The 140789-nt window shown below is 41.8% G+C and overlaps 11 protein-coding genes and 3 non-coding genes across 29 annotated transcripts; 6 read left to right on the plus strand and 8 right to left on the minus strand.

Moving 5' to 3' along the window:
* Positions 1–1058: 1058 nt before the first annotated feature.
* On the plus strand, positions 1059–25171 carry per2 (period circadian clock 2). Of its 7 annotated transcripts, none has more exons than XM_085805089.1 (23): positions 1059–1508; positions 9019–9111; positions 9254–9408; positions 9940–10061; positions 10271–10472; positions 11383–11434; positions 11968–12110; positions 12200–12278; positions 12376–12482; positions 12597–12750; positions 12848–12962; positions 13122–13268; positions 13438–13528; positions 13641–13821; positions 14501–14625; positions 14801–15007; positions 16384–16641; positions 17074–17987; positions 18359–18475; positions 19788–20040; positions 20400–20607; positions 21963–22113; positions 22993–25171. In XM_085805089.1, the coding sequence occupies exons 1-23, from the start codon at positions 1060–1062 to the stop codon at positions 23197–23199; spliced, it is 4530 nt and encodes a 1509-aa protein (XP_085661215.1). In that variant the 5' UTR covers position 1059; the 3' UTR covers positions 23200–25171. The 7 variants fall into 7 exon arrangements, with proteins under 7 accessions (XP_085661215.1, XP_085661216.1, XP_085661218.1 ...); XM_085805090.1 differs by having other exon boundaries at positions 13644–13821; XM_085805092.1 differs by having other exon boundaries at positions 13644–13821; positions 20400–20526.
* A 1986-nt stretch (positions 25172–27157) lies between these two features.
* Positions 27158–29218, minus strand: hes6 (hes family bHLH transcription factor 6). Its single transcript, XM_085805134.1, has 4 exons — positions 28885–29218; positions 28685–28771; positions 28447–28528; positions 27158–28090 (listed from the first exon to the last, which is right to left on the minus strand). Exons 1-4 carry the CDS (start codon positions 28960–28962, stop codon positions 27675–27677), a joined length of 663 nt encoding a protein of 220 aa, XP_085661260.1. The 5' UTR covers positions 28963–29218; the 3' UTR covers positions 27158–27674.
* A 1555-nt stretch (positions 29219–30773) lies between these two features.
* On the plus strand, positions 30774–35753 carry itm2cb (integral membrane protein 2Cb). Of its 2 annotated transcripts, none has more exons than XM_085805136.1 (6): positions 30774–31071; positions 32892–33026; positions 33123–33311; positions 33404–33514; positions 33683–33833; positions 34526–35753. In XM_085805136.1, the coding sequence occupies exons 1-6, from the start codon at positions 30985–30987 to the stop codon at positions 34615–34617; spliced, it is 765 nt and encodes a 254-aa protein (XP_085661262.1). In that variant the 5' UTR covers positions 30774–30984; the 3' UTR covers positions 34618–35753. The 2 variants fall into 2 exon arrangements, with proteins under 2 accessions (XP_085661262.1, XP_085661261.1); XM_085805135.1 differs by having other exon boundaries at positions 30776–31071; positions 33120–33311.
* A 1840-nt stretch (positions 35754–37593) lies between these two features.
* Positions 37594–40333, minus strand: LOC146970556 (G protein-coupled receptor 55). Its single transcript, XM_085805146.1, has 3 exons — positions 40220–40333; positions 38663–39404; positions 37594–38084 (listed from the first exon to the last, which is right to left on the minus strand). The coding sequence occupies exons 1-3, from the start codon at positions 40222–40224 to the stop codon at positions 37878–37880; spliced, it is 954 nt and encodes a 317-aa protein (XP_085661272.1). The 5' UTR covers positions 40225–40333; the 3' UTR covers positions 37594–37877.
* Positions 40334–41630: 1297 nt separating this feature from the next.
* On the minus strand, positions 41631–47173 carry snorc (secondary ossification center associated regulator of chondrocyte maturation). Of its 2 annotated transcripts, XM_085805149.1 has the most exons (4): positions 46934–47128; positions 42913–43080; positions 42648–42782; positions 42330–42526 (listed from the first exon to the last, which is right to left on the minus strand). In XM_085805149.1, the coding sequence occupies exons 1-3, from the start codon at positions 47004–47006 to the stop codon at positions 42673–42675; spliced, it is 351 nt and encodes a 116-aa protein (XP_085661275.1). In that variant the 5' UTR covers positions 47007–47128; the 3' UTR covers positions 42330–42526; positions 42648–42672. The 2 variants fall into 2 exon arrangements, with proteins under 2 accessions (XP_085661274.1, XP_085661275.1); XM_085805148.1 differs by having other exon boundaries at positions 41631–42782; positions 46934–47173.
* Positions 47174–47989: 816 nt separating this feature from the next.
* On the minus strand, positions 47990–65954 carry gigyf2 (GRB10 interacting GYF protein 2). Of its 8 annotated transcripts, none has more exons than XM_085805145.1 (29): positions 65879–65954; positions 63409–63460; positions 63058–63220; positions 62832–62927; positions 62506–62614; positions 61356–61461; positions 61151–61191; positions 61003–61035; positions 60779–60880; positions 57967–58178; positions 57602–57746; positions 56673–56912; positions 55604–55776; positions 55191–55347; positions 54938–55104; positions 54261–54355; positions 53889–54017; positions 53644–53774; positions 53458–53549; positions 53001–53141; positions 52769–52927; positions 52432–52680; positions 52222–52344; positions 51770–52024; positions 50832–51034; positions 50546–50697; positions 50243–50436; positions 48979–49120; positions 47990–48868 (listed from the first exon to the last, which is right to left on the minus strand). In XM_085805145.1, exons 2-29 carry the CDS (start codon positions 63444–63446, stop codon positions 48801–48803), a joined length of 3915 nt encoding a protein of 1304 aa, XP_085661271.1. In that variant the 5' UTR covers positions 63447–63460; positions 65879–65954; the 3' UTR covers positions 47990–48800. The 8 variants fall into 8 exon arrangements, with proteins under 8 accessions (XP_085661271.1, XP_085661269.1, XP_085661270.1 ...); XM_085805143.1 differs by having other exon boundaries at positions 51761–52024; XM_085805144.1 differs by having other exon boundaries at positions 53458–53552.
* A 1105-nt stretch (positions 65955–67059) lies between these two features.
* Positions 67060–67131, plus strand: trnap-agg (transfer RNA proline (anticodon AGG)). The gene has a single exon. It is a non-coding gene; the product is annotated as a tRNA-Pro (tRNA).
* Positions 67132–68557: 1426 nt separating this feature from the next.
* On the minus strand, positions 68558–68629 carry trnaw-cca (transfer RNA tryptophan (anticodon CCA)). The gene has a single exon. It is a non-coding gene; the product is annotated as a tRNA-Trp (tRNA).
* A 1641-nt stretch (positions 68630–70270) lies between these two features.
* Positions 70271–70344, plus strand: trnai-aau (transfer RNA isoleucine (anticodon AAU)). The gene has a single exon. It is a non-coding gene; the product is annotated as a tRNA-Ile (tRNA).
* Positions 70345–71527: 1183 nt separating this feature from the next.
* On the minus strand, positions 71528–74797 carry LOC146970562 (uncharacterized). Its single transcript, XM_085805927.1, has 4 exons — positions 74289–74797; positions 73014–74109; positions 72810–72954; positions 71528–72606 (listed from the first exon to the last, which is right to left on the minus strand). The coding sequence occupies exons 1-4, from the start codon at positions 74795–74797 to the stop codon at positions 71528–71530; spliced, it is 2829 nt and encodes a 942-aa protein (XP_085662053.1).
* Positions 74798–76846: 2049 nt separating this feature from the next.
* LOC146970563 (uncharacterized) lies at positions 76847–77881 on the minus strand. Its single transcript, XM_085805928.1, has 3 exons — positions 77173–77881; positions 77025–77096; positions 76847–76938 (listed from the first exon to the last, which is right to left on the minus strand). Exons 1-3 carry the CDS (start codon positions 77879–77881, stop codon positions 76847–76849), a joined length of 873 nt encoding a protein of 290 aa, XP_085662054.1.
* A 2516-nt stretch (positions 77882–80397) lies between these two features.
* Positions 80398–85569, plus strand: kncn (kinocilin). The gene is made up of 5 exons (XM_085805147.1): positions 80398–80626; positions 82561–82629; positions 82780–82851; positions 83553–83646; positions 85384–85569. The coding sequence occupies exons 1-5, from the start codon at positions 80479–80481 to the stop codon at positions 85457–85459; spliced, it is 459 nt and encodes a 152-aa protein (XP_085661273.1). The 5' UTR covers positions 80398–80478; the 3' UTR covers positions 85460–85569.
* Positions 85570–87249: 1680 nt separating this feature from the next.
* tmem275a (transmembrane protein 275a) lies at positions 87250–89520 on the plus strand. The gene is made up of 2 exons (XM_085804149.1): positions 87250–87726; positions 88679–89520. The coding sequence occupies exon 2, from the start codon at positions 88830–88832 to the stop codon at positions 89487–89489; it is 660 nt and encodes a 219-aa protein (XP_085660275.1). The 5' UTR covers positions 87250–87726; positions 88679–88829; the 3' UTR covers positions 89490–89520.
* A 29629-nt stretch (positions 89521–119149) lies between these two features.
* On the minus strand, positions 119150–122875 carry glula (glutamate-ammonia ligase (glutamine synthase) a). Its single transcript, XM_085805270.1, has 7 exons — positions 122780–122875; positions 121847–122034; positions 121596–121757; positions 120860–121006; positions 120636–120763; positions 120314–120513; positions 119150–120187 (listed from the first exon to the last, which is right to left on the minus strand). Exons 2-7 carry the CDS (start codon positions 122010–122012, stop codon positions 119875–119877), a joined length of 1116 nt encoding a protein of 371 aa, XP_085661396.1. The 5' UTR covers positions 122013–122034; positions 122780–122875; the 3' UTR covers positions 119150–119874.
* Positions 122876–140789: the final 17914 nt, after the last annotated feature.

Raw genomic sequence — 140789 nt, forward strand, 5'->3', positions numbered from 1 at the left:
TTGTCTGTTTCCATGGTGATGGATAGAAAGTTTCCTCCTCTGATTATGGTTACTTCCCAGACTTTCTTGTGTTTATTCCAAACGCATCACTGTTGTTGCTCCCAAAAACATGCGTCACTTCAAGTAACTAGAAGATATTTTTCTTGGAGAACCTACTCAGCACTGGGTGGCTTAGACAGATAGTTATGTATATTACTCTGTCAACTCTACTGTATTCATATGAGATTACACTGGCGTTTTACAGTGCACTGTGTTTAAAATCCTGGCTGCTGTATTACTTGACCCCTTTTGGCTATAGCAAACAGGGTGAGCTGTTGGCTGTCAACCTGCAGTGGCATTCAGATAAATGCTGTCGAGTGTTTTATGTTGACCAGAGTGGACGATCCCTTGAAAGGGTTGGGAGGCTCAGATGGCACAGACCTGCTGTTTTTGAATGCCACACCGTCTGTGCTGGTGAGCCTTTTCACTGCACATCAGAGAGGGGACCTTCAGGGGCCTTGAGTGGTCAGGGGTTAACCACCGCTAAGTGCTTTGATATTGCACCTGACAAAAGACAGAGAGCACACTTGAAGGAAGACTTGTGAAGCATCGATTTGTTGCTCTGAGGCATTTCTGAACTGGCAGCATGTATAAATAAATAATTACAGTGTAGAAGGTCGACAGTGTTTTTGTATGCTTTAACTAAAGTAATACAAATCATCTCTACTTTGCATGCCATTTTCAAAAGCATATTATACAGTTTAAATTTGATTCTTGTCTTTTAAGTGGCCACTGATTCAGCTCGTGTTGTGTTGTCACTGTGTGGGCATGAAGGCCAAAGGGAGAACGCATTTATTGTTAGACTTTTCATTTTTGATGAACCAAGGTACTTGTTTATCACAGTCACAGGATGTGTCTGATGGTTACTTCATTACTTACATGTAAAACATCTCTCTCAACAGATCAATCCGGTTCCTCCCCCATTCCAAGCTGCGACACCCTGGTGAAAATGGGGTGATTGTGTTCTCTCATCATTCAATCAAGCAACCTGGAACAAGCCCAGGAAAAGAACATCTCCTGATGTCAGAAGATTCAGACACCAGGCCCTACCACTTCCCAGTTCTGGAGGACCAGGATAGAGCCTCGGGGTGCAGACCGTCCACCTCATGCAGCTCCATGCCAAGGGGGGCCTCAGGGTGCAGCTCCATGGCGCAGCTGCACCGGATGGGCGGCTACAGCCAAGGTGGGCCTGACTTAGGCCTCCCCTCCGAGGGCAGCGACAGCAGCGGTCAGGACCCTCCTGGCTCGCCACGCAACCACCGCAAGAACAGCCGCTCCCGCTTGCTTCCTGAGGAGGATGTGGAGATGAAGAGCAGCGGGTCTAGCGGGAGCGGGACTGAGTCGCACGGCAATGAAAGCCACGGCAACGAGAGTCATGGCAATGAAAGCCACGGCCACGAGTCAACGGGCAGCTCCAATGGGAACAGCAAAGACTCTGCGCTGCTGGAATCTTCTGAAAGCAACAAGAGGTCAGTGGTGTTTGTGGGAATGATGACACCATTAGTAAGCCAGTATGGGTTTTTTTTTTTGCGTTTAGAAGCATAAAGAAAAAACAGAGAGGTTGGAGTAGAGAGATATTCTAGCACCTTTATTGTGCAGGAATCACTCTATTTGGTGATGTTGGGTTAGTGGACAATCTCTGACCTTCTTGGGAGCAAATAAATAAAAAAAATAATAATTTTAGAGGTAAAACTCTCCTTCTGTAAAGAAATCAAACACTCTGATGACAGTCAAGGTGAGGAGTCAGCAGCAGGGGCTACTAAATAATGTCAAGGCGAAAGGTTGTTCTTTAAAACAGGAAAGTTTGACAAAGTTTACGTGGTTGACAGAAAAACAGTTTTGTAAGCTAAGTAGCCTATGTGATCGAACAGCGGCCTGAAAACGAGGTTTGCTGATTCAACTACACAATCATAAGTCACCCATAAGCACACAACCAATATTAAGTGTTTCATGTGCAGGTCTATTATGCAGTGATTGTGATGCCGTGCCAGTGTATTTTTAACGGCAGGCTGGCTGCTACCAGGATGTCGTCAGAAAGAGATAGAGATGAAACAAATGAATCCAGACCAAAGCAGTGAGGAAGATGGCTCACAAAAGAGGGTCATCTGTCTAACCCTTCTTAAGAAGTACTATTGTTTTGTGCCCTTTAAAAGGTAGTCCTGAAGCTGGACCGGTTGTAAACATTGAACTGAGGGCCGATGTTGTTAGTGAGTAAAATTATGCTGGACCTAATTTTACTTCCTTTTGCCCTTGTAATTATTCGTCAAATATTCATAAAGACCCACGTCTGCTAGGCTTTGAAGATGAAAAATCATTGTCTGTTTTGCCTCCCACTACCACAGTTTAGTCATAATGAATCCGGCCATCCGCATTTGATTGGTTTGCGGAGTTGATTCAATGTCTGAGCCAAGGCTTCAGTGTGGACCGTCATGCTCTCGGCCAGGAAGCGCACTCTAGGCATAAGTGAATCCTCTCAGCCGGTTTTCTCCGACCATGAGAGTTTTAACATGTGAATAGAAGTTGATTTGAATAATGGTTTTTAAATTATGCTGCTTTCAATGACACTCTTCCTGCCCGCTGAGCACTTCCTACGGGCGGCATTCAAGTAAACAGACCTGTTGTTCGTCATAACATTTCATTTTGAGACTCTTACAGTACCAGATGAGGATGAGCTGAGCCTGAGCTGGCATTCACTTTTACCGTAATCATTTTCCCTACACCTGAGTTCATAACACTGAATTACTCAAGACACTGAGTGTGTGGTGTTTGAGGAGAGTAAAGTGGCTTTAGTCTGTACCATGTTGTACTGACTTTGATTCAGTATTGATTGATCTTGATATATGTCATTAGATAAATGCTCAGCTGTAGGGCCATTACAGTATCAGATTTTCAACACATGATCATTGAAGCCAAAAGAATTACAATACCGATATCAGATCCATATCTTGAAAACTACACATAAATAGTTGATGACAGTGCTGTCAGTCTAATTTATTTTATGTGTTTCACCATCGTATGGCAGATAAATGAGACTCAGATGAGTGTAGAGAGCTGTAGAGAATCTGTTTATGTACAAAATCAAACAAAAAAAACAATTACACTGATAGTAAAAATAATAGTGAAAAGAAAATCATTCATCTAGAAAGTTAGAGGTGTTGAGGGGCTGAGCTGTAAAACTTATAACTTAGCTGTATAACACTCTGTCAAACACATATTTTACCTCCATAACCTGGAACAATCCTCACCGAGTCTGTTGAAGCTACTTGTTTGAAGAGTTGCCGGTGACAGTAATAATTTTAAAGGAAACAAAGTACAAAGTGGAGTGTAAATCGTGTGTCTGGCATCTGTAGTTGTAACAGCATTCAACTCTATCATGGAAGTAGGAATTGGGTTGATTTACTTGTCTAAAGTATTCGCCAGTTGCCTGGATGTGACTGCAGAGTGACCAAGAATAGCTGTCGACACAGCGCGGTCTGCCGATGAGACGGCCAGAGTGGATCTTGAGCTGTGGAAAAAATGAAAGGACTTTTGTTCCCAGTAGGAAGACTGCATTGATGTCATCCAGGAGGCTGGAGGCTGGAGGCTGGCTTCCCTCCTAATGCCAGATGGGTTGTGTCACGCTCTCCAACTCGTTATTTCCACGGCAACGCTTGTGTTTGTCTCTGTTTATTACTGGGCTGGGCGAGCAGAGTTGCATGCTTTCATGGTCTTTCTCTCTCACTCCCCGCCACACCTCCTTTACGTCATCAGATTTTTTTTAAACATATGAAGCACCTCCCTCTTCCTGCCTGTATCATACATCAGTCTAACACACACCAGCGGAATTCCTCATCTGCTGACAGGATGACTTTATCTGTCATTTTGTTATGTTTTCCCCTTTGTCTCTCACTCCTCCCTCTTCTCAGTTGAACTCCTAACCTTTTGTACTAATTTTTTTATAAACCACTCCCTCAACGGCAAATTCCTTGTCTCTATTTACAGTATCGCTTCTTTTTTTTTAATTTACCATATCTGTCTGATTTTCATTTTTTTCTTTGTCCAATGCCATTTAATGAAAAACACAGTACGATACAAAGAGTTATTCACACATATTCACACTGAGATATTGGCAATTTGTAAGGTTACAGTCAGTCTTCCAAAATAATTAACTAATTTCAGATTATTAAGATGGTATGTGCAGTTTAGGGTTTTCTTTGATGGCCAAAAGCCATAGCATCTGCCATAAACGCCTTTTGTTTTGTGTCAAAGATCCCAGTGCACCCATCTGTTGAGAGAGAGAGAGAGCGAAAGCGAAAGAATATCTTAATGTAGAGTTATTCTTTGCAGTTGAAGCCATAATTGAAAACTGTATCATGTTTTATTAAAAAAAAATGTTTTAATATAATATTATATTTATAATAATATCATATGTACGGTAATTCCTACAGATACAACTAAATTGAGCACAAATATAAAATCCAAATTACTATCATAGGTATTTACCCTCTTTATTTTGACAAATCATTATCACCAAGAGACCTTTATTTCATAGCCAATGTTTTTGACTCGTCAAAGGAAGGAAATCACAGGTGTAACTAATGACATTACTAATGGATCTGTACCATTAAGCGTCCCAGTGAGACGTTCCAGTGAGCGAGCCAGGGAAGTGGCTTACCTTAATGCTCTGTGGTCCTTATTCATGTTGACACTTTCACTTCTCCTGCGATGACTTGTCAAAATATCTACTATACACCTTAAAGGCTATTTTGGACATTACTAAAAACCAACCCTAAGGTTTTCAGACTGGCACATTGAACTAAATTGAATTGATCAGAACTGAACTAAATTCAGTGTAAACTCTAAAACTTTAAAACAGAATCACGACGTCATCAACTCCATGAAGTATGGTGGTGGCACAGTAGCAGCATCACATCAGCATCATATATTTGTGAAGCAGGTGTATGAATGTAGAAAAATACTGAAAAGTGTATAGTAGAACAAAAGCTGCACAGGAATGACCTCAAAAACCAATGCAGAATTTGTTGCAGTACTTGAAAGTCGCAGTCACGGTTATACAGTGTCACGGAGCTGAAGCAGTTCTACATTGACACAGTCTCCCAATAAAAGCCTAAAATTACATTGTGCAGGTAAATCTTATAAACTGATAACTCAGTGTGTTTGGAAAATTAGGTCTCTGGTTTTGCTCATAGTGGCCTTTTGCAGATGTTGTGTCGATACCAAGTCATTTAATCCAGTTATTTATAGGGGTGCGTATCTGAAAGGCGAGTCAGTTTGTCTTGAGAGCTGCTGATTTCAGTGTTTGAGTATACTGATAAGCTTGTAGGCTAATACAGTGGGCCACATACACACCTGAGCCACACTACCGTCTACTGCACTACTCTGAAAAGCAAGTGTAATTTCTCTTTTAAAACAAACAAGAAGAGATTGGCTTCATGTTCACTGTCAGGTGTACAGCAGATGTTACAGGCTCAACAAGTGCACACTATGGGATTTGAGAGGATTTGAGATACTTTGTCTTTTATCTCCCCAAAAAAACAACACCATGCACATTCAGTTTGTATGCATTGTTGTCATTCATTGACTCTTAATTAATTGAAATGGATAAAGTGTGTTTATAGTCATACAAAATGGGAAAACACCTAACTCCAGCTCCTCTTTGCTTTATTCGTATGCATTTGATTCACTGTGTTATTCATGTCTCTTCAGTGTAATGAGATATGCTAACACACACCTGGTGTGGTAATAGGTCAAATGTTCATACAGGCCGGTCAGTGGCGGCTTTCTAATTTAACAAGGCCACTTTGCCCTGATCTTCACCTTGAACAGAGACGCACTCTGCACAAAGCAGAAGCCAAAACAGAAACTCCTCTGCCTCTTTGAGCTCTTCCTCCTGGTAAGACAGTTTCCATGACTCTCACTACAAAGGTGCACACAAGCCAATTGAACACTAATGCAAGCTCAGTCTGCCCAGTCTAAAACCAGCTGTTGCAGGCCTGAGTAGTAATGAATTGACAGAATTAGTTACCTGCTTCTGCTTGGAGAGGCTATTTGTAAAGGTGTTGTCTATTCTTAGCCAGGTAACCAGGTTATTCTTAGCTTGTGTTGTAGCTCAGGTGAATCAGTGTCTTACACAGCTGTTAATAGCCTTTAGTTAAGCTTGTCGGCTAATACACTGGACTACATGCTCACACAGTTTCCTTAAAATTTGGAATATAAGTCACACTGGCTGACTCACTTTTTGAGGGTCTCAAACTGGGAAAACAAGGTATTCTATTGTATTGCTATTTGTTAATAAAAACGTTATAAAAGTTATTCCACTTACTCCACTACTTGCATTTTGAGCGTTATGGTTAACTCCAGCTACCACAGACACATGGTTCTTTTTGGACTAGAAATTTTGAAAATGAATAAATAAATAAAGCAAAAATGGTCCAGGTCACAAAACCAGTGATAAACAATGACGAAGAAGAAATAAAACATCTAACTTATAAATTTAATACCTTCAGGGTTTTTTTTTCTGCTTTCGGCCCTTGTCAACTCGTATATCTTTTCAGAGTTGTACTGCAGAACTGCAATAGTAACATTTTTTTTGTTATAATAGCACTGCTGTTAGAAATAACATGAACAATGTCTCTCCCTGTTTTGTTCATGTTTCCCGAGTGACAGGGAGCCAACATGAACAATCAGGAGACCCTCAAACTGTGGCAGAGCTAAAGGGAGTTCAGCCGTCATTAATTCGATCAATTCCACCCTTTCCCACTGTGACATGACTAAACGTCTCCCCTGAAATATGTCTGTGGAACACCCAACTGGAATTGAGCCATTATTACTGTTATCAGTCGCAGCTGTGTTGTCTCCCAACTTCATGCCAGACACACCAGAGCACTGAGTTTGTACTTTGTACCACTGCAAACTTTTCCACTTAGTTTGCAAAGCATTAGTGTACTTTATTTATTTATTTTAATGTTTATTTAGCAGGGACGATACATACAACATTGTCACAAAGAATGAAAAATGCGATGCATACAAGACGTCTAGCTTCAGCTAATTTGCAGTCTTTGTCCCTGGTCAGCCTTTATGTTTTTTATTGACAGGAAATTGTGTAATGCATCTATCAGATTGAAATTTTGGGGTCTTACAAGTTAAGCTTGCTCCTCTTTTCCCTTTGTGCATTGTATTGTGGGGCAGTTATGTGCTCACCAGCAGACTCAAAGGCTTACCAGGGTTTATTGGGTAAATGCACTTAGTTTTATTTGCACTTCTCTCTGCATAATCAAAGCTTCAAATTTGAATTTGGATTTCTCAATATTGCATGTTATGAAAATGAGGCACAGCTTGAGAAAGCTCTATCAAACTAACCAGTAATTACCCAAAGCCACCTTGCACTGAGCCTCACCTTGGGCAGAGTAAAAACTAAAACTCCACGTGTCCACGGAGGGTGACAGTGACACACAGACTTACTGCCACACAACGAATGGGCCGACTGTGAAGTCCTCTACTGATGCACGGTCAGTCCGTTCAGTCTAAAACCAGCTGTTGCTTGCATTCTTGAGTAGTGAAGGTTATATTGGCCAGAATTAGTTACCTGCTTCTGCTTGGAGAGGCTATTTGTAAAGGTGTTGTCTATTCTTAGCCAGGTAAGCAGGTTATTCTTAGTAAACCTGTGTTGTAGCTCAGGTGAATCATTGGGGCGAAGAGCTGTCGATTTTAGTGTATTAGAGCAGTGTTAAGCTTGTAGGTTAATGCAGCGGATCACACACACACACACACACACACACAAACACATACAGTACACTCACACACAGATGTATGCAGGCCTTCTGCATGGTGAGGAGATGAACTGCAGATATCAGTTTGTTTTCAAAACGATTTGACAGACTTACAGATTCAGTAACACATAAGGAAGATGCATTAGTAGTAAAGTTTGACAGAAGAATATCATATTAACATTTTCTAGCCTTTTCCAGAACAGATAGATGTCAGTCTATCTTAGTAGACTCTGAACTCTTTGAAAACTTTTGTCAAACTTCTCTAGAATTAACGATTCCACTTTCATTTAAAATGTAAATGTTTACTTAGACAGATATATACAGTATATACAGTATTTATTCCAATATCTGTTTAAGTAAACATGTTAAGTTCTCTAGAAAAAAATGGCCCTCAAAAATGTATTCCCTTGAGGAAAAAATTGGAGCAAAAATGTTGGACTTTAACCTTTAACCAAAACTATATGGAATTTATCATTGATCTGTTTGTCAATAATAAAAAACCTACGCAAGCACAGGAAAGATAGGACCTGTCAATAATGATGCCTAGTTGCTATTTTTGAATGTGTACTCAGGGCCATTTTGGAGGACTGAATAAATCATATGTTTTTTTATCCTAGGGTACTGAAGGGTTGGGAGCTCAGGCCCAGACAAAGGGACTGGGACAAATAATAGACATTTGCTGTTCAGTCCACCAAGAGAGCTTCTTTCTTGACCCAAGACTTTCCAGCTGTATCCCTACCCCCTGTTGTATTTAGCTGCCTAATTCTCACTGTAATGATGCTTTCCTGCTATGCACCCTTTGAGCTACGAACGGTACTCGAGGTCCTTAGGGAGGTGAGACTGACCTTGGATTTGGAGTGTTTGGCATTTCTTTTATTGCTTGGCTCCTGCATGTGCACTCTTCTTCCCCCATTCACGTCCACAAAGGCCCAAAGTCAGCTGGTCTTTTTTAGGCTCACCCTAACAACACCTCATATTGTGAAACTGAGAAACTTCTATAAAGAGCCAGAGGGAGATAGGTGTATGAAACATGTGAACTATCGGAAAATTGTGGCGACATTTTGCACTTGCACCCTTTAGTCTGCTATGATTATGTCTTTGTTAAATTTAGTTTAGAACTAGTTGTGTTGTCCCTCCATGTCTGTGTGCCTCCTCAAGGTGATTGAAGTCATTTTCCCAAAATGGTCAATTGCCTTTGTCTCCCCTGCAGCTCAAACTCCCACAGTCCATCTCCTCCGAGCAGCTCCAACGCCTTCAGTCTGCTGAGCTCAGAGCAGGACAATCCCTCAACCAGCGGCTGCAGGTAAGACCAGTGACCGACAAGTGATGCTGCAGTGTAAATCATCAGTTATTTCTGTTGTTTAATCTTCTTTGAGGGGCCGTTTTCCTTGTTGCAATAGTTGACATGGCTCTGTGCACGTGTGTGTCATTTTTACAACTTGCAGTAGTCAAGAGTCTGCCAAAGCCAAGACCCAGAAGGAGGTGATTAAAACCCTGAAAGAGCTGAAGCTTCACCTGCCTGCTGAGAAGAGACACAATAACAAGTCCTCCACATTAAACACCCTCAAGTACGCGCTGCGCTGTGTCAAACAAGTGGAAGGTAAAGTGCTCTCTGTCCTTCTGCTTTGTGTTCAACAGGATAAAACAGTGTTTTTGTTGTCTGTTTAGATAGTTGTGCATGTGGCTAAAGTATCTGTAAAAGTATCTGTGCATTAATGTAGCTGTTTGTTTCACAATAACGTCGCAGCAGCTAATAATGGTGAAGCAAAAACAGAGATCATTTGAGCAGGAGGGAATGTTTCTATAGGCAGTTCTATGGGTAATGGTCCGGAAAAGCATATTTCCACCCTGCCTAAATGTTTATAGATGGAAATGGGCGGAAAGTGGTTCAACAGTACAGTCATCATCAGCAGGGTTGTTAAAGAATATGACGCATTTCACTGTAGCGCCGAGACATTTTTCATCGTTGAAAAATGTCTGTGACTTCAATGTGCGTAACTCATATTTTCTGTTGTCACCCAGAATCCTCATTGTTGTTTTCATGACAGCATCACGTTTCCACATGCCATCTATTGTGTATATGTTTTTATCAGACTGTGACAAACAATTGTATTGTTTTCTGTTTCTGCAGCCAATGAGGAATATTACCAGCTTCTGATGATCAATGACAGTCAACCTTCAGGCCTCAATGTATCTTCTTATACGATTGAGGAAATAGACAGTATCACCTCTGAATACACCCTAAAAAATAATGTGAGTAGTTTCATTATTTTCAAAATAGAACGGATGTTTTATGTTCTCTGTATATTCCTGTAGCTGTATAAACGGAGGAATGCAAATGGCTCTCCTGCTTTTAAACAATTCAGTAATGTGTGGTCAGATTTGTTACATTTATTGTGTTTGTGTATTTAGATGCAAGTTTTCTCATTCATCTCACATTGTGGATTTTGTTTCCTCTGCAGGACATATTTGCGGTAGCAGTGTCTCTCAACACGGGAAGGATTGTATACATCTCTGATCAGGCTGCCTCCATCCTCAACTGCAAAAGAGATGTGTTCAAGAACACCAAGTTTGTGGAGTTCTTGACGCCGCAGGATGTTAGTGTGTTTTACAGCTTCACAACGCCTTACCGCCTGCCCTCCTGGAGCATGTGCACTGGAGCAGGTACAAAAACGACACAGCTCTCGGCAGACACACCATTTAATCATAACTGCACTAATGAGAATAACAAGACAATTCGATTTTATGTTTATGGCACAAAGTCACAAATTAGTCTCTCTCCAAGGACAGCTAGACTCTCAATAGATGCTTTATACAGAGTGGCAGAAATAATAGGCATGACATGGAGAAACAGAATGATAATGTGCAAACAAATGAGGGGAAAGGGAATGTCAGGCAACTTCCAGATGCTGGTAACACTGGTAACAACAGCACCACAAGATCTACAAATAGAGATTAACGTCCTGTAACTTAATTGATGCTGTCTTTACCAAAAAATGCGTCTAGAAGATGAAAGACATGACTGAGATTTGTCGATTGTAACTTAGAAATTTTGTCTGTGAACAAGTCACAAAAGCACAGCCACCTACCAACTAGGTCGGCTCGACCTGACTGGATCTTTAATTCATCTAATCATGTGTTCCCCTTTCAACTAACCTGGAAAAAGTAGACTGAGTGTTGAAATTAGGAACACAACAAGAACATTAGGGCCATAGGTTCAGTAGGTCAACGTTATTGACCTTTTTTTGTTTGTTTCAGAAGCTCAAAGACCTATTTGTATCATCTAGAGTTAAAGTGATAGTGACCAAAATTGACTTGTTTTGAATCTTTAATACACATCGGACCCAGAGCTACACTTTTTCTGTTACGATTATCTATCTATTATTTCTGCAAATAAATGAAGATCTCGACCCAGTGTAAATCCACTGCATATAAGTGCAAAGCTACAACCTTAATGGTGTTTAGTGATTGAATAAATGAAACATCAATCGCCTACCGGAGCTGAAACCCTAAATAGCACTCGGCCAGATCAAGTTGCTTTTGAATTAAAACATTTTTTTTTTCTCCATTTCAGAGTCATCTCCGCCTGACTGCATGCAGGAGAAATCCTTCTTCTGTCGTATCAGGTGAGTGGGTGTTGGTTCAGACGCGGTGTCAGGCCATCTGCTTCCCGTACCTGTTTGTGTTTCATATTCATACTTCGATTCCACTCTAGATGCTTTTCAATTAGACCGTGACATCATAGGCGTGTTTAACTGTAACAGGATGCTTTTTCCAGGCCAATGTCATACATTTAAGCAGACTGACACACACACACACATGTAAAACACACACACACACTCACCCTCTAATATTTGTTTGACCTTCCGTTGACATTGTTATTTTTTCATTACAAACTGTAAATCCTTAGTGATGTTTTTGCACACAGCGTCACATCATCACAAGTTTCCAACCTCATTAGAACAGAAATCTAAGAAGTGCACATCAACAATTTACACAGTGACAAATGGAAATGTAACTACATAGCGCCCCCATGTGTTCATAATGTTGAATTCCTTTATTGATAAACCTTTATTGAGAGTATTTGTGATTACTTGTATATAAACAGCCACCCTGTTTATTTGCTCGGTTTAGTTTAACTTTTCCATTTAATTTTCAGTGGGGGCAAGGAGTGTGAGGGCAACCTGCAGTACTATCCGTTTCGCATGACACCCTATCTGATGAAGGTGCAGGACACCGAACATGCTGAGGACCAGTTCTGCTGCCTCCTCCTGGCTGAGAGGGTTCACTCTGGTTACGATGGTAAGATCCACAAGTTATCAGACACAAATCTTTGACCGGTTTTAGAGTAAATACAATTTAATAACACAATTTTTTTCTTATCCTTATAGCACCAAGAATTCCAACAGACAAGCGCGTCTTCACCACCACACACACTCCAAGTTGTGTGTTCCAGGATGTGGATGAGAGGTAAGCAAAAACAACTCTTGAGTATTTGCAGAGCTCACTGGGCTACGTAAGTAACGTTCAGTTTGTACTAACTGAGATTGTGTTTTGTTTGTATCAGGGCGGTTCCTTTGCTCGGGTACCTCCCACAGGACCTGATTGGCACACCAGTCCTCCTCCACCTGCATCCAAACGACCGACCAATCATGCTGGCCATTCACAGAAAGAGTGAGTTCACAAATTAAAAAAGAAAGATAAAGAAAGTATTTCCTGTGTCTCCACAGGAAATTTGTCCTCACAGAGTTATAACCATGGCTTTTTTTTTCTTGGCTGTGTCTCCAGTCCTTCAATTTGCAGGGCAACCATTTGACCACTCATCCATTCGGTTCTGTGCACGAAACGGAGAATACATCATCCTAGACACCAGCTGGTCCAGTTTTGTCAATCCCTGGAGCCGCAAAGTTTCATTTGTCATTGGAAGACACAAAGTCCGAATGTGAGCACCAGCCTTGTGACACATCCTGAAGAAGCAAACATGTTTTTAAAGCTGTTTAATGGAGCTTCTTCAACTGATGTTTGTTGTTGTCTAACAGGGGCCCAGTGAATGAGGATGTTTTCGTGGCTCCAGTGTCCCCTGTCAGCGAAGTGAAGACCATAGACTCTGACATCCAAGAGATTACTGAGCAGATCCACCGCCTCCTACTGCAGGTGAGGGACGATAAGAAATCATATCATATGAAATAAGAGAAAATTCAAGGATAATCTTGGGTTATTTTGGTATTTTTACTGTACATTCTCTCTGCCTTTAAACTTAATTTCTCATGCTTTGTTTTAATCTCCATCTTCCCTCTCTTTATCTTTTTTCAGCCTGTTCATAACAGCGGATCCAGTGGCTATGGTAGCTTGAACAGCAATGATCACCTTCTAGCGATTTCCTCCTCTAATGAGAGCCTGAACAAGAGCAAGACGCTACGGGAAGAGCAAGAGGAGGAAGTGAGCAGCAAAGCCAGACCTGTGAGTAACCCCAAATACTGTGTGTTTATGCAACACTATTATGACATTACAATATTATGAATGGCCTGTCTGACTCACTCACAACAATTCAGCATATTTGAAATGTGAAATGATGGAGTAGAGCTTCTTTAACAGAAGTTATACTGACTGTCTTCTGTCCCTGTCTCAGCGAACTTTTCAGGAAATCTTTAAGGGCATTCACCTTCAGAAGAGCCAGGAGCAGCAGACAACCAGACAGGAGCACAGGAAAAACAGCGGCAGTAAGTCCAGCTGATCCAACCCATAGAGAGAGAGACAAAGACAAAATCTTAATATTTACTCCACAAGTGACTGTGTCCTGCACTTGTCCCCTAACTCCTGCCCTCTCTCCAGCAGAATCTGCACAGAAGAGCCCAGCAGTGGTGCGGCCCAAAGACTCAGCCGCCTCGCTCAACTTGAGAGAGACGGGGTCGACCGCGGAGGAGGGTAGGACGTCTTTTCAGGAGGAGCTGGGCTTGAATGATCAGGCCGTCTGCTCCTACCAGCAGATCAGCTGTTTGGACAGTGTCATCAGGTACAAAAAGCTGACATGAGTTCGAGGAATGGTAGCCAAGATCCGTGCATATCCAGACTTGTACAATTGGTACAGTTAATGCAAGCCTTACAGACAAAACTAAGGGGTTCATCAAATCTCCCACAGGAAGTAAATGACTCATTATGATCCTCTTCCAGTCAGTTTTCATCAAAATATTTATTACATTGGTTCAGTCAAACGTAATTTGCTTTCTGTCAGAGATTCATAAGAAGTATTTTCTGTGTTTTGCACAGTGGACATATCATGTTTTCAATTTTCAACCTTAACTGAAAACTTTACCTCAAAATGCTTTACCAGTTGTTATACCCCCTCCCGAGCAAAAGCTGAATGTCTTCAAATCTGTCTCAACCATTCATTTAGACATACAATTTCTTGGTCAAAGGTCAAGGCCGTGCTGGCCTCATAAAATGTCTTTGGCCATGACTCATGAATTATAACACAAGTTATATCTCATTGGGTGAAATGATGAAGTATGAAGTAATAACATTTTATATCCAAATGGTCAAAGGTCAACTTCACTGTGACATCATAATGTTAGCAAGTCACGTTATTAATTAACACTGTAGAGATAGTGAACATATTTCTTAGTTGATTAGTGATCTAGTTGTAATAATAGATGGTAAAAATGCAGAAACTCATACTGTTGTGATTTCTGTAGGTACTTGGAGAGCTGTAATATTCCCATCACAATGAAGAGGAAGTGTCACTCTTCCTCTAACACCACGTCCTCGAACTCGGACGAGGACAAACAAAGAGGCTCCAGCAACATGCAGGTGTCTGAAGGTATGTGTCCCCGCTTTACTCCATTCCTTGAAAGGATACCAGACAGTTATTGTCACCTCATCATACACAGCTACAGCCTTCTAAGGCTTTCACAGTCTGCCCTTTAAACTACTCTCTCAGACTCTCCAATGCCAGCACCTTGTCAGTATATCTTGTTCTCTGTTCTCTTTGGCAGAACCAGCCTTGTTGAAGGATCAGTCTGCTCTCTCCGCTTTGGACAATCAAGACAAAAAGTCCAGTGACGCAGCCACAGCGGTAGTGGGCACTTCGCTGCCCCTACCTGTGCCTAACAAACCAGAAAGTGTGGTGTCCATAACCAGCCAGTGTAGCTACAGTAGCACCATAGTGCATGTTGGGGACAAGAAACCTCAACCAGAGTCAGGTACAGTGCCGTGAAAAAGTATTTACCTCCAACCTGATGTCTTCTATTGTTGCATATTTATCATACTGAGGTGTTAAATCCAAGACAAAGTTAACACACTGGCAAGCTTACGACTTTATTTACCCGTGGTTTCATCCATTTGAAAGGTTACTGGTCGCATTTAATAAGTTTGATATTGCTTCAAAGAGGTAAAGTCCACACACACAGTGGTGAATCTTCAAGCATCTACTGTTTGTTTTAGGTTTTTATTTTAAATCCTTTTGTCTAATGTTAAACTGTGTTGATCTGAAACTACTCAGTATGACAAATATTCACTGATAGAAGAAAACAGGGAAGGGGCAAATGGTTTTTCACAGCACTGTAAATGCAACTTTACGTCTGTAGTCTTATGTGTACACGCTTTCTCTGTGTCTTTGCGTGCGTGTGTGTGTGTACCTTTGTGTGTGTTTCCACTTTATCAGGGGTTGCAGGGCAAGCTATTTCTCAAAAAACAAAAAAGTGAACTCTCACCATGTAAAATTTTCTAGATCGGATCAGTGCATATTCATGATTATAGAATCCCGTCCAAAGTAATAACTATAGCGGCGATAAGACTAATTTTTTTTTTCAGCACACCACTGGTGGCTCCCCACTGGTGATGATTTAGTGTTACCTTTGTGTCACTGTTAACATGCAGTGAATAAACTGATCATGTTGTGCTGTATGAATCATGAAGAAATGACACAACCAATAATAATCCAAGACTCCAGATCGCGCCTTATCACAGTAGTACTCAGAGTACCCACTGGAATAAGATCCTAGTGTAATACTCACTATATCCAGTGAGTGAGCCAGACTTGTTCACTGACATCAAGTCTAACAACCTCATGAAGGCGCGAACATGTGCTCGAGACAAACAGATATTTATATAACGCCCCTTTTCCCTGGTCAAAACAGCTGCTAAGACTCGCTGTCATCAGGCTGTCGTTGGCAATGGAAAGGGCTATCATCCACCCAGGTCACATGACTCCGTAGACATGGGTGTTTATCTGCTCTGGCTCCGATCAACATTGATGGAAAGGCAACTTAAGTGAATGATACTGGTGCCGCTTCACTTTAATCACTGTACAGTTGGTTCACAGTTTTGTCATTTGACCAGTGGCCTCTGATCTTGAAAGTGGTTCTCACTTGTGTGACTTTTAAAATGTTTCTTCCATTTTTATTGTTAATGCTTTTTTTTCAGTGGTTTCCATTATATGTTCAAACGCAGGCCACTGCAATGACTGGCCAATCTTGCTTCTGTCATTTTCACTGTAAATGTAGTGTTGTGTAAAAGCTCCACCTTTCATTGTTTTACGGCGTGTTAAAGTTGTTCTCACCCCCTGTCATCCAAGCAGAGATCATAGAGGATGTACCTGGAACAGGGGAAACAGTAGAGTCGAGCCAGAACACTGTTGGGGTTCCTCCTTGTGCGGTTTCACCTCCCATCCAGGAGAGGGAATCCTACAAGAGGCTGGGCTTGACCAAGCAGGTTTTGGCAGCTCACACGCAGAAGGAGGAGCAGGCCTTTCTGTACCGCTTCAAAGAGCGCCGTGGACTCAAAGCAAACTGCTCTCAGTACCTGGAACGGCAGAGGGAACAGATCGCCAGCGATGGTGCCCTTGAACACCACACCAGCAAATCATATGAGAGGGATAATTCCAGTTTATTACAACTTATGGGCATCACTTCAATCTGCAAGCATGAAAACATAACTCCCCAGATTGTTTAATTTGAAAGACTAGAGCACCAAAGGCATAAAAAGATTTTATGCAAAAATGCATTTTTGTGTAGTAGAACAGTGTTGACATCACTTTAGAAGATCTAGTGTTTCCTGCCTTGTCAGACTTGAAGCAAAGTTGCTGTGGTGTCACAAAAGACTTTGAGTTATCAAAACTTTTAGAAATGAATGCCAATACTTGCCAAATGCCAAAGTTTTGATAAATTGGGATTCTCCTCATACTCTCTGATTGTCAATTTATATTTGCTTCTTACTGATAAACGTGACATTCACAAATAACAAAGCAAAATTTGTTTCAACCCTTTAGCTACGCCTGCTGCTCGATCCTTAAAGCAGGGTGGACCAGGTGCAGAGCCCACCACGCGGCGAGGCACGCGGAATAAGAAAACCAAGTCGAAGCGAGCGAAGCAGGTCGAGTCCTCGGACAGCACGTCGTCTCACCACAGACGACGGCATCTGCGGCCTCCTCGTCTAAACCACGGCCTTAACCCGACCTCTTGGTCTCTGTCCGACGCCTCGCAGTCCGCCTTCCCCATGGCCTACCCCGCCGTGATGCCGGGCTACCCCCTCCAGGTTTACCCCGGAGCCACTTCCATAGCTGCCCGCACAGACGCCACACTGACCGGCTTTGGGGACAATCAGGGTGTCCAAGCCCCTCCCTGCCCCCCAACCATCCATCCCGCTCAGTTCTCCGCCCCCATGGTCACCCCAGTCGTGGCTCTGGTCCTGCCCAACTACATGTACTCTCCAATGGCCGCCGCGCCTCCGCCGCCACAGCCGGTGTACCACGCAGAGACCGGAGCCTTCCCCGCCCAAACGCAGCCCTTCGCTCAGGCAGCCTTTCCGGGCCAGGTCGCCTTCGCAGCTCAACCGTCCTTCGCTGTCCAGAACCAGTTCAACTCCCAGAACTCCTTCGCTCCTCAAGCAGGGTACCTGACCAACCCGTCGTACTGCTTCCCTCCACCCTCGGAAACCCCGAAGGCTCCTTGGGAGGGCCAGTCGCGCTCCTCCACGCCACAGTCTGGAGGAGGCGGAGGAGGCCCGGCTTCCCCGCCTTTGTTCCAGTCCCGCTGCAGCTCGCCCCTCAACCTGCTGGAGCTGGAGCTGTCTGTGGACCGGCAGGACAGCGCACTGCTGCCCTCCGGTGGACAAGGGACGAACCCAGCTGAGAGGGAGAAAGGAGCCGGCGGCGCTCAGACCAAGGAGAGAGAGCTGAAGCAGGTAAACCAGGAAGTAGAGCTGTGTTTATTAGCTGTCCACTGTCTCTTTCCTCTTTTTCTCCTCAAGTCTGATATTCTTCACGCTTACCATCTAAAATAGGACAAACTGTCAATGCCTGGCTGAACTTCATCATTGTGGGTTGTTAAGACTCTGATAGGTAGACCCCTGCCACCCCCATGAGACATGAGACACTCAATCATATGTCTCTGAGCATTGGGGGGGATTTAATGCGATTCCTCCGCAGTATTAAAGTGCAGTTTGTTGCTGTTGTATTGCTATACCATGTGTAGAGTCAAGTCAGTCTAGACTCCTCCGATGAAATGTGGCCCAGGGTGTTAACACATGATGTTATTATCCCTTACACCCTTCAGCCGTCTCTCAGTCTCCTTGGTCCACCTGGACCCTTGTATTGCGAGGGCACGTCCTGTGTCTGTGAGCGTTTGTCTTGGGATAAAGTGTGCTCTAGGCTGAGGGCTTACAGCAAAGAGGTAGGCAACTCATCAGAAAACCTCCACACTTCTCCAACTCCATTCCTCCCTGATTCCATATGTCAGTTATCTCTGTAACAGTTTCTCCTTTTTCCTTTTCGTGACTTATGATTTACATTGATAGCCTGCACTTGTCTATCCAGTAAATCATATTGCACAGGGAGGCATTGATTTTTAGAGCATGGGACTGAGAAACTTTAAAAAGACACAACATAAAATGAAAAACAAGTGATGTATTGAATGGCTTAAAGAATGTTAAACAAAACCCATATGATAGTTCATAGTTGTACTGTACTGTATGCATGCTTGTATGCACACATACAGAACATCCTCTTTTTGATTTTGCATGTTTGGCCTCCACGGTTTGAACCATACCAATAACATTGGCAGTGGAAGCCTATTTTAGCTTCAGCGGGGTTGTTTGCTTTGTATTGTATTGTGTTGCACTGAGATGTGATCAGGAGCGGACCAAGTAAGTTGTTTGCCACCATCTTCTGCTTCTTATTAATGCAATTAATCATTTCCTGAACTCCCACCTGTAATGTATATGTTCCTACTTGTAAACGTAATGTTTTTTTTTTGTTTTTTTTAAGTATATTTTTGGCTTTTTGCCTTTATTGGATAGCACAGTGAGATAGACAGGAAAGGGGGAGGCAGAGAGAGGGGGAATGACATGCAGGAAAGGTCTGCCCGACGCGGGATACGAACCGAGGACGTCTGCGTTGAGGACTGTAGCCTCTACATGGGGCGGCCGCCTTAACCACTGCGCCACGCACCGCCCCTGTAAATGTAATGTTTTGTCCTCCTTTTACATCGGCTAGCGAAACATCAGGATCACTGTCACGTCCTCACTAAGCTCAACCTTAATGGTGTTGTGTAGCAGGTGCTTGATGATATTGACACTTTTTTTTTTTTAAGTATATTTTTTGGCTTTTTCGCCTTTATTTGATACCACAGTGAGATAGACAGGAAAGGGGGAGGCAGAGAGAGGGGGAACGACATGCAGGAAAGGTCTGCCCGACACGGGACTTGAACGGGGGACGCCTGCGTTGAGGACTGTAGCCTCTACATGGGGCGGCCGCTTTAACCACTGCGCCACGCACCGCCCCAATGATGATAGTGACACTTTTCCACGCTCTCCAGAGATAATGTTCACGTCCGGTAGTCTTAAAATATGGACTCCAGATGCAGAACAACTAATGCTACTGCACCCGCCTGTGTTATGAAGATGCACCAGATGAAGTGTGTCGGCCGGGTCCGTGAAGTCAAGCTCCTCTTTAATGGCGCCACACTGTTGTTTTTATTTTCTCAGGCAAGCTCGCACGGCGACAGCAACAACAGTGATGCCAACACTTTATCCAGCGACATGTTGGACATCATTCTCCACGAGGACTCCTGCTCAGGCACGGGCTCGGCCACGTCGGGCTCCATGGGCTCAGGGTCCAATGGCTGTGGAACTTCAGCCAGCGGGACGTCCAACAGCGGGACGTCCAACAGCAGGACGTCTAAGAGCAGGACATCAGCCAGTGGCACGTCAGCTAGTGGGACCTCCGGCAGTGGAACAGGTCTGAACTTAACTCATAACATCTTCTGGATAGGGTGAGATGAGGTCAACCTTAAGTTAGCACGCATGATAAATGCGATACATTTCATATTCAGGTTTACTAATGTGCAGCAGCCCATTGTTATAGTGGTGTACTATTCACTTTTTTTTATTGATCTAGCTATTAATATCACAATGCTAACTGATGGAAGTACAGCAATGCATTGAGAAATTTACCACACCCACAGACACTATATTTACAGATTAGACACATAAGCAGTGGCGCAGTGTGGCAAAGAGTTCAGGAAAAATGTGTTTTTTTTTGGTCATTTTCAAAGATTTGGTCAAATTTGTAAAACTCTGCTGCTCTGGTGTTTTCAGGAAGCAACAACAGTAGTAATTACTTTGGCAGCGTGGACTCGTCTCAGAACAGCCAGAAGGTCAAAGGTCACTCGAGCAGCAGCGAGGGAAGACCCATGGACGTGGACCAGAGCGACCACCTCATCAAGTATGTACCGCAGGACCCGCTGTGGCTGCTCACGGCTGACACAGATGACAAGGTCATGATGACCTATCAGCTGCCCTCGCGGCGAGTCGGAGGACAGGGGGCATAGCGTTAGAGGAGTAGGGTAGTGGCCCTGTAGACACTGGTGTTTAAGAGCTTATCTGTCCTCTGTTCACTGTGAGAGGGGAAGGGTAGGCACGTATCCAGGCCAACAGTCCAGAAATACACCAGTTAATTCTTTATAGACTCTAGAGGAAGTGCGTGTGGTCTAGAGGCAGTAAGCAAATGTCGTGGTGTTGAGTCGTAACTTGCTGGAGGACAATGAAAATGTTTTTAAGAAACATTGGATTGGACAGTGTTTCTTGATTTTCAAAAATCCACACATAGATAAACAACTGAAAGCTCCAGCTAACTAACACACAGAGAAGAGGTCAGATTATAAATCCAGCTATCATCAGTAACATCTTTAATTTATTTATTTTAATTTTGACGGTTGATTTTTCTAAGATTAAAAAGCATAGACAACCCTATTCAGTAAAATGTGATACTATTGTTAAGGATAAGTGAAACACCATCTGATTCCTTGTTTGAGGACGTTTCAGGAGTTTCATGTTTGAAGGAAATGAAAATGGAAGGAAAAAAAATGAAAATGAAAGCGCAACTGGCCAAACATGCCCAATTTGGTTTTGAAACCTGCGAATGGGAACAATAAACTGCAGGTGTTAGACACCCACAGCATCTCATAAATAACTCAACGATTTTTATGGGCAGCTGAATGCATGTTTTTCTGACTCAGGGCTCCAAACTGCCCCTAAATTTTGAGACAGTGCAAGTAAATTTTTCTTCTACGTTGCAACCAGTAAAATTTGCGGGTTTTTTTAATACACTGGTGAAATGTGGAAGAGGCCTGTCAAAGAATCTGGAATCTGTCATTACAGGTGTCAGGCCAATGTGTGTGAGGATTATGAATGAAAAGGAAATGTGAGTATTTGCTTTGCAAGTAGAGATAACAATGTGCGTCCCAAAATGTTTTGCTTGCGCTAATTAAAATTTTAAATTAGGGGCCACTGTGCTCCTATTAGAAAATGTTAGTCTGGAGCCCTGTCTTTCAGTCTACGTCCTGAAATAGGAACAAGACTCAGTGAGTGTGTCTGTGATTGTAGTGACAGTTTTATTCCACTAGATGGCACACTTATTTTAACAAAGAGTCAGTAAATGGATTCTGAATGAGAGGGTTACTAGCAGAGTGTGATTGTGAGAAAGGGCGGGGAGAAAGAGCTCAAGACAGTCCACCTCACCAGAGCTGATGTCCCAGTGTCTAAGAGTTTATCATACCAGCCACCCATTTGCAAAGCCAACCTTTAATAACAGCTTTGTCCGATACGATTGTTGGGTGTTGTATTGAACGTGGCTGGTTGTGCATTTGCTTGTTCCTGCAGTGACATCCAGAGAGTGCTCAGAGAGGACAGAGAGAAGCTGAGGCTGCTGCAGAAGAGCCAGCCACACTTTTCAGAAGAGCAAAAGAAGGAGCTGATCGAGGTCCACCCCTGGATCAAGAGGGGAGGTCTACCCAAAGCCATAGACGTCAAGGTAGAACCAGGATATTTATTTCAGTTCAGTTGATAAAATGGTACCACAGTACTCACTATTGAGCATTAGTTAAGCATTAAATACTGAATTCATCATTTGTAGCACATGAATACTCATTTGAATGTAGTCTATAAACATGGTTAAAAATGTTTTACTCATTGATAAGCACTAAATTTATTTATGAACTACATACTAATGAGTATTCATGCGTTATAAATGAAGAATTCAGTATTTATTAATGCTTAAAGCAGAAGTAAGCGATCCGGTCGTTTTGGCTAATGCTGCGTTTCAGGCAGGCTTTTGAAAACCGTAAGTTACAGCTTCAAGTCACAACTTACGACTTTGTAGCGTTCCAGGCAACCCACTCGTGTTTTTCCGACCTGTTTTACCGGTGAAAGTCACTATAACGGCCACTCGTAACTTCCGACCCGTGAACTCGTACCAGATTGAACTGGTACGACTTCACAGGTCGGAAAAACACGAGTTACGGGCTGCCTTGAACGCACCATAACAGTCCTCGTCCCTACGTCACCGCTTCACGCGCATCCTTTGGCTGCACACACAGCCCTTCATGCCGTTCTCTCTCCTCATTGGATAAAAATTGTAGGATACGAGAATTGTTTTCTCCTCGGCTCAGAGCAGAGCAGAGTGACTGAGAGACCCGTGTTTCAGACCAAACACTCTATGTAAGTGATTGCTGTCGGAAGATATAACTATTTAAGACTTATATTAACACAAAAATATCGCTTACTTCTGCTTTAACTAATGCTTAATAGTGTGTACTTATTATAAAGTGTTACCGATAAAATGAGAAGACGTCTTTCTGCAGCTCCTCACCTTCTCACAAAAGCCTCATTTAAAGCTGTCTGTGTTTTCCAGGCGTGCTCCTGCTGTGACAGCTCCTCAGCAGCAGCAACAGAGGATCAGACAGACCTGGACGTCAGCGGCACAGAGACGGGGGAGGTCATCTACCAGCGGAGGCCCAGAGAGGAGCCTTCAAACGCCACCGCCGCCGCCGTCGTCGTCATGTCTTGCCACAGCCCTTCTCCCGGCTCCAGCACTCGGACACAACCAGCCAGACAATAAACTGTTTCAGATTGTCACATTGACTTTCATTACCCATGAGCCTCTTGCTGTGCAGGACTGTGAAGAGACACTTTTGAAGAGAAGAGGGCCCTTTGCTCTTTCTTCATTCTTCATCACTGTTTCTGTCTTGCTGTTTTATGAGTTGTACCTGTTGAGACAGCAGGGAAGAAGTGGCTCATACAATCAGGACCTGTGTAGAATGTGAATATATGTCAAATTAAATTATATTTTATTTTATTTTAATGCACTTATAAGCTGCACCAGGCTGGATTTTATGGTGCTTGGAGGGTTTGTTGAGCTTCACAACTGGGTATATTCTTTCATTTGTTCCCCCCGTAGCATTTATTTATGTGTAGCACTTGAGCAAAGAGTTTTTTTTTAATGCACTGATCAGGACGTGCTGAGCTGAATAAGGGAAATTCAATATGTCTTTTTACAGCACACAGCAGCGTTGAGGTCAAAGAAGCACCAAGCAACCGGCGGCTGCTTCGTTCAGACAGCAGGATGTGTGCTCAGCGGTGAACCAACTGCTCTGTTGATGTTTGATTTCAATATTTTGTGACGTCATTTCCTTTGTTTCAACAACACTGTCCTTAGTCAGGATGTGGTGACAACAGGTGAAGTGCATCAGGTTAGTTAACGTCATGCATGACCACCAGGCACCAGATGAACGCACAAGTGCACTTTGTGGGCAGGACTGGAAGGAGAGGAAAGATGAATGAGAGTCAGTGTTCGAAGCTTTTCACCTCCTCCATTCATGCCAAGGGCGTGAGACCATTACTCCTACACCAACTCGAGCAAAACTATCAAATTCAAAGAGCGTGAGAGAAGTCTGCTCGGTCAAATCTATTATCAGCATATACTTCTAGTCTATCATATTTGTGACGTTACTGATCCGCAGTCTCGAATGATGGAGGTGGTGAAAATGCTCGAGACGGGTAAAAACACTGAGGAAACGACAATCAAGTGCAGCACATAATATAAGCTCCATGCATTCACCAGCCTATCATGTTACATTATATCAACAGTACTGAACATTAAATGACAAAAACATTTAACATTTAAACCCCCACCCTCTCTCTCTCTCTCTCTGATATTTGGAGCAGCCTGTGATGCAGCTTTAAGTTTTCACTCTTTCGTGCATCGTTTCTTGAATGCGTTTCTCTAATACTAGATGTGGCATCAGTGTCTGTATCAGCTGTGAAGCACTGACTTACTTTGCTGATGCCTCATGTAAAGGAGCAGCTGATTCTAATGCATTTCAGTGCTTGTGTGAATGTCTCTAACGATCTTTGACTGTGAGCATATGTATTTTTTTTTTTACATTACACTGTTTCTGTATAAAAAGATGAGAAGTTTCTAAGTTATTACAGAAATCCAGCTTAAAAAGCAAGTAGGACCAAGATTATTATTTACTGTAAACATGTTTTTTAAAAATGTGAGTCAACATTAGGAGGGTTGCCACCAAGGACTGGAAAATATCAGCACTTTATGCTGTTTTGACTATGAAATGGATAAAATATGGATGTTTTCCCTAGTTTGTAAGTGTGCCACATGACACTTGGACTTGTCTGATGTTGCCCCCTGTAAATATGGAGAAGAGCATCCTGTGGAGGCGACTGGAGCTCATTACCGTTCAGAACAAACGAGTGGTGGCTTCACAAGTCCGAGTTTAGGGTTATATTGCACGGGTATAAAGCAGCTCAGACAGATGCCAGGGAGCTTCTCTTTCACTTTGAAGCTCATGCTGCTCCATTTGAGAGGAAACTGCTCTTACTCAGCGGCTTGACTATTACTTTTGTCATTTGTCTTTCTGTTATTTGAACAGACAACGACAAGAATGAACCTTTTTTATTTTATTCAGATTTTATTTTTTTGTTTCCATTTGTCTTATTTCCCCCCTGTCTATTTTTAATGGAGATTTTTCTGTTTGTTAAATTTTTTCAAAATAAAATATATTACATAATTTACAGCGAAGTGGTTGTGAAGTGTTTGTCCGACAGGTCGGTGCTTGTTTGCACAGCCACAGGTCGAACTGGACCAATAACTAGTGATGTGAGATCACTACAGTTTCAGGCCGATCACCTGTTAACGAGGATAAAATACTTAATAAACTATTACCTGAACGCAGCAGATCGATGTGCTGAAGAGACATGAACTGGAAAATGTAAGTAGTCTACTCTTCATATTGCTCTGGTTTAATCTAACAAATAGTGCCTCTAGAGGACTGTAAGAATAACAGCAACTGTATTGCGTTTTAATGAATATAGGTGTAGTATTAAAATGGACATTTCGGTTATTTGTTATTTGTGACATTCACCCCGATGCAAATGTCTGTCTGTCCCTGAGCCTTGAGACAACAGCTCAGATACAGAGACAGACGGTCCACGGCCGAGCAGGCCTGATCAAAGCGGCCGGTCGGCCCCCACCTCTCCACCTCCCCACTGTTCACACCTCCAGACTTTGCTCCAAATACGAGTCCCGAGGTGTGAACATTTACAATCTGCCCTCCTGCAGCGGCCATTTACACCTCCAGGACCCCCGCAAATCCGGTCTAGTCACCTCACAGACACGCATCTGAATCAAGTTCATCATCCTGGATTAACATCTCTTTCTCTTTGGTGGTCTCTCTACCTCCAGCCCTCTTCTTGTCACAAGGGGGTAAAGCGTTTTACCTGCACGAAAACACATCCCCATTGTGTATCATGCCACCTGTCAACTGTTTACATTATTATATTTCATATTATTGGGTTGATATTATTGATACAGTCACACATATGCAGCCTAATGTAAATGTATACACAAATGTCACAGTAACTATTAAGTTAAGATAAATATAGTAGAGTAATTTATTTTCCACTATCAAGTGACATAATGAGAATACTCTACAAAACACATGCATCCGAATGCTACACATATGAGATCTATATATATTAACGAAATATTGCAGTTTAATCTCAGATGTTTCATATTTTATAAACTAACCATGTGTTTTTGAACTGGAGCTGGTAGATAAACGCTCTGGGTGGAAGAGTTCCAGTTTATTTACACCTAAAATGTAAATTCACATATAAGTAGGTTAAAATTGCACCTAATTGCAGCACATAAGTACTTAGTTATTTCCCAGTGTCATGTCAGTCAGGAGAAATATTCAACTAATAACCCTGAGCTCAGTGTATTAATCTTTTTCTTGTCTTTCGAACAAAGATCCCTCTGAGTGTTGGTGCTTTAAGTCTGTGTTAAGAAACAACACTTGTGAGTGGACATCACAGGAACACCAGACGAGACATTTCACTACAGGCGGATTGTCCAGGATTGCTGTCTTTTCTTATTCATTTGGAGCCGTGGGAGCTGATGGTGCAGAGGCAGGGCCATGTCTGTGGCTCTCACCAGGACCACACAGCTCACGTCTGAAGACACAGACAAGCTTTCAGTGTGTCTCTGTGAATCAGCATGAGACGGTTGACCCTATTCTGCTGCTGGTATAATGTGGTTTTATGAACAGAGATTTAGAAGAGGTTCCTGTTACTATACTGTTGGTAAATGTTATTACCCTACAAGGAAACCCAATATAACGTACCATTAAATGTTAATCTGACATGCATAAATAAAATAGTGGTGGCTTTATTACAGAAGAGACCCAAGTCATGACTACTCATGTTGTTTGTGGTTGTTATTTTTAAAACTTCAACATGAAAAGCTGCAGTTATAAAACCCATTTGTCAAATCCTCAGCTAGGCCTATATAAGGAGCGAGTGGATTACTCATTTCACACCCCACAAGTGTCTACGATGTGCTGAGGGATCTTGCAGAGAGAGTGCACACAAATGGCCCACAATTGCAGAGTAATAACTAACATGTTGAAAACAGCTGTGTGTGGGTGGTTAGTGGGATCCTTGTGTGTGAAATGTGTCTCTTTTGAAGAAGCTGTTGCACGGATAAAATTTCAAACAAGTGATTTATCCAAAAGACATTTATTAAAAAGTTGAAACTTAGGAAAACCAGATGAGGTAGCCTACCAACAGCAATTTGACATGTATAAATACAAAGTTAAAGACATCCTAAATAAGAAATAACTTACACACAGCTAAAACGGGTTTCTAGTGGGACAGCTATCTTCTATACAGCCCAGTTACATCCAACAAGTAAATATTTACATGCATTTACTCCCTTCACTGAAGGCAGGCCTATACAAGGCCAATACACTTCCAAATGAAGACCCTAAAGGTCTGTGACCTCTGCAACATTACATACTTTTACTAGTCATATTTATTAAATACATTTTAGTTTAATTGTAGTTCAGAAATTATTTTACAAACAGCTTCACAGATGCATTTTCATTAAGTTTTTAGAGTTGTCATCTCAGCATTGTCTTTGTCTGAGGCCTATCCCACAAAACACCCTACTGTACCACAACGCAGTCATGATGATCTACTACAGTTTGAAACATGCTACTTGTTTTTTCTACCAGGGGTCTACCAGGGTCTCCATACTGACTTGGGGTAAGTTAAAGAGGGCAAGCTCATCAACACATCCTGGCCATCAGACTCCTCTGAGGAAGAAACGTGGCTTTGCTCCGAGTCCGTGTCATCCAGGTCAGAGCAGAGGTCATCGGTGGAGGTGGAGGAGGGGGCTGGAGACACCAGGGCCGTGTGCATGCTCTCGGACAGGGACCAAGTGCTGCTGCTGCTGCTGCTGTCCGGGAGCAGCGTCGCCCGGGGGCGGTCCTCGTCGTTCAGGGGCATGCTCTCCAGGAGGTGGTTCAACAGCTCCGCGGCTTCCGTAGGGTCAATTCCCGGGCAGCTGGACACAAAGGTATGCACGTCATGCATACACTGGATGTAGCCTGCCGCGAACCGCTCACAGGCCTCCCGGTTCACAGCGTCCACCTCTGTGGGAAGGGGGAAAAACAAAAAGCAGGACAACCGTTACTGAGCAACTAATCTCTGAAACGTGAACTAACGGTCAAACCGTTCCAAACAAGCGGTTCTCTCTCCTGATTGGCTGAGCCGCAGTGGAAGATGCACACGTGCACCTGACTGTGGCCGAATTGGAATATTAATACGCCGACCGTTGTAAACTAGTCTGTTTTAGTTTTAAAACTATTTTGTTCGGCGTAACAAGAGTGACAAGTAAGTAGTTTGCTTCTCTAAACTATAACGGTTCAGTTTTTTGGTTGGTAAAAAAAAAAATAAGAAAGAAAGGAAGGAAATGAATGAACCCTGATGTTAATAGTTTGATTTATACCTTGAGCCCGATTCTTCAGGATGCTTTCCACTCGTTTCACTGTCATCTCCAGCACCTCAGCATTCTCCATCTTTGATTGTAACTGCACCAGGAGACAAAAAAAAAGAGTAAGCAACAAACGTTAGCATCACAAACTAGCAGCTAAATTAGCACCCACCACCAACCCAGTTCTAGTCGTATCACTTATAACGGGGGAAATACCACATAAAGCCTACATTAAGTATTCATATTGTCTTACGTCTGCGTCCGCGATGAGAACTCGGAGTTCTTGTAAACTTTCATTGATGCGAGCTCTTCTTTTTTTCTCGACCAGAGGTTTCCTCATCTGCCAAAACAGTAAGGACGATGGAGTACACTTTTCTCAGTCTGCTGCCAAGTTAAAACAGAAACGTTAACATTAATATTACTGTTGTTGTTACTGTCATACGGGCCCCTTACCTTTCTGTCAGACTTGACCTCGCTGCAGTCATCATCACCTCTGTCAATTCCGTTTGTGTTGTTACGGATGGGGGCCATGTTGTTGAGGGTTTAACCCAGGCGCTGCCAGAAGCCCACTGGACTGGACTGGTCTGGACTGGAGGTCGGTTGGTATTAATCCCAGGAGCCGTTACAGCTCGTCAATGGGGGGACAGATGGCCGGGGCGACTCCAGCGGCCAACAAAAAGCTTGTAGTGGAGAGGTTGGGCTCGTCAGTGCAGCTCCGAGGGGGCGCGTACTTGGTATATACGACGGTTCATTTACATGTGAATAGGTGAACTAGGTACGAGAGCAACATCCACCGGGGGCGCGCAACGCTCGTCCCCGCTAACCACCAATGGAGAGCCTGTCTAACCCTATGGTCTAACCATGCAGATGAAGTCATATTATGTGAAGAAAAATGAAATGTGATCCAACGACTGTCAACAACGTCTATACATAGGCTACAGCTGATATTAAATAATTTAAACGGTGGGTACAATCAGTCATTGATTTTGGGATGACACAGATCTTATAGTCTGAAGCCCAAATGCAGCTTATTATTGTAAGGAATCAGCAATGTTCATGTTAATGTTCACATCCCTAAGCACTGCCATTTAGAGAGTGCTCACTACTGTGGGCCATATATCTGCCAATTCTCACATTGCATCATTAGGTAGATAGGCCAATTTCATGCGTGATTGTGGTCCATCAATCCACCCATGATGAGTAGACTAATGCTCCACTTGTTTAAAAGCTGAATTGGAAAAGATGAGCCAGTTCTCAAGTACACCACTCTCATGCGTAAAGTGTGTAAAGAGCCAAAATCCTGTAGGAATGAACAAGCAGTGGGAAACAGTACTGGGTTTATTGCAGTGGAAACCAGAAGAGGCCATCCCTGTATTTAGAGAGCTTCATAACACATTTACACCGCCTTTTCTAACGAATTCACAAGTGGCGCTGGTGATTTTATTGCTGTGTCATCAACTCTTATGTTATCCAAATTCATCGCACTTTGTGGCTTATGTCTGTAGTTAGTCATTTGGAAATGCTGTCATGACTGTTCACATATGGTGACAAGAGTTGTGTAGGTCAGTGCAAATTTGTATGTGTTATGTCATTTGCATAAATTGGAGGGGGGGTATGTATGTACATGTACCGGTAGTTAGATTTGCAGTGGTTTCCACTGTTACTTTTATACATTTTTAGTACACTGCTGATGGATGTTAGGTGATGAAGGTGTCTGCAAAGATTTACTTTGTTATGTAGTTACAAAAAATAACAATTAGCCTATGTCTGACTACTTTAAATCTTTGTCATTGCCAAAGTCATTGATGGCCCTTTGTGAAAACACCTAGTGACCTATTTATTAAATATAAGTCAATTTATAGGTTAATATTACACAAAATACATTGCAAAAGCATTTCATTTTATTACATTTTACTATTTATTTAACAGTCAAATTAAGGCCCACATAATTCATAGTACTGTACAATGTGTATTACACGCCTTAATGGGCCCATAAAAAGAGCCCATTATAAGTACTATCATAAGTATCAGTTGTTGTGACCTAGTAATATTAACTTTATTGCTGTAGTAGCTGACTGAGAGTTTGAGACATCCCTACATTTCCGGATGATAGTGTTGTGAACATGGTTGGGAAAAGGGGATGCAGCTTTAAATAAAATACGGAAAGCACTACCATATCTGGCACTTGCCTTCACAATAAGGGCACAACATATTTTAATATAAACAAAACGGGAGATAAAATGAGAATTTTCCATCCTAGATAGGCTGAAACATTAAAGTGTCTTTATATGTTTGCCAAAAAAACCCACAAGCCTTGTATTTTAAGGTAGATTTAAGCCTTTTAGCCGGACTCGGACTTATTTTGACAGCGGCGAGGCGGCTTTTCCTTCAGACCCACACAGTGCTTGTTCGTCAGAGAAGACGCTCTTCTGAGGTCACCGAGCCCCGGGGGCGACACTGGTTCGCTGCTATATAATCTTCCCGGCACAGTGGATGAAACCAGCGCACTGAACCAGAAACGAGACAAAGCAAATATACACTCAACAATCAAACATGGTGAAGATCACTTTCCAGTCAGTCTCGGCGCAGAAGCCTGGAAAAGAGAGCGATGAAGACAAGATCATTATTCCCCAGCCTCACGTGAGTTTGCACTTTTGTCTTTATTTATTGTTATGGCATTTCTCTTGTGTGTTAGTGCAGTAGTTATTACTGCTTTTGCATATGGCTGTAGCTAAACTGTTTATTCTTACCTGATATTTGTTTGTTTTCCCTGTTCATTCACCATCACTTTATGTAATTTACTTTAATACTAGTAGCACTAAGTTCTTTTTAATTATGCTTAAACCCTGATATATAAACACAAAATATCTGTGTAACAGAATAGGTTACCATCCTTTACACAAGATGCTGCACTCTATCATGATGGTTTTTGCTGGTGCAGCTGTGACAGGGCATTATTTCTCAGAAGAAAAAAAAAATCTGATTGTGCAGCAAGGTTATAATAACGAGGGATTAGGTCTAATATTGCAGACCATCCCTGCCCAGCCTGGGGATGTTGACATTACGTCACCTTGTTTGGCCACTGTGAGGACACACTGCAGATGGCTGTCCACTGTGTGCCCTCAGATGTATGTCACCATCCCTCCAAGTGCTTCATTAATTATCCATATAGACTTTAAAAAAATTACAATAATTCTTTAAGCAACATAAGAAACCAGCATCCGTTTTTTGCTAAAATGAGAAAACAACAGACTTGTCAGATGTGGTCACTGCAGCAGTCTCTGACGTCACTTAGTGTTATACCTAGTGAGTCCTGCAGGTAGCGCCTGAGAGGCGAGAGCCCATGGGAAAGTGAGTGGTAATCCAGGATTACTGTAGTGTGTATAAACAGTGGATATTTGGTCTAAAAGGCACCTAGGCTTTTTCTTCTTCTACCAAATTGGCATTTATGAAAGTCAAAATGACCAAAAATATGGACAAATACTGAAGTTTAATGACAACTGGTACCCATAGATAGATAGATAGATAGATAGATAGATAGATAGATAGATAGATAAAGTCTGTCCTGATTAGCCTCATCTGAATTAACTATTCAACAAGTCAGGTTTGTAACAGTAAGGCCCCCCTTTCTTAGCCTCTTTTCTGGACTACCTCCCAGGAGTTGTACATAATTAGATTTCCGGCACATAGGCTAATGAATGCACGCCTGTCTAATCCTCATCCTCTTCTTTTTTTCCTACGCTCTGTACACAGTGAATTACAGTCAATGACGCATCCATCACTTCAGCAAACAGCATTTTTTCACCTGTCTGTTACGTCAACATAAGTACAACACATGATAAAGGCGGTGTGGTATCTGATTGGCTGCAACGGCTAGAAAAGGCGTCATTGCCAATGTGTGTAGATCTATTAATATTTCCGCCTCTGCTGAGGGACTCCTGCTCCACGTAGTTGTTCTCATTTTGACTCCCACTTAGGGAGCTAGAGAGCTAACTGCAAATAAGGAGTGTGGAAGTAGGCCTCCAAGAATAGACCCAGACAGCCACGTGCCAGCATCTTCGTCAGAGCCTGGCACAATCTGCTCTCCCTGCTTCCGCTCTCCATGGCAACAGTAGTAGGGAGAGGCAGCAGATTGACTGAGAGACTGTGGGTGGGCATCTGGCATGTCTCATTTCAGACCATCCTACGTCTACCAGATCTCCTCACTTGACTAACGACTTGGCAACTGCCTCCTGTCAGAATTAACTCTGTTACAATTTGGACTTTGCACAGGAAAGAGGGGCAGTACGCAAAGGACAAGATGTCCTCTGATGCTGACATCACAAAACTGTCCTTTGCATCATTTTACACAGATTTTGTATTATTAGAAAGTTATACACCACAGCCTCCTGGCTAACGAGCTCACTTTACCTATTTGTCCTTGATCTCTTTTCTAACCACAATGTTTTCTCTCTTTACAGGGACAGCCAGTTCTTGTCAGGCCCAAGAAGCCTTTTCCAACTGGCCTGTGCTGCCTCATTTTTGGCCTGGTGGTTTTCCTGTCAGGACTGGTGCTGGCCTCCGTCTACATCTATCGCTACTACTTTATACCTCAAGTCAGTTCACTCTACTATCTCTTACTTTACCAGCAGCACTGAATACAAAAATGCATTTACACGTGCTAACTCAGCTCTGTTGCGTTCATTTAGCAGATCCCAGAAGACAGCTTGTTCCATTGCCGTGTTGTCTATGAGGACTCTGTCTACGCTCCTCTGAGGGGGCGGCAAGAACTTGAGGAGAATGTCGGCATCTACCTTGATGACAACTATGAACAGATCAGCGTGCCTGTGCCACACTTCGGCGGCAGCGACCCTGCTGATATCATCCACGACTTCCAGAGGGTAGGTTCAGACATCTGTATGTTCACTCTCTTTACATTTTCCAATTAAAGTGTTTAAAGATGGATTTAATCATTGCATTTATTTTATTCCAGGGGCTCACAGCTTATCATGACATCGCTCTGGACAAGTGCTACATCACTGAGCTAAACACAACCTTGGTGATGCCTCCTCGTAACCTGTGGGAGCTGCTTGTCAATGTCAAGGTGAGGCACTCTCTGACCACACTGTCTATGTCACTGAGGAAAATCATTGTTAAAGACAAACGGCTGTCTGAGAGAGAGTGAAGGACAGTGTGTTCCCATCTTCCTGCCTGCACTGTTCCTCCCACAGACAAACCAACTGAGTGATTCATGTGTGTCTCTTTGCCACAGAGAGGGACGTACCTTCCTCAGACTTACATCATCCAGGAGGAAATGGTGGTGACAGGGAGGGTGAGGAACATGAGGCAGCTCGGCCCATTCATTCACAGGCTATGCTATGGCAAAGAAACCTACCGCCTCAAACGCCGTAACCAGCGCAGACGTGAGTAAACATTCATTTCCTCAACAAAATTTACTCTGGTGATGGATGATGCTGAATAATGAGCGATGAGTTGCTGGGTTACTTCCGCTAATTTATCATCCACTTTCACACCAACCCGTGTGAGGTGTGAAATTATGAGACATGTGCTTGATTACTGTGATCTCTCTGTACCTGATAAGAAAAGTATTTCTGCAATGAATGACAGGGACACAAGGATTCAGTCTTAAGACTGAATCATCATGCAGTAAAAAAAAATACTACCAGATCCAAAATGGGTCTTTTCCAGTGAATATTTCAGACAGTTTTTTTTTTACAGTGTGAAATCCTCATCTAATAGCCTAGCAGCCTGATTTTGATGTCAGTGTGTGTGTGTGCGTGTGGGCACAGCTCAGGAACTTCCTGCTATATGACTCACTTGTAGTGCCGTGGACACATCCACACGCTGTGGAGGTGGCAGTGATGCGCATGAGTGATATCTCTTTCATTGGTGCCTTTGATTGGCATGAGGGCTTTAGAAATGATGCAACAAACTTCCCCTTTGTACATATATGGATGTGATTGGAGGGAAACACGTCTGCTGATTCAAAATGGACAATGTAGGCACAAGACCAGTAGCTGTACAGGCTATATGAAAACTGCAAACCTCGTCTTTCAGTTCTGAACAAATAATTGAAACGTGTCTTCTCTTCCAGGTATTGAGAGGCGTGAAACAAAGAAGTGCCACAGCATTCGTCATTTCGAGAACACTTTTGTGGTTGACACTGTCATCTGCGACAGGGTCTAAATCTGAGGTGGAAATCACAGCCATTCAACACTGAAGCCAATTTCAAAGCATACCTCTTGAATTATTTAGGCTTTTAACTGCACTTTAAAAGCAAGTATTTGTCCAACTGTTTCAGTTTCACTTTTGATGTTTTTTATTTTTTGTCTCTAACTGTAATATTCTATTATTGTTTATGTATATTGTCAATATGTTTATTTTGTATATTTGGGTGATGTTTAAAATGTGTATGGATATATCTGTAGCTTGTCATGTTGTGCAAAAGAAGTTAATGTCAATGTGTGTCAGTTTGTAGTGTTCCTCACAGAACTTTATTTAATTTTTTTAGACCTGTCCTTGTTATTTAGTAACCCAGTGGACTGTGGGTGATGGTAAGGATACTTGGAAGCTGCTTGCACTGTGTGCACTTGGGTGATTATTTGTTTCTTGGTTGTATTTTTTATTTAAGTTTTTTGTCAGAAGGTCAGAAAATGGCAAAACATACCTCATGTAGTTTAGATGTTTCTTTCTGTTTTTTATCATTCATGAATGGTGTATATAAATTTGATTGTTCCTAAGCAATATATACTGTAAATTAATTTCATATTGTTACATGCATAGATTTTTATCTGAAATTTATTTGTTTTGTGAATGATCATTTCTTTCTGGTTTGTCATTTTTTTCCTTTGGTATCACACTTTCCTACTCCTTGGATATAAATGGCTTTAGACTGTAATTAGTAGCAGTGCTTTAGAGGGGAAAAAAGGTACCAAAGTCTGCAGTAAGCAATCATATGCTTAGTGTTAAGGGTATATGAAATATTTAGAAAGAATGCTTTATAGTCTAGATCACTTACTGTAGATGATATCAAAGGCTAAAACTCTTCCTCCTCTTCACTTCAATTTGTCTTTTGTCTTAAGTTCTTGTCAGTTCCCAATCCTTCCTATCTTGCCATCATTATCTCTACAATGTTGATTTGTCCCAACTTAAGAGAAAAAATTGGGGGTGTCTTTCTAATGTGCATCATGGAGCAAATCAGTCTCAGTTGTGAGAGACATGTGATATGTGCTCATATTTCATTGTCTTGAATACCTTATTTAGCTGTACAGTCAATTTTCTTGTAATTTCTTGCTGCTTTAAGAATAAATGATCAAACTTTATTTTTGTCTTTTATATGCTAACTGAAAAGAGTCACTACATCATAAATATGCAAATTACGGGCAAGATTAACTGGAAAAAAAAATACACCAAATAAATTTGGTTGAAAGGGAGCTAGGCTCTAGAAAGGGAAACAAAGACTTTATTTTTACTGTGCAAACTTCCTCACAGCTTGTACAGACATAATGAAAGTGGAACATGCAGTTATGTGTATGTGTCTCGGGATCACGCTATATAAGTAGTAAAACTATTTTCGTTCTTATATTAAACGTCGTATTGATCTATGAGTATTGCATCAACCCACTCATAAAGACTTCAGAAATGTAAGCAGTTTTAGAATAGATTGTAATCAGTTTATTAAAGCTTTATTATATAAAAAAAGTATACAAGCCAAGGCTACATTGTCCTCCTGACAGGGGATTTGTTCTGATAAATATTAATTTTACATTTATAATTCATCATTGCGAGCGCTGTTGTCTAGGTTGTGTTTGTGGGATGGAAGAAGAGAAAATTTGCCTTACAAGCAAACTGCAATTTACTTTTAAAGTTCCACAATGTCACAAAAACAAATCATATCACAATGACAGAAACCAAAATGAACAGAACAGAAAAAAGAGTAAACAGAAAAAAAACCTGAAACTCAACAAAGAGAACTAGTGCTAAAATTAAAGTATCAAGAGAAATTATCCAAGTAAACCAAAAAATGAGAGTGTCATGTCTTTTTTCTGGTCATAGCTTTTCACAAATTAAAGTATGTCATGAAACAGCAATAATGTAGCAGTAAACTTCCTGATCAGCCCACTAACCTTTCACTTAATAATTGTAACCTTCCTGCTTGTAGCAAGCATCTTTGATGTCACCTTTACTGCTCCTACAAAGTGACTGTTCAACATCAGCAAGATTAGGCTGAGGCCGTCTTAATGTACTTGTGGGGTTTAGCCCTGACTGCACTCTCATAAATTATGTCCCCTGTAACATAATAATATCAAAATAGTCCCATGAAGAGTTTTGTATAACTTAAATTGGACTGACTGCCATTTACAGTGAGCCTTTTAATAAATTCACATGAAACTATTGCACATTTAGGAAGCTACATCATCATCATAATAAAAAAGGACAAACAAACCAAATAAAAATTACATGTACGTATTTCATGACCAACAGCATGTTATCATGAAAGCAAGGAAGTTATAACATAACGTAACAAAACACACAGTCAGTCAGTTTCGATTGATAAAACTTTTAGCAGACTACTCTATTAAGACTACATATTAAATGTAACCATACTTGATATCTTTTTATGCATTAAAAAAGTCATGGATACATTTAAAATCTATACAAGTGTTAAAGTCTCTGTCACTATGATGCAGTCCTTTTTTATAATGATTTACAGGACAGGTCCATGAATATAACTTCAAGTATTTGAGAGTTTATATTTCAATGAAACTGAATCTGAAATTACTTTCTTCAGTTTGCTTATTTTTTTGTTGACCTATTATATAAATCAGCATCTTATGAAAAACACTATACAACCTAATAGTATGCTAATTAGTTGCATCTTATGAGAAGGTTCATAAAGTACTAAAAGTATCCCCTGAATCAAACAGGTCTAAAATGTATTGGTCCTGATCTTAAATGCAGACCTTGCCTGTTAACCTTGCCTGAGATCTTCAGTAAAGGTGAATGCTCTATGACAGCCTAGTTTTAAGATGAATTGTAACCCATGTTACCCGCTCATTGTCACTGAGGACAACTCGAGAATATATTCTCACAAACCTATCCCTTAAATTGTTCTAGAAACATGTTATGGTGGGTTTGGTTTGTGTATTTTATTTTTTCTGCCTACATTTAGGCATTAGGGCTCTTTGAGGTTACAGAGAGGACCACTAGCTTCCTGTTACTGGGCAAAAACATTTTAGCTATCGTTCAGCACTGAAGGTAATTGCAATTGCACTCTGACCTGCTCCACGGCCTACTCTAATAGTGCATGCCACTCTTGCTAATGGAAACAATACCAGCTCTTGTTTAAGTGCATCGCTCTAAAACCCAGGAAGTCCGTTCTTTACACAATCAGCACTTCTCTGAGGGCAGATTACTGTACATTTAAACTCGACATTGTCTCATCTTCAGACCTCTGAGGTGCTGAAAGTGGCTCTTCTTTGGCTGGTCATTGACATCCTGAAGGTGTTTTTTGTGCTCCTCACCTCATGGGCAATGAAGTAGTAACATAGAGCGTCCAGACAGCAGGTGATGTTGGACAGACACAACGCCACCTGTATGAAGAGGCTGATCCTGGTCTTGGCGCTGCAGTCCTGAATCACATTTTGATGCACCTAGGATTATGTAAAGAGTTAGGGTGGAATTCGTCTACATGTATGCAAAGAATATTTTATCACTCTCATAGTTATACCACAAGTATCTCCCTTACTAAACCATGCATTGCTATAAAAGTAGTCTGCTTGATTCTGTATGCAAAATAAGAGAGGAGACATTTGGATTCAACAGTGACTTGGCACAAAACTGGCAAATGCTGATCAATCTAAGAACAAAAAACAAAAAAATAAAATACTAAAATTAATGCTAAATTGAATTTTGGGGGTTCAGGGCGTGGTCTTCTTTTTTTTTTTTTTTTAAATAGTCAGATTTGTAAACATTGCATTTTTTTCAATGGATATATTGTATTTTGGAATGAAACCCTATACATTTGTTGAGCCAATAATGAGAGGTCCTTGAAGCAAAGACCGAAATCTATAATAAACTGGACAAAACCCGCATCTGCATCTGTCAAGAACATCTACTAAATAACCCTTGAGGTGAGATTATCTTTGCCACATTTGATTGTTATCTTCTCATAACTGCTTCACTGTCCTCACTTTAGAATTCAGTTTAAATAAAATGAACTTTGTCTCACCAGGAACTGCAGAAAGATGGCGATGTGGCTCGGGGTGAAAGGCACCAGGAAGGCACTCAAACTGCTGTAGATGATTTTCACGCAGGCCTTGCTCTTGGGGCTGTTCTGGCCAGATTTCTTAAGTGCCCAGATGGTCCAAACAGAGCAGTAAACCACCACCAGTGCAGGAACCAGGAACCCAAACACCTGCAGACAGATGATAATTGGCGGGCTCCAGCCATTCTCAGAAAACCTGTGGAAACAGTGGAATTCTTTCTCCTCATCACTTCTGAAGCGGTGGATGTTTGGAGAGAGCACCCCCAGCACCAGCGACCACACCGTCACACAAGTCCCCAGGGCCACTTTACGTGATCGCAGCACTTTGGCTTTGTAAGGATGACAGATGGCCACCCATCGGTCCACAGCAATACACATGATGGTGTAGATGCTGCCATATATTCCAACAAAATATAGGCTTTCCAATCCTGAACAGAGAGGTTGGAGGTAGGAGGGCCAGTGCCGGTTAGTCGCATGCATTTTAAAGGGAAGAGGGAAGAGGAGAAGCAGGTCCATCAGAGCCAGACTGGTCATGTAGATGGTTGATTCAGTCCATTTTCGCAAAAAGACGCAAAACACCAACAATGCCATAACATTCAGGATCAGACCAAAAACAAAAATGGGTATGTAAATGACCAGCTCCAGGGACTTCATCAGGCTGTCCACCTCTTCAAAAGAACAGTTGATTTTAGTTTCCATGGTGTCACTGGAGGAATAAAAGTTATGTTTCATTTTTACTCAACAGCTCTGCCAGAATTTCAAAGCCATATTTAAGTTGAGAAAATGTCTGTGAAATCTTAATTTCCTGTTGTTATTCTTTGTTCCCACACTGAAACATGCAACTGTACCAAGCCACTTGAAACCTCAAAGTTGTGTGGGCTGAACTTGTTTTTTGTGTTCCTGGTTTCTGGTGTACAGACCAAAACAAGACTACATTAAGTGTATACAGTATATTAATTAAGTTAAATTCTTTTATGCTCAGTGTATTTTAAAATGAGAAGTAATGCCCTAATTCGAAAGTACCCATCAGATAAACATCTTAAACCACACTGAGGATCTGCATATTTGACTGACTGTTTTCAATGCACCTGTCTATGATTTAAGATAATAAAAAGTTTCATAATGATATGAATGTTTAGTGATTTAAATACATCCAAATGCAAAAAGTTACTCTGCAATAGCCACTGGGGGTAAATATAAAAATAAATATAATAATTTATAACTAAAATATAACTACTCTAATTCATAAAACAATAAACACACTGCATACACAATGCAAACATTTCCAGTTGGTTATAAAGACACATTAGAGAGATCAAGAACAAGGCCCCTTCAGTTCAATCGCCTATTTCTTGTTGCACACTTGTCAACGTCTGGCTTGTCTCGTAGCTAAGCTGCTTGATAAAATATCTACTTTCAGGTTCACTTCCTTATATAGATTTAAATGCAACACTAACGTCTAAAAAGTTTAATATTTGGTATTTATAAGCAGAAAATGTGAAATGGCAGTTGTGTCATTACCTCATGGATCTTCTCACTGAATGTTTCAGTCTGTCTGCCAGACTGTATGTGCCAGACACTTCTTCTTTTTACTACCTTTGTTGTTTCATCACCACTTCCTGAGTCATGCCACTTACGTACCATGCATTGAGTGTGTGTTGGTATTACTGTAGTTTAAAAGTAGAGGTTAACCCATTCAGCCAGTATAATCTTTTCATTTGTTTTCACATTTGTCATCACTGCACTCTGCCATACTTGTAGATTTCATTTGTATATGTAAAGATCAGAAAAAAGTGTATAAAAGTGATAAATACGGTGGTTGTGTTTCAGATTCAGAGACGTTTCACAGCATTAAAAATACAAAGACAAGAATTACTGGATAAAAAGCTAAGGGTTAGATTAGTACAGTGATTACAGCTCATTCTGAGCAGGACTTTGACGTCTGAGCCAAATTTCATGGCTTTTGGTTGGTTCTAAGAAAAACCATGGATGTCATCTTGTGTTTCAGTCCAGACCAAGGTGGTCAACCAAATGATTGACCAAATGACCAATATGGTGCTATGTTGCTAGCCTGGTAAAAACAGAAAACAGCTTAGCAGACAGACTAAAGAGTCACAAGCACTGTTGGCCAACACAGCAGTATTTCTGTAAAACTGTGGTTTCCTCCAGCGGGAAATTGAAGTCACGTACATTTGAGCATGTGAATGTGAGTGTTCACTAAATTATTTACCTAATAAAAAAAGAGACATATTTCTAGATGTTGGATTGTTCCTCCTAGTTTTTAATATCAAATACTTTCCCTTTCTTTTTATCAGATTAGAAATCAGCAGTAATTGCTGATATGTACCCAGTGTTGCGATTCACTAGTCCCTGAAAGATAGCTTTCAAATATGTGAGAGACTGCAGAGAGAGATTTAGGCTGTGATTGTGACTGGGGTTTTCCTGGTTTCAAGTGCTGAGATGACTTAACTGTATTCAAGTGTGGGAAGATTGTTCTTCTAGCCTTTCAACAGATGTGAATTACATGACTTTTTGATATTGATGTTTGTAGTGGGCAATTTGAATTGACCCTCTTGTCAAAAGTGGCATGTTTTAAACTGGAGTAAACAGAAGTGTATGATTAGAGCACAACAATATAATGCTACTTTCATTTTTGGGTTATCGTGCAAATGCCAACAAAGCTATCAGCCACACTGCCACCTACTGTTGTGAGTGAAGAAAGGTTGTAGACGGAGACGCACTGTAAATGTAAACAGAAAACAAACAGAAATATAATCCTGGCATCATAGACGGGAAAAACTAAAAATCCATGTTATGCCTTATATCAGTTTATTTTCAGTAGGACTGGTTTTACTGGTTATAAAAATAATATGAAAAAACTCAGTTGAATCAGTGGTCGTGTGTTGAAAATACACAGTAGTCACAGATGTTTGGCACCTGATTTATTGTATTTATTTATTCAATTTTAATCTCAAAATAAATCAAAACAAAAACACTGGGCAGTGAAATTACCATGGCAACATTCAGCCATGTGGCTGAGAATAGAAAAACACAAAATAATTTTACTAAAATAGTTTTCCCTTTGCAAATATATAATAAAAAAAAACTTTAAAAAAAACTACAAAGACTCACTTGAGTGCACAACACACATTCTTCCATGCTCTGACTTCATATTTGCTCTGCAGGTCAAACAAACAAACCGACTACCCTGTTTACATTCATTGAAGGAGCCTTTTTAAAAAATGTTTTCTTCTTATTTTGACTTCACAAATGTTTGCAAATGGTGCAAAACAAACTTTAAAACGTGTACACTGCTGACACCAGGGGAATATTTTAGAAATTATTTTGCTGCAAGGTAAAATCATTGTGAAAGACTAATTCAAAACAACAAAACCCTCATATATAGGCCCATAGTTCTCAAATATCTTTCTTACTGATTGGAAATAGTAAGACGCATACTTGCGAAAACGCACACACAGACATACACACACTTCTAAACCATGTACAAATGGAGGATATTTCACACCAAATTCTCAAGACAAGAAAACAAACAGCCTACCAACATTAAACATCCTTTTACAGCATGCATGTAAGATCTTGAAATGAAAAGTGAAAAGTAAAAAGCTGAACAAAATTAAAAATGACATTGACAACGATTTCCACTGGAAGAGCCAGCCAGTTTCTAACATTACACCTTTAGCAACAAGTGGATATGTTGAGGAGCAACAGTTCAGAGTGAGTTTACAGGTTAAAATATCTGTAAAGTTGTCAGCCAAGGGACCTGCCACAGTTTTCAGCATCTACAGCAAAGCAGAGGACACAGCTCATCTTTGAAAGACAGATGAGGGAGAGTTAGGAGCGAGAGGCGAGAGGCAAACGACAAACGTAAACACTTCCATTGTCATAAAAACACACACTCACACACACATACACGTACACACACTTACACACACACGAGATGAGACGCACGCGCTCTAGGATGCGGTGAACTTTCTGAGTGTGATGACGATGAGGGCGAGGAGGACAGACGCACCCAGGAAGACTGCTATAACGATGGCTGTGATGGCCCCCGGCCCCAGCACCCCTGTACACACACACACACACACACACACACAGGCAAAATACAAATAGTTATATTTTTAATAATCTGAATACATAAAAATATATGTGGTTGTGCTGAGAAAACCACTAGTGGTGTCAGTCTTCAGTCTTACCCTCCTCTTCATCCATGGCCTGGGGGTGTGTGGCATCCTCGTAGTCGCTGGTGAAGGACTGCTCTGTCAAGTCCTGGAAAGGGTCTTTGGTCGTGACATCACTGGGTGGTTCTCCAGACATGGTGTCCTGGTTGTCCCTGGCTGTTGACGCAGGGTCTGCGACTGTCTCTGCAAAAAAAAACGGTGACATGATATCACTCAATCCCCGTCCCTGCTGTGCAGTATTGACTTCTTGTTTTCTTAAGGCGGTAATTTCATTGCTAATGGCTCTGTTTGACTTTTCACTGAAGCCTTGGGGCTTAGCAGAGGCCTGGCTGTGTGCACGGCCCCGTCTGTCTGTAGCGACTCCAACAGCCTCTCTCTTGTCTCACTGGGTTAACGGCTCTGAGGCCTGTGCATAAGGATGTCTTTGTAGAGGATGAACATTTTGTGCGTTTGAGCTACAGGTAGCCTCTCAGCATGTTTCTCTTTTCCACAAGGACTCAGCCATGCTCGTCTTGTACCTCAAACAACAACAACACCCCGACAGAGGTTTGTTTGATTATTTCAGCTCAGTAGCAGATATTTTGTGCTATATTTTATACTTGAATACAAACAGCTTTAGGGGATTTTGTCACTATTTATGGGGCCCAGTTTCTGTACTCTGCTGTTTTGTCTCCTGCCAATCAGTCGTCTGTTCTCTGTCCATCCCAAATTGTCCTCTGACATTCTTCCCGTTTGAGCATGAAGTTACCCTGAGACTTTTCACACCTCTGCAGCAGCCAGAAGAACAGGGTCACTCCCACTCTCTCTCTCTCTCAGGGCCGCTATTCTGTTTCCCTACAACCTCTGCAAACTGCTAAAATGTTCAAGTTGCTCAGCTGCAGCCGTTTCTCTGTATAACTGAACAGCTGCACAACTTCGTTTGAAATTCAGAGAAACGGGAAAAATCTGATCTTCATCTCGCCTGAAAAAACAAACTCTTCGCTCACAAGCCCACCCATTCACACACTCACTGATTCACTCATCCTGTCCTCTGCTTGATGCATACCGACAAAACCCTAATCCAAACATATTTACACTCAGCTTATTTAATGCTACATATTTACTCTGTAGCCTCTGACGCCCTTGGTAAACTCTTTGACCCTGTTTCCCGTCTTTTCATCGCGTTCCTTTATCAGTGAAGCTTCATTTTATTGTCAGTACAAAAGCGGTAAACATGATTAGATTAGTAATAAACCAGTGTGATATAATTTCCTGTCTTCAGTTTCAGTATGTTGTGGTCTCTTCTGAACTCTGATTTGCACTTCTGATGTATTTTGATGCTGCCGTGTTGACTCTGCATCGTGTGCAGCTCCCTGTCCTGTAGCTGGCCGAAGGTCTGGAGGCCCGGGCCTCCGTCCAGCTCAGCCATCAATGAGGCCTTCAGCCGAGGGCACAAAAGGCAGCTTGTGCGGTCACGCGGGGCGGCGGGCTGCAACCAGTAACAACCAGCCAGGCCCAAACCAGGCACCGGCTGGGCACTGGATGTCAAACAAACTTGTTTATTAAATAGTCCCTGTGTGTAAAAGGCTGTGCCTTACGGACAGCTTGATTTAATAAGAAGGCAAAAAATAATAACACAATGTTTTCCGTTGGTGTTTGTTTCCACAAACAGGGGTTTACTCAAGCTTGTCATTTCTGTAAAATGGAATGAGTATACGTGAGAAAAACATTGGTCTTATGCAGTGTGTCAGTGGTTTCCATCTTCAGTTGACCAATATCAGATGAGTTCACATAACGCCCTCCACCAGCACCACCCATCATGCTCCAAATGTGTTCTCACTGTCAAGTTGGATGTTATTACTTTGTTACTGTTTATTCATTAGTTTAAGCTAATACTTAAATTGTTTGTCCATATTTCTTTTACTATTTCAGATGTTAGTTTGCAGTTTTCATCTATTACTTTGAGCCAAGCATGTTAATTGATTATCTGGGCTTTAAGTGATCTATTTAAACTATTAATCCACTCCTGAAGCTAACCATTACAACCTATCATTTGTATTCACGTGTCACAACCGAATCAGGTTCAGTTACAACTCCTCTGGTTATTCTGGTTGAGTTTCGATCCCTCCAACCACTAATGGCTGAACTGTCTCACGACACTATAATATAGTGTCGTGAGACAGTTCAGCCATATTATGTCACACTTTTTAAAGAAATAACCACAGACATCAGTGTAGTTATGTCTTCAAAGATGAACCTCGTTCTCTTACGCCACACAGGTCCAGACTGTGAGGAAGGCAGATTTAAGACACTAAAAACACAGAAGGCCATTTATCTGTTCAGGTCAGGATTTCACACCAGCTAGAGAGATGACAAAGTACGTAGACGGGTTTGTGTGAAAAGAAACTTTGCAGAGCATTGAAACCGCGAGTGATGCAGCATGACATGTTGTGTGTGTGTCCTTGCTTCACCCTCTTTAACTCCCACAGTCGGTGGCTACATTGTAAAATATCAGACAAATGACCAATGAGTTTTGACCATTGACTGAGTTTGGTTGTTAGAGCTGATCGTCACATCTGATAAAAAAAAACAAAACCCTTTTTTGTTTTAACACTCTGAGTTTCTCACACTGTCGATTTGAGGAAGATCAAAGAGTGTGACTAACTATCATACTCTTGCTTAAAACTTCTTATCTGACACATGATTATTTTTCCCGTGGTGACTCAGCTGACGAGGTAGTTCCCTGTGTGTTGGTACATAAAACCAAGCAGAGCGCTTTCATCCATCCCTCACTAACATTTCTCTTTGGTTTCCTTAACCTTTATCTAGCTGTGAAGTTGGCCTTTTAGAAAACTGTTTGCTTAGATGGTTGAAAAAAAAAATTCCCTGGTCTCCATCCACATAAGCTGCGATACACTGAAAATGTGTTGCCACCTCCAAATTGTACACTCAAGAGGAGGCTGCTGGGTATTTTTAGAGAGAAGCAGACAAGCGGTAGCACCGCAGTGTTAGAAACCACAACATGGTTTTGGGTCGCAGGCTTTTTTCTGTAACACTAAAAGTTTTGTGTCCCATGTTTAAAAAAAAAAAAGGGGGGAACAGTTCACAGCTGTGTTTTTTCTCTCAACAGGATAAGATCATCCTCACTGCCATCTTGACCTCTGCTCTAACCTCTGGGCCTGAGAACTGCTCAAACCAGAGATCTTTTTTTCTTCTTCTTCAAGCTTTGAGCGTGTGAAAAGAAAGAGGAACAAAGAAATATAGACAGAAGTAAGTGTATGCAAAGGAAAACCAGAGGTCTGTTGGTGTGAAATGCCACAGATATAAACACTTTCTACATCATAAAAAAAACCAACCTCTTGGATTAAAACGCAATCATTACCTGCTTTTTTTAACTACCACCTCCTCCTCACTTATCAAACAGACTCGGCTCCTGTGCGCCACTACCTGGAACCCGCACCGGCGCTACATAGAACCACTTCAGCCTGGTCTGAGGGCAGCGAGCTGGTTTTCAGTTTCATACAAACATCAGACATCATGAAAGCAACCGAGTCATCCTGTTTGTCAAAGAGCAGCTTTCACAGCCCCCAGAGCTTCAACAACTGCATCATTTACATCAGGCTGCTGCAGACTCACACATCCAAGTCTGAGAGAGAGAGAGAGAGAGTGTGTGTGTGTGTGTGTGAAAAGATGGCAAAAATGACACGTACACACACACACTTTTGATTTGATGCCTATGTGGGATTGAACAGCAGCCTGTTTATCTGCACACAGAGCTGATAAACAAGAACTTATAAGCATTTTAAAATATAAAATGTTAAACTTACACATTATTACATGTTCCACTAATTCAAGGAAACAGTGTTTGGCTGTGGAAAAGCTCAGCTAACATTCAAAATGAGCTGTTTTTTCCAATAACAAGGGGCTGGTGACTTCATTCAGATGCACTTGGTACAATTTCCTGCCACCATACTCGTAAAAAAAACAACTAAAAAACAGTTTCTTACCAGAGAAATGAAGGAAGTAAAAAAAGTGTCGGACCCAACAGAAAGTTTACCTGTGTGTACAAAGGCTACCAAGAGGCCGAGGAGCACCAGCAGGAAGACTCTGAAGATACTGCTGCGAACCATGGTGGTGGGCTGTGAGGGATGACCGTCAGGCAGAGGAAAGGAAAAGCGTCTCCAAAAGCTCCTTGAGGCGGCGGCGGCGGCGTCCAACGAGCAACTGAGCCTGGCAGAGGAGCAGGAGAGGAGTAGAGAGCCGGGAAAGGTAGGCAGCTCAGGGGTGGGACTAAGGTGAGCACAGGATTGTCTGGACAGTGTGGACTTTGTGAACACATCATCCCAGGGCCCACCCACTCCAAAACCCCTCCGACCACACAGTCGAAGTGCGTGGGGGGGGGGGGTAAACGTTCAGGAGCCACTGACCGGAGCCAAATTGCATCACGTCAAAGTGTCAGCTGGATATTTTACACTTTTACTCTTGGAGGGAATATCTGTCAGTAAAGAGATTCATTTTCACAACAGTGGTGAGTGGTGGGAGAGGAATTGCAATAGTTTAGTAATGAGGGATTGTTCAGTCAGTAGTAACCGGTGTACAACTTTTCAGCTGACACAGCAGCTGCTCTATCGGTTGCTGAGGAGTTCATTTCGAAATATCATATTGGAGGAATTGGCGTGTTTCATTTCCTGTTGCGGCTTTTCATATTGTGACCAATTTAAATGCCAGATAATACACCACAGCAAGCCTGTGAGAGTTTGGGCTTTTACTTCCTTAAATCCCAAAGTTTAGTATTTCAGATGTAACTGTATTTGTCTGTATGGCCAGCTGTCAGGAAAAGAGGAACGTCAGCAGACTGAGCGCGGTGTATAACTGAAAAAATGGGCATATTTATGATTATGAAACTAAACCGTCAGGATGAGTCATCAAAAATGTCCTATAGCTTGGTTACATTATAAACTCTGATGCCTGGCTTCACTTGTGTTCTTGTTGGTAAAACACATGTAACAGACTCCGTTAGATGTTGATTTAGTGTAGTACGACCGCTCAACTGCATACAGGTCTGGTGGATATTGTTTTCTTGAATGGTTCAGACAAAAGTGTGAACAGCCCACACATCAGACTGTTTTATTATTTCATACTGCAATAAAAAAGTATGACTCCAGCAGATCATTTTCATATATTATAATACAGATGCAGAGTTGAAAGTTTATTCTTTAAACAGCCTAGTATTTTACAGAAATAGATAACTACTTGGAACTTTTGAACATGTCCTTAAAACAGGACATAAGTGGGCACGAATCCTTGGGCTCTACTTTGCCGTCATTATCCATGAACACCCAGCAGAAAACACGGAGGGGGAAAAGGGGGGGGGGTTAAAGTGTAAGGGGGAAAACTTTCAATAAATAAAACAAAAACAATGGATATAATCTCTCTAACCTTTCTCATAATACCCCTACAAGCCCACCCATATATCCACACTTTAAGAAATCCCGTACAATTGAGGCCAAATTTGAAATTTGTTGTCACTGAGAGTTTCTACAACAGGACGTGTTTTGAGGCTGAGCAGCTGATGCCAACAGACATCAATGCCTCCGCAGATTCTCTCCAGTTCATTTGGCGATTGCTCTCTTGGCTTGTTGGATGCTCCATTGGCCAGTTAGCGCTAGTCCATTTCTCTCAAGGTTTTCCTCAGATCGTATAGGTCCGTTACACAAGAGGAAAACATACCCTGCCTCAGAGATCCCAGTTTGTTCACAATTGAGAATCAATGGGGAGTTATCAGAGTACGTCTGATAAATGGGAAACTGAAAATAGAAAGGTGAAAAGTCTTGGAAGCAGTCGAGGGCTGGGGCAGGTGTTGGGGTAAAACAGCTGCTGTTCAAACTGGATACAGTCAGTGGGGTTTGCTTGGCTGCAGTCCCTTAAAAGTCCTCCAAAGTCTCAATCTCTCCCATATTCAATCTCTCGGATGACGCATTCACGGAAAAACCTGGGAATCGAAAAAGACACAAAGATCATGTGAGCAGATGGGACACGAAAAGACACGACGAGTCTCTTCAGACTTCCCAGATTGGGCAGCAGACGGGCGTTTGGCCTCACCTAGAAGGCTGGGGTCTGCACGGACCATCTTCTGTTTCTTTTTCTTCTTCCCTGAGGTGACGGTCTCAAAGCGCTGCTGCTGGCCACTCGTATGGTTCGACTGGTAGAGCGACGAAGATCCTGTTCCACCCCAGACAGAATCCTTGGCAGGAGAGAGAGATGTGGATTTAAATGCTGTTCTAACATGAACAAACTTTAGAAAATACCATCGACTTGATTAGGGCCCCGGTGCATTTTGATGAATTTGGCACCAATTAAAAATGGCAGGAGGTGAGTTAAGTTGTAAGTATGTTTTACATATCACATATCAGTTTCTCTAAATCTGCACAAAGCTAGAGCTAGAGATAATAATTATTCAATGCTATGATAACAGCGATTTTCTAAATATTATATCCATTATTATTTGTCTTTCAACAAGTAGGTCAGGTTAACCTATATTCAAATTAACCTTGTAAAATTTGAGATGCTCTGACCACAAAAAAGGAGAAGTAAATTTTAAATTAGATACGTGATTTGTCGATTATCTAAACAGATGCTATTCATTCTGACTAATCACTGCACTTCTGCATTAAATTTCACAACATCTGATACCAACAACAGAGATAGATCCATTTATGTGTATATTTCTAGGAACGATTACTGGCAAGTTATTTTGTCAATGAATGGGCTTTAGGTGAAATAGTTTAAATGAGGAATCAGACTCCTCCTGTGTCAAACAAAAAAAAATTCTGGTGGTTGAAGAGCAGTAAAGAAGCGGACCAGAGGGTGTGAGCACTGCGGATAAAGACAGTTCTGCCTTCGAAAGCTGTGGTGCCGACGCTAAATGTGTTTTGAACCAAGGAAAAGAGAAAAGCTCCAGTTAAGACTTTAAAAGGATGTGATGCGTAATATGTGAGGATCATATGGGCACATTTGTTCTTCATCCTCATAAGGAAACAACGAATAAGCAGTGTAATGCCTCTTTTGGGGCTGATCCAAAGGCGTGACGCAAGATAAGATTCACACCAGAAATGCAAACAACAGCAGTCGTCATGGAGTGAGTGTGATGGCGTCGGCTGTGTCAGATGACTTGCTCCGATTGGTTTGAATGTGCCAGGCAGAAATACCTCTGAGCAAAAATCTAATTCAGGGGGAGAAAAAGGAAGACGCTTTTTTTGATCCTCTTACGAGTCTCGCATGGATTCACAAGGCAAAATGGGACCAGAGCATTTGGTGTCCATATGCTGAGCCTTTATATAACTGGTAGCTCTACAGTCATGCTCACCTGCTGCTGTCTGAGGGCTTGCTGTTGGTTTTGCGGCGCCTGTTTCTGTTGGTTCGCGTTCTGTTTGGCACGACGTTCCAGGAACTGCTTGGCAAAGTCCTTGGCCTCGGGAGTGTCCCCCAAATAGGCCCTGATGTAGTCGTGCACCTCGTACGGAGAGTCCACTTCTTTCAGGAAGGAAGCGAAAGTAGGAACTGGCGGGGAAACAGATGGAGAATATTTCTGAGTTTTGGCGTCCAAACACTGGCCCCGTCCACAGCAGTGGGTGGAGTGACTTTGCAAAACATATTTTTAAAGACGTACCATCCAGATTGTTGGCTGTGTTGAGGGTGTGCAGGGTTTGCTCACACCATTGCATAAAGGTGTCCTGCTGGCTCTTATTGACCCCCTGGAACAACTTTAGCAGCTTCTCCTCCTCTTCTACCTTCTTATTGGCTCGCCCACTCACAGAGTTACTGCATGTGCACAAACAAAAAACGCAAGAGGAAGACAAAAGCAAGTCATTAGGAGCTGTGAATTACTCATATCCTTCATATTGCAAGTCATGCTTTTCATCAGAGGTTGTGACTAAGACATTCTTAATAAATACCTGAGGTTGGCGTTGCCTTTGTTGTTCTTCTGCGTGCTGCCTTTCTTGGTTGGAGGAGGTTGTTGAACGGCCTCCTTCACCGCCTCGTCCCAGAAGCCCATGTTGGAGTTGTGGGTGTCACCCCAGATACTGCTGGAGTCTGAGCCCCAGTTAGTGCAGCTGCTTGTGTTGACAGAGCCCCACACCGAGTTACTCAGAGTCGTCTGTGAAGAGAGCAAGATACCGTTATTGGCCTAACTCCTCCCTCTAGAGAGTCAAGGGACATTTTTCCAGCTCAGATTTATCTTTCAATCGTCTCAAATAGGGCTGCCCCCGACCAAAGATTTTCTTATTCGACCAATAGTCGTCATTTAGGGCGATTAGTCGACCAATCAAACAAAAAACAAAACAAAACTGACAGCGAGTGAGTGTCACGACTTCCTGTATCTGGTCCTTCAAATTAAAAACCCTATAGCCTTTCATATACAGTTCAGTCATATTGATTTTGACTTAATTTAGACAAGACACCGCTCCAAATATATATATATATATATATTTTTTTTTTCCTGTGACCAATCGACCAATTAAATTTTGGTCGACTATTTGGGAACAGCCCTAGTCTCAAATGCCCCTCGTTGTTTTTAGTTGTTTTTCATGTTATTACACAGTAACACAAAAAGTCTAAAATCTACACATTTAAAAGCTGTGATTAGTCAGGTTCAAGTTCAAACTCTTCTTTCCCCAGAGATAACTTGAGATTTTTAGAGTTAAAAAGGTAAACATGTGACCGTCCTGTCCAAAGATCTGTGTGGTGAACCTGGTCAGTAGCAGACATGTTTTAGCACTGATTTTACAGGATATTTCTTGTAGCATCCAACTCTGCATAACATAATAATAGCTTTTATCCTTTTTCAGCCAATCAGAAACTTAAAAAAAAAAAAGATACATACTTCACGTACGGTTCTGTTTTGAGTGCGGGTCTGTTGGGTGACAATGGGGTGGTGCGGTGGTTGCTGCTGCTGCTGCTGTTGCTGCTGCTCCTTCCGCTGTTTCATCTGCTGCGCTTCCTCCCTCTGAATCTCCAGCAAAGACTTGGTAGCAACCGGCTGCTTTGCCACGCTGCCCCACCCAGACAGCTTGGACTGGGGCTGCTGAGCCTGCTGCAGAGCCTGCTGCTGCTGTAGCTTCAGGAGCTCCAGCTGCTGACGCCGCTGCTGTGGGTTGGCGCAGGACAAGGAGGGTCAGGCTCAATGGGAATACGTTGGTGTGCAAGTCATTTGTGTTATAGCAAAATGGCATTTTGTCATGCACAATATTAAAAAAAACAACAACATTGCTCATAACTCACTAGGGGCAAGAGCACACTAATGTTACCAGAGTAACTGAGCAGCCTGCTGTTTGCCGTCCTTACCTCCTCCCGCGTCTGTCGTTCTCGCTCCTCTTCCAGTTTCTGGATCTCGGCCAGAGACAGGGCGTTCTGAGTCTGGTTTAAAGCGTTGGACGACTGCTGGCCCCACTTTGAAGACGAAGGAAGCTGAAAAACAATGTACAGTTTTGTCAGATTTTAATATAACTTATATTGTCATTATTCGCTTCTTGCTGACAAATCCCGCGTCCCCACCTTCATTTGTGCCAGCTGCTGCTGCTGCTGCTGCTGCTGAAGTCTCCTGAGGGCTTCTTGCTGCTGCTGCCTCTGTCTCTGCAGCTCCTGCTGTCTTTGGGCTTCCTGCTCTCTCCGTTTCTGCTCCTCCTGTTGCTGTTGGGCGAGAACGGCCGCCGCTGCAGCAGCCGCGGCCTCCTCCTCTGCCCGCTTCTCCTCCTCATGCCTCCTCAAAGCTTCAAGCTCCTCCTGCTTTCTCCGCTCCTCTTCCTGGTGAGGTAGACAACATCGCAAGCTGAGGAAACATTTCATAACTCCAGACGGACGTTTGGTACAGAGCATGTTTTCATTAGCTGACCTGTTTGCGGAGGAACTCTTCTCGTTTCTTTCTCTCCTCCTCTTCTCTTCGCCTCTCTTCTATTCTTCGGAGAGCTTCCTCCTGTGCCAGTCTCTCCTCTTCTTCTTTTTGTTTCCGTTGTGCCTCTTCTTGCTCTCGCTGCCGCCTCAGAGCTTCTTCCTAAAGATTTACATTGGGTCAGTATCAATGCCTTCGAAAAACAATTCACCATAATGCTGTTCTAACACTCAACCTGTTTTTGCCGTGCCAACTCCTCTTCTTCCAAGCGTTTGCGTTCCTCCTCTTGTCGGGCCCTCAGGGCCTCCTCCAAACGTTTCCTTTCCTCTTCCTCCCTTTTGGCTCTCATATCTGCCTCACGCCTCTCCTGCTCCAACTGTTCAATACAAGATAAAAATACACAACGGTTATTATCTATAGTGATACTCTATGCATATTTACGTCTCTAAATCCTAAAGTTATTTTGTTCCTGCGTACCTCTTCATATGTCAACCAATATGTTGACATATCAGAAGCCTACTGCAGAGTCTAATTTGTATGTTTGTAAAACATTTTTAGGACTTACAAATACCCCTTATGTTTTTTGTTTTTTTTTAGAATTGATGCCAATTTGGGTAAAATATTTTGTTACTGTACTCTAAGTACAGTAACTATCACTTCCACTGGACCAAGAAAACAGAAGTTCTCTTCACCCTCGTCTTCTCCAACTGTTGCATCTGCTCGATGGTTGGAGCCTGTGCCATGGAGTCTATAGGTAAATCCCACACACTGCTGCCATCCCATGCTGCTGGGGAGGACACAATAGGATGCATTAGACCTGCTGCAACATGACATTGCAAAAATAAATAAACCAGTGCTGATCAAAGACTCAAACTCACTGCTTGGAGCAGCTGGTTGGAGGTTTGGTGTGCAGGAGGCCTGAGAGGATGGATTCTGCATTTCCCATACAGAACCAGAGTCTGGGACAGATAGGGATCGGGTGACAGGAGGTAGGAGGCTCTCTGACGCTCTTCAGTGAGATGAGAAAACAACACATTAATAAATATAATGCTCACTTCATGTGTATGCAGGTTACGATTTACAGGCAGGGTTGACGCGTATGTCCAGTGATGCGAGTGCCAACCTTAACTTGAGTGTCTGGTATTGCTGTAGTAGCAGGTTGATCTGCTGTTGGTGCTGCTGCTGCTGTTGAAGAGGAGCTGAGCTGAGGGCTGCAGCTTTCTGCTGGGCCAGGGCATGAGCATACTGCTGCCTGAAAGGAGGAAGACAAGGGAACAAGGGGAATTAGAGGAAATGGAAACTTCTGTCTTAATAATTTATTTTTTGAAATATTAATATAGAGGAATAGTTTGGATAAATCTATCATTGCAAATTAAAGGATGGAGTCTGCCTACTTTTCATACCAATGTCTGCTTTCTGGTGTGTGCCAGTAAAGGGCATGTGGTATAAATCTGTGTCTGTGTTAAAGTAAATGTCAGATGTGGGACTGCTGTACCTGAGGTGGTATTGATACTGGAGCTGCTGTAATTGGTAGAGGTTGAGAGCAGTGAGCTCCTGCTGCCTCTTCAACCTCTCCTGATCACCATCACCCTGGATCACATCAAGAGACACAGAGTGAGGACAATCGCGCCGGTCCAACAGGCAAAAGACAGCAACAGATATAAGGTGTCGAACAGAGCCGACAGCTTTGAGTTTGGACGACTTCCAGTTATAGAAGGCTAAAACTGATATTTCTATATTTTCCAATAATTCAGTATATAGAACTATGAGTTTCTTTGTCTTTGAGAATTCAAAACGCCAATCTCCATAACAAACAAATACATAAATACATAGAAATAGGAACCTCGCATTCTTTCCCAGGTGATTGATGCTACACATTCACTTGGTTGAACTGTAAAAGTAGCTGCTTCAGTTGCTTCCATGTTAATTTTTCATTTCATTTGTTTAAAATCCAGACTGGAGCAGCCGCGTGTTTAACAAGATTTCAGCTATGACTTGATGATGATGAAAGATTGGAGGTCCTTGCAACACTCGGATACATAAGGGATTTCTCTGAGTGGAACACAACACCATCTACAGGTCGTGGCTGGTGTTGGCAACTAGTGCTTTATCACAAAGCAAACCCTCGGATATAAGGAATGAAACAGACCAGACAGTGAAATGAATGAATACCTGTAGAGGTGGAGGTGCCGGTCCTGGAGTGAACGGTACCCTCCCCCATATCTTCATAATCTCGCCAAGTGGTTGAAATACATCATCGCACCCTCTTTTGACTAACAGAGACACGGTGAAGTAACCGGCCTGAAACCACTCGGTCATCTCCTGGTTACTGAATGGACCTGAAGGAAAGGAAATAGGAGCCGTTTCAGAAATAGAGTAGTTTAAGTCGCCTTTTTTCAGCACATAAAATCTCCTCCCTTCTTACCCTGTATCTCCCCCTGGGGGTCTTTGTAGAACCACTTCAGAGCAGCTTCATGGGTGAGCGGCAGGCCTGCGGGTTTGGGCTTCTCTGAAGCTTTTACTGCAAGTCTGTCATCATCCACCACACTGTCCTGTAGGTAGGCCACCATCTTTTCTGCCTCCTGAGGGGCAGTTGTCAAAAGTTATACGCAGCTCATCGGTATGTGTGCATCAATACAACCAAACCTAAACAGTCAGCTCATTGTTGGAGGTTTAGAGGACATACAGGTGACTGTTTTCCCAGTGTTTTAAGGACAATTAAGCATTAATCATGAATCGGAAAAAGGGAAGTCACCTCTCTGGTATCAGTAGACTTAAGGGGTCCATGCATACCAGTTAAGTGTCAGTGAAGCTTTGTGTCAAAGTCTGCTAACTTGCCTGCTCAAAGTGTTTCAGTCCCTCATCTTCATCTGTGTCGTGTGGCACAGCGGTTGGCCTGCCAATAGGTGCCATCATATTTGACGGGAAAGGCAAAGGATTGTTCATCGCCACTGGAATTTCCATGGGCTTTTGCTGTGGTAGCTGAATGCTTGGCGATGGAATAGATACTTCTGCATTGAACAGGAGAAGGAAATGGCAGATGTTAGAGCAGTTTCGTGGTAGGTAGAGCATAAGATGTACAGGTGCATCTCAATAAATTAGAATATAATGGAAAAGTTTATTTATGTCAGTACTTAAATTCAAAAAGTGAAACTAACACATTATATAGACAGATACATTACACACAGAATGAAACATTTCATGTCTTAATTTATTTTTTAATTGTAATGATTATGGCTAACATTTAATGATAACCTATTTTTGAATATTACAAGAGACTAATTAAAGGGACAACGAGGAGTTTCGGAAAGCAAAGTATTTTCACACCACATTTCCCATGAGCCTCTGCGCGCACAGTGAAATTCTTGGCCGGCACAAGACAGACGAAAGCGAAATTATTTGGCAAGAATGTTTTCATTAATCAAGAATGAAAGTCAGAGGTTCGAAGACGATCAGATACCGTCGTAGTTCCAACCATAAACGATGCCAACTAGCGATCTCGTGGCTTTATTCCCATGACCTGCCGGGCAGCGTCTGGGAAACCGAAACTAGGAAATGCTGGGCGAGCCGACCACTAAATAATAATATAAAAATAACTAAAGACAACACGATATATTTATTGAAAATGGACCCATTAACAAGTGTGGGTAACATAGATTCATCCATATTAATATGAGAATCTTTCATAACCATAAGAAAACTCCTCGGGGTCTCTTCAAAAAAAGCATTTTTAATATGGAAATGTTGGCCTTCTGAAAAGTGTGTCCATCTACATGCACAGAATATCATGGGAAAGTCCATTTCCAGTAGTTCAAGTTAAATTGCCCCAACCAAGTACTAACTAATTGAGATGCACCTGTAGATACTTCTCTACATCCACTGTGAAACTGAAGAGCGACAATCTCACCTGTCCGGGTGGTGGAGATGTGGGTCATGGGTAGGGACTCCAGCATGCTGTTAGACATGGGGACGTGCAGGGGGATTTTGCAGGGCTCTGGTGGGTGGTCGAGGGGTGGCTGCCGTTCAGCTGGCCGCTCCGGCTCTTCTGGTCTGCTGAGCTGGCTGGGGGGCAAAGACTGGACAGAGACCTGAGGCTCCGAGACTGGGGGAGCAACAGGTGGAGCCTCCTCAGACACTCTGGCCAACTCTGTTTAAAAACAAACAAACAAAACAAAAGAAAACACGATGTCACAGTTCAGTTGATCTTTAACCACTTGGATATAAAATGTAACTGGTGTTAATGATTAGCAAATCAATTTGTGATTACAGTGTCATGAAAAACCACCAAAATCTAATCACTTCTTCCTTGTTTGTGCCAAATCTTGATGAGTTCCTGGGATACTGTGTTCACAAACCAAATGCCATGTTGACCTTTGACCAGTAGGTTCTTCCTCGAGTCCAAGTTAATGTCTGGGCAAAGGTTTACCGACTACACTGCATTCACATAATGGGCTATACACACAGATGAATTAACAACTTAAAAAGATTATACTTCTATACCTAACTGTTTATGAACTGTGCTTTTTCCAATACCATTTCATGTATTACTAAAATGTTATTTTGTATCAAACCATGTGGACCAACATGATCATTATGACATTTGCATACCAGCGTTTGTACACAGGTGTTATGACGGCAAAATGGCACAGACCAGTGTAAACTGCATTCAGCTGGATTACTATTTGTGAAATCGCAGCATTGGTTAAGATTAACTTTCTGCGAAAAAGTCACTAAAAACAGGTGGCTAATCCCAAATCCATTAGATTTCATGTCGAAGCTTTTTCAATGCAATTAACATATCTCGAAAAATGTTTTATATGTATTGAAGTGACTAACCTTTCCGGTCAGCTTCTCGCTTCTCCATTTCTGTTTCTTTGGTCTCCTTGGACTGAATGTCCTCCTCCTCCAGGCCTTCCTCACACTCTTCCAGGGGCTTGAACTCAAGCTCTGCCTCTTCCAATATCGGCTCCTTGGAGGCTTTCTGATAATGGAACAAAAAGCACAACCTCAGAAAATCTGATTACAGTATAATCCTATTCATAATTCGCATTTCCATGTTAATAGGCAAGGTGATGATCTGCGCCCAAATATCTTGCAGTAACAAGTCACTTAATGTGAAATAAAAGTCACATCAATACTCTGTTTCACATAAATCCCAACTTAATTTCATTGATTTAATTAAAACTCAGGTGTCCTTGTACCTTGAGAGAGAGAAAGGCCCCTGATGAGTCAAAGGTGCCCGCCTCCTCGTCTGCATCCTCCAGACACCACTCTGGCAAGCTGTCTCTCTCATCTTCCAGGCTGCCGCTGCCTGACCGTGGCCTCCTGTATCCACGCTCGTCTTCTCTTGCATCGAACGGGAAACGGCGGCGCTGATCTGGGTGTTCCCGCCACCCTGCTGACCGTGGCCCATCTGTACAAGACAGGAAAATTGTCAGAAAGGTACAACTAATCCCATGACTGGAATCGGCTTCGTTGAGATGGACGGCCAACATTTGGCCACCACTAGTGGAACTGAACAAAGTACGTCCACATTCGTTAACACATGATGACGGCATCAGGGCTCTACAGTGCGAGCAATTCACTCGCATTTGCCCCTAAAAAAATACATGTGCGAACCGGGAAAATGATTTAGGCGCACAGTGTGCGAGTAAAGAGCACAACCTAGTTTATCTGCGACAGTTCAAAAACTACAAATCCCACAATTCTCTGGCACCAGTAGTCACATGTAAGGGAGAAAAGAGGCAACAACACCACACCGTTACCTGTTGTATGTTGGCCTCAGGCTCGGCTGACTGTAGCACTACAGTGACTTCAGAGTCAAAGAGGAGTAGGGCTGCCACAAACGATTATTTTGATAGTCGACTAGTCACCGACTATTTTTTTCGATTAGTCGACTAATCGGATCATACGTAAATTGAATGTAAAACATACAGCTTATCGCACCAGCATGCAGCTGCCCTTATATACCATCATTAGCTTTCAGCTTGAAGTGTTTAAGGTAAAAATAAAGAAAATTAAGATGATAGTTCATTAAACTTTTAATGAAATATGCAGCTTTAACTGTAGCATAAAGTGCAAACAGCTGAGTAAAATAAGGATAAGGCACTGGCCTAAACAACACCAAAATAAATACTTAAAGGTTTTTTGTCTTTCCTTCATTTGTCTCTGGCATTAAACATAGCTACATTTAAATAAAATGAGGTGGACACCTGAAACTAAGGAATTGTTCACAATAATAAAGTTTTGGTAGGCTTATCATTCAAATATAACTTGTGCTCAGTGTAAATAATAGGAGTCGTTCTGTTAAAAAAAAATCAAATAGTTTATAAGACAATCGTCTTGTCTGAAAAAATGTAAATGTTCCCTTTTTACTGTCACAGAAGGAGAAACATGGAAAGACTCCACCAGAAAGTTCTGTGTGAAACTGTCAAATGAAAACAAGTGAAACTGAGGTGCAGCTCAAACTCTGCAAGGTGCGGACTGTGATGAGAAGCTACCGGAAAATATTGACGTAGTTTTACGCTGGGAGAGAAGACTTCCTCGTTAAGATGAGCGCTCATTCCGTGACCAGGACGCTGTGACCAGACGCGGTAACGTTCTAGTTCTCCAACACCGATCTCAAAGTCCACGATTTTATTTTTAAATGACGGACGGCTGTTTTTCAGTCCGTGATTTAAAACGGTGGAGCGGCGGTACCGCTCCTAGCGCTTCTCATTTAAAATGACGAGAGAGAGAGAGGGAGGGAGAGGAGCGGCGGTGGCGGCGGCGGCGGGCGGGGGGTTACACCGGTGCCACTTGATGAGGGACGAGACAGGTAGAGAGAGAAAAGAGAGAGACCACCTGTAAACTCACCCTGAGTGAGTGAGTGCACGTGTGTATGTGTGGTGGGCGGCTGCAGCGGCGGGTGCGTGTGTGGAAGGTGCTGCAGCAGTTTTGAGAGAAAAACAAAGTTTAAAAAAAAGAAAAGAAACGACGCATCGACTATTAAATTAGTTGTCGACGATTTTAATAGTCGACGTAGTCGTGACTAGTCGACTAATCGTGGCAGCCCTAAAGAGGAGCAGCACGTCGCTGTGTTGGACTGTTCTGATTTAGTTAAGAAGACACTGCACAGAGTCAGGTGTGCAGAACCAGCCTTGGTGCTGCTGCCGCCTCACTGGGCCACCACCGACCCGTATGATAAAACACCACAAAGCCGTGTACGATCGCTGCGTGGCTAAAATGCTGATGGCCAGGGACTGGCAAGTTAAATATTCGCTGACATGGGTCACTGAGTGAAGAGTTTGGAAGTATAACTTAACATGAACGCAGCTCAAACCGACCCGGTGATCAGCAGTACAGCATGTCACGTTTGACCCTCAACATTATTCAAGGGTTAACCCCTTAAAGGCCACCTGCCTGTGGGTTGCATTGCTTCTAATGCATGCTGGGCCCACCAGTAGGCCAGTGAATTAAATGAATAATGTGTTGCATAAAAACATTTTTTATTCCGCTCCCAGACATTTTACTTTAGGAGCACATGTGCTCTTTGGGAAAAATGTTAGCGTAGAGCCCCGAGTATGACTTCTTTTCCAAATGCAACACAGGAAAGGGAAGAGGACATCGGTGTGCCCTTCAACTGTCCCTCTTATACTAAATGTTTCCATAATGGATATCCACTTCAGTCATAATATTCTGATAACGATAAACTGGAAGGAAAACACAGAGATGAAGAACATCTCTTAATCCAAGTTGGTTATATGGTAAAACATCTATTCTCCTGTCGCTATAATGAAATAATATAAACCCCACAGCAATACACAGGTCCTGACTCACAGATGTACCTTATTCTGAAACAGGCCAGACTATAAAAATGGTGGTACAACACAAATACATTTATCCCAGATAATTTATCAAGGATAAATGTATTGGTAATGTGGTCAGTGCTGTGCCCACCTGGGCTCGGGGGGCACCACCGGTCACTGTCCCGTCGAGAACCCGCCAGGTGCCAGCCCCCCTCATCATCCTCACCGTTCTGATCATCTCGAGAAGTACGCCAGTTCTCACTCTCCGAGCGCGTGAAGTCGTGCTTCCTCGGCAGGCCTGGCACGACGTCCTCGTAGTTTCCTCGGACTGCAAAGAGCAGTGGGTTGATTAAAAGTGCAGTCGTCACCATTACAGCAATTAAAGACAAAGCATGTCACGTCCACTAACAAATCTGAACTTCCTGTTGCTCAATAGTTAAACAAACTTACTGTGATTCATCGGAAAATGTCCTGGAGCAGCTTCTGTCAGGTTCACAGAGAGGAGCAGATAGTAGAGGTAAGCCAGCGTATTTGCCAATGAGTCAATGCCATGATGTCACGTATTGATTATTTGACCAAAAAAGAAAGTAACACTAACCTGGGTCTTTCCGACCTGGCTTTTCAAACCTTCTGTCTCCCCTGCAGAGAAAAGAAATCATCCATTATGCAACATCATGACTAAGGAGATATTAAACTGCTGTCTCGCAAAAACTTAAACTTAACATGTACAGATTGTCAAAACATTGTCAAAACAAGGTCACATGTTTCACAACAAATCTTGCCACAAATACGTCTTTCAATACCTTTCTTCCCAGCTCTGGGAGCGATGCATCTCCCTCCCTCCACGACCAAAACCTTCCACATCATCAAAACTTCTTTGGTAAAACCCTCCATCTCCTCTCCCCCGGCCTGAAAGCAATCACAAGGTGAAGCAGCCGAATATGATCTGGCTGTATGTTAGCCAGTGCAACCGTGCAGCATGAATTAAACTATAGGTAGCATACCATAGTCAACATGACCACAGGACGCACCTTGGTCCAAACACTGGCACAACATATTCAGATTTCCCACAACAGGTGACCACACACGAAGGCAACCGAACTACGGTCACCCACTGTAAATAATCTGCTGAATCATAATGCTGTAGCTACACCAAACCAACAGCTGTGGTTTTTAATTCATCTGTCTACTTCCTGATTCATAGGCAATATCTATAACAGTAATAATCCAGTTTGACTGTAAGACGCTCCATTTATAATCTAGGCACCAATTGCGCCAGGACCCAGTGTTGGGGCCATGCCGACCTATAAATCCTTGGATATTCATGAAATTTGTTTAAACACATCATTAAGGATTTAATTCATATTTGTTGAAATGTTGTCAACACATCTTTTTCATATCTGGATTAGGGCATGGCATGTCAGGAGGGGCTCTGGCTGCTCAACAATCACAGGAATTTAAAGCATGCATCAGGTGACACATCAAAATATACATCTAAAAACTAAGCCCCTGTTAATTTTTAGGGCAGGCAAACAGGGACCTAGTAACTCCAAAAAGCTATGGAAAATACAGTATGCAGCTTTAACTGACTGTAAAATATATGTAATTTTAAACAGGGGTTTTCCCATGCTTAAGGCACATTAATTATGAGTTCAAGCAGCTGGGGTCCAAGTATGCTGAGTAAGCACAACACCTACAGGGTGCTAATATTACATCCCTCGTGTCAAGCTGTGGCCAAACTGGTGGGATTCTTCGAAGGCATCTTAACTATCTGCAGTTGTTGTGACTCTAAAGCTGCACAGACAGAATGTCTAAGTAGCTATAATTGGCTCTTTTAAACAATGAAATTCACCTTACTGCTTCCAATGTGTCAGTTCCCCCTGCAGACACGTATTCTTGACAAGATAAAGAAGACACAGCGTATCTACGTGTGACTTCAGTTAAAAATCTTACCTCTACCCCTTGAGGTACTTCGGCCTCTTGGTGCTCCTACTATCGGACCGCCTCCTCGGCCTGTCAGCCGAAGTACTGCCGCACTGTTTACAGACATGGAAAAATTTCTCTGCAAATACAGACAGGAGGGGAGGGGGTGGCATGGGGGACAAAGAGCCAGCTCTCAGCACTCTTGTTGGCACCTGTTCTTTGTTTCATACTCTAATTATCAAGAGTTCCAAGTAATGGCAATAAGAGGCCGTCTGGAGGAGATAAGTCAGAAAATCGTTCTGATCTTATCATTTCTCACCAAGACAGTGACCTCCTATCATGACAAGTTCTCCTACCTGTTCCTCCTCTGTAAAAGACACGAGTGCCAGAGGCGGTAAGGGTTCCTCTTGCAATATTGGCAGGAACTCCTTGTCATGTAGGTCTATAGGGATCTGGGGAGAAAAACAGACAATCAGGAAACGATCAGGGAAGATGCAAGTCTAATCTCAGCAGCATCATAATGTACCGGTAATATGCATGCCTTATTGGCTGCCAGCCTTCATCAACAGCTAAGATACCCACCTTGTTATCCTTTACATAAAGTGCTAACATTTCTTCTCTCCCGTAGCGATAGTCTGCAAGTTTATACTTTGGCAACGCAGGTGAGAGGGGTGGAGAGGCAACAATGTTGCTGCTTCCACCACCGCCACCACTGCCACCACCACCTCCAGACAGGGCACGGAGCCTAGAGAGAGAGAGAGAGGGGTTAGTATGAGCAGAGGGGACAGAGGAAGGAGAGACAACACTAAAGCTGAGGTAGCAATTGACACGTCTGGACATGTATGGAGAAGTTGCACAGTGCCCCAAAAGAAAAACCAGTTTCACAACCGATGAATCACTTGTCATTTTAGAGACTTGTGCCAAATCAATTACCATTCTGGTCCAAAGTTAAGTGTCTGGGTTTCGGCCATTCTTTCTTGATGTTCTACAAATATAAGAGGAGAAAATGATTACAACCACTCAGTGTATACACCTTGAAGCATCACAGTATTGCATTTCTTTTTACACAAACTTAATCTGAAAAAAATCAAATAAAAATAAAAATACTTTTATGATGCCCATTTCACATTTCTAATCTTGACTATAATGTTTGTTTTTTCCACACTGATAAATGCTCTAAACAATTCCCGAGCATCCAAAGTCACAACTCAAAATATCTTCATTTGTTTAACCGTAAACAAAGATAGGCTACACATTTCAAAAATCATGCAAAAACAAGTAAAACAGGAAATCCTCACATTTGACAAGCTGGACATGGAAAATGCCATTTAAACTTGTTTTGTTTTTTTAAACTGCAAGGATTAATAAACCACCTAATTTGCTGCAGATTAGTGTTACTTCAATTGTCTGACTTTTAATTGTTTGAGAAGTTGTTTAAACTTTAGTTCAACAACTAAAAGTACATTTTGTGTCAGAAAAATCAATGTACTGCAACTACTATATAAGGGCAACAGAATCCCCAAATGCACAATTTATATAGTTGTTACCTAACAAATGTAATGTGGTCTCCTCGTCAGCTAAACTTTATTTCTTTCAAACTGAGACACAACATCTAACAGGGCACAGTTGGGTTGGACAAAATTTAGTCAAAAGTTTTAGTTTTTAGTTACTCGCGTTGGATATACAGCCCATCCCACTAGCAGACACAACCAGTGTACAATTTCAATCTGCTGAAGCTATTTTAGGAAGTCTCCCAGCCTGCAAGGAGGGTATGTCAGACACCTGTAATTGACAACGGAGGGGGGTCTTCAACTGCAAAATAAGATCATCGAAAAATAATCCCGTGATGTCAACAAGACTAATCGTTTGTTTTACACGAATATCTTCTATGCTAAGACTTTACCCTACACAAAAGGGTTTATTAAGCAGCGAGACTTTCCCAAATATCGGGCACACACACAGCACACTCACAATACCAATGACCATATGGAAGTCAGGTTGAGCCACGTGTAAGTGGGAAGGGTAGCGCAAACTTATCTGAAGTAACCAGCATTTCTCACAACTCTAATAATAAACCCTCTAATAATAAACTTTTTCCCCCCCAGTTAAATTAAAATAAAAATTAAGCCACCTGCATGGCTGAGTTTCGGCGTCGTAATGACGAGTCGCCTAACTTACAATAATTAGGAGTCAAGAGTCAGCACTCGTCAAATGAACAATCTGTTCAAAACAACACAACTTTAACTACCGAGGTCACAAACTTGTACTTTTGATGGGAGCGGGGGATAGATAACATCGAGGGGGGAAAAAACCCTACTGACCACTGAATGTTTTGTAATAAAGTTGTTCAGCTTGTTTCTTCATGTAAAGGGCCAGTAGTACACCACAGGAGCAGTGTGTTATCGACAGTAAGAGGAAGAAGGCAGGAGCACTGAACAGGCCGAGCCGTGGTTAAAAGCTAACCTCGGTGACTTTACTGAATCGTACTGAAAGACTTCACATTTACAATGCTAAAAAAAAAAAATAAAGAAATAAAAAAGCTGCGGTTAATACTTTGGGAGTTTCCTGTTTGAAATCACCTCGGTTATCATTCACATACACATACGCTAAGCTAACGCAGCTAACAGCTAAGCCTGACCAGTCAAATAAACAACTTTAGATATTTATTTCCTAGCATGTTAGTAACTGACATTAGCTAACGTGTCCCCTAACGGCTGGCAGTTGGGTCGCAGTTATGTATGAGGACGGTCGGAGATTTATAAACTATTATTTTAAGAGTTACTTTCAACATGCTGATGATAATTTAACCGACCGTCAAGAAGACGACAGCAGCAGCGGTGGCTCTACCTGCTGCCTGCCTGCCTGCCAGCACCTCGGCTCGGCTATAGCTTTAGCTTAGCTTAGCTTATTAGCATAGCATAGCAGCAGTCTGTTGCTGCTCGTGTATCGCTGCATGTCTCGAGTCAAGCTAATGCAGATGAATTGGCACTAATTTAACTCCCTCTTTAGAGCTGGGGCCGTGTCATGTATTATATTTATTTAAATACATCGCTGCTGCTAACGGCGTAAAGATAATCTCTCTCTACTACTCTATCCTCAGCCAGTCAGTCAGTCAGCATTAGCAGCTAACGTTAGCCACCGCCTAGCTACACGCGGCCTTCCGGAGCAGCAGCCTGGACCCACAACAACATCGAGGGCCGGACGCGGACACACACAGGCACTGGGGCCCGCTGCTGCAAGGCCGAGTACAAAAAAAAAACATGGTGGGTTTTTTTAGCAAGCAAACAGTCCCATTGCACGGCAGCTCGTCGCAACATGGTCCTCTGACATGACACTACTTTTAAATGAACGCTTTCTCCCCCACCTGAGCTAGTGTATTAATCAAACTTTGGCTGTCTCTTACCTCTGCTTGATCTGACAGCACAAGGTTTGTATGCGAGTTGTGTGTGGCTCTCTGGGCTCTCTCTCTCTCTCTCTCTCGCTCTCTCACTAGCTCACCCTCTCTCTCTCTCCGTTTTCGACAAGATGGCTGAGTGCGGGTCACATGACCACAGATAAACCCCGTACGTACGCCGTGGTAAAACAAAAATCTGCTGACTGGTACGTATTATTCTCAGACAACGAGGTGAATTTATTTGACCACTAGTATTTACTGTCCTTATGTTATATAATATACGTCTGCTGCTGTGAATATTACCCACTCAGACATATACCATCAGCCACGTTATGTTAATTATTATTTAGCTATAAAGCCAGGTGCCACTTTGTTTACACCTATTCAAAGTATTCAGGTGTTCAGGAAGAAGGGCACCGGACTACTTGTACACGCCACCCCTCCTCCCACTCACAGTGATGTGTTTAAACTTCTCATACACCTATCTACCCTCTAAATGTCTTTTCAAATGCCTACGATACCTTTAAAACTACATTTTTACAACGGTTGACTTTCAATATTATCACTTGAGTAGCTTACAGGTATTTTTCTGTTTGCTCGTTCACAAGACCTAAACGTCTTGCATGCACATAATATTAGAATTAGAAATGAAAACCCTACACTGTACACTTTTCAAGGGGTTTTGGACTTTGGATTAATATTTGTTCACGTGACTGTGGCTGCTGCTTTTGCAGTGAGAGATTGCTCTTCACGATTATATCCGTTACATGGCTCATGTTTACACAAAATGAAAAAAAAAAAGTGCAGTCACCTTCAAACCTAATAGTTTAAGTTAGTTATTTAGCGCTAATTTAACAGGTAACATTTACAGCATTATTAATTTTGACAGATCTCTTGAGGGCATTAAGAACTCGCCCTCTATCAACATGTTTTGGCTTGTTGGAAATCAGTGGTAAAATGTCAAAATCTATCTAGGGAGGATCTACATAACATGACATGCCTGCGGAGTTATACAGATTGGTAATTAAAAAAAGAAATGAAAAGAAAAGAAAATGATAGAAATTACAATTATTGCAATTATTTGTAAAGTGTTGCGTTGGTTACAGTTATGAAATCGTTACGAAATATGTTTCACATGGTCAAGTTTGGATCGATTTTGTGAACGGTCATGGTGTGCAATGTTACCGTCTGGCTCGTTGGTCTAGGGGTATGATTCTCGCTTAGGGTGCGAGAGGTCCCGGGTTCAAATCCCGGACGAGCCCACCCTTTTCTTACTTCTCCTTGACGATGTTTCTTTGACATTGACAGTCTCCGATTTTATACTAACCAACCTGAGTCTGTTCCCCACTGTTTGGACCGATACTTGCTCTCAACTTGGTCTGTAGTTCCTTAATATATGAGTCAGTGTGAGTCAACATCCATGGAGTCATTGCTGACCGCTTTTCCGAATAAAATGTCAGTTTTTTTTGTTTTGTTTTTTAGGAATGTAAATAGAGTTAACAGAGGGCAGTAATATACATTTCTGCAAACGTAGAACAAGAAGAAGATCATCCTGGTGTGACCTGGAAGGCCTCAAAATGCTTCAACATTTTTATTATCTCTCCAGGAATTGTGTTAATGTGTGTATGGCCACCTGCTTTGAAACTGATGGGACTATCCTGCATAATTGCAACAGTGGCATGTGAAATTAATTTAAAATATAAATGTTTAAATGCTTATTAATTGTGAATAGCTAAAACACCCTAGTTCGCTCTGCAATGCAAAGTTTGTACATTTTTGTGTTTTCACAGGGATGCCACATGCCACCACCACAGTAGCACAACTCATGGTCTCAACCAGCAAGATGGTAAGTCATTCGCATGACTACACCCCAATGCTGTATTGGCTGGTGGGGGAGGCTAGTAGACCCTTCTGCAAATCATAATGTTGATATTGTAAACGCAGATCCCCTACTGTGCAGTGTGCACTGCTGAATACTACTGAATCTTGAGTGTGTAGTTACAAAATATCATATATCAATAAAAGAGAACATTTTATCCCAAAGAACTATCCCGCTGCATGCGTGTAGTGTTTGTCGCTCAGTGAAGTAAAACAGGAGCCATGTTTCCATCCAAAGTGATTCGAATTACTGGGAAATGCGCATTAAAAGAAATTCGAATCATGTGTGTTTCCATCTACGGACTTTGCATCCCCCCCCCTCCCGGCCGGACGGACGGACGGTCTGATTTGAACACATTAGTGCGATTTAGCGCATAGGTTTATTACCGTAATAACGTGACCCGTGTGTGTGTGTGTGTGTGTGTGTGTGTGTGTGTGTGTGGGAGAGAGAGAGAGAGAGAGAGAGAGTTGCGCCGCCCCAGACTTTATTAATGATAAACGCTGGATTCGGAACCCTGATGTTGTCTTGTGAGTGAACTGCAAACACGGGAGTAGACGGGGTGAAAGTGCGCTACGTCACACTTGATTCGCATACAGCTGTTTCCATCCCATTCGAATCAACCAAAACCCGGCCATAGCGAGCGTATTTCATTTTGTGCGAATCAGAGGATTTTAATGCGAATCACGGCGTTTCCATCATCATTTTCCAATGCGATACATCTCGATGCGCATCTAAACAGCTGATGGAAACGCACCTAGGGACTGCCAAACGAAGGACTGCGGGAAAAAAAAAAGTCAATCAAAAGAAACTGACCCCGACGTGATTTGAACACGCAACCTTCTGATCTGGAGTCAGACGCGCTACCGTTGCGCCACGAGGTCCACGTCGGCGGTTGGTCGAAACAGAGTATAAAAATCATAATCGACATTTTTATATATGTTCCTTACTATTTATATGCATACTATGGGATCAAATATGGGTCAAAAAGATTTTGCACTTGTACAGTGATGTTCACATAATAAATTTTGTAGTTGTAAAACTATTGTGTGCACATGTAAAGAAGTTTTGTGCATGTATACTAAAATGTTGTAGTTGTAAAAATATTTTTTTGCACGTGTAAAAGGTTTTGTATCTGTGGGAATATGTTGTGCATCTGAAAAAAAAAATTGACGACACACAAATTTCCCACCTTCAAGTGCTTCACATGCTTTATTGAAAAAGTATAAAAATATAAACAAATGTGGCATGTGTTTCATTGTACATACATTGTATAAGTATGCCAGGTGAACATTAATCCAGAATTAGCGCAAATCAACTCAAAGCATCAGCCAGTGACCATTAACATCATCTGCCACATGAAAGATAACCTGACCTTTGAAAATTTTCAGTAGGATGGCGACCCCTGCTGATCTTGACGTGCCATGGCTGAAATAAACTTCATCTCCCCGTTGTTTGTTTGGAATGCGTTTCTTGCAGAAAAAATAATATTAACATTTTTCCCTTTACAAAACAAAAAAGAAAAAGCCTTTTCTTTTGGTTACGACCCCTTGCATTAACAGACATCAGAGAAATGTCTTTATTATTATTATTATTATTATTATTATTTTTTTATTTTTTTTATTTTTTTTTTACAAAACACAAGTTACAAGTACGAATTTTGAGCCTGTTTTGACGCCTGAGTGAATAGCCATTCAGCGCGCTCATCATTGTCTCTCCTCCTCACCACTTCATGTGTTCAGTGTACAGTATACTATGCTATGCTGATGTTTATTTAGATTCATAATGTGGGTAATTCCTGTATATAATGAAAACATGGTTCTCTAACAGTTGTATTAATGGACACTGATATTCTGCATGTTGTGGAAATATTGTAAGGTTCAACTGCTAATAACAAAGCAATTCATAGAGCTCAATTTTTCTTTAAACACAGTGTGGCTTACAAAAACAAACCACATGTGGCTAAGTTTATACTACCTTCACACTCTAACTCCAACAACTATAATTGTGCAGCAAAGAAGTTCTAATACTCTTAAATATAAAAACGTAAGAGAGTAAAACCCTCATGATAACATTATCTGGGGTTATTAATCTGTCATGTTTAACATTAATTTCTCAAAAAATGTTTAACATTAATTTCTCATTTAAAATGCACAAAAGAAAGCTGCTCCTTGATTGGATGGTAGGTTGACACATACTAGGTGGGCAGGTCAAAACAGGGTCAAAATTCGACTTGAGTTTTGTAAACTCGTGACTTCAGTGCTGCACTTTTATACAGTCAATGGTGTTGCAGCTTGTAAATTCAGGGTCCCACTTGAAGGTAGGAAATCTGTGCATCAGTCTTTTTTATTTTATTTTACACGTGCACAAAATGTTTTTAAAACCACAAAACTTTATTACACATGTGAACATCATTGTACAACTTTTTGACCCGTATTCCAGGCACATAATCACATGAACACAATGTGAAATATATCGGTAAAACTGTGTATATGAAGATATGTCAACGAGAGTGAGCGTCGTTGGGCCGGTTAGCTCAGTTGGTTAGAGCGTGGTGCTAATAACGCCAAGGTCGCGGGTTCGATCCCCGTACGGGCCACTGTCCTTTTTTTTTTTTTCCCCCAAACACTGTTAGATTTCTACAAACCAGCACAGTATTCCCCTCACAAAAATGTGAATCCACCGAGAGAACTTTATTGAACCCGGAGGAACAAACGTTGATTTATTTCACAGAGAGAAATGATGTTTGACTGTCAGTGCTACAGCATCAGTGCATTTACACTGAATAATGTTGAACACTATGGTATGTACAAAACATTTACCTCCTCAAACTCAGTGGGGTCGCTGTTTTACTGAATATGGATCTTCCTTCCTGAACTCCGCATGCGTTGGTGGTATAGTGGTTAGCATAGCTGCCTTCCACGCGAAGGCCAGCCGCGGATAGGCGTAGAAGACGATCCCACGATGAGGAGCAAAGCTCCAGAGGTCACGGGTTCGAATCCTACCTGACCCAAGCTCAACCTCCTGAATTTCACCTAGCAGTACTTCTATACAGTGTGTGTTTATTATACAAACCATTACATTAAGACATTTAAAGTGAAATTTAATCAGATAATGGGTAAACAGTTAATCCTTTATGATTATTATGGTCTCATTAACATAATAAGACTATAATATGTATTATCAAATGTTAGATAATTCTACTGTTACATGCTGCTATTGGCAAAGGTTGAACTGAACCTAATAATAATAATAATAAACCTTTATCTTTGTTTCTGTAGCATACAAAAAATAACAAAATGTGCTTCATATCAAAACTAATAATCAATAAACCAGCTGGCGCTCTTAGTTATGCCAATAAGATACTATTTCTTATAATATTATGTTACAGTGTTACTTATGATGGGCCTATATTAAGGCAAAACAATGTTTTATTGTAGTGATGTATAAGCGTACAGTTGACCTTATGAATGTATGAATACATAACTATTTGATCATTTATATTTCTATCACTATTACTAATCTAATCAAGTAAAGACAGGCACAGTAATGTTGTCAAGATTTTTAATTGAAAAACACAACTGAATTATAAATATACGAACAGACGAAATATGTACAAAAAGATTATTTAAAAAACAAAGGAACAGTATATGCAATATACAGAATATACAGGAAATTGTGTATTGATTAACATAATATGTACAATATAAAACGAGTGTGTCCTTGTGGCTGCCTTTATCAGTGATTGGATGGTGGGTTTGGGACAGTAGGTTCACCGACAATCACTTCCTCTTCTCTGCAACCCATCTTGCCTTTTCAGCCTCATAAAAAGGTGTCTGCTGAAACTCCAGCCAGGTCATCTCCTTGACCATGCCCTGCTCTTTGTACAGGGAGAACACCTTTGCAGGGCAGTAGATGTACTTCCCAGGCACACTGGGGAAAGAAGTGTGAATATGAGGGCTGTCAGGGCCCTGCTTTAATGGCAGGTGACAGAACCTGCACAGACGACCTTTTGGCTGCTGCTCTGCCGACTTCCTCTTTTCCCTCTCATCCGCCACCTTCTTCCACTCTGCTCCCCTCTGTCTGGCACCCTCCAGCTCCCGCTCAAAAAACGGAGATGCAGCGAACTCCTCAAAAGGCATCCTGGGATTTTGAAGGCCTTCTCCTGCATAAGTCTTGAAGACCTTGGTGGAGCAATAAAAGTACTTCACTCCAGCAGTCTGATAAAAGAAATGGACTGAGGAGCCATCACCTTGGTAGCGTGATTTTGGCTGACCACAGGCTAAACAGTTCCTAGTCTTTTTCTGCTGCTGCTGCTGCTGCTGCTGCTGCTGCTGCTGTTGTTGTTGTTGTTGTTGGTCCAGGATCTCTTTTACTATGTTCTCCACTGTGGCCCGACTCATTGACTCCTCCATGGGGGAAGCCACAGATGGAGGGTTGAAAGTTGCTGGATCCAGAGTTGTGACAGGCACACTGACCGTCTGGCTGCCCGTGGTCAAACTCTGCCACAGCTGCTGGGTTTCCAGAACCTTCTCCGGACTTGTGTTGAGAGAGGAGTTTGTGTTTTTCAGTTTTGCCAGATGTTTTACATATCTGGAGATATGTTGGCATGTGGTAGGATGGAGGAGGCTGTTAGGATCTGTGCAGGCTCTGTGTACCATGGCAGCATAGTCTGCATCCACCCGCTTTAGGAGGTCTTTGGTGCCATGGTGCCTGATGAGGAGCTCGTCGATGGCGGCTTTCATGGGTGGTGTCCACCGGCTGTGGTCCAGGACTTGAATAAGACCTCCTGCCTTAATGGGTCCAGTGCGGGTGGCCCGAGGAGAAGAGGACACAGGCAGTGGTGTAGCATCTGTGATGTCTGAAAAAAAAAAAAAAAAAAAACCCACATGTTTATTATACTGTTTGTTTATTATAGGTTTTATATTTTGCACACATTAGCTCAATAATTATAGTCAATGGACAATACATTACCATGTTTTTCACGATATTAATTCAAACCAGTGTCAAAGCCTGCTTTTAGTTATGAGGTCTGTATGAAGGAAGGTGTAGGCTTTAAATTACCTGCATCCAGAAGGGGCTCTGCTTTAGCCGTTGGAGATGCTGGAATCAAGGGCAGCTGAAACTGTTGGACTGCTTCAGCACACTGCGGGGAAGACAGGATAGGTGCTGCCACAACCGGATCATCCTGGACAGTGCCCCTGGTCTCCTAAGATATAGCATCAAATATAGTGATTAAGTCAGTAGATCGGTCAGTCAGTCAGTTACTGAGAGTGAGTGATTCACCTGGATTACCTGAGGGTCTGTGCCCACTACAGCAGCAGGGCAGGGACCAGGTTGATCTTGGGCAGGATGGTGCTCCTGCTCCATGGCTTCAGCAGCTGAGGAGCTGGGCTGTGTCTTGTCCTTATCCCAGTTCAAAACAACAGGACGACAGCCTGGCTCCACATACTCCAGTCCAAACCGTTCCCCTGTGTCCCTGTTCGCTACTTGCAAAACTGGGTATTTTGCCTGTCCTGTCACTCTCACAGAGGATGTGTTCAGTTGAGCGATTAACAGGGGGTCAAACACAGCTGGAAGAGCCACATCTGGCCGCTTAAGGTCCACCAGCCTCTGGAAGTTCCAGCGCACCACTCCAGTCATGGCCTGGGCCTGGAAGAGCTCACTGGACACCCTGTTGCCGGTTACCCACTGGGCTTGGTGAAAGTGGAAACCCTCCTGCTGAGACGTGCCTCTCACAGGGATCCAAACAGGTACAGCAGCCCCCTTGCCCTTGGTGTAGTTGAGCTGCAAAGTGCCACCATACCTGTACAGGATTCCCTCTTCCACCTCAGGGTCACTCAGGCAGCCTCTCAGGATGTGGATGCGCTGAATTCTCCACACCTTCAACATGGAGGGCTTGAAGAGCAGCACATCATTGGCATCCTTAGCCAGGTGGAAGTGTTGGAGGACATCTTCAACCCTCTGCAGCAGTTCTCTGGGTTGTGGCACCTTTGTCCGACAGTGCTCTCGGATGTGCTGCTTGGTGGGATTGGCAGGCAAGATTCCACAGAAGGTGTAGGCGTCCTTGAGCTTCTGGAGGTCGCTCTGGTCCACAACAACGAACGCTGCAGAGAGGAACTGGCAGAAAGAGCTGAACAGAGGATGGTGTTCTGAGACACACTCCCTGGTTAAACGCCGCATACAATGAAACAAGTCTAACTTGATGATAATGTCTCTGTTAAACTTGGTCCTGGATGCGCCGCTGTTAGCCAGGTTTCCAGAAGTGGCCTCTGTAACAAGAGCCTCTGTGGTCTTCCAGCTGTCCCATATCAGGTGCTCCTGAACCCCAGGATCCAGCACCTTGAAGGCAGCACAGCAGTCCCTAAAATATTAAAAAGTAATGTCATTAGAGCTGAAGATTACCTTATTTAATACATACATTTGCTAAATTAGTCTTATTGTATTTACAGTAAAATAATTTGCTGTTTGTCTTCTATTTGTCAGATTACACAAAGAAAATGTAATAAACTATGTTATGTAAAACAAAGACTAGCTTCATACCTGTCCACCCACTGGTAGCTCGCCTTCTCCACACCAGCCAAAGTGTACCGATGAGCCAGACCCTCGTACATAGGGTAAAGCGCCCGGTCGCTCTCTGACTGCAGCATCACCCAGCTCAGGATCATCCAGTTCTCATTCATCACAGCGTAGGAGGACATGGTGCCGGATGAGAGAACCACCTTCCTTGCCACTTTGCGAGTGTGATCGGACCGCAGTGCCTGTCCAAAGGTCCCCTGTAGCAGCAGAGTGAGGAGGTGCTGCTGCCTCTGGTACTCATGGACCAGGCAGCTGACTAAATAGTGTGCAGAAACAGACACTCCACACCAGCCGTCAGCATCGGCATAGCCACCAAATGGAGCAGGAGTGTCTGTCTGTCTGAGGAGCCCCGTGATGGTTCTCTGGCCGTAGACACCTGCCTCTGCATCCCTGACGTTCTGCACACTCTCCAGGTAGGCCAGGTGAGCTCTCTCATATTTTAGATGGAGTGCTTCTGTCAGCTGCTTGGACATGTCCTCCGGTGATCTGCCACTGCGCCTCAGCTCATCCATCACTGATTTGCAGATGGCTTTCTTGTGTGTCAGGAAGGCTGGCACGATGTTTGTGAACCTGCTTGGTAGCTTCTCCAGCCACTGGGGCTTGTCAGCATGCCAGTACCTCTTGCATGCCTTGCAGGTGAGACGTGAGGCCAAGATATAATACTGACCACTGGTGCCAATGATCACTCTTGGCCTTCCCACGCCTGAAGAAGCTACCTGGGGGTTGGGACAACCATGAAGGCAAGGCAGGACATAGTTGCTCCTCATTCTCTCCATGATGGTATGCTCCGGCTTCCATATGAAAAATGGATGAAGCTGAAAGTACTTGGGTGAGGGGAGGTCAGCGATGGAGTCAACGAGCTCAGGCTGAGGTGGATGACGCCACAGGGACAGCATGTTCATGGGGTGACGTACTGGACGTGACCCTGGCCACAGACCCAAACCCTCCATCTCAGTCTTCATCCATATTTTCTGCTGATGGGAGCAGTTCCACCGAGCAACATCCTGATCATAGCTGGGGATGGAAGCTGCTGGCTGCCTGACAGGAGGCGCTGGATGTGAGCGAGCTGTAAAACACACAAAGCACTACAGTATGCAGTATACACAACCAGAAAAAAGTAAAGAGCTCTTTGCAAATGGCTGCTATGGTGAAAACAGTGTCACAGCAATTCATACCTATGTCTTCCTGTGCTTCTGGATGTGATGATGAATCTAGGATGGTGAGATACGAACAGCAAGGGCAAGTGAGATATAAACATTAAAAAATGAACATGAGCTTGAGATATTAATTCTGATAAAATTTAAGAACCTTAAACATTTACCTTCAGGCAGAGACGGAGCTGTCGTGATCACAGACACTGAGGACAAACTGGGGGAGGCGGCTGGTTCTCTGTGGGCTTTGAAAAACACGGTGCAACAAAAGATGAGAAAAACTTTAACAGATACCAGATAGAATCTTTACATGGCATTACTAAACACATGAGCATTGTATACAGTAGAACACAGTCAAAACTGAAGTAATATTTAAAACTGAAGTAATATTTATGTGAGATACAGTGGAAGTATAAGAGAACTTAATTTTAAATGTCATACTTTGTCTCAACACGTTCAGCTCGGGCTCTCCTATTCCAAGTTGTGGGGCGATAGCGAGCAGCTGAGGAGGGACTGGGACTGGGGCCTTCACTTTGGCTTTGAGATCAAAAGACAATATAAAATTCTCATGAATTTTACTGTTAAAATGCAGGATGGTTCAAAAATAAGACAGAATAAAGAAAAACACAGAAATATTAACCTTTAGGCCTAACAGAAGCAACAGTCACAGAGGGGTCATCAGGCTCTGCAGGGCTGTAAATGGCAGCTGGTGCTGTTTGCTTCGTCCTGCGAGCTGTAAGAACAGTGTGTGTCATTTCCTCACACATTGAGGTTTGTTTATGCTTCACAATATGTCTTTACCTGTTGTCTCTGTACAGTAGATAACTATTAGTACAGGCTGAAAGTTTTTATCAATTTGTGAATCGCTCATTATTTGAAAATGAATAAACAATGCTTTTGAGAATTTAACGAGTAAAGCACAGAGACAATATCAATATACTGTAAGAATATAACCTGTCAGTCAAAGATGTAGCATGTTAACCACTTAAGTATTTCACATGCAAAATCCTTGAATGACAGCTGAGAGCAGTGGTTCTCAAACTTTTTTCTGGCATGCCCCGTTCACATTTTAGCAATCATTAACAACATAGGACAGATAATGGTCAGCAGACTTTTGTTCATTTGTTTTCCTGCATAAATCATGTTCATTCAGCGTCACTCCCCACTCCATATTACTGACGGTCATCCACGCCCCCAGTTTGAGAACCACTGGCCTAAAGAAAGCATGCAAAAAAAAGAGAACACTTACCATCATCGACGACATGTAAATTCCTTATGTTAGTGGGAGAACAAAATAACACAATCATCAGAACACGCCAGAACATGGCCGAAATAGACGGAGGAGACGGAGAACAATAATGGCAGTTGAACTCAGAACAGAATCCACAGTGATGAAGTGAAACCTGTTGGTGAAGACACCACCGTGGCTCTGCGGGCTGCTGCTGCTGCTGCTGCTGGTGGCCCTGAAAGCACAGGTGACTTGTTAAATTTTATCATGTACATGACAAACTTGTTACAGGGTTCAGGCAATTATACTAGATCCACCTACTTGTTTCAGTCTCAAACTTTGATGGAGATAGATTTAGCATCGCTTGCTCCAGCTCCTCATCCTCATCCATCACTAGATTAAACAATAATGTGTTAGAGATATTTAATGTTGCTGTAAAATCAGTATTTGCATATGGCTGTTAACTGACTTAGAGAATCCGGTGTGGAGGCAGCTGATGCACTGGGGGCTGCGCAGGCTGGGGGTGGTGGACCAGACTCTGCCTTCTGCTGCTTGAGGATGTACTGCTGTAGGTTGTACATCTTGCTGTTTTTGACGCACTTCAATCGTGAGATGAAGGCAGCATAACCATCAGCCCTGCTCTCCCAGATCTGCCTCCAGGTATCTTTGGCCCTAACTCCAAAGCCTACAGGTGTGTCACCCTCTGTTGCCACCGGTGGGGCAGGCTTCCTGGACAACAGATACTGCCAGAGGTCTTCGATTTCGTTGAAGCTCCTGGCGTAGTCCAGAAATGACAGCAGACTGTCCTTGCCATGTCCCTGGGGATTGAAGGTCCCCTCTTTCTCCTCCTCTTCTACCTTTTTTATGAGGTAGACGGTATAGCCGACATCATTCTCAAGGAGCCACCTGAATGATTTCCCCTTATACTTTCCGAACTGGAGCACATACTCCGCCATCACCTCCAGTCGGTCGGAGACATCCCCTCCCCGCTGAAAGACCTCAGTGATAGCATTTGTCCTCACAAGGTCAGGACTCTGTGCAGGAGACTTGTCCTGAAGCGCAGGATTTCTTTTCAACTTCATGGCCTCATCAGAGGGGTCCTGACGCAGATGGCCTGATGGACCCTTTCTGAATGAGACCAACATCTTTCCAGGGAAGAAGCTAAACGTCTTCTTCATTATCTCCTGTGCACAGCAAACACAATACATATTGTAGAATAGCTAAAAATGTTATCGTATTGATACATCAGTTATTCATGTTAACATTAACATTATTATTTGTAATATCTATCTATCTATCTATCTATCTATCTATCTATCTATCTATCTATCTATCTATCTATCTATCTATCTATCTATCTATCTATCATGTACATGTACTGTATATATGCAGAGAAATATGTATAGAAATGTATCACTGTAATCTCTATTAATAATAACTATTCGTTCTGTCATAGCATTTAACCTCTGAAGGTTATAAAATAGATATACTGTAGTATTTACCCATTCAAAATGTAAGTTACATTTTCAGCTCGATATGATCAATATTACTGTGACTAAATGAATGAGTGCGTGACTGTGGAAGTGAATGGATGAATTGACTTAGATAATGGCTGCTCGACGGGCCTCAGTCTGACAGACAAAAACACGGTGAAAAAGTGACAGAAACCTGATTTAGGATCAGTGTCAACAAGAGACAACTCACTTGACAGATGTGACATTATGTTAAAATGATGACTGACGCTAATATAACGTACATTAAGCATTAGGAGCGACCGTAGGCTTCGGTGAACTGTAAACATTATCACGTAACGAACCTTATAACGACAATTATAACAACAGTTTTCTTACATATGACTTAGAAAACTTAATTTACTGCTTTCAAGAATGAAACCCTACTTACTTTTGAAAGGTTCGACGATAGATTTATCAAAAATCCCGAAAAACTGGAAAAATCCTTGTATTTCACGTCTTTTTCTTTACACTTTTTCCTCCTCCTTACTGTTACCGCTGTCTGTCACCCGAAGAAGTCAGTGTCCTTACTCATACGCTAAAGGGGGAAACAGCGCCCCCAAAACCCCGCTTGTGGCCAAAAATATATTACATCCGTAGTGATAAGAACTACCATAGAGAATGCATGGAGAAAGTTAAGGAAGTTAAGGACTACTATATGCGGCCCTGGCGCAGCAGTTGACCCGGGTTCGATTCCCGGCCAACGCATCCCTTTTTGACGGGAACACTGTCTTTTACCATTCATAAAACCTTCATAAATCAGTCATTTACCAGTTCTTACAGAGAAATTACTTGAAACAGACTTTGGGTTGCCAGGTTGTGGAAAATCCTCCAAAAGCCTTTTTATTTGCTATGAATTCATAACCACTTATTATATTTCATTTGGTTATCTTGGTGGAACCAGGAATATTTTATTTGATAGATAGCCTGCATGGGCTCTAGTGTATGGATCTTTATGCTGGCAGACATAGGCCATCTACTGTAGTCATTTTTGCTGTTGTGTTGGCAGGAATAGCTCAAGAGGTAGGCTAGGTCTACAAATTGCAATTCTCTAAAAATGAAACATTTAGCCTATCTAGAGTTAACAAGTAGCCTATTAGGCTATATAATCTTAGCATCCTGTGTAATTTCTAACCTAAGTCAGGAAAGATTTCAATTTAAGCTATTAATTTAGTTGTTGTTGTTGTTTTGCCCATAAAACCTTTTAAAAATACAATCTAAGGAGGTAAAAATATTCTTTCATACAAATATAAAACCTTGGGATTCTGTGATCTTTTTTCTTCTTTTTTTTTTTTTTTCATTTTCAAGGGTCACTAATGCAGCATTGGATGTGCCACACACACACACACACACACACACACACACACACACACACACACACACACACACACACACACACACACACACACACACACACACCCTCATCTATCTTGCATAGTGGTAGCCTACAGAATGGACCAGTGATTAAGAATAGATCCAGACATGTGGCTTCAGCCAAAAATGGAGGGACTTAACTTGTTGATCGGGAAATTATGTCACTGTTTCTCCTCTAGTAACTTCATTTGTTATCCTATTCACCGGTGTTAATCCTGCTTACCCTCTTTTTTCCCTCTGTTGCCATGGATATGCTATTCCTATGGCAACTGCAGGCCTTTGTGGATGGCCTCGGGCCCCCACCGTAGAGGACTCTCTGAACCTTTCATTATACATTCCCTTCAAGCTTTGCAGACAAATCACACAAGTAGCACATACTCTAACTTTGTCTCTCTATCATCCTCTCTCTCTCTCTCTCTCTCTCTCCTTCTCTGTCTCTATCCTCCCCTTCTCCTTTTTATCTCTCTGCTGCTCTGTCACATTACCGTGTCTTACTTATAAGCCCTTCACACACCACATGTGTCCAAGAAAACAGCTGTACCGCCACTGTTTATTGTTTTAGTGTTCATTTTTTTTGTGAATGGCACTCTAGGCACTCACTGACTGGGAAGAGGGCTGTGATCAGATTTAGTAGCGTACGTATCGCTGTCATAAGAGTCAGCGCCCCCAAGCTTTCTAATTTTCGGTGGCAATGGAAACCAGATCTCCATCTTTAAAGATGCATGAGACGTCTTGAGCAGAGAATAGAAATGGAGGCTCGGCCAGAGAAAGTGTTACTGTGTCAGTCAGACACTCTTGAAACAAGGGAGGGGCAAGCCTCAAGGTACGGGCACGCTCACTACTGGTCACTGTGTGTATGTTGGAGGGCAGGTGGGGTCTCCACCTGCTGAATGAACCCCATCAGTGCCGGGCAGTACCATGGGCTGCGGGTGGGCTCGGCCCTGCTCAGCATCGTGGCGGGCTGCATCATCATCGGGGTGTCCAGGGAGTGTGACGCTGATGCTGTAGGAGGGATCTTTCTGGGAGCAGGGGGCCTCGGTGAGTGAGTAACATTTTATGGGAAGAATTGACCCAGTTGTTTCAAAGTTTGCTGGTTGTATTGATTGTATTTGGTCTTTTTTGACTGAATCTTGACGTTATGTGTCCCTGGATTAACCCTGATGTTGACCTCTTTAACAGATTAGAAAACATTACTGTCTTATCCCGATGAAAGGATTTCGAACTAATGACGTGTTTTGACCACTAAAGAAACTGTTAATGTTAATTTTCATTACTGTAATACCACATACATGCTGTCAACATCTTTGTGAGTGAGTCACCAAAACAAATACTTTAAATAAATACAATTTTCGTGCATCCCATTCAACATAAAACATGAAATATTTCCCCATTTGTGTGGTTGCAAGACCTCATGGTCATATCCATATTTTGGTGCCTTTATCAAATCATCTGCAATTAGCAAAAAGAAACTTCAATATTTGGGGTTCAATATTAGATTAGATTAGATTAGAAAACTTTATTGATCCCCAAGGGGAAACTGCTTTGCCACGCAATAAAAACACAAACATCCACTTACGTAACAAACAATATAAACATTTCCATACCATTGCACAAAACTTATCAACATGATTGGATACTTCATACAACAGAGTAGGCTGCTCAAAGCAAGTGATTCAAATTGATATTAATAATATGGTCAGAGGAATAAATACATATGGAAAATAGCAGATTTTGCAGTTTTTTATTACATCAGAATCTTCAACTTCACACAGTGATGGAAGTGAACATGTTTCAATAACACACAAAGTATAAAATATTGCTGTCCGGTTTGAGGAGGACACAGTCCTCCAAAATGTAAACTGGTTAATATTTTGTTTAAAAACCAAAGGAAAAAAAAAAAAAAGTCAAAAACAAAGATCTTTGGCCTGTGACATTTTCCATCCACTGTTCTTGAAAAACACACCCTGCCATCATCTGATACAACAGTGTAACTGGAACCAAGTGATAGCCGGAGGACTTGCACTGCCAAGTGCCTGAGCTGCTTTCCTGGAGAGACAGAGCAAAGGACAGGGCTTTTGATCCCAAGACAACATCAACATGCATAAGTGATGTGAAATATCCTCACTCATTATTTCATCAACGTTCAGTAAATGATCTTTTTAGTGTGCACAAAACTTTGGCAAATCAAAACTGTGCACAGCAGTTTGACAGAGACATTGACTCTGGCAGCTCTTGTGCAGCTAAGTAGCATCTAATTAGGCTGTGTGTTTTGGGGCTTGTATGCCATGATGCCTCCTCCAACACATAGGCTGACTAATGAGTATGAACAGAGTGTTCTCGACAGATCCTTTTCACTCCTTCTGCAGTTGCGTGACATTTTAGGCACAGAAATGCATCACAGCCACCCCCAGGACCTGCCTGGGTTTTAATGCCAGCTCTTCTGGTTTATAAGGGAAATCAATAACTGTGTTGAATTGGAGCAGAGTGCCACTGAGAGGCACACAAGCCCCGTGGTTCAGATATTACTGTATACTCGAACAGAAAGAACAGTAAGAACATCACACACTGTATCTGCTGCTGCACTGCTAAAACTAATCTGAAGGCTACGTCAAGATATTTACAGCGAGGGAATAGATATTTCATAAAGCAATTGTATTGTTGTTACCCCCTAGTCTGGCTCACAGGCATTGGTAGCAGTCACAGATTGAACTTGGAATCTGCGAGTGACTGGATTTATGCTTTTATATCACACTGACATTTGACAGTCCCCAATAATGAGATTTTCCTCACAGCCTGCAGAACATGATATTAACTTCTCCTGCTGGTAGATAGTGCACTTATTCCTTCTTCTGAATTGAAGATTGTGTCTTCATACCAATCAGCCCATACCAAACATGTATTTCACATATAATGATGAAGGCAATACTATTACTTTCTCTTTCATCAGTTTAATCGTGCGTTTTGTTTTACAGGCCTGCTCATATCAACCTACCCCTTTATAAAAGCATGGCTCAACATGAACCATATTCTTCCATCCTTTGGTAAGTTGTTCATTCACTTCAAATTCAATTTAAAGATTTGTTATTCAACATCTTACTGTTCAGCCATGCCAAAAACGGTTCATGACATTAAATGAGAATGACATACTTGTTCTGTTCAGAAGATGTTTTAACTATTTCTTAAATTCTCAGTAAACTTCAGAGTGCACCCAGCGGCTGCCAATCCTGCTCCTGAACAACCCATAGAAACACTAAGACGAGAAGGTGAGTGAGGGGTGGAGAAGGGTAGAAAAAAGAAAAAGAGCTTTACGAAAGAGGGATTTGTAGTATTATTCTGACCAATCAATTCTCTGATTGGTCGGTTTGGAGGCACTGTGTTTGGATGAGTTTATTTATGGCTACCTTCTAATTTGGAAAAGGACATTTTCTGAATTTTTGACATAATGTCCAATATATCCAAATATGAAATGAGAATCAGAGAAAAATGAATACCCCTGATAATGTAGTAAATGAGCAGGAATTTCAAAGTTTAAATGGAGTTATGTGGTAAAGCATCACGAAAGAGCTGTGAATCTAACAACTGTGGATACTTTCTCTTTTCCTTGGCATTCACAGTACACCAACATGGCCACGACTGAGATATGGCTGACTCAATCCCCTCAGGAACCCTCCTAATCCAACAAAACTATTAGATTGCAGCCATAAACTCACAAGAGAGAGGGAGAAGGGTGATTGCTTTTGGGAAACTCCAGCTTCTTGTAGGCTACTTATCATATGTTCTTATATCCTTATACAGCTTGTAATCAACTTTAGATCAACGGACAAGCCAAGAATGTGTGAACCCTTTTTTCTTGAGACTGTCTCTACCAGCCGTCACAGTGTGATACAGCTCCCAGATCTGTTGAAACATGCAGTGTTAGACCAACTGTTGTTATGTGTTTGTTTGTTCTCTTGTGATCTTGCAGGGACTCAGAGTCAACTAAATCTGGAACGCTCTAAAAGTCGAATGGGAACCGTCATTGAGGGCGGACCAACAGCGGAGACCAACCCAGATGAGGGGTATGAGATTAAAACATCACTGTCTGTCTTTTCATATTAATTTGTGGATTAGGGATTTACCCACAAAAGCAAGAAGAGGTGAAACATTTATATTTTACAGAAAAGGTAAAGGTGAGCTGGATTAGGAGGTGGTTGGTGGTACAATACATTTAACTTAAACACCTGAACCTGTCTTCACAAGGAAGTCATAACCACAGTCATTTCCGAACCTTAAAGATAACAATGTTTCCCAATATCACATAGGCTACATCAAATCTCAAAAGAATTTAATCTGGATAAAGTTTGGACACACATAGTCTAAAAGAAAACATTTGAAGAATAGAAAAAGTCTATTGTACCCAACCTAAACACTGGGTGAGTGTGACGTTTTCATTGATTTAAGTCCTGTCTGTCTGAGCTGACTGGAGTCCCACAGGGGTCAACACTGGGCCTAGTTTTATTCATAATTTGCATAGTGAGTCACATTTTCACTTATGCTGATCCATTATCGGATCAGCATCTAATAATTCACCATGATTCTTAATATAAGGATAGACGTACGTAAGTACATTTTTGAATGTATATGCCCAATGCCTAAAAATTCATAAGGAGATATTTGAAAAACGTGTAGAGACACATTTTACCGCCCAGAAATCTGCGTCTGTTCAATGTATTTCCCCCATTAAATTTAATAACTTTTACACACTGTAACAAATTAATCGGACAACGTTCAAAGGGAATTCGGCCATGTATGTATTTCTGTTACATGGCCATGCCAGACACCCAGCTGTAGAAAGTTAATTTTGATAAAGATGGACTGACCTGGTTTGAAATTGATTATCTTCTGCCACAATATAAAAGAGAGTGTGATTTGCTGACAAAAAACGATGATGTGCCAGAAACGGATAATACAAGATTAAGCTGTTAGAACGATTCATGGAAAAACCCATTTATCACGTAATATAAAGGGCATGGTGGTCATTTACACCTGTGATAATAAAGAATAAACATAGTTCTTTGAAGAAGTGAATCTCATTCCAGCTTTTCTGTATCTGCTGCACTCTGTTATTTTGCAGCTGATATGAGGACAGGTGTACAGCCGGCAGCCTGTTATGGTTGAAAGTTGAAAATAATTATCTGCAGAATAGCCAACAATCCACTTTACATAAGAACATGTGTTATTTTGTTGCCTGTCCAAGCCTTTCAGAGGCATAGAAAAAAAAGTTTCAAAAGTGATCATCACAAGGTATCCCCTTCTTTTCAGCCAATCACGTTGGATGTTGTTGCTATGGTAACCAGACACCAGACAGATTTTAGTCATGACGGATTAGATCATTCATCAACCATGTGTCGGTGGTGCGACTCCAAACATACTTCTATACACTCAACTTCAAAATTTACTTGTTTCACAAACCTTTGAGTGACATTTGTTGAATTAAAATCTTTTTTTTTTTATCCTTAACCAAAAATGTAACTTTTTTTAATTCGTTTTTTCCCTCGCTGATTTCCAGCATTTGAAAAACAAAAACAAACAATAAAACAAAACAAAAAACCTCTGAGAGCCTGACTTGAATCACCCACACTATCCAGGGAATGCATTACTGTAATATGCTGATGGTAGTTCAGTCATTTTATAGCTCAGTAAAATGATTGATGCAAAGTTAATTAAAAGGTTGGATTACTTGGGGGAAATAAAGTAATACATGTTGTCTCAAACGGAAGGAGGACAAGTATGACTTGTAATTTGTTCTGTTGCAGGACGTCTTCAGACATACCAGACATCTTATCCAGACGGAAACAAAAGCTGTCGCCTTCTGATCAAGACCCACCTTGATGTCATCACATGATCTGATTTATATTATTTAACTTCCAGCTAATCCTCTTTAGTAGGTTTCTTTCAAAATTGAGGCAAAAGATGCTGAATTAAATCCTTATTGTACTGTTTTTCTGTCTACTTCTTGTGTCAGCCGTCCTACACACCCAAGCACAATATTATGAGTAAATCTCAACGGTTTACTCATAATATTGTACTTGGGTGTGTGGACTGATAAACGTACTGAAAGATTAATATGTTTGTTGATTGTTGATGAAGGTTTTTCACATTTCCTGACACTAGACGGGAAGCAAATAAAGCCCAGTAGTCCCGCTCGCTGCTTGCAGCTCATCTCATCATCACACAATGTTCTCAGTCACCAATTAAGACATTATTATGGTCGTTATGTGATAATGGGACTCTACACAATTTAGCTCGAGTTCCCTGGCTTGTATTTGTCATGAGCAAACCAATCCCTGTACAGATGCACTCATATTCACACACATTCGCTCCTCACGCACAATGAACTGCACAAACATAATACATTGATATTCAGGACAGCAGCAGCAGAATGGCTGCTGCATGGGAAGTCATATGAGGGAGAATGCTGTGTGCGCTGACAAAAAAAATATGACGTGCTGTGAGGCTGAATAATGCCGGGCCGTGTTGATGGGTCTCAGCGACGGGAGCCCGAGGAGTCTGTGGTGCCTTGATGACAACCGGCAGTTTGATTGTCAGGCCTCAAATCACAATGCCTCAACACAATCCCTCTGTGTCTGCAGGAAGTTAAACACTGGAGAGACACATACTGAATGTTTAATTGAACACAATCCACAATGGGCTGAAGTGGCTGACAAATGACACATATACACACTGCCCGTCCAAAGAAAAAGTCACCACTTGGATATAACTAAGCTAATAGGTAAGAGCCTCCCATTGGATAAGTACTCTAGGGATGATTATGTTTTAGCTGGCAACAACTTATTTAACCCTAACTCATGCAGTCTCATTTCACAACCATGTCAGAAGACACATCCTGTGGTTGTGGAGAAGATGTTAATCTGTTTCAGAAGGGTCAAATTATTGGCATCAAGCGAATAAAACATCTAAGGAGATCGCTGAAACTACTGAAATTGGGTTAAGAACTGTCCAACTCCTTATTAAAAACTGGAAGGATAGTGGGGAGAACCATCATCTTCAAGGAAGACATGTGGTCCAATGTGATCACAGAGTCCAGACCTGAACCCCATTGAGAATCTTTGAGAAATTAATACAACTCTGGATGGAAATAAATGTTGTGACATTGCAGAAGCTTATTGAAACAATGCCACAGTGAATACATAATCAAAGCTAAATATTAGAGTGTGTGACTTTTGTTTTGGACGGGCAGTATGTTGGCCTATGTGTGTGTTTTGTACAAAAAAAACATCTGAATGTGAATGAAAACCAGATGGTATACATAGGCTACATGTCTATATCCTAGCATGCACTGGTCAAAAGCTGTGGAGCTTAGCTTGAAACCAGTACTGGAAACATTTAAAGGCTCAGTTCGCCCCAAATTACACAAAAACAAACATTTTCCCAGTGACCTCTAGCGCTGTCCAGCCACACACACACACACACACACACACACACACACACACACACACACACACACACACACACACACACACACACACACACACACACGCACACAGGTTGAACAGTGATGCAGGAGCTGGTGGCAGTCTGATCCAGAGGTGAGGTCCAGAGGAGGGAGGATGAGCTGAGCTGCGTGGCTCCTCAAACATAATGAAACCGCCGGTGCTTCGGAGCGTCCTCCCCCCGGTGTGTGTGTGTGTGTGTGTGTGTGTGTGTTTTCGTTGCAGGATGACCTGTCAGGTGTTACGTGCGTCTCCGTCCGCACCGGGAGCAGCGCGCGGTGCTGCGTCTGCGTATCAACTCAGAAGAAGAAATGCCATCTCACCTAAGTGATCTTCTTTCTTCTCTCCGATTTTATTATTATTATTTTTTATTTTTTTCTTCCAAAATAGCTATTCCTCATCAGGTCCGGCTTTTTCTTTTGCCTCGCGTGTTTTCGCCGTTGTTGCCGCCGCTGATTGAATGGCTGTCATGACTTGTGCCCTCAGGACTGTGAAGCCACGACAGCAGGATGAAAATCCCTCCTTTGGTGTTGACGCGTCCTTTCAACCTCTCAGTAATTACACCCGGTAGTTAAACAGAGAATCGCTGTAAGAAAATCTCCTGATTCAACAATGGTGAAGACCTTAAGCATATCGCCAGAGAGGGTAAGATGCTGTCACGGTTTGATTTTTACAGGAATGCATGGAGCGTGCGTTTAAATCTGATCTATCTAACCAGGATCATTTACTGTCATTCATATTCATTGAAAAAAAAAAAAAGATTTCCCTCTCCACCAGAACACAGTCTCTTCATTTGCACTGCAGGATTTTGAATGGGTGCATGCTACACTGGGAACTGTACTAATTTGATTGCAAAGAATAAGAATAATAACCAAGTGTTATTCCCTGTAGTAGCCTAGGTGGCATGAATGAAACAGCTGCAGTGGCACAGCACATAATCCAAAACACACTCTAATCAATCATCAGAGAAACACGCTTATCACATCATTTTTGCTTTTACTGTGCCACAGTTTAAACAATTGCACCCCTCATGAATATTCAATAGCTAACCTGTTGTGTTGTTGCTGCTCCTTTGTCTCTTCTGTGTGCTCTGTACTTTTCTGATGTTTGCAATGCATTTATACATATTTAATAAGCTTATTTCTAAGGGGAAAAAAATCCATTCTCAACAATAGTCTCAGGCTTCGTGTGTCATGGTATAAACAGTAGTTCATCATGTTATTGTATAATGTGTTTAAGACCTCGTCCTCTCCAGATATTTGTAATTTAGAGGAGTAGCAGAGCAGCGATGAATATTCAGAGCTTGTTGATGGATTACACACACACACACACACACACACACACACACACACACACACACACACACACACACACACACACACACACACACACACACACACACACACACACACACACTCTCCAGGGGAGGACACTTCACTTTGTCCACAGTGATCATCAGTGATAGCTGTCCACTGATACTACCGTACAGAACAAAAAGTGGTGTAATGACTAATGAGTGCTCTTATCTGTTTCCTTTTTTTAATATGTGTGTATCTTCAGAAACTCTTACATGTTGTCACGTGTTGTCATGTTACAGATGAAGATGTTTCCACACTGTGAGCTGGACACGGTTTATTCAAACACCGCCATGGGGAGGAGTTTGGACTGAAACACAGGGAGACACAATAACACAGAGGAAGATAGAGAGAGAGAGAGAGAGAGAGAGAGAGAGATAGAGAGGTGAAGACATGGTCATCACTGATAGAAACACCGGCACCCCTGTACCTAAGAAGGAGCCCCAGAAGACGAAGAGGAGGACGTCTCGCCCCCATGGCCTCCCCTCCCCGGCGCTCTGCTGCGCCTGCGGCCTCTGCATCATGCTGGCCGGACTCAACATCACCCTGGTGGGCGCATTCGCCTTCAGCACACTGTTGCCTTCTGACAACCCACCCATCGTCATCGGACCTATCCTGCTGCTGGTGGCCTTTTCGTTTTTTGGGGCCTGTTGCGTGTGCAGCCGCCTGCCCCCTCCCCACAGCTCGCGGAGGTCCAAAGTGGGCGGCGGCGGCGGCAGGGGCATGGGGTTAATGGGACACGGCGGCGGGCTCGCTGGTGGGGCGGCGTTTGAAATTGAGACCAGCGAGCACACGCTGCAGGATACCACGGCGGTGCAGCTGAGCCCCACATCCTCCCCCGGATCCTCCCGGGTGTCCAGCCCAGAGAAGGAGGCCGCCGCCGCCGCTGCTCCTCCTCCTGATCCGGGCCTACCGGGCTCCTGCAAGCTCTTCACCATGGAGAGCAACGGCCCTTCTTCCTCTGTCTCCGCCACCGCAGTCTACTCAGCCTGCACGTCCACAGGAGGAGGGGAGGTGAGGCTCAACCTGCCGCGTGAAGAAGTGGTCACCTAGCAGAGCAAGAACTCCTTCAAGGCCAGAGTGCTCGCAGGGGAGCGCACCTATGTTCGCTCGGTAACACTTTACTTGAATAGGTATTCATAAGACTGACATAACACTGTCATAACCATGACATAACAGCTGTCATAAACATCAATGAATACTTATGACAGCTGTCGTTAAGTGTCATTCGGTAAGTTATGTCACTTTTGATGCAAAGTTGACATTATTTGAGATGTCCTTGTTATGAGAACTTGACATAATTTTTGAAAGTTTGGCAATTAGGTCTGCTATGACAGTTTAAATTGTCTTTATGTCAAGTTCTCATAACAAGGACATCTCAAATAATGTCAACTTTGCATTAAAAGTGACATAACTTACCGAATGACACTTAACGACAGCTGTCATAAGTATTCATTGATGTTTATGACAGCTGTTATGTCATGGTTATGACAGTGTTATGTCAATCTTATGAATACCTATTCAAGTGAAGTGTTACCCTATGTTCCCCTACCCGGACCCTCTTTTTGAAAATGGGTCCTATATGTTCCCCGTTTTTACCAAGAAGGGTCGTATGTTCCCCGGTTGCAATACATACTAGGGAACATAGGACCCCTTTTCTGAAAAAAGGTCCTATGTTCCCCACTGTTGCTGGTCGATGGGCTCTCTCTACTTATCTGGACTCTATCAATCTGGCCTGTCTAACCTCTACCTGGTCTTTTTTTTTACTAAACTTAAAGCAGAAGTAAGCGAAATGTTTGTGTTAATATAAGTCTTAAATAGTTATATCTTCCGACAGCAATCACTTATATAGAGTGTTTGGTCTGAAACACGGGTCTGTCAGTCACTCTGCTCTGCTGTAAGCTGAGGAGAAAACTTTCCTTGTATCCTACAACCTTTATCCAATGAGGAGAGAGAACGGCATAAAGGGGCGGTCCTCTCTGTGTGTGCAGCCAAGGGATGCGCGTGAATGTGGTGACGTAGGGACGAGGGCGGGGACTGCTAACTCCATCGGCTGACAAGAAGTTAGCCAAAACGACCGGATCGCTTACTTCTGCTTTAACCAACTCCTTTCTTCATTGCCTAAGCCCAACCAATGGGACAATTAGCCTACACTTCTCACTCAAAGTCACAACTCAACTTCTCACTCAAAAATAGGCAAAAATATGCCAAGTCACTCACAACTCCACTTCCAGGTATGGGTATAAAATTGCATGTTCTCCGAATCCTTTTAGGGAAAAGCGGGGAACATAGGACCCGGGGAACATAGGGATGATCCCTTCTCGCAGTGTAAATATCCTTCTTCTTGGTCGAGGGCTTTGCTGAGCGTGATTGTGTCTGACAGTTTTACATATAGTGCCATAATATCTCCGGTCGTGACGAGTTCTCCACAGTATGCTTTTGATTTGTCTTGCTGTGCAGCCAACTGGTTAATTAGCATGCAAACTTAATGAAACATCCAAGTTATTTGTGGATTGTAGGTTTTTGGAATTCAAATTCCTACCTCTCTTGTGCTGTTTTCTTCCAGTTTATTTGTTTTAACGTGGGGCATTATGCACAGTTTTCCTCCTGTAGAAATCAAACCAAGTCTGTGAAACCATAAACTACTGATCTTTTTTTTTTTATCACTGTTACTCCAGTGAGTGGAAACCTCAACTGTCAACAGTGGTTTTAGAGGGCTCTCCTAATAAATGTGATTATTGATTTGTTCTGAAACTTTTAAAGATTACGTGTCAAAGGTCAGTAGAGAAAACTAGAGTTCAACTGTACAGCTGTGCATGTAGTGACATTTGGCATTTTGTATGCTGTGCTCAGTGCTGAACTTGTTTTGGGGGCATAAAATATTATAGGTCACTGGGGTCCCAAAGCAATATTGTCTCACCCGAGATTCTATTCTTGGCACTCACAGTGTGTTACTGTATTTTCACATGTAACTGTGTTCAGTGTTGGCTCGTGAAAACATTTTTCTTGTATCTTTTAAGTTTTGTCGTCACACAAACATCAATTATGTCTGTTGCCAAACTTTTGATAGTTTCTATGTGTGTGCAATTTTATCATGATTACCTGCAACTCAACAGGTAATCATAATAGTTTAAGGCCATGTTCATTATAATGAAATGCAGGAGAAAGCCAAGTGTCATCGTGACGACTTTGTCATCAAGAATTTGAATCTACATCGTGACCTGACACAGAAAAAGCATATTATTGTCACATTGTTTTACAAATATGAGCACATGAATCCTCATCTTTATGTCTGTTGTTGTTATGATGAATGTTACCTTGATGTTCAGCAGAAATGAACCTCTACTGGACCTAGTCTACACAACATGAGGAAGCCAAGACACAGTTTAGATGTGCAGATTGCATAAAAAAAAAATCTGTTCCCCATCACTGTGATGTCTTCTTGTCGGTTATAAACCTGACTAGTTAAAAAAAGACACTCAAACCCCAATTTCCTTTCAAAGGAAAGCTGCCTTAGACTGAGATATCAGGATCAAAATAATGAGGGCTATATAAAAGTGCACAATAGCAGTTTTCTTCAGAAAGCCTTTGTTTGGCTCTGAATTTCTATTCCATATTGTTAGGAAAGCCTCAACAGGTTTCTGTTTTAGTCGATATAATAAATGCATGCAAATGGTTTATAAATGTTTCATCTCAGAGATTTATATGAAGTAGCAGGAGAGTGAACTCCTGCATACAGACATACAGCCACTGACCACTCATTGTTTGTGACAAGCTCCTGAAAAGGAGCAGTTTCCCTCTCGAAGCTGAACTAGAGAGCTGTGCTTAATTTTGCATGTTCAGAGAACTGTGTTATGGGAATGCAAAAACCCTGTTATAGTGAATTATTGGTGTTATCTGTGTATTTTAATTTGTGTAGCACTTACACAAAGATCTGAAAAATGTAAAGGATAGGATATTTTTGTGAAGATTATAATTTTGTTTATTATTAAGTAACCGATCCACATGTGAATCGTTCAAAAGATATGAATTAAAAAAAGGCTCTTTCAGTAGAAAAATGAGGTTGCTCATTATGTATGTGTGTGTGGCGTGACACCATGTACTTGCTGGATTGCAATTTTGTGTCATCATGAAGTGAATTGAATAAAAAAAAAGTGGATTTGTTAAATATTGAAATGTCCTGCAGGTTCAGTGTGATCTTAGCAGCCAGTTCTTGTTCTACACCCATTTACTCCAAGAGGGAATCTATAAAATCCTGTCAGAGCAGTTTGTAGGAAAACAACAAGACATAAAATCTAAATTGTTCCCCAGATGTTAGAAAGATGGTTTGTGTTTTTATACTTGAGTTCATCTTTTCATGCTGCACCAGCTTCCTGAGCACCTTTGGAAAGGCTCTAAAGATGCAGCTTACGTAACAGATCTATGATTATTGCTTAATCTTCTGATTATATTTTTGATTACGGTAGGTGTTTAGTTTATTAAAAGGCAGATATTAAAAAAATACCCATCACTGTTTCAGTTGTTCAGTTGTTTCAGTTTCCAAGGTATTCAGTTTGCTTAATAACAGCAAATAATCAGATATGAGAAACTGGAAACAGAAATGAAAAAATTAGCTTTTTGCTTGACACTTACCCTCTAACATTTTTTATCAGTTTTTTTTGTTGTTGTCATTTGTTTAACTGACTAATCAACAGATTCTCTCACCCCTTTTTAAATCCAGTTTCTTGTTCAAATTTAAGACAGGCTCGTTGAAAGGCTGAGGTGAAGAACATGTGGTCGCATCACATCAAAATGGCCTTGAGTAAAAAAACTCAACATGATTTTCATTTAGCTCTTCTACTAGTGTTTGTAGTGTTGTTGTGAAGCTGTTGCCACTGGAGGGCGCTAGAGCCACGTGTATGACAAAATAAAGTTACATAAAATGCAATTGTTCATCAAACCAATAGATGTCAGTATATCATAACAAGTCTCTGCTGGCTTTTGTTTCTCCTGTCAGAGAAGGAATGGTGTAGTAGATCATTATCAAGTTATTCTGATGACATTGCAAAGGTCTTATAGATTATTGATTTGAATAAAAAAAAATCATTAGCATTGTCTTTTATGTTTTGTTTTACGAAACATTGTCTTTAGACGTCTGCAAGATGAGTGTTAGATAACATTTTTCCTGAAATCATTAAACATTTGGTTGTGTTTGGTGGTCTCAGCTGACAGTGCTAATTACATCGACATTAACAGAGCATCATGTTCAATATCCACCGAGATGATGAAGCTCCCTTGTGCTCATGAAATAATGACGGCTCATATCTGTGGTGTCCTACTTTCTGAGGCAGCTCACAGATGACAAAATGGACTCTGGACCTTTCTTCTATTAGGCTCCAAAAACCACTGACGTCCAATTTCACAGTAGGAGTTTTTTTTTTATATAAGAGATTGAATTCAGAGTCAATTCACTGTGAGTTTTACATCCACTGAGTCTCGGTTGACAGGACAAAAAAAACAAAACAAAAAAACAATTGACATGCTTTTATTTTGAAAATTTAAAAAAGAAAAGAAAAAGAAAAACACAGCAAGACTGTGCCTGACCTGTTTCCTCGAGGATTTTAAATTAAGTTTACAGTGAGGACAGGATAATAAAAAAAAAACTGTCAGTTTAAGAGTTTGAAGTAGCAGATGGTTGTTGGGGCTGGTCACTGTTACTGGATGAGCCAGGCAGGGAACTCAGCCAAGACACTGAGGCTGTCACATATCTGCAGCAGTAAGGGGATTTTCTGTAATTAAACTTGCATCAGAACAGTGATTTTTGTGGGAAAACATGAAAAGATGAAACTATTTCACTCAGCCTGCTTCACTTCCTCCCTATACTGCTTCCAGGTTTTTTTTTTTTGCTGGGTTACAGTCAACATTTCCCACAGGGCCACGGTGAAACATACCCACTTCCTGCATCTTCTGCCTATAGGCCTTGACTGAAGAGGCTCATAAAACATATTAAATGTTTAGCCAACTGGAGTCTGGAAGTTTTATGGCCTTGGCGAGGTGAACAGGTTTGTAGGTGAGCTGCAGACTGGGGATAATATTTACGCGTTTATGCACTCAGTGAACAAAGGTAAGGGAGAGGGGTCATGGTTTACCGCTGCAGTTTAGCTTACTTGTCACAAAAAAACAAAAAGGACATAGTGGTAATCGACCTTTGCCTTTTGAACCTCCATGTCTCCGTGTGTCCTCACGCTGCTTTTAAAATGTATTTCATAAGCATTTTATTATACCTTTCGATTAAAGCACTGGCCAAATGGCTGTTTTACAATTCCACAGAACAAGCGTGCAAACTTCCTTATTGCTAAGATGAAGGTGCAGTGCCTGTTTTCCAAGTCTATCTCATGCCAAATGATGGGTAAAATAATAGCTTTCAGCTGACTCACTATGTCATCCTTTGACCTGACTTTCCCTTTTTTTATCAAAGCAGTGATCAGATGCACCCAGTGACCGGAGCATGTTGGCTTTTATTGTTCCGTGTGCAATGAGAGCGAAAGCGATACGTTTGATTTTGCTTGATAATACTCTGTTTGCATGTTGCATCCACTCTGGAACTCCTCCAGTATCAGCAGTCTCCTTTCAGCATCACTATGTGTGTTACAAAACCACTGACGAGACAGTCAATATGTCAACTTCAGACTCTTCTTGTTGATGTCTTCCTGCAGATTGTAACATTGCTGAGGCCGATGCTTCAAGATGCAAACGAGGGGGGAAAAGGTTCTGAACATTTTCAGCCGCTATATCTTTGGCAAACATGCACGCACGCCTGTCCTCGGCTGCTGCAGCCACCGCATGTCTTCATGTCTGTCATGATGAGATGCTGCACGCTGACAAAACACTGCTGCAGCTACACACATACACACACACACAAACACACACGCAAACACAAACATTCACACCTGCAATCACAAGCATCCCATCCGCTCTAAACCGGTGCATGGCGGATCCTGACGCTCTGTCCATGTGCTCCTCTGTAGATGCGATGTGTGTGTGTGTGTGTGTGTGTGTGTGTGTGTGTGTGTGTATGAGAAACACTCTCAGCTGAATGATTCGGCAGAGGAGGGGGATGGAGGGTGTAATCAAGCTGAAAAGATTAGGGGAAGACGAGCTGCTGAGGATCTATGAGAGCAGACACTGGTTATATAACCCCAACCTAGTTCAGTCCGCTTCCAAAGACAGACTGGGGAGGGAGGAGAAGGAGGATTTACTGAACTGGGGTGAATCCTTGTGTTCGGGCTAAAATGAACCAGGCCATTGGTTATCTGCATGCTCTGTTGGTTCAGATGACAATAGGTGTCAAATTCTTATTCAAACACCGTTTCTCCAGGTCAACAAGGAGGTCACGGTCTACTTTGTCCAAATGAAATAAAAGCATTGATTTATTTTTTTTGGTGCAGGAGATGGTGCGTGTGATTTTCAGTGTCCACCTTTGGTTATTATTTCATTGTACTAGTTATAGTACAGCAATGTTGCATGTGGAGTTCACCCAATATCGGTCTCCAAGTACCTTTGAATATGGGATTTGATCATAAAACATATAATTCAGAGCTGGTTTCATTCTGAGTCAGTGGGGGGTGTTTTGGTTGCCCATGTGCTGTGCATGGGCGGACCTCGTGACTGCTGCTGAAGTTTCTGTTACTCTCTGTGACAGGGGCAGTGTGAGGGCGACATGGAGAAGAAAGCTCCTCACAGATCAAGAGTGAAGATACAGTGGATTTCGATCAGAACCAACGAGGGTCCCTAATCGTAATGCTGCAGCTCTCTGCATACCAATGACTGCATCACAATGGGTCCCTCACCATTCTTAACTCCTCCATTCACCCACAGTAAATGGCAGTTTATTCAAGTGGCCAGCCTGTTGCATAACCTTGCTTTTCACGAGTCTATATGTGGGCCCTGGGAGAAGGAAACATACACAGTGGTGAACACAGACTGAATCCCAGTGTAGTTCCGGGAGAATATAAAAGCATGGGAAGAAAAAACATTGCAAATAACACTGCGACCACCAGGACCCAGCTGAGTGTGACTGGTTTTAATGCAGAAGCTGTCAAATCAATCACTCTCTCCCATATCCATCCATTAACCAAACCGATCAATGTTGCTTTTCAGTAATGCTATCACGGACAGTTTTGCTTGTTTCTCGTCACGTCGACTGAGTGTCTCTGACCTGTTCTGTGAATGTTATCCTTTTTGCATGTGGCCCACTGTTTAACCAAGCTAATCAATAGACAGACTGAAAATAGCACAGTCGTGTGCTAATATTTAAGGGTGACTACTAGACAAATATTTAACTTGTGAGTCCAGAGAGCCAAAATAACATTTTGTTTTGAGGGGGCTTTGTAGTAAACCCTCCTGGCTCGAAGAACTGGTATCTGGAACATTGTGTATTTCATCACTGGTCGGTGTCACACAAGGAAACTTTTTACAGTAAGTGTTTATATGGATTATGTTTGATGAGACAGCTGCATGCGTGCTATGGTTACAAAACAAAGCAAGCCAAATGAATACTGTATTGGGATGTCCTGGGGTGCGAAGCGGGCTTGGTAAACAACGTGTGGTTCCACCGGACTCCAGCAGAGGCCCCCCTTTTTCAAAGAAACTCAGGGAACAATAAACGAAAAACACTTCTCCACAGCTGACTGCTTCAGACCGGTTTCTGTGCCCCACATTTATGAAAGGCTGTCACACTCTGAAATTTAACATTCACATTGATGTCAGCTGTTTCGGCGTTGGCCTTTATCTCGATGCAATGCACCACCACTGTGGTCTGCATGGGTACCACTCCTTTATGAATATGAAAGTGAATCACCTCTAATTGTTTTATGTGCGGCAATTAAACTTGCACAAAAAGATGTCCTATGTGTTCTTACAGAAAAGGCAAATGCGTACTTGTCTTTATATCAGGGTGCTCTTTACGTCTGCTTTTGTGGCCTTGTAATGCCTTGATAACAGTCTGCCATGTGGGTCATGCCAGCGGAGAAAGGATGATAGGTAGTTTGAACTCACCTGTGCACTGTGCAGTTCACCACTTAAATATACATTGCAAGGAATGATAATGATATAATCAGTGAGTGAGAGCAGACTGTTGAGGAATGACCCTTGATTAAATTAAAGTTCTTATCTCAGCGCCCTGTGTTGCGTATCAGGTATTCACTGAGTCTCCTTTGAATAAGTAATGACTGGCTGATGCTCGGGGCACATGACAGAATACCCACCGCACCGACGCAACCGCCCGCGGCCACCAAAGTGAGTGTGAGCCCTTTTCCTACGGGAAGAAAAGGCCTGATTTAGTAGTTTGCTCGTAGACACTGGCCACCTGTGGAAGAGAGGAAGCTCTTCTCTCAGTACGTCCGACAGGCCGCTTCTTTAGCAGACAACCAGTTTGCCATGGCAGCGGCTATCTGCACACACTGCACCGTGGGGGTGGCCAGTCGGTGTCAGCACTCATTACCATCCACTGCCTTGGTGGACGCCTCTTCCAGGAGTCCTTTAGAACGAATTAAAAAAGAGATGCTTTACACTTTAATGACTTTCCCACAGTGGCTCTCCAAAACAACAGTTCCCCTTAAATTGCTTTGCCCTGGCTGAGACTGGAGGAGAGTCCCCACTGCTAAACAGAGGAAGGAAAATACTGAGTCCACTGTCTGTCCACTCTGCAAGGCCAGCCAACACGGGGGGAATAATCAGGTCTTTATGTGGCATGGGGCCTACAGCGGACAGCCTCGGTATTGTCCACACAGCCCCCCCTCCGATATCCTGGTTTGATTGTTTCTCTGGCTCCAACGCACGGTCACGTTGAGACACCCCCACAACCCAAATTAAGGTTTGTGCATCCACTTCCCCCAACAGACTCTGACCCACCAGCTACTGGGTATCCAGTGTAAAGCAAACAGATGAGGCAACATGTTCTCTCACATACAGTTCATTAACAATCTTTTTCCAGGTACTTTCTCTTGTTTAGATCTTCTGCTGGCAGGTTTATACATGTAAATATACAGAGCTGTGATTTAAGTGGCTCACTATGATCACATGGCCACTGTCTCCTTCCAGAAAATCCTTTCAAGAAGCATTTCTGTTTTGTTGAAGTTGAGTGTTGACAGAGGAACAAATGGACGATTACCACTGCTGGTGTAAGGCTGCAAACAACCTCATGTACACATTTCCATTAAATGGAAACAGCAAAGTTATATCAACAATAGCTGCTCCAAAATTAACATTAAACTCGTGATCCACATGACAGCCAAGACAAATGTTGCCTTCAAAGCCAGTTATGTAACCAGAGAGATGTATAAAGTGGAGTATACTGGGCTTGGTTAGTTTCTTCATCTAACTTTAATCTCCAGAGACTTTATGAGGAAAGATTACCACCCTGCTGCATGGGGATATTATCTTTATTGAAATGTGACACATTTTCTTGGAATCATACAAACCTGGCAAACAAGATCCAGAAATATTTCCATATCATTTTGAAAATAAGAAAAACCATTCATTAATCAGATCAATTTATCTGTATACGAAATCATTTAGTCATCCAAGTTTAGTACAACTTGGAATCAGCAAGTTTTGGATTTTGAGACCAAATAGGATGCAAGAGTTGGGTTCAGCTGTTAAACTCTTGTTTTAAGATATGACAGCTCCTGCAGGTGCACTGGCTGTGATTGTGCATAAAAAAATCCACATTATTGTCACTGCAGTAATTGTCGTCAAAGCTGAGGCAGCGGTCAAGGCAACAATGCAAATTTCTGCGAGTGTAAATAATTCCTTGACTCGGTCGTACGTCCTATCTGCAACATGTCAGCAAACAGGCGCTGTTAAAATGGATTACAGCTGGTGATGGCATGTGTAATAAAACATAATCCCCTCTGTAGCTGTAAATCCTCACTGAGTCAGTTGTGTGTGTGTGTCTGCGCATGTTATAACCAATCATGAGGGTAAGTATGTCAAGTATGTGCGCTGATGACACTTTTATACGAAACAATAGTGACACACCATTTCTAGAGCTGTATTCAGATACAGAAAATTAAATACTATACTGCTACGTAACTTGGTCCTTTAAATCTATTACCTAAACACCTGCGATGGCCAGGTGACCTGTCCAGAATATTGCTCTGTTATCTCCCTGTTGCCTATAAAGGGTTAGGCAGCTCTGCTTTCGCCCTGAATAAGTAAGAATAGGAGTAGGAACATGAATTAAAAGTAGTTTGCTGAAATCATTATCTACATACATAATTCATATTCTTATTAAGAGTTGGAAAGAACTGAAAACCATTTAATATGTTCAACTAAAGAATAAATCTATCAGTGTGTCATGAATATTGCTGCGTTTTTTAGTCACAGAGGTGATTATTCAGTCCCCCACTTTGTCCTACACCGAAATATCGTAACAGGAGTTGGATGGATCAGCATGAAGTCTAACGTCATGATATTTGTCCGCCTTCGGGTGGAAGGTGCCTAAGTTCTCATCTAACCGCTTCACCATTGTCTAAGACTTTAATTTATGACTGAACAATATCAAGTCAGCTATGGGAACTAATGTGAACTTCATCCCTGCTACACGTCAACATGGGGTCATCCCTATGTTCCCACAGCCCTATGTTCCCTCAGCCCTATGTTCCCTCATTTCTAACTTTTGTCATCACTGAAAATTAGGCCCTATTCCCACAGCCCTTTGGTCCCACCATTGGTTGGGTTTAGGCAATGAAGAAAGGAGTTGGTTAAGTTTAGTAAAAAGACCAGGTAGAGGCTAGACAGGCCAGATAGACAGAGTCCAGATAGGTAGAGAGAGTCCAGAGGGAACATAGGGCTGTGGGAACATAGGCACGCTCCTGTGAGATTGTCAGCATGCTAAGACTTGAATATGTCATAGACACAGAGTATGTTACTTGCTTTTCAGGATTTCTCTGTCAAAACAATAACAAAAGATGGCATTTAGGTGACGTCATGAAACATCATGGGGACATGGGAGTGGTTGTCCTCACCGCCATTACCATAAGCTTCTCTTTGTTTGGTTTCCTCAAGTGTCAGTCGTCCAGGGAATCAAACTGACCCAGTGACTATAACGATTAAAGATAGTGAATAAACCAGTTTCATATCAATGGTCACGAACGAACCGTTTGAAACTGTCCATGTAAACGTACCCAGTGTTTCACTGAGGCTGTATGACAGATCGGACTCATCCGGGAAGAGCTGGGAGATAAAATGGCTGCTAATCTTTGTTTTAATGATAACTGGGGTTACAATCCGACCTGTTGACTGAAAAAAAAAGCAGAGTACACATATCTTTTAAAAAGTAAGTTATTCACTGACACTTTTTGGCGAATGCATGTGGTTCGAGACTGAGACTGATTACCTTTGTTTCTTTAATAACTTATAAACCAGACGTTCAGCCGGTTCTTACCAGCAGCTGAATTATCTACAGAGGTGTGTCAATGTCATTGTCAGTGTCCTCCTCTTCATGGGGATTAAAAAGCAGTAAATGAATAAAACAGTTTCATAACCAGATGAACATTTCCATGATTAAAATCACAGGTTTCTTTAGGTTTGAGAATTGATGCAAACATTTAGGATAATGCAAGTACACAATTCACAAAATACAACATAAGTCCAAAACATTTTAATGAGGGAAAACTCACAAATTGTAACTTTAAAAGCAACAGCTATGCATTTCAGCTCATTAGTTGGTGGCCTTTCTGTAACTGCCATAGTTATCCATTCTCAAGGGAACGTAAACAATAAGGAGGACTAAAGAAGAATTGAACTTGAGAGCTGATAAGTTCAACTTTCAACAACAGGCTGTGAAATCTGCCCTCGTCTTCCTGTTCAAATTTGTATTGAATAGGTGTTTGCAGTGGGCAGTTACCCACCTGAGACTGAACAACTCCTCCTCTCATCCCGATCTGATTACACATATTCACATGCTGGTGTCTGTATTGTGCAAAGGCTGAAAAAAGAAAGAAAGAAAGAAAGAAAGAAAGAAAGAAGTGCATGAAACTGAAAACCAGACATTAGGACGTGTAACTGAGATGGAGAAAGAAAACAAATCAAAATTCACATAGACAACTTAAAGAGTCTATTGTTGAAACACCTGGTGGTCATTCAGAGGACAGGCTAAACTCTTCACGTCTTGTTTTGGAGACCTGACTTCCTCTAAAAAAAAACCTCGTCAGATGATGCAGGGTAAAGTATTTTACGTCAGACTAAGCAGTAACTACTTACAGCTTCACAACCGCAATAAAAGGCCATCAAGTTTAGTGGCTCACAGTGGAAATAAAAAGTCAGGCGCCACTAGGAAACAGCTGTTTCCTTGGCTTTTCCTGACTCAAGACTCGACACAGCTGACTCATGAAAAGCCAAGTCACCTCCCTTGTGTAACACTCACTTACTGCTTACTTAGAAGTCCGACACCGTGAGGACACTGGTGGTTTTTACCCTGACGTAAATGTCATTACTATAGAAGTGCAGACTTTACAAAAAGGGGAACAGAAGATTGGTGCTAGTTTGAGTAGTTGTATTTGAATCAGGAAACAAAATCATTAGGAAAAAAACTTTTTCAGACTTTACTGACCTGAAAATAACTTTATTTTTATTTTTATCATAATGTAACATCTTAAACCTTGTTTGTAGATGCTGGAGTTCAACAGTGAACAACAACAACAAAAAAACAAAAAAATATAGGCCTATATATAAAAATATATAAAAAAACAATGATTAGAGAAATAATTCAAGTTATTCAAATATGTGATCTATTGATTGAGTTTTAGCTCTTTTTACCTTTGTATGAGTTTGTCATTCAGAGCTGTGTTAACCTCTGAGCACTGAGCACAGAGGCTTTGTCAGATGTCTGTGCCCGGTATCAGTGTCACTTACCCAGTGGTTGGCATATGGTTGGCCATGTGACGCGGCCAGCATGATGGTGAGATCAGCGTAATCAAGAAGCCATAAAGAGACACTACTCTCACAGAATGAATGACTCAATGAGTGGCTGCTGTCGTTTTAGCTTCAGATCTGTGGCTGCTCTGGCAAGCTAATAAAACATTAGAAAACAAGCGACTTAATTAATTAAAAGACAAAAAAAGATTTCATTTATTACACCAGGAATTAATAGAAAGAGAGTCACACCCTTTGCTATTCCAGAGAGAGCCAGATATTCCCCTGTTCTGTGCAAAGAAAATGAAACCGCCAGAACAAGGGGATTTCTGAGCAGGTCAGCAAATGAGGATTATGTCCTTTTTTTGGCTCTGAGTTGACTCCACTGAGAGCCAGCGTCCCTAAACACAGGGAAGTGGAGAATGGAAGTGGCCTTTGAGGAGAGGAGTGTGCCCAAGGAAGAGCTCAGTTTCCTCAGTGAGCTAATTCTCCTCCAGCTTTTCACCATGGCGAAAGGTGTTGACTGATAGGTGTTGACCTCTCTGAGTCCGTGCGCAGCGGGAACAATAAAGCCTGCGCTGTATAACGACGTGGTGCTGAGCTGCTGAGCGGTGCCACAGATTTCAGTCGTCACATCCGCATATGGAGCTTGTTTTCTCCTTAAACCAGGATTTGAACATGCAGTTTACTGGTTTTTACCGTGTAGCTTATTGAGCTCACTGGTTTGGTGTCTGTCGGTGCAGAGAGCACACTCAAAGAGGCTTATAACCATCCACTCTTAATGAGGCTTTGCACACTACAGCCCCCCCCCCCCCCCCCCCCCTCCCACTACGAACAATGACCCAGCTGTGTGCGGCCGTGTTCTCCTTGCTATCGTGGAACATATGGGAAGCTCTGTTTACAGGTCAGTGAAAATGCAATGAGTCCTCAGCCGTTCGTATGTACATTAATGTTGCATGATGGCCACAGATGTATCACGGCTGCATGATACGTTGCTGCACAGACTGACACCAGGAAGGACCGTAGCGTACTCAGGTGTTCCCCGCACTTGTGTAACGTTTTGGGATGCAGTAATAAAGGCCTCATGGATTCAGATTCCCTCACTGTTGTTGCACATTGTATATGCAGAGTGATTACATTTCAGTTTTTGCATATCGCCAAGCAAGAAGGAGGAGGCTTCTTATGTTTGAAGTTTCAAAGAGGCTTTAACCACTCTCCTAATAATGGAGCCATTGAGATCCGAAGGGGCTTTCGCACAAACTGAACTCACTATGAATAAACAAGCCCCTCTTACATAAACAGCTAGCCAAGGCCAGCTCTAATTATCATACAGCCACAAACAATGGGTTTCCGAGTCAAATTTCATGGTGTCAGGATTGGTTTGGACTTTGTCTCCTGATGGGTTTGGACATTTAGCGTCATCTCCCCGTCTTTCACTGCAGCGTGATCGAACTGTAAAATCAAAGCTGCAAATGATATTGAAGCACATACGCTGTTCAACAAGTGTTTAAAAGGTAACCAAGGGATTAAAAGGTATTGATCTGATTTCAAAGCATTTCCGATTGCAAGTGGTTTTAAGGCTCATACATGTACCTGCACCTCCTCGTACTGTGGTACAGTACAATGGCCACAAGGTCATTATTCATCCTGTTTCTCCGAGCGAGCAGGTCATCTTTGGTCATTCCTCCCACAAGTAACAGTCAGGCCATAAGTCCAGGATCGGGGTTATTGATTAGGGTTTTCTTTATGTTGTCCTTGACCTCACCCTGACCCCATAACACATCAACCAGGGTGCACAAAGGTTTCTCCACAATTAGATTACAGCTACTGTAAGGGTTGTGACAGAAATAAAAACTAGTGGTTCAAAACACTTTGTATATTTTTCCTCCACAGTGTTTAATTTCACTCAGAACTAAATTGACAGATTAGTCGAGCAATTTAATATCAGTAAGCAACAATTCCTTTGATCAAATTAAAACGTAATAATAACCCCGAAAAATCACCAGAAATACAAAATCAGTGTGGGAATGCCATAAACATTTTTGCTTGATTTAACATCGCTGCTGAATAATCTAAAATGTATGGATTTTTAGAAATCTTAAAGGGATAGTTCACCCAAAATTCAAATTTCACTCATTATCTACTCACCTTTGTAAGCTTGTTTGTAGCTCCCAGTGTTGCTCTGCCAGAATCTCGCGCGATTTGCGGAGCCGTGAACTAGGTGTCAATGCAAATCGCACGAGAGATTTGGACGTACCAGGAAGAGTAGTGCTGGGAGCTTCCGCTACAAACAAGCTTAAAACATAGACTTATTTAATTTTTTTCGGGAACAATTTCTCATGTTGGGGCTTCAATACAAGAGGGACATTACAGACGAGCAGTATGGAGGTATTTGGATGTTTTTTGGTGTGTCTTTTTGGATGAAGAAAAGGGAGCTCCGTACGCAACCGTCATATGGACATGCAGTGCTGCGCCGAGCCCCGCTGTAACTCCGAGAAGGCACGGAGGACTCTGAAACTTCTCCCAGCCCTTAGTCGACATGAGGGTGAGTAGATAATGAGTGAAATTTGAATTTTGGGTGAACTATCCATTTAACCTGACACTTTGTTACTGATTACACAGTTAGTTTACTGTAATTTTCCATCGGGTTTATTATCATCATAACCTGCTGAGAATAGTGAGCTGACAGTGAAAAAGGAAACTAAAAACAAGGTGAGTCCAGAGCTCTGATGTGGAGGCTCATTCCCCGCAGAGTGAAACCATCAATGAGACACAGAGGGCAGGTGTCAGAGTCACTGTAAACTTTCATATGATCGTGGCTCCGGTTCAGGAGATTTTCTCTCACCGCTTTGGAAACATGAAGAGGCCATTTGTTGTCTTTGTGTTTAAGCTTTAATTAAGATGGCTCAGCTAAATGGCTCTGCCAGTGTGTGCATGTGCTGCACCGTAGCGGGCTAAGTTGAATAATAGCGCCTTCAGTCTGTACTCACTGTTGCACCCCAGAGAGGAACAATCAGATGCCTCTAGCCCGACTGGGCCTGGGTCGAGTCGGGTGATGTTACACGAACAGGCCGCTGTGTGCCAGCTGGATGAATCGGGTCCATGCTGGAGGACAATTCCTGTTTTATCTCGCGGTCCCTCTTGACAGCTCCTGTGCCACAATGCACCGCTCTCCACAGATACAGTTCCCACGGTATGGTGGGCAACCTGGGACAAACTACATGGTAAGTGGTGTAAGCGAGCACCAGTGTGTGTTCACCTGAGTGTCTGTTCAGCCGCTTGGCATGTAAGAATGCTGATTAAATGACGCACAGGGAACAAGGATGTGGGAAAAATAAATGCAAACGATAACATCCTTTTTAAAACGTCACCGTCAGAGATCAAAAGATGGATGAAGCTTTTATAAAAAAGGAGTGCAGAGGAGGATTTTGGCACAGAAAGGCTTTGTTTGGGGAACTACAATAACAAAGAAGATGTGAAAATGCAGCAGAGGAAGTTGACCCAGACATGGAAAAAAGAGAGACACAGTAAAATGAAGGTGTATGTTTCTCCAGACATATGCTTCCAGGTCCTTTGGGTTTGAAAAATGTTCGTGTTAGGCAACTTTCATTTGGGAGAATTTGTTGACTCGTGCTTTCATGCTAATGCTCTTATTTCAGTTCATAATGGCTGATATTGTTTTTACCATGCGAACCTGAATGTGTATTTGTGTGTATGTGTCGTCACAGAAGAATGTGGTCCCACAACTGTATACCTGTGTGACTTCATTACTGTGATAACATCACAACTATGCAAGATACACTCACAAAACTTTACAGGTGTGTAGTGGACATTTGTGCCAAATGTGAATAACTCCCTTAAAGAGCCCTCAAGATATCACACTTCAGGTCTCAAGATATCATACTTTAGGTCAAGAACTGCTTTTTGTGAGGTCACTGTGACCTTGACCTTGACCTTTGACCTTTGACCACACAGGTGTAAAAAACTAAACCAAAAAACACAACAGATAAAAGTTAGATATGAATTCAAAGGCTACTCACCTCTTAATACGACTTAACCCAACATATTTGCTCTATATTACTGTTTCTAAAATTCAAAAGGTTATGTAAGTGCTGTCATTGGAGGATATACTGATAATACAACGTTGAAAAATAATGTTAATAACCAATTCTGCTCCTCTTAATCCCCTCTCCTCTGGCCACTGGAGGGCAATCCCTACTTTCAGTGTTCACTGTGGTTTCACCCGTTTTGACTCTTTCGACCTAGAGTTGTGAACCTCGGGAAAAAAAAGAGCTGAACAGGATAAATACGTTTACGTTCTGGAACGAAAAGTTGCCTTGTGAACCTACTTTTACTCCAATTAGAGAACACGCCAAGTTTACAGCATAACGGGACCATTGTGATGCAGCCAAGTTAAATGATCACTCAACGTTTACAATTTCTCCCCAACCTCATTAATTATTTCTCATCTAATTATGCTGTTAACATGCAGCCAGACACCATGATGAGGCAACTACTTCCTTAAAGTACCTCTACTTATCTCTCTTAAGCAGTATATGCACACATGTAATACATTTTTATCAAAGCACACAATAATGTAGTCATATGTATAATTTCAACTACTAAAAAAAAAAGTAAAACAGTTGTAATGATACAATATACTAAAAAGAATTGTAGACAAAAATTGTACAGTAAATGTATATTATTGCATTTTGTAATTTGGAAAACTGAATATAGGGACTCAAAGTAAAGACTTTAACAGAAATGAACTCCATGTTGTTTATTCTACTGGCAGACGAAGTGTTAAATAGTGATGTGAACATGTTCTTTTCCACTTGGTGCAATAAATACTACAAATCAGTTTCGGTCATGTACTGGTGGAGGTCATGACCCTGGGACACACTGCAGAGACCCCCAGCATCCAGACAAATGAATCAGTGTTTATGAAGCTGAAGTGATACTCAGATGTGAAAAGCTTTTAAAAGCTTTTTGTATTTTTGTCCCTCATGGAGAGCAGAGGTTGTTACATTGACACTAATGCCATCATGTCCTACAGTAGGAAACTCTTTATACAACTCCTGCAGCATGATGTCCTGTCCCAGTGTCCATTTGTATTCAGGACGTTCCAGACCATGGACGTACAGTCATGTCCGCACACGTCCACCTCACGAGGCAATATCAGAAAAAGTTGTAATGATGACGGAAATGCAAATCGCTTCCAAAAAGTCCGCCTTTGTTTCCCAGCACAAGGTCTCTCCGTCCAGCCAGTGTTATGGAAAGTTTTCAAGATTCCCTGGTGAGAGTGCAACAAAATAGCAGGTGCAAAAACATGACCACCTCTGAGGGAGAAAATAAAAGATTCAACAAGTCCTCATGCTTCATTTTCATCAGTCCGGAGCCTGTGAAGAGCACTCAGAGAGACGAGAGCTCTCGGCCTTTTGATATTACATGAACAAATTTGGTAGTGTTGGGTTACTATGGACTCTCTGGGGTGCGGTGCTGTACTTCTAATTATGAACCAGCCTTTAATGACTAATAATCACAAAGCCTATTTAAAATAAATAAACGGATGTGTATCTATAGGGAAAAGCTGTAGGTCTCGCTGGGCTGCATTGCTTTATCTGGTAAAAAAAAATAAAAAAAATTCAAACATCTGTGGGTAAGATTGCCCACCTTGTAATATCACTTGTTTTCACCTTGCTGCTGACAAAGGTTGTGTTACAGCTGCAGTGCCTGGCTGTTCACGAGCTAGATTATCAAAGTGATATGTACTTTCTTTATTTACTTTGTAAAGACTCGCCCTGAATCTGTACAGCACGTCCGTCCGGAGGAGCCCTCAAGGTTAGTGCTGTACTTGGAGACACAGTATTACTCACGAATACTGACACTTACACAAGTGAAATGTTCTACAAATACTTGTCACATCTATTAATTTTAGGAAAGCTATCAGCCATGACTGGGATTCAAATCCACGGCCTTGCGAACCGAAATCTCATCGCATTTGGAAGATGAAAGCAACAGTATAATTAAAACCTTCAGTCTGTGTTTAAAATTTAGATAGGATCTCTTCTCTGCTTCTCATTGTCAGTGCTTGTCCCACATTTGTTTTTTGGGGGGATCTGGTTACCCTACATAATGCAGTTTCAAAATGTCAAATAAGTTTCTTAGCTCACTTGTTTATTTGTTTGCATTATTTTCTACTTTTCTCACATGATCTCAAAGTAGTTAGATGTTTAATTCATGTTCTTGGATTTTTTTTAGAAGATATTTTTTCCCTTTAACCCTCAAATTTGAATATAAGTGACACCAGTAAAATTACCTATATTCCCAATACAATTAGTCATTATCATTTGCAGATTTATGTTAATTTAGTACAATATCAAAATAGCAAAAAGCAGCTTTGTAGCAGCACCATTTCCTTACTATTCTCTGCACACATGCTTGGACACATGTTATTTGGCTTCAGAGCGGACTAGATATGCATCTGTCCAATCGCTAGTCTCTCAGCAGCCTGCTGCACCCCTACTGTTTCATGACCTCCCTCAAACCTCTGCCCTCCACTGAAGTGATCCTATTACTCTGAACAGGTTGCAGACGGACACCAAGAACTCAACCTTATGGGAAAATGCGTCATTCTCGTCTACTGTGCGTCGTTCTATTTTGATTACTGACCGTGGATTAGACGAAAAACTGATTCGAAACTGATGACAATCCTTTGAGTAGCAACACAGCAGTTTTCCTTCTTTGCTCCTACTTGTTGTTGTGGCTCTGTTAAGGCTGGCACTAGTGTGTGTGTTGGATGTACTGAGGAAAATAACGGATTTGCTGGGATTAGGCCCTTGCAACAGACTAATGGCAGTAAGAAACTTGCTGTGGCACCATCAGATACATGATCAGCCTTTAATCTCACTGGAGCTCAGAGGGGTGTGGGGGTTGGAAAGGGCACTGCTCTCGTGTAATCATTTTTAAATCTCTGGGTTAGAAAGAGGCCTCGAGCTTTCTTCAACAGACATTCATCTGCTGCTGTTGTCGTCATCTTTACATTTTCATTTTCAAGTAAAAAAAAATGACACAAATACAGAGCCGGCAGATTCCAGGAATCCAACAAAAGATGCAGACACTTGCATGACGGCCACTGACACGCAAGCATGTTTGTGTGCATGTCTCTCTCTCTCTGTGTTTGTGTATGTGTGGAGCTTTTGTCTGTCTGTGAAACCCTGACATGCTGTTGGCAATTACGCAACAACAGCAACCCGTCTGTCTCTGTGATTTGAATCAGCACTGGATGAGGACAAAGATTAGAGACTGACGGTGACATATTTTCACACCAACAAAATCAAAACTCTGAGTGCAAATGAGTACAGATAAGTAAGAAAACACACACCAAAAAATTTAAGTAGAAATTATTTTTCTACTTTACCTGTTTTCAATCAAAAACCCACAAAAATACACAAAAAAACAAACATGGCTGCAAATGCAAATGTACATGTTATAGGCTGAAATGTTGCTAAAATTATGAAATAACATATTTATATTGAGACTTTGGCCGACACAGAGACAACTATGTGGTGTATGTTTTATCCTGCATTGTTGGTATGATATCAGTATGACTATCAGCTGTTTTGGCCAGGCATGTATCCTGTCACCTGTCAACACATGTGTTGGGAAATAAAAACAGCAAGACGTTCAGCAGTGTGTTCACGCAACTACTGAGAAAGGCTGACTAATGCTTTTTATGAGTGGTTAACTGACTTTATTCGACTTCAAGATGTAAGCTGTATCGAACAGAAACTTGGATTTGTGTTTGACAAATGCCCAAAACACAGGAAATGTAAAATATACACACACACACAGTAACTAAGGAACTATTTAGGTTGACGTCACAATGTAGCTAGATGTTGTGTAATAATTTACTGTAATTGTACCCATGATGTGAGCGTTGTCTTTTTCTGTTGATGAAAGCAGTTGAGTTTTGCTTTTATATAATGCAAACGTGGATGGCAATTATGTGAGTGGGTACGAAAGACAGCAGTTTTACACAGAGGGTCAGTGTGTTTTACATGCCTAGTCATGTGTGTAAAATCTGCTCATGTGTTGTATTACACACACACACACACACTCACACACACACACACACACGCAGGCCATACATCCTGGAGATTATGCAATCCCTTGTCACCATTTTCTCATGGAGGACGATGAGTTAGCGTAGGTGCAAACTAAGTGGAACGAACATGTTTCAAAATATCTCGGTTTATTCCTGTAATCATTGGTGATCTAAACCATTACAGATTTCCTTCCTATCGCCACATGTTTACACCACAGTGGTTTATCTGAGGTTTGAGCCTTTGTCTTTCATGTGCGTCTGTGGGCTGTCCTCACATCAACCTGTGTTCGTTACTAGTCTTGTCGAGCCGGATGGCATGAGTCAGGACTTGTGTCCTAAAACAACCGTGACTAACTGGGGAGGAACCCTGTCAGTCCTCTGTCACGTTGGTTCAACCGCCCTGCTCTATGTTTGTCCAATGGAGGAATGAGAAACTTTTTTGAGATACTATAGGGTGTTGTATTACGTAGAACGAGGCTTAACGTACATAGTTGTGTCTTTGAATAGCCTGAGGTGAGAACACATGTAGGCTAGTCACTCAAGGACTAACTGTTCTTTTGCAATGGAGCATTTTATACGTCTTTATTACTGAAGGAAATAGGCTACTGGTCAGTTTTCTTCTGAACTACGTGTATTTGGCAGCTCTGAGAGACTACAGCTAATCCATTCATTTCTAAACAAGACTGTAGCCACGCTAGCAGCTGACAAATGTTAACATGTTCAAAGCCAAAGGCAAACTGGTGTTTAGCAGGTATTAAAATGTTAAATCATGTTTGCCCTACTTACGTCAGTATGTTAGCATGTCAGCAGTTCTTGCGTGCTGGCAATTAAGACTTTGACATGAGGTTTGTTGTTGAGGTTTAATTGCTACCATGCTAGCATGCTTAAGTAAGAAACTTGATTTGGCTGTGGGAAACTAAGGTTTCTATCAATGGAGGTTGCTGTAAGTCATGTGAGTTACTGTAAAAGGCGGTCGTATACAGTTAAAGGCTGTAGCTACTGTATATAACTGACATGACTAAAACTTTTCATGAGCAGTCATCCTCCGGGGACCATGAACATCTGATTTCATGGCATTTGACAAATAGTATAGTTGCTGCTAATATGACTAAAAATAGGTATACTATATAATGTGGATCATTTTCCAGTCATTCATTTTCTGGTTTTGTGTTGGTAATACTTATATAAAAAAAAGTAGCATGTTTACATTGTGGCACCTTTACTTTTTACTTTGATAAAGATCACATCTTACACCACCAGAGTTAAAAAATAATAAAAGCTCCTCATTGTGTAAAAATCAGTAATAAAAAAATAAAATAAAATAAAATCAATGTACAGTAATCAGAAGGGAAGGAAAAGAGGGAAACTACATAACTAAAAAGCGAGAAATTAGACCAAACAAGAACATTAAAAGTTTTCCTTAAAGCCACGTGTGCCAAGTGTGTCAACAGCCTTGAAAAGTCTGACATTTACGGGCTCCTCCTTGCCAGTGGCTTGCAATTAGGAACGTTTAATCCTTTTAAAATTACACATTCACGTCAGACGTCTCTCACTCAGCTTGTCATATCACCGTCTTTAAGCAAGAGCAAACAGAATCAAGATATAATGTACATAATATTGCTTGTTTTCTGTCTAAGTGCTATGTGCCTTATCAAGACTCAGGTCAGGCCCACTGGATAATGAAGAAACATTTTGACATTGTGGTGTGTCCCTGCAGAACAGTGAATACCTTTAATCAGTTGACTTAAACACACCCCGGTACGTTGAGGCCTTGCATAACTAGAGACGTGTGTGGGGACCTAACATCACTTTATGTTTATGTCTGTGTTTAAAGGGAGCAGAAAAACAGGTCAACATGAATCCTGGAAGAATAAGCATTTCCTTTGTGATGCCTATTAACAATAGCCAGAGGTGTTCAATAGAGACACTGACGGGCTTCTCCTGTCTTAGCTGGTCAGGACTAGAACCACGTGGATGAACAAACAAAGACAAAGCAGTTGTGTTTTTTACTCTCTGTCCCACTGTCATTCTCTGGACCTTAGGTTGTCCCTGTTAACCGTGACCAGCGACGGACTTTACCCAGTGTGTTTGCCTTATGCCGAGTTCAAGCCTGTCTTAATTTCCTGAGGACGTGTAATCAGCTGTGTGTGCAGTGCAGTAGTTAAAGCTTATGAAAAGGATCTCATGCCTAACTCTCACCATGCACCACACATCACAAATCAGCAATTTACTAAGAAATGATTAAATTATACGTAGACTCATGACAATATCTTGTCTGAACTCACTCAGTGTAGTCACGTTACTGATGATGGAAGCTAAAGATAGCAAGCAGGAAGAGAGAGAAGATCTCCGGCTGAGCAGGCATAGAGAAATATGAAATATGAAAGGCAGATATACTGAGTCAGCATGTGATCTTGAACAATGGAAGTGGAAAATCCACAGTTTTCTTTTCTTCTTGTGACATGCACATCCAGACCAGTTACAGATACAGACAGTGCCCAAATCTTGTCCAATAGTTCACTTAAGGAACTTGTTTTTTTCCTAGTGATTACACAAAAACCAGTTGGCATTCATAAATCATCTACTGTTACACACACTCCCTTGTTCTTTTTTTTTTCTTGAACTTATTAGTCATGGCATGATTGCGCTTATTACACAGCGTCACATACTGACAGACAGGATTATGCAGCCAGTCAAAGGCAAACAAGGTAGTGCTAAAGCAAATGTCAAGGTCATGGAAAAAAAAAATCCATGTAGATAATTATCATCTGCTCCTCCAGATGATTTTAATTGTTAGTTGACGTATATAGTGACTGTGGAGAAAAGAAGAGCGCCAGTGTATAGCGAGAAAGAAAAGCTGAGTCACATAACATTTTATCAGATATAGTGACACATAAACAGGCTAAAACAGTATCATTTTATATTCACCACACAACACCTGACCTAAAATGTGGAAATATGCAGATTATGACAAATACAGAAGTTTGTCTATTTAATGATTTCATTTGTTCACTTCTGCTACTAAATTGCTTCCTCTGCACAAACAACTAGATTTTACCGGTTCCTTTTGGCATGACATCGGATCTTTTGATAAACTTTTACTCGGTTCCTGATTGTCCGCTCTGCCTCACCCAGCCACTACAGGTTGTACCTGATGACGCAAGGCATTCATACTTTTGTAGTTCAAGGAATGTCCCTTCTTCAAATAAAATTAGATTTACTTGTGTATTGTAGACTACTTATGAACATAATTATTAAGTACATTATGTACATTAGAGTTCCATCCATCCATCTTCTTCCACTTACCCGTATTGTACTTAAGTTGAGTTGCATATTTTATTCTTTACTACATTTTATTTATCTGACCATTGTATAGTTATCGGATTTTAAATCATATATATTACAAATACAACAGAAATACTCAGTTATCAGTGTGACGTCTTTCAACGTTTAATTCATCGTAGGAGTGAACATGTGACTAATGCTGAGGTTGGTGTGACCGGGGGCTTTAGGTGCGCAGGAATCTGTGACTGAGTCATTTTGAGGTAGGAAGTGTTGTTCACTGAGCATCTGTTTATCACGTAGTGTCCATTCACTGGTGAGGCCGACCTGGAGCGCTGACCTGTCTGTGCACGAGTGTTTTAAACAAACAGGCTCAGTATAACGACTGCCATGTGAGAGGCAGCTGTCACACACCATAAACACAGCATTTGAAAATCACATAATGTGTGTAATGTATTGTGTGTCCTCCCCACTGATAAATACTATGGGATCACAGTACTAAATTTCTTCCTTCAATGTTTTAATGCTGGTAAAATACTCATTCCTTAACTACTTATTTAGTTGTGATTACAAACTCTTGTCATTTGTGTTGTGACTGTTTCGATGAACCAGTAAATACAATACAAATTTAAAAATCACTAACATATATATATAGTTTTGAAATGTGTTATTGGATTGAATTCTCATATTTTGAACATTTTAGTTCAGCTGTGAATCCGTCTGAACCCTGGTTGACCGTTTCCTCTCTCTGGTCTTTGTTTTTGTTTTTTTCTGCAGTGGCTGAGAGTTCTCCACACTAAGAAACAAAGTTTCATTCAAGTCTGTTTTTAAGGATGGCATGACGCAGTTTTACTGGACAATCATGAGAACTAAAGGTACTTGCAAAAGCTTTTGTCACTATCTTCAAATGTCTGAAAACACTGGGGTTTTTGCGTCTCTGCCTTTAGACAAAAAGTGGTCCTGTGGGGGTGTGAGGTCAGCCATTGTTCGGCGCGTTACTGAACGTCCAACCCCCGAAGATAAATCAGCAGGAGGCTTTCGGAGGAGGGGAGCACTTCTTGTGAATTTGAGTCGGAAAAGTACTGGCATCTGGCCAACTACTGGGATCATGAAGGTGTGGACTGTTTGAACCTTAACGAAACAAGTTCACACAGCGAGCAACTGCTTGCAACAGGAACAGTTTGTGAACTTAACCACCTGAGCTACATTTAGTTAATTAATAATTCCCCACTTGCTTTATCTCACTGAAGTGTAGCACATAGACACATAAACTCAAAGCAACAACTTGAAACAAAGGAGCATTTTAAAGCATTGCTGGGTGGTTGTGCAAAAGAAATGTTTACTCAAGTGCAAAGAATTTAAATGCAGATTGTGTGCAGCAATCCAAGTAGGTCAAGAGCATACTGAAGAATGTGCACGACTAGGCGCAACCTTTTATAACCACAGGATTGTAATCTTTAATTATCTAAATTAGGAAATTAATTTGGATAATAAAAACTCAACATTAGCCTGTTTATTCCACATTTACAGTGTTGTTACTCAATAAAGCAGAGCGCAAAGTGAACTTACATCTGAATCAATGTTTCTCTCATACTTATATATTATTATATATAATATAATATAATAAAATATTATATATTAATAAAAACAACAACAATACATTTGAGTAGATTTGAGTAGATCTTGAAAGGATCTTTACTATCTCTCTTCTATCAGAAAGAAGTAAGGGCGGATGAGCTGTGGCTGTGCTGCAGCAGCACAGGCAAAAACTGTGTCACTGTGTCATACATAATGACGTGACCAATCAGGGAGCAGGTAGGCTTGAGTGGCTGAGTCGGCTCTAGCAACAGCCCAATCACACCAGAGCCCTCAGCCAGTCAGGATGCTTCTAGTGAGTGCACAGCATCTGTCTGTGTGAAAATACCAAACTGTGTGAATGTGTGACTGTGGATGTAAACAGGCGGCGGCTCGTTGTCCTCCGCCCTTTGCAGACTGACAGGGCTGATTTAACACGTGCGTTGGACTGTTACAGTATTATGAGCACATGTGGTTATTTGTGGAAATGCGTGTGAGGGTGAATAATGTGTTCATGTGTGGGAGAAGGATGTGCAAGAAAGGCTGAACCTTTTCCCAGAAAATTAGACTTATTATCTAATGACGAATCCCCATAAACACGTTGCTGCTGTTATCTTTAAAAAACAACCTAAAAATCCCCTCAGATATTACAAAACCCATCCTGCATGTTTCATTTCTCTATAACTGGATTATACATGCTTTCTTGCCAAAAAAAATGAGCCCTGAGACGACGTTGTCCTCCAGAGACATTTCCTCTCCATCTCTTGCAGATTCCTTTTACACAAAAAAACAAGCTTCACTTTTTCTTCCTAATCCGTTCTGCACATTTCATCTTTGTCTCATCCTTTTCTCAGCCACGGCTTTAATGCAGTTCCCCTTTTCTCTTGCACATTGTGGTAAGATGAGCTAGTACTGGTTTGAACTAGTATGGTGTGTTACACAACAACACAGCCCAAGTGAGGACAATCATGCACACGCTCTGACAGCAAATCCATACCATTTAAAAAAAAAAAAGAAGATGGATGCTCGGTGCTGTTTTCTTTGCACGCCCATGTGTCGTTATATGTTAGATTACCAGAATGTCAGTCACAGTCACATCGTTATGTAGAAATTATAATGGCCGTGTAGTTGCATTTCTTCGATGCCATAGTGTGAGTGCATGCTAACCGACTGGCATCTTAAAGTTGTGTTTGGCCGGGGGGCTATTGTGCAGCTTCATTTATGAGACCCCGTTTCATGTTTTTTTTTCTTCCCTTCCTTACATAACATGGATGTGTTTCTTTTTTTTCTCTCTCTCCCGCTCCACACAAGAACCACCATGATCCAGCCTGTACATTCCGGTGGTCGTCATAGCAACAGGGCAGCATCCCTCCCCATCCTTTGTCCAGTGTCTCCCGCATCGTTCGAGCTTCCCAGGCAGAAGGTGGATTGGATTCTGCATGCAAATCGAAGCCCCTTCGTTCTTCTAATTGAGCCTCGAGGCGGGGGAAGTGGAAGAAGGAGGTTTTTAGATGATGGTGAATGTCATTAAGTGGCTTTCACACGATGTGGCGAGGTGGTGAACTCCCCGCAGAGATGGCATCACAAATTTCAAGTGTTAAGTAAGAGTGACTTGTAGTTATGTCCTCTCCCCTTTAGCTGCTGCGTTATAATAAAAAGCTAATCTTCCTGGGGTGATGATGACTATGAGGAAGTGGACGTCCACCACACATACACTTGAGCTGGACCGTACAGTTTTGTGGCAAATATAGGGGTTTATATATGTGCTGACTACCCACAAGTCTAAAGGATATAAAATAAATATTGGATTGGGTGGTACGAGTGAGTTGAGTGGGGAAAAGTCTTTGTTTGTCTTTGGGAATGTATAAAGTTTTGCTGAGAGAATGGACTGCAGTATGTGGGTCAGTTATGTTCCCCTGTATGTATGTGTCAGTGTTTTGAGTTTAGGTTTGCGTCATTGTGGCAGGAATGAGTGCACGTGTGTGGGAGGGACTTGAACATTTCCCCCTCTCTGTTCCTCCACTGTTTTCCTGCAGTTCTGCACAGCAGTACAACATGATCGTAGACAAAAATAGAAATATTTTTCGGCCACATTATCCTCTTTGTGTGCTTATTAATTACTTTGGAATCATGTTTGTTCCATATAAAGTATTAAAGCCTTGTTGCCCCAATGTGCAGGTTCAGCTGTTTCTGTTTCTTAACTTTGTACTCTATGACCCAGGTTTTTACCGAGGACATCAACTCTCAGAAACTTGCAACGGCATGCACCCACACACACAAAAAAAACGTTTCGGGGCGGAGAGGTTTCAGACTTTGAGGGGAAAAAAACGACCAAAACAAAGTTTGAGTACATGTGTTGGCTTCAGGCCAAGCAACATCCTCTGAAACAGGATTGAACCTGCCCTCCGTTTTATGATTGGTTAACTTGTTCCTGACAAAGCCAATCAGAGAGCTGACTAAGTGCTGTTGTGAGGGCAGCTGGGATGTAGGGGAAAGGTCTCAAAGCAAACTTTGTTGTGGCCCTTCCCCCGAAGTAGAGAGAGGACATCAGAAGTAAATGTTTATGTCCCGTGACACGAAGACGTTGTGTTCTTTCTAAAATGTGTGGTTGAACCGTTTCCTGTTGTGACGGTAACAAAGAGTTCCTTCACTATAGATGCTGTTTACATCTGTGAAGTTCTCGCTCCAGACGCTCTACTACAGAAAACTTTGTCTTGAATACTGCTGACTTGGCAGGAATGTTCTGCACTCACCACAAATTATGCAGAAATATTTAGGAAATCTTAAAAGCTGTACTTAACCTATATTTGGATAATAAAGATAAATCAATCCTGCTTAAATAAGACTGACCTTACAGCTGTAACTAAACAATTGCTCTTGTTTTTTAGTAAACATAGTCTGCCGTCAGCCACAACAGTCAGTTGTGCTGTGTAGTTGTTTGTGACACAGCACTTCTGGGAACACTGACCTCGGGCTGCAGCAGTGAAGGAGTCTAATAACTGTCTCGTGAGTACATCAGTTTCCAGTTACTTCCCACACGGTCCTAAAGAACACCGACTAGCACAAAGCCGCTGTTGAGCTCCAGCCAAGATATCAGCCAGGCTGAAACATCAGAACCTTCGGCAAAACAAAGCGCAGCCAGAGAGCTTTTACTAGAGTTACCTTTAGGGACACTTTGTTTTACTTTTTCCGTTTACCGCTCACTGTGCTTCCAGCTGTTTAAACTGTTTTTTAAAAATGTGAGATATTTTAAGACCGCAGGCTTGCGTCAACTTGAAGATGCAGCTGTGTTCTTTTTAGTGTCCACAGGATGACCTCAGCACCAGTTTTATGGTACGTCTGCTCTGTTATCACTGGGATTGTTCTGTTTTCTGTAGCATCCGGTTTGTTTTGAGAAACAGCTCATGTTTTCACTTTGCAGATAGAAAAGCAAAGCACAATCCCATCTGGTTGCAGTGTTGAACATTTTGGGAAATAAGCTTTTTTGACTTCCTGCTAAGAATTAGATCTACTCTGCTCCGTCTGTCTGTTAGAAATAAGGCTGCAGCTAGCTGCTGGTTTGCCTTGCGTCAAAGGCTACTGGCTCAGAGGTAACAAAAGCTAATCTTCCAATGCTTTTGTAAGCTTTAGGGGCCTTTGGAGAGATCCACACTTGAGGTTCCTGCATTTCCACACTTTGTGCTAAGCTAACTTGCTGCTAGCCGTACCGCACAGGTTTGAGAGTGGCATCAAGTTTCACCTCCAACTCTTCGCAAGACAGCAAAACAGCTTATTTCCAGAAATGTTGAACTATTTCTTTAATTCTTCTGCTTTTTTTTTTTTTTTTTTTAAAGTCACGAGTCATACAGCCATGTTGTGATAAAAATAAAAGTTTTAAATGTATCAATAAAAAACACCAGGTTCAGTAACTTGATGTTTTACCAAATCAGGTGCATTACAATATCGCAGTTAACAAAAGGATAAAACTCCTTGAGGAAATCTACAAATGGCATTATGGACAGATCCACATTTGAACAACATACGTCTGGGTATAGACATCTACAAAGTGTACCATACAAGTTGACCCAGTGTGTCAAAATCTGACGACATCAAATGTTGCCATTTAAAAATAGACACTTCATAAAATCAAAGAATTAGTAACATCGACGACTGGATAGTTGAAAAGGCAGGTCAACATATATTAACAGTACATGAACTAGTCAGATTTATTAAGTTAGACATGCTGTCCAGCCTTAGCAGCTCTACTCTTCAGTGTCCATGTGCTTTAGTTCTTTTAGTTACAGACAAAAAAGGGAAAGATGACATGGGCTATAAAACAGTGTTACAAAAGCCAATCCCTTCAAAAGCAGAGGGGATGGACATACCCTGCCATTACCAGCTCAAACTACCAAGGATCTCATTACCTTGTCATGTTTTAAGTTGACCAGCCAACTTTAAGCCATTAAAATGCAGGTTAAAATCATCTCAGTGGGAGAGAGAGAGAAAGAGAGAGAAAAATAATAATAAAAAAAATACAGTACTAGTTTAAAAGAAAAGATAAAGTCAGGAGGGCAGTGAGAGTCAGTCCACAAGTTGTATTTAGTAATCCGCAGGTTCGTCTCCCTCCTCGCTCAGCAAACAGGTACGGACGAGGGCCTCGATCACACCGTACGGGTCGCAGTTGGCTGATGGGCGGCGATCCTCAAAGTAGCCTTTCTTCTCCTGGCCGACGTTACGCGGGATGCGGATGCTGGCGCCGCGGTTGGCCACACCTGCGGAGAATTCGTCGATGTTTGAGGTTTCATGGTGGCCAGTGAGACGGCGGGCGTTGTCGAGCCCCCCTTTGGGGTCGTAGGCACGAATGTGATAGCGGTGCCTCTTCGCAAGTTTCTCGATGGATTCTTCAATGGCTCTGAAAGCAGAAATCACAAGAAATGTTAACACCATTCATGCAATATACACACACACACACCACATTAACATAGCTGTCAAGTCAAGCCCTCCCCTCAGAAAAAAAAAAAAAAAAAGCTTCACTCACTTTAATCCACCGTCTTCCCTCATCTCCTTTGTGCTGAAGTTTGTATGGCAGCCAGCACCGTTCCAGTTTCCAGGGATTGGCTTGGGGTCAAATGAGGCAACAACGCCAAAATCTTCACAGACACGGTGCAGGATGAAACGTGCCACCCAGAGATGATCTCCCATATTGATCCCTTCACATGGTCCAACCTGGAACTCCCACTGAAAAACAACAACAATGTACACAAGTTCATTATAAGTTACTTTTTCCTTTTAAATGGACTTTTGAAACAATAAAAAGACAGATGCATAGCTCTGATATAATAGGCTTTTAAGGTCATTACCTGAGCAGGCATCACTTCTGCGTTTGTACCACAAATCTGGACTCCAGCATACAGACAAGCTCTGTAATGGGCCTCCACTATGTCTCTGCCGTAGGCTTTGTCGGCTCCCACACCGCAATAGTATGGACCTGTAAATTAGACAAATGTTAGCCGCCACCCAGATAATAAGTTGTGTTCCCATTAAGGGAATGCATTTGTATGTGAACTTTGGATGACCTGCTTACCCTGTGGTCCAGGGAAACCGTTGGACGGCCAGCCAAAAGGATGTCCATCTGTGCCCAGAATGGTGTACTCCTGCTCCATGCCAAACCAAGGATGCTGCTCGTCCACCATGTCCATCACCTTCTTGCATGTCAGTCGAAGGTTGGTTTCTGCAGAGAGAGAGAGAGAGAGAAGGAAAATCAGATCAGAAGACCAGCACCAGTGCAGCCAGTCACATCTAGTTACCTGTGATGGTTTTGAAAATTACTGTCCAAAATAGCAAAGCAAACTTAAAAACTTTCAAATTAATTTCCAGGGACTGTCCCCTTGAGACAAAAAGTTCAATGGGCCACTTTGTGCAAGATTATGCAAGATTGCCACTGAAACTGTAAAACTATACAATTTCATCCACTCATTTTGCCGTAAACGTGCAGCCATTTTGCTGATTTCAGACGACTTCACTTGATTCAGTCATTTCAATTTACAAACCACAGCCTCGACGTCACCATGCATCACTGTGCATGCACATGAGAATGAATGGGTGCATGCAAACGTAATGAGTGCATGTGTGTTTGATTATGGGGGTGTGTGCACACCTGTTCAGGAGTGTGACACTGTTCTACAGTAAATGCCATCTCAAACAGTTTGAAGTTACAGCATTTGTGCCCTTATATATTTAAGTTATTCAGCAACAGACACCATTTTATTGCAGATTATTCCTAAATAATGATGTCACAAGATTTGAGCTCATTTTGTTACCTGCAGGTTTGCGATTGTATTTCATCACTTCACACAGGACCAGCTTGTTGGGGTCTTTGCGGAATGGATCACGGAAGATGGCAGAAGGAATCAGATACATGTCGCTGTTTGAGCCCTCAGACTGGTAGGTACTGGAGCCATCGAAGTTCCACTCAGGGAGATCTACAAGAGGAGGATGGAGCAATTATATATTACAATGCATAACTATCTTTATTAGTTTACACGCTTTGGAGAAAGCTGGGGTTGCTTACCTTCGATGCTTTTGGGCTCAAAGTCCAGCGTCCTGGTTTTGCATCGGAGTCCCTCTCCAGTTCCATCAATCCAAATGTACATGGCTTGGACTTTATCCCCCTGAGGGAGCTCCATGTACTGCTGCTTGACAGCTTTACTCAAGCTGGCGCTGTCCGACGTAGCCATCTTATTTCCTACTATAACACACCTGAGGAGAGGAAGGAGAAGGAGAAGAAGAAGGGGGGGACAGGCGTCAGATCGGGGTGCGCTCTGGATCACATGTTGCGTAACGAGGTTTGGGGGCGCAAAAAACAAAACACACCACCATTGTCTCGTCTTCCAGAAAGGAGAAGGGGTTCAAAAAACGCATTGAGGATGTAAAAAAAAGGCGACACGTACATTTCTAGCATTTTCCTCCCTCTCCACTTTGAAAACAAAGAGAAAAGCCCCTTTACACCTGTGCACGAGCACTTCACTGAATTTAACGAGACATGCCAGCTCACAGACACTGGCTCATGGAAAAACACGGCAACCCCCACCCCCACCCGCAACCCACAATAATCACGAAACCCGAGACATACACACACAAAAAAACACAAAATACACGCATACACAAGAAAAAAAAAACACGCATCTCTACTTTCCACTATGTCGCCAGTAGGCTTGTTATTGTCGTCATGGCTACAACCAGAGTTAGGTAATATTACATCATACACATCCTCTTTGTAAGACATCACCCACCTACACATAGTAGCCTCAACTAAACACATGAAAACAGTGAAAAAGACTAAACCACGACTCCAAACCCCTGAATGAAATAAATGCACATAACAAAATAAAAGCCCATTGTCTAAAGTGAGTAACAACAACAACAAAAACACAAAGTCTGGAACAAGCATCTCCCGCTCCACCTACGCAGAGCGAAAGAGGCATCAAGAAAAGAAGTTAATTACCTGGACAAACGAGGAAATTGAAATAAAAACTAAAGGACTGACAGGTCCAGTGTCTTGTCGTGTGATGTCTCGCTAGTGTCTGTCTCATTCTCCGGTACCGATGCTCCGGGTCCGGCCGCATTTATAAGAGCAGGAACTGGGACGTCGCGTCTTTGATTGGTCGGGGGAGTCAGCCGTGTGTTTACTCCAAGGTGATGGAAGGCACATGCAGCTCGGTCATTGGACAGGCTGCAAGCGGAGCCGCAACGCCCTCTAGCAGGAACTCAGCCGCGTGTCACAATGCGTGACCCTCAACCGTGCACGAGCGTGCGCGTGCGTTTTAAGTGTGCGTGTGTGTGTGTGTGTTTGTATTTGTATCTGTATCTGTATGCTTTCCCGTGCGCATCTTCCTCATCCCTGTCATTGTGGTTTTGAGAAATGAAAGTGTGAGCAAGTTTCAGATTGAGGCTGAGCGCCTTTTGTGAAACTTAACGTGCTTCATTGTTTGAGGCGGGCTCGACCGTGTGGAACAAAATGTACTACAACTGGGCTACCGGTACATCCTTTTTTGCCTCAGCACAAACCCACGAGGTTGGGTCTCGGTCTCGGTCCAAGACGCCACCGCGTGGTATAAAACAGTTACTGCACGGCTTACTGGTTTTAATGGGAGAGATTATGTAACGCTGCCGAGAGAAATCCTCTGGCGTTGGTTCATTCTGGTTCTGCACTGGATTCCCACGTGAGAAAAAGATGTGTAAAATGCATTCATAAAGACGGTCTGTTAAACAACCCATAACACTGCAGGCTGTTTTTATGACTGCAAATTACTTCTTTCCCCTTCTCTGTATTAAATCAAGGTGATTTATTTTTTGATTGGTGTGTTTGCAAGATGTTGATGCTTTGTAATCACCACAGTTCATTGGTCTTATATAATTGCCTGGCACTGAGTGGTTGGACGACTTGGATACTTTACAGTAGAAATACTATTGTTTAAAAATAATCAAACAATATGCAAATAAAATTCTTGCATTCAAAATCCTAGGTAACTGAAAGTACAGAGGTGTTATCAGCTAAGTTTTAGATAAAGAAAGTGAAAGCACTAGTTGCAGAAAATGGACAAAGATAGAGATGACATTATTAATACTGGAATCAATTACAGTTAGGTACAGTGTCTCACTCACATCCATTTTGTGGTGTTTACATCTCCAAAAACGGTGCCCCAAAAGGCAAATATTATTTTTAGGGGGGAAAGAAACAATCACCCCCACCATATTTTTTCACTTGTCTCTCAGGAGTCATTTTAGTAGCCTATTGTCCCTCTTATGTTGAGTATGATACAAAAATCAGTTCACATTGCTGACTTGTAACAAGTAAGCCCGGCAAATTTCGGCCTGTTATTCCCAGCTGGAAATGTGTAAGGAGATAATGTTTCCTAGAAAGAACACAAATCAATCACATTCAAACTGCCGGCTTGTCTACTTCTAACAAGTTTTCCCTGTGAATTTCGGCCTGTTATTCCAAAATTCACCAGCATGACATAACTTCATAACTTCACCTTCCTACTAGGGCACTGTATTTAAAGTAGCCTACTTAGGGAAATGATTGTAAAAATGTTTTACTTGCCCTTCAGGGAAGGAGAAGTTCTTGTTAACCAAACTGTTCAAGAAAGATAAACAAAGTAACTCTCATTTAGAAATCATATTGATGTAGGAAAAAAACTAAAACTTTCTGCTAAACTAAGGTAGGAGTGTTGCTGCTGGTACAAGAAAGCTGTTCATTTGATCACAGAGCAGTAGCAATATGTACCAATATGCACGTTCCATTTTTCCAAGTGTCTGACGATATCAGCCAGGGAGGAGTCTGACACAAACGAGACCTAAAGCTCAGATGATATGTAGTACCACAGCGGGGCAGCAATGTAAATTTCGTTGAATTCTTTCAATGACAATAAAGGCAATCTCAATCTCAATCTCAATCTCAAGAGCCAGACCCTAAAATAAAAGCAGCATGACATGATAGTTCCTTCATTGCCAAAGAGCATGAAGATGTCATCTTTGATCTCGTTTCTTAAGAAACCTCCAAACCCTGTGGCATTAAAATAGGTTTGACCTTTCGAGGTAAGAAAGGGAAGCACTGTAGGAGGGCAGGAATGAACAGGTCTTCTGTTAATCTCGGGCAGGGATGGTGATACGGTGTATGTCACAATCCGTCACAGTAAGAAATAAGCAGTAAAGCAGCCTTCTCAAAACATCTGATGGATTAAATGGTGGTCAGAAAATCCCTATATCCTAATACCCCAAATGTTGTCAAGTAAAACCCGCCTCAAGTTTGATTACTGTTGCTCACTGTTGTGTCACTGCGGTAACACTTTCCCTCATGGCTAGTCTGTTCTCACAATGGTTCAGGGTTCTCACGAAGACTTCATGGGGGCAAAAATACAGCTGCAGCAGCTGGGACTGTGGAAACAGCTGGACACTTCTTTGAAGATGCTTCTAAACACAGAGCGTGTCCCCACCAAAGCCCCGCAGCAGGTTCTGCCATGAATGTCACTGCAGTGTATCTCTGTGTTGTCATTAGAGGCGGAAATACACTATGTCTGCAAACATGCATCTTATCAGCCTGCAGCCCTCAAGCAACGTGATGCTCTGGATTCAAATCAGTGAAAATGATGTGTGCCGAGTGAATTTAGTAACAAAAACTATTTCAATATTAACATACTCTTCTATTCATGAATAAATGTTGACATTCCCTTCCTTTGATATTCACCGAGTACATCTTTTCCAATGCGCTTTGGATGTTTGCTCCTTAATTCAACAGCTTCAGGCTTCCTTTTAAATTTAGGTCAGATAACAGAGGCAGAGGTTTTCTCATGTCATTTTCAATCAAACCTGCAACAGTAATCTATTGAAAAATATATATACCATTATGAAATGATCATCATAGGAAATGCACTGCTTTGTTTTTGTGTTTAGTAGTCCAGTTCACTGAGCACACAGCACCACCTGATGGACTCCGAGTTACAGAGCAGAGGATGAAGGCTCACTGTGGCCATGAGAGACCTGGGTTTCCTTCATTCACAACACATGATATCATGGCTAAAGTATAGCACAAAGACACAGTGACAAACTGTGTGTAACACACAGTGTGGGACACTTAAATTACAAGTAGAATAGTTGATTCTTGACATTGACAGTCCAATCAGAGGAAAAAGTCTAATCAGAGGGAAGTAGTTCCTTCACATCCACTAAAGATCCTGAAAGATGTAGAAGACTCCCAAGATGGACAAAAGAGAGAAATTAGACTACTAGGCCAACTCACAAAAATAATTATGACAATTTTAATTTTGAGAAAGCAAAAATATTTGCAGCCTAACTTAATCTTTTGTGTCCTGATACTTTCACGGCAATCTTCCAATTGCCTTTATTATCATATTAAACAAATATTTATTCTTGATGTAGTTTGTGAAATTCTTGTGATTCAAAGGTAACTTATTGTTTTTTCCCCAGAGCTTTTATCCAAGCCATAGAGGTTGCTCAGCTATAATGGTGATGAAAAAAAGACCAACTTTGAGCAGAGACAGGAATTACATGTCTCCCCTCCATCGGATCACCTGTTATCATCTGACCAAAGCTATGGCAGCTTAAAGCACTGGGAAATGTTAGGAAGTTAATTGAGTCAAGTGTTACGTCAAAATTCAATTGATGGAAGGAACACAACATCAGAGAAGTCTTCACACATTTAGACAAAAAACTTGATAACTCACTTCTTTGCATGAAATTGTTCATTTGGATTGTGCCAGTGGGTTTTAAAGCAGAAGTAAGCGGAATGTTTGTGTTAATATAAGTCTTAAATAGTTATATCTTCCGACGGCAATCACTTACATAGAGTGTTTGGTCCGAAACACGGGTCTGTCAGTCACTCTGCTCTGCTGTAAGCCGAGGAGAAAACTTTCCTTGCGTCCTACAACCTTTATCCAATGAGGAGAGAGAACGGCATAAAGGGGCGGTCCTCTCTGTGTGTGCAGCCAAGGCAAAGACGGTTTATAAACCAAGACCTTTCATGACGAGTCAGCTTCCTGTATGCATGTCACGTGGGCTTCTGCACGGCCACGCCCCTTTAGAGAGACCAGAGGCAGCTTGGAGTGTATTGATTCCTATGGGACAATTTAATGTGAACACCGATTATGGTCGGGTCTTTCTCCCCACGGTCACTGAAGCAAATTTTGGACTAATTTTTCACAAGCCACATCTCTTCTGAACAGTTTGACACCAAAATGGTAATTTTCAGACGGAGAGATCTGGAGAAAATCCACTTTGTTCCAGACCTGTCTCTGTCTCTACGACACACTCTCGCGAGATTTGGCACCGATCTCCTAGGCAACGTCAAACAAACGGCCGCAAACTCCCGTGAAAATGATTTAAATTATTTTTGGCATGCTAAATATTACTGTTAGTAGTGTAAATATTTTATGTTATCATAAGAAAATATAAATATCTCACTTTCATCTACCTAAAAATTGTATAAATCCACACACACGTTCACAGACGAGGTGGGGTGACGGTTGGCCACGCCCATTTAGAGAGACAGGAAGTGTATACCATTTCATATCATTGGAGCAGCCGCTCATGGAGTATCTTTCCATTTATTGAATATCTTTGGCCAAGGGATGCGCGTGAATGTGGTGACGTAGGGACGAGGGCGGGGACTGCTAACTCCATCGGCTGACAAGAAGTTAGCCAAAACGACCGGATTGCTTACTTCTGCTTTAACTATGCCATAATTGCAAAATGTATTGTTTAGATTAGTTCTAGTCTGCCACTAACAGTTTCCATAATATGGTGAAATACATTATTAAAGGTTTAGGTTGTGTTCTGGGTCAACAATTGAATTACACCTCACTTTTGAGAACAACATCAAAGTGACATCTGTTGACTTTTCTGTGTCCTTGTTCTTCTAGTTCGATCTTGTTTATTGTATGTGAAATCAAAATAGGACTTATAGGGGAAGAAAGGTAGCCTAAATTGCTGAACTCTTTTTCTCCTGCATCACCACAGCCTGCAAACTGGACACAAAGGCTATTTCGTGTACGTCCTGGACACAGATAGGCCTATTTAAAGCAGGAAAAGGACAGTGCAAAAATCATTTGGTTGTTTGAGGGGTTAGAAAACGGGGATGTTACCACAGAATAAAAATGAATATTTTTCTGGTATAAAGAGTATAATTCTGTCTCTGTTTCAGGGTTTTATTTTCCCCATTACTGTCAACTGCTAGACCAATATGCCAATTAGCCTATAAGAATACAGTCAATGCTTATCTTTCAACTCTGCATCAACAAAAAGCAGAGCTATAGTCAAATTAAATGTCATAAATTTAGCTAAAAATAGGTAAAATAACATGTATAATAGTGGACAGTCGATGTCTTTTCAAAACACAGGCATGCCCCGAAGTTGCTTCAAAGCTTAGAAAAACTTCTCTCTCACTCTTTTTATTTTATTTTATTTTTTTACAACGCAATTAAAATTGTGATTTTGGTGTCTAGTTCAAGTGTTTTATTAAAATGCCTAGACAGTTGTGTTTGAATTGTCAGGTGACTATCCTATAACACAACAAGTGTCTTTTGCATAGGTCTTTTGGTTATTTTATTTCAATTTAAGACCACTCTCTTTTAAAATTTGTCCTGAAAAACAGAACTACCGGTATCATATTTTCAAATAGATAGCCTAGCTGTCATCATAGCTATGACAAAACATTTTTTTTCTTTTTCTTCTATTTCTTTACAACGAACGGAAACGGAAACTCAAAGCCCCCTAGCGGGAAGGCGGGAACGTAAAAACAAGATGTAACGTTAGCCTATGTTTGTGGAAAAAAAGGACGACAGTTTGAGGAAAAAACCTTGGTTTTTCGACTTGTGGATCGGTGAAGAGCGATTAGCTAAATATCTCTAGCTATGGCTTTGGATTGGTGTCGCCCATGGATGTATGGTGTCGCCGTTTACTCGTTCTACGATGCAGGTAAATTTGACTTTTGTTGTCATGGTAACAGACTGTAAAGGAGGAGGTCTCTCTGAGCTAATTTTACAACTTCACAAACGCTGTAAACTGAAACGGCTCAGCTCCCTCTGTCACCGGCCAGGATGATTGCCGCGAAACGTAGGCTAGCCCTCTCTGTTTTGTTAGCCAATGAACTAAATAAAAATTCTCTGTAAATACTAGCTAATTCCCGCTGAAATAAAAAATTTGACTCCCGTTCACTTACCTTTTCCGAATCGAGGACTCATGGCGACGTTACTTCCTGCTTCCGCTCCGGCACTACCCCCCCACCCCCCCCCCCCCAAAAAAAAAAAAAAAAACCATGGTGACCTGAGACTAAAAAATTGCAGGGCAGGAAGGTCTAGTAGGCAGCTCAATACGGGACATGTTTTTAATTACCAATTGGCAACCAACTTGTGAAAAGTTACAGATTTCACAACTGGGGGTGTCTGACTGAGTGATAGAGTTGAGTGATCGTAGCTCCACCTCCAGTCAGATGCTGCAAGAGAACTGCCATATTGGCTGTTGCTCTTTCAAAATGACACAATTTCAGTTTTTGTTTGTTTTACTAGCTTGCAGTGTTGCCAGTTTAGTGCATTTGTTCCCTGATTTGAACTTTTTCGTTGTTGTTTTTGTCAAAAGACCTTGACAGATCTACAAACTGTGTTGTGTGTCTGTTGTTGTGTTGTATTAGGCTATGTCTTGTGTTGTGTTTTTGCTATGGACCCAGAGTCCGAAATAAATATATATATATATATATATAAACTTTCTGGACCAATGGCTAGGCTAGAAGAGAGTTAGGCTACTTGTGATGGAGGTTGTTACCTGTGTCAGAGAAAGAGTGAGGAAAGTATGTCTCTTACTTCCTCTCTGAGTGACCATTTTGTAAGTAAATACAGCACAGTCATGGTATTTAATTTGTGTTTGGTGATTTGGTCAGACCTTGTTATGGATATAGAATCAGGATTTTAGCAGTGCAGAGCAGCAGCTTGGAAATGGCTTGGAAATCAACAATAGCCTAGTTTTAATGGGCCACGTTTCAGTCACGATTTCAATGTTTTCCTGATAACACAAACAGAAAAATGTGTAAATGAGAACAGCATTATTGGGAAATGGGGCTTCATTAAAATACTGTCTATGTTAGCATGGAGAATAGAAGCAAACAGATAAAGCGGGCTGTAACAGGCTGACACTTGGCAGAATGGAAATGCGATCTAGTTTGAAACTGAATTTGAATCAAAGTTGTCTGTTTCACTCACCGACTATACAGGACATGCCATGCCAAAGGTTTTGGCCTAGTCTTTTGTTTTACTCTGTCAAAGTTGAAAGTATGTCACAATGTCACACGATGACACACTTGGCTGCAAGATCATCGAGAATTTAATATAATTACTCAACAACAATTATTTATACAAGAAATAATTAGATTGGATATAGAGTCTCTTAAACGATTCAAACATTGCATTATTTCTGAAGTAAATTCAAAGAGTCAAAAGTATGCATTAGGCTACTCATATCCATATGCTGCATTCAATTTTATTTTTTTCTGCTGGGAAAGTGAAGTTACAGGGATGTATGATCATTTCATGTTTGGTGACAGGTTTTCCGTTTGCCTCTGAAATGTTGTGTGGTAACAATGTAAATTGAACCTCTAAGTGTTGTACAAGTAGCTAAAATTTGAACAATCTTTAATGTATATTCCTGTTTGTTAGTCTTGCACGATCGCGGACGAAATCTCAGAGCATTGCACTGCTGTTTACATATCGTTGTGTTCACTGCTAAAATGTACATTGATTGCAGTAGGGCCTACTTATTATCACCCTCGACTGTACTGCACTTCTGGAGTGGGTCATGCTAAATAAATGTGCATTAATGTCACAGCATTTGGGTTAATTTTTAATGTAAACATTAATATTTTTAATAATGCACCGGGTTAGAGTGTCCCATCTTTGTACAATTTGGAGCATTAGGTCTGTGAAAATATCTTTCATAACCAAGCAAAATTGATATTAAAACTGAAATATCTCTAAATAAAAAAAGAAATCGATCGAATCGGACATCGATTGGGACCTTGTGAATTGGAATTGAATCGGTATAGTAAATCAGTAGCGACCCAGCCCTACTGACTAAGTGTTTTAGCAGATGCAGTTATTATCAGCTGTGTTCATGAATGAACTGTGTTTGGCATAAGACAAGGAAATCAAAAATTAATGTGCTGAGGGAATTGCCTGTTTTACCTACATTAATGTTGCATATCATTCACTCATAATGATTCCTTTCAGTAAACAACTCTGATGCCGTGTTGTTGTTTAATGTGAAACCACCTTCTCTGGGTTCCTCCCTACTGTTGCTTACAGCTTCATAATTCTTTAAACCAGCTTAATATTTGATCAAACATGCACATGATAGTGAATATAAAACAACAGCAACATACATTAGCGAGATAAAACAAAAATGTCTTCCTTTTGGAGAGTCACTTGAGATACCAGCAGAGGGCAGCAGCTACTAATACAGGAGCTCATGCAGCGGGACTGTGGTCCAAGGTTTCACTTTTGAATCACTGAGCACAATGTAACCTTAACCTGTAGATTTTTCTATCGCGGTTACTCATGCGTTCAGCAGAGAAAACAATACAAAACCAACCCTTACAGTGTTATTCTGTTCTTCTTGACAATGGTGAAGACATTCACCTTTTTTTTTTTTTTTTTTTTAAATGTGAAAATTACTACATGTCAGATATTGCATGATGTAATGTGAACTGGTTGTCAAAATACAACAGTGGGCTCTGTGAAGAAGGCTGAACAGACAGAGGGCAGGGTGTAAAGGTGCTATTTTTAGCATTTAGAACAATGTAATTTCTGTAGGGGATCATTTTGGATACACATGAAAGGTGTTTTTGACCATGTCACTCCAACACCTGAGATGTTTTATACAAGTGTACATTTTCAGAGAATTGATTTTGAGTAAAATGCACCTCAAACTTTCTATCCAGACAGTAAAAGTCACCTCCTTAGTTTTCAGGTTTGTCAGTCAGCGCAGAGGTTGATGAACAACCTCACCACACATCTTACACCTTCACCACATTCAACCTTTTAACAATTAGGCCCTAACCTCTGCGATCCCTTGTACATCATATATCATCATGTCCTCTACAAACCACAGGACAACACTACCTTAAAAATTAATAAGGCTGACAACATACTTGTCGCTATTTCAATGCCCAGCATGTCCTCTGTGACTCATCAGTTCAGCTGTAAATCAGGCCAGGAGCAGCCCCGAGGGACTGTGTTCCTCTAAAGCTCCTTCAAAACACTCTATATGGAGCATCAATATCCAAACACTTTGCAATAACACTTATTGGCACAGCAGCACGAAATACTATTGATTGTTCAAATGAAAATCAGCAGGAGCACTCGCTGCAGCTGAGATTGTTGCCTGTTGTCTGTATTCTCTCTCCGGTTTTGGCGAGGATGAAGGTAGAGCAGTGTGAGGCATCATGGGTTATATTTAATCCAGCCTTGCTCTTCCTTGGGATAATAACTTTTTTGCTCCATTCCAGGACTTGTCTGTCATCTTGACATGGCAATATCTCCCAACTCCACTGTTTCATAGTCAGTTTCATTTATTTCCAAATACCATTTCACACCCTGCTGGCTTTAACTAGGTATTATACAGCGTGTGGGGAGTGTGCTGCAGATTGAATCGTGACAGAGACAACAACGTTTCTGGTGAAAAATAAGTGAATATTGTAAGTGGCAGACTATATAAAATGATTTTTTGCTCCATTTTCTTGGCATGAATTTGTGTGTTTGTCATTCTGGTCTCTCAAATGCATGTGGGATGTCCACAGCTGATAAAATTTGACTTACCTTTTTAGTTTTCCCTTCTTTCTTTCTTTCTTTCTTTCTTTTTTTTTTAAATTCAGTCCTTATACAAAGAATAGAGAACACAAGAGTTCATGGCCTATACCTTTTTAAAAAGCTCATATTCTACGTTTTTATTTCCTCAATTTTATCTACTACCATTGTCCACTCCAATTTCCAGTTTAAAACAATTGCAGCATGAATTGAAACAATCTTAAATTTTACAGATTGTTCCACAAATTCTAACATCATCTTCGTCATGATAACATTAATAGCATTTTAGCCCTCAGAGGTTGCAGGAAAGTAATGTTTTTCTTTCTAACTCAGACAGGTGTCAACTTTTTTATGCTCAATAATGAGGGGGATTATAGTTGACATGACCAGTTGTTTAAGTGTAACTAAGGAAACCAGATACAACCTCAGGCACCACTGTGGTGAAGTGGAGGTAGCTGAATTGACTGGTGTTAAAACATTGAACAGTGGAGCAGGGCTGTGTGAAGTGTTTGGATTTTGACATACTGCAGCTGTTATTACCTCACTTCTTATCACACCCAAATTATAGGAATAGTTTAACATTTTGGTAACCATGCATTTTCACTTGCTTCCCAGGAATAAGTATGAAGCTGTAAAACAGTGCATGCACAAAGGTTGAAAACAGTTTATGACAGTATGACTTTAAAGGCAAGTTGCAGTTTAGCTGGGAGCAGTAAATTAACAAACTTTTTTTCTCAATCTCCCTGTTGTTGGTATTTAAAAAAAAAAGTAGGCTAAATTATAACGATCTCCATCTCCACACTGACCCAAGAGATTTCCCTAAATGCAGAATTGTTTAGAGCTGCCACTGTTTCTTTAGCACAAGTATTTCAGTATGACATCTGCCTGTCATAGAAATCATGTTCTACTCAACCAAACTGTAACAGGAAATATGTTGAGGAGCAAATGTATTACGTAGCTGACTGGATCATGTTCAGAATCAGTGTGTTTTTTTGCATGAATGAAGTGCTGCATTTATTAATGCCACTTGAGTCGCCAGCAGGTGTCTGATGTGGATGGCCGATGTGAAAACCAAACGACTAACACTAGAGACTACAGGTTTTCATTCAGAGAGAGAGCTGTCTGTGGTTTGGACAACAAAGGCACTTTGGTTATGTTTAAAGGAAGGTTGTGGTCTTTGATAAATGTATGAATGAATAATCATGTTGTGTCAGAGGTCAGAGGTCACTTTTTCTGTATTATACCGATTCTGAACAAGTGTTGTAAGTGCCTAGGCGTAACCAAAGAAACCTTTATAATCCTATATTCACTGCAGGTTGACATAGTTGTTGACATCACATCCTCATTATGTTAATAATCTGTTTGTCTTGTACACAGTCAGTATTTGCTCTTGCAGGTTAGTTGTAGAGAAACACGTCACGTGAAAATTACAAGGTATTTGACTTGTCGTTTACTTTCTGGTTTGTTCTTGTCAGACATGCAGTAGTAGTAGTAGTAGTAGTAGTAGAAGTTGCCCTCTTACATGCATACCTGCTGTAAACAGAGAGAAATATGGGTTTTATTGTCAGCACACATCAACCATTCAGTGAAAACCTACTGCTTTCCCACGTCATTTGTTCTCTCGCCGACCCCGTCCTCCTTAAAATCGACTTTATTATTTACTTTATGTTTCTGTCACACGGATACATAAGCCACAACAGTATCAGGATGAATTCCAGTATTTTTCACAAACGTTATTGCATAATTTACCTCCACTCTCTTTTGCACAACAATGAAATGAAAAGGCAGGAATGTTTTTGTCGCTTATTTATTCGTCTCCAGTAATTGCCCTGCTGACGCCCACGGGGGCCTCCATATGGAGCGATCGCCCTCGGGTGTGTGTGCTGTGATGCCAGTAGGTGGTCCTGCCCATGTCGTGGTGGGTGAGTGTGTGCAGTCCCTGCTGCCACTGCCACTGACATATCAGAGCTGTTTATTAAGAGGATGACAACTCTATCAAGCCCCATAAGCGGGCCCTCGTGCACAGGAGTTCTTTTGTTACTTTCAGGGAGGGTGTCATCAATCTTGCTGCCATGCTACTCTCTTGAGCTGTTGATGGCAAACACGATTCCTCCCTTTCTGCCTGGCCTCTCCCGCCTCGCAGTCTGGAATCAGGCGTGGTGAGGGGGATCGGGGAGATAGGAGGACTTTCCCCGAGAGTGCCTTTTCTTGACAGGCGACAGAGCGGACCGTTTGGACACCAGGGGTGGATATATGGGACCATGTAATGAAAAGACGTTGACAGGACCTGCTCGCTCTGTAATGAAGGTCCTCTGGAGCTGTGAATGGATACACACATCTTTCACGCTTTTGTCTCTCTGCCTTTCCCACAGAATCTATCTCATCAATTTTAACCCCTCCAAAAAAAAAAAAAAGAAGTTGTAAGAGAAGCATCGTAGACTTCACTCACAGTGTTAAACATTTACATGCAACGACGTGGTGTGAATTTTTAATGAAACAGCAACTAAGTTGATTTACACCCACGACTTGTAGCTAAATCCCTTCTGCATCAGCCCATGACGGTGCAGTTGAATGTTCAGCCTCTTTCCTTTCTCTGTCAGCGCTACTCAAGACTCAGTGCAGCTCACAGAGATGGACTATGATGTATGTACTCCACTTTAGCATTGGCTGAGGTCACAGACTCCATAAATGTCTTAGACAAGTCTGATATTTTAATCTCTTTTTAGTGAGGGGATGTTGGGCCTTTGCCCAATCAATACACAGGGCAGTAGCCTTGCCAAGATATCTCATGGTAGCTTTTCATTGTTCTATCTGGAAGCTGAAATGTCAAACCAGAGTAGTAGTGCTCAAACCTGAGCTGAAATATGGCTGTCTGTAGTCAAAAACATCGCTTTTTTACGATCTAGACGCCTCTGACAATAATGAACATAGAAATCAGCAGTCTGAAGACGACTCTGGTCTGAGGAAGAGGGGGCAGACTGACACCTGAGGTTTTCTTTTCTTCTCTCTCTCTTTTTCTTATCTCCAAATCAAGTCCAATCTGTTTAACAGGGGGAGCTTTGCTGCCTTTGTAAGCACACACAGCCAAAAATATCAAGACACTCTCTCACATTAACATTGCTAATTTGTTTGCCAATGGTTTCCAAGGCGCTGAATAATTGGCTGTGAGATATTGTTTGTTCAGGTGTTCCGCATAATTGAATTCTGTATTGAAAATACCGTAGATGAATGTTGGAGGAATACTGAAAAGAATCATGTACTTTGTGATACATTTCTTTGAAATAGCGCGAGCGGTGTAGATTAATTCTCATCCCAGTGGTGACTAGTGATGATTGCTGCATTAATTATCTGGCTAATGCATAAAGCACAAACGTTTTGAATTTTAAAACAACTTCAACTCGTGTTCACCCGTTTTCAATTAATGTCCTGTTGTTGAGGCTCTTTCTGCGGACCCTTTTAGAGATGATATGGTTTCCTTTGCACATGATGACCTTTTGAAACTCGCAGATTGATTTCATGCATCCATTATTCCACCTAAACGCTGCTTTTGTCAGCCCTCCTCTGTGAGCTGCGTGCTGATAAGCCCGTTAATGTGTGTTGCTGCGTAGGCAGGCCCATATGCACATGTGGAAGTGATATAGCGTCCAGCTGGACACATGTGTTGACAGAGCCGGATGATGTATTTGATCGTAGTTAGTTGTGAGGAGGGTCTTGGTGCGGTTTGATTCAGCTGCCCGACGCTGACCTAATGCCTCGGCACAATCAGTCACCTTGTCCTCCCCTTGACTCCTCACCCCATGATCCTTCTCTCCCCACCCCACAAGACCCAAGAAAAACAACCCAAGTGCTTGAGACCCTCCCTTTACTCAGAGCGCTGTCTGTACAGAAATGAATTAGATTTGAAATCAATGCTGGGTCCTTGCCTGTGCTCCAACAACACATTTCAACCACAGATTTCAAACCATGAGCCACTGAATCATGTTTAAATTAAGTTATTGAGGACACGACAAAGAGCCATGGTGATTAAGCAGCATGGAACAAGGGCGAATCAAACTTGAAAGTGCTTTACAAGTGACAATGAAATACAATTGGAGATGAAGTCAAACAATTCTTGACAATGTATTAAACATTTCATCCACGTTGAAACATTGAATTTATCAGAAGAAAAAAATCTGTCGACAGTCATCAAAGTCTGTTTACAGGTCTTGAGGAGCACACTGCATATGTGGGAAAAAAATAGTATAGAGCCTTTCATTGCTCCAGGGGGAGCGGCACAAAATCTGATAAATCTGTTGGGTGTGAAGACTACGAGTTAAAGAGAAGATAGATCTCACGAAGCTCACTCCTCTTCTCGGCTGCAAGCTAACCGAGTGAGGCTACCTTAGCCAGATACTAAAATAACACCCCTGAATCTCAGACTGAATTGTTAATGGTTGCACTGCATTGTGGGTAACATAGATGCCAGGTTTTTGACAAGGAACGAGAATGCGTGGAATAAAAAAGTCGATACCCCTGGTTCTGCAGCATCAATTGGGATCCAATTTTCTTTTACATAATCTATTGTGAGTGTGGTAAAGTAAGAGGAGGGCAACTCTGAATGTTTTTCCCCCTTTTTTTTAAATCCCCATTATTAAAAGTGAAAACAAAGGATTAAGAACGAACGATTAGTCTCAAACTGATTGATTGGTCTTAAAATGAAGGAGCTACATGAAATAATAACTTGCTCCAATATAGACACAAGAAATAGACGCCGCTGTCGCTTCACTAAGGCAACCTATTTAATTCCCAAATATGTGTTGTGTGGTGCCGTAGTTGTTATTAGAGCTTGTGCCTCTGTTTATCACACCAACGTGTGTTTGTGTATGTGCATGAGTGTGTGTGTTTGACTCTCTGCTCTGATAATCAGTGACAGAGATGTTATAAGAGTGTGACAGAGTTTTATTTGCCATAACTGACATCTTCATCCCATCATTTTCCTTGTTTTTTTTTTCTCTCTCTCTTTTTTTTTTTGCAACTTACCAAGTGCTGGCATCTGTGGTGTTTCCAGGCGGATACACCGCAGTGGACTGGGAATTCAGAGGATTCAGACAAGGCCACAGCAGCTCAGGCAGGTGGAGAGAAGAAGAGCTGCGCACACAATAAATACAAGAGAAGAGGAGAGGGTAAGGAAGAGGGAGGGAGAGGGGAGAAAACTGACTTGCGGCTCCGAGTCTTATACTTGAGGTGTTTAGCAGACATGCTGTCAGATTCAGAGGTCAGAGGGGATGATTGTATCGACAGGTTTTATTCGGCAGTCATAACTGAAGGAGAGACAGAAAGCAGGCTCCAACAGTAAAAGCTTGTGATGCAGAAAAGTGCTATGAATCACCATATACGGTTTGGGCTGGATGGAAACTGAATCAACGCAAGAATAGCTGTTGAATATGTGGCCAATTTTCATAATAACCTCAATAAATTCAAGTGTATTTGTACAGTCAGCAGCGAACATGTCCATTTTAATTTGGCTCATACAGTTTTGAATTGGATTTACACTTGGAATCATTATCTAAAGGCAAAACCACAACTCCATTCAGTTTGAACCACTTCATGATTGGGATTTATGGCAATCATGATTGGCATGACCAAATTTAGACAAACACTTGACCCATAGCATTTAATATACATTAATAGATACTAAATGTACATTAGTTGTAAACTTCACGGCAGCAGGGACGTGACGCTGTGATGTGCTCTGCAGCTGAATGGACAGAGGCTTTAATTTATTTAGTTTCCTTGGGGTTTGTGAAAATAACAGACTTTGTTAATTCAGTGACCTGAATTTACTGCATTCACATAAACATCCACTAAAGGTGCTGACAGAAAAATGTGAACTCGTCTTCGCATCCGTGAAAGCCTTGACTTCCTCACTCATCTCCCTCTCTCCACCCGTGCTCATTTGTTGTCACAATTTATGCAGAAAATTAGAAACGAGGTCCATGTCACACACCGACACACACACTCGGGGTCATGACAAAGTCAGACCAGTTGGCAATATGGGACATCCATCATTAATAAACAAAAACAACTCCCGTTAACAGATTGATAGCACAGCCTTTTAGCACGTATGTTTTTGTTGCTGCTCTATGAAAGCCATGTGTTTCCAGAGTGTCAGCTTTTCATGAAGTAAGAAAAGAAGCGCAGCCTTGTTTGAAGCTTTTTGATAACAATGCATTTCTTTAGACAAGAGGGAGTTTATTAGCCTAAGGAGAAAAAGAAAAAAAAAATCAAAGCATCTATTTATGAACTGCTATTGCAAAAAACACAATTTATTGTCTGTCTAGGCTTTCGCTCAAACATCACGCTCTGACAAAGTGACCAAATGCACAAATGTAGCTTCATTCACTTTTATCAACAAACATGGACGGATATTAAATGTTTTGAAAATAGCTCTAAATTATTTGAATGAGAGGTCGACTGGTTTACAGCAGGTCCGCTACGCAGCATGGCAGGATTTAATTCACTGATGGAAAGTTGATTAGCAAATAGAGCAGCTGATATTTTAAGGATGTAGTAAAAGAGTAAATTCAGATAATAAGATTTTACCTTTACTTTTAATTACTAAATTTCAAACTGCAAATTTTCCTGTCATTAAGAACCTGCACATAGCAGACTTCTTCCTAAGGTTATTCTCTGAATGTGGCTGAATGGATGCTTTAAGTGCACGGTGTTTGTGACACTACTTATAAAGGGTGTTGTTGTGTTTCTCAGGGCAGTTTGCAGAGGCTTTTCAGTTGCCAGTGGCCCACGATGCCTGACCCCTCCCTTTCTTTGTCACCACTGGCGCTGTACTCTGTTTTCTCCCATCTCCGTGGCAACCAGCGCCGCATGCTATTGTGTTGATGTTTGTCCACAGCTAAGGTGTCGCCTGTGTGTTTAATGGACCTCCCAGTCCGCTTCAGTGTCCGCTTCAGAGTCCCCCAGCAAAGCTGAACGGCCGGGCGCTGCCACTGTTTGTCCCAGGGTGTCAGTGAGCCGAGGCAGGGTGGGGATGAGATAGGGCTGATAATGGCTGCTTTGTTCCTTTGCTAGATGGTGTTGAAGCTGTGCTCCTGTGGACCAGGAGACGCCTGGTCAAACAGAGACACACAAAGGCTCTGGAAACGGCTGGCCGTGGCCCATTCTCCACAGTCTGCCATGCTGCCAACATACACCACCTTCTGCAGCCTCGCTGAATTACTACCCTCACAACCTTTCACACATAGAAAGGCGCTCTTTCACCCAGCGGGAACACTGACATTTGTCTTTTGTTGGCTACAAAGGATTTTTTAATACTAAGTTTTTTTTAGGTGATTACGCCGAGGTCATATACTCCATTAGAAACAGTGTGGGGGCCCCTTTTTTTGAAGGGCATTCATTTCATTCACTTGTAAAAAGCCACACAGGCATTACGTGATTCAGCTCAGCTTAAGTCAAGATTGAGCTCCGCTGGCTTTGATGTGTAAAGACAGTGGCAAAGACAGTGGTGTATTTTCCCTTTTAAGAAATTATTTTCACTTGATTGATACCCTGATACCTACACCAGTGTTGGACAATGAGTAGAAGTTGCTCTCCATTATTGCACTTTTGACATTTGCACAAAGGCTAGATGGCTGCACAGAGAGTAGTCATGCGGTGGAGGTATGGGGAAGTAATGGTGACTTTAACAATCAATAACGCTGAAAACCTTTGGAATGCCAAGAAATAATCTCTAGAGTTAATGCGCCACATATTCTCATCTACCGGCTGGTGTTTTAACCTCTTTAGCATAGCCCCTCGAGGAAATGGGGGATATGATTAGGAATTCGTTAGTGGGCTTCTATTTTTATGCTGATGACACACTTTCTTCTCCCGGGCTCTCAATGTTGCTGGCTCTTGACTTTCTCACTGTCTTTTCTAAACTAGATCAGCTGTTTACCACCATGTAGGAACGTGACATGAAGTTCACTGACTAAAGCAGCTGCAAGCGGAAAGGACTGATATCAGTCAGAGAGAAAACTCCCCCGTCATCCGAAATCCAGTCACAGGGTTCTTCAAGTCCCTTCTTCCGCAGCTTCAAAGGTGTGTGTGTGTGTCTGTGTAGCTGCTACATTTACCTTTCACCAGTTGGACCTAACTATTGACTGCAAG

The sequence above is a fragment of the Trachurus japonicus genome, chromosome 17 (genome assembly GCF_045865225.1).
Source record: "Trachurus japonicus isolate A0001 chromosome 17, Traja_1.0".
Taxonomy (NCBI): Eukaryota; Metazoa; Chordata; class Actinopteri; order Carangiformes; family Carangidae; genus Trachurus; species Trachurus japonicus.

What these genes read in the sequence shown, in the direction of transcription:
- per2 (XM_085805089.1), top strand. Translation starts at nt 1,060, where the DNA reads ATGTCAGAAGATTCAGACACCAGGCCCTACCACTTCCCAGTTCTGGAG. An exon ending in CTGTGTCAAACAAGTGGAAG is followed by an intron (nt 9,409 to 9,939) that starts GTAAAGTGCTCT and finishes CTGTTTCTGCAG; the next exon opens with CCAATGAGGAATATTACCAG. An exon ending in TCCTTCTTCTGTCGTATCAG is followed by an intron (nt 11,435 to 11,967) that starts GTGAGTGGGTGT and finishes TTTAATTTTCAG; the next exon opens with TGGGGGCAAGGAGTGTGAGG.
- LOC146970563 (XM_085805928.1), bottom strand. Translation starts at nt 77,881, where the DNA reads ATGAAGAAGACGTTTAGCTTCTTCCCTGGAAAGATGTTGGTCTCATTC. An exon ending in CTCCACACCGGATTCTCTAA is followed by an intron (nt 77,097 to 77,172) that starts GTCAGTTAACAG and finishes TGTTTAATCTAG; the next exon opens with TGATGGATGAGGATGAGGAG. An exon ending in AAAGTTTGAGACTGAAACAA is followed by an intron (nt 76,939 to 77,024) that starts GTAGGTGGATCT and finishes CTGTGCTTTCAG; the next exon opens with GGCCACCAGCAGCAGCAGCA.
- LOC146970562 (XM_085805927.1), bottom strand. Translation starts at nt 74,797, where the DNA reads ATGTCCAAGCAGCTGACAGAAGCACTCCATCTAAAATATGAGAGAGCT. An exon ending in AGCTACCAGTGGGTGGACAG is followed by an intron (nt 74,110 to 74,288) that starts GTATGAAGCTAG and finishes TTAATATTTTAG; the next exon opens with GGACTGCTGTGCTGCCTTCA. An exon ending in AGGTGAATCACTCACTCTCA is followed by an intron (nt 72,955 to 73,013) that starts GTAACTGACTGA and finishes GCTATATCTTAG; the next exon opens with GAGACCAGGGGCACTGTCCA.
- glula (XM_085805270.1), bottom strand. Translation starts at nt 122,012, where the DNA reads ATGGCTACGTCGGACAGCGCCAGCTTGAGTAAAGCTGTCAAGCAGCAG. An exon ending in TGAGCCCAAAAGCATCGAAG is followed by an intron (nt 121,758 to 121,846) that starts GTAAGCAACCCC and finishes CTCCTCTTGTAG; the next exon opens with ATCTCCCTGAGTGGAACTTC. An exon ending in CGGTTTCCCTGGACCACAGG is followed by an intron (nt 120,764 to 120,859) that starts GTAAGCAGGTCA and finishes TCTAATTTACAG; the next exon opens with GTCCATACTATTGCGGTGTG.
- LOC146970556 (XM_085805146.1), bottom strand. An exon ending in CCATCTTTCTGCAGTTCCTG is followed by an intron (nt 38,085 to 38,662) that starts GTGAGACAAAGT and finishes ACATAATCCTAG; the next exon opens with GTGCATCAAAATGTGATTCA.
- snorc (XM_085805148.1), bottom strand. Translation starts at nt 47,006, where the DNA reads ATGGTTCGCAGCAGTATCTTCAGAGTCTTCCTGCTGGTGCTCCTCGGC. An exon ending in GGTAGCCTTTGTACACACAG is followed by an intron (nt 43,081 to 46,933) that starts GTAAACTTTCTG and finishes TTTTTTTTGCAG; the next exon opens with AGACAGTCGCAGACCCTGCG. An exon ending in GGCCATGGATGAAGAGGAGG is followed by an intron (nt 42,783 to 42,912) that starts GTAAGACTGAAG and finishes GTGTGTGTACAG; the next exon opens with GGGTGCTGGGGCCGGGGGCC.
- hes6 (XM_085805134.1), bottom strand. Translation starts at nt 28,962, where the DNA reads ATGGCCCCCATCCGTAACAACACAAACGGAATTGACAGAGGTGATGAT. An exon ending in AGGTCAAGTCTGACAGAAAG is followed by an intron (nt 28,772 to 28,884) that starts GTAAGGGGCCCG and finishes CTGTTTTGGCAG; the next exon opens with ATGAGGAAACCTCTGGTCGA. An exon ending in CCTGAAGAATCGGGCTCAAG is followed by an intron (nt 28,091 to 28,446) that starts GTATAAATCAAA and finishes CCCTTCCCACAG; the next exon opens with AGGTGGACGCTGTGAACCGG.
- itm2cb (XM_085805135.1), top strand. Translation starts at nt 30,985, where the DNA reads ATGGTGAAGATCACTTTCCAGTCAGTCTCGGCGCAGAAGCCTGGAAAA. An exon ending in TCATTATTCCCCAGCCTCAC is followed by an intron (nt 31,072 to 32,891) that starts GTGAGTTTGCAC and finishes CTCTCTTTACAG; the next exon opens with GGACAGCCAGTTCTTGTCAG. An exon ending in ACGCCGTAACCAGCGCAGAC is followed by an intron (nt 33,834 to 34,525) that starts GTGAGTAAACAT and finishes CTTCTCTTCCAG; the next exon opens with GTATTGAGAGGCGTGAAACA.
- gigyf2 (XM_085805137.1), bottom strand. Translation starts at nt 63,446, where the DNA reads ATGGCCGAAACCCAGACACTTAACTTTGGACCAGAATG. An exon ending in GCGAGAAGCTGACCGGAAAG is followed by an intron (nt 56,913 to 57,601) that starts GTTAGTCACTTC and finishes GTTTTTAAACAG; the next exon opens with AGTTGGCCAGAGTGTCTGAG. An exon ending in AAAGGCAACGCCAACCTCAG is followed by an intron (nt 50,698 to 50,831) that starts GTATTTATTAAG and finishes GTGCACATGCAG; the next exon opens with TAACTCTGTGAGTGGGCGAG.
- tmem275a (XM_085804149.1), top strand. Translation starts at nt 88,830, where the DNA reads ATGGTCATCACTGATAGAAACACCGGCACCCCTGTACCTAAGAAGGAG.
- kncn (XM_085805147.1), top strand. Translation starts at nt 80,479, where the DNA reads ATGAACCCCATCAGTGCCGGGCAGTACCATGGGCTGCGGGTGGGCTCG. An exon ending in TCTGGGAGCAGGGGGCCTCG is followed by an intron (nt 80,627 to 82,560) that starts GTGAGTGAGTAA and finishes TTTGTTTTACAG; the next exon opens with GCCTGCTCATATCAACCTAC. An exon ending in AGAAACACTAAGACGAGAAG is followed by an intron (nt 82,852 to 83,552) that starts GTGAGTGAGGGG and finishes GTGATCTTGCAG; the next exon opens with GGACTCAGAGTCAACTAAAT.